The 144,179-nt window shown below is 36.0% G+C and overlaps 7 protein-coding genes and 4 long non-coding RNA genes across 22 annotated transcripts; 6 read left to right on the forward strand and 5 right to left on the reverse strand.

Moving 5' to 3' along the window:
* The first annotated feature begins 14,728 nt into the window (after nt 1-14,728).
* Nucleotides 14,729-17,451, forward strand: LOC138133646 (uncharacterized). 2 transcript variants are annotated; one of them, XM_069051578.1, is made up of 2 exons: nt 14,729-14,854; nt 14,905-17,451. In XM_069051578.1, exon 2 carries the CDS (start codon nt 15,161-15,163, stop codon nt 16,703-16,705), a length of 1,545 nt encoding a protein of 514 aa, XP_068907679.1. In that variant the 5' UTR covers nt 14,729-14,854; nt 14,905-15,160; the 3' UTR covers nt 16,706-17,451. The 2 variants fall into 2 exon arrangements, with proteins under 2 accessions (XP_068907679.1, XP_068907680.1); XM_069051579.1 differs by having other exon boundaries at nt 14,749-15,539; nt 16,320-17,451.
* A 117-nt stretch (nt 17,452-17,568) lies between these two features.
* LOC138133647 (uncharacterized) lies at nt 17,569-18,390 on the reverse strand. Of its 2 annotated transcripts, XR_011160463.1 has the most exons (3): nt 18,201-18,382; nt 18,019-18,148; nt 17,569-17,954 (listed from the first exon to the last, which is right to left on the reverse strand). It is a non-coding gene; the product is annotated as an uncharacterized lncRNA (long non-coding RNA). The 2 variants fall into 2 exon arrangements; XR_011160462.1 differs by having other exon boundaries at nt 18,019-18,390.
* A 9,423-nt stretch (nt 18,391-27,813) lies between these two features.
* Nucleotides 27,814-81,007, forward strand: LOC138132625 (protein croquemort-like). 6 transcript variants are annotated; one of them, XM_069050210.1, is made up of 9 exons: nt 27,814-27,988; nt 70,401-70,526; nt 70,577-70,888; nt 70,941-71,150; nt 71,205-71,416; nt 80,020-80,187; nt 80,237-80,434; nt 80,488-80,690; nt 80,753-81,007. In XM_069050210.1, the coding sequence occupies exons 2-9, from the start codon at nt 70,407-70,409 to the stop codon at nt 80,815-80,817; spliced, it is 1,488 nt and encodes a 495-aa protein (XP_068906311.1). In that variant the 5' UTR covers nt 27,814-27,988; nt 70,401-70,406; the 3' UTR covers nt 80,818-81,007. The 6 variants fall into 6 exon arrangements, with proteins under 6 accessions (XP_068906311.1, XP_068906309.1, XP_068906308.1 ...); XM_069050208.1 differs by having other exon boundaries at nt 27,814-27,976; XM_069050207.1 differs by lacking the exon at nt 27,814-27,988 and adding an exon at nt 70,001-70,215.
* A 100-nt stretch (nt 81,008-81,107) lies between these two features.
* On the reverse strand, nt 81,108-86,351 carry LOC138132619 (nuclear factor related to kappa-B-binding protein). Of its 3 annotated transcripts, none has more exons than XM_069050191.1 (5): nt 86,200-86,351; nt 82,770-85,886; nt 82,586-82,714; nt 81,540-82,526; nt 81,108-81,490 (listed from the first exon to the last, which is right to left on the reverse strand). In XM_069050191.1, the coding sequence occupies exons 2-5, from the start codon at nt 85,876-85,878 to the stop codon at nt 81,378-81,380; spliced, it is 4,338 nt and encodes a 1,445-aa protein (XP_068906292.1). In that variant the 5' UTR covers nt 85,879-85,886; nt 86,200-86,351; the 3' UTR covers nt 81,108-81,377. The 3 variants fall into 3 exon arrangements, with proteins under 3 accessions (XP_068906292.1, XP_068906290.1, XP_068906291.1); XM_069050189.1 differs by having other exon boundaries at nt 82,586-82,717; XM_069050190.1 differs by lacking the exon at nt 86,200-86,351 and adding an exon at nt 85,946-86,125 and having other exon boundaries at nt 82,586-82,717.
* Nucleotides 86,352-86,575: 224 nt separating this feature from the next.
* Nucleotides 86,576-87,925, forward strand: eIF3f1 (eukaryotic translation initiation factor 3 subunit f1). The gene is made up of 3 exons (XM_069050219.1): nt 86,576-86,734; nt 86,865-87,322; nt 87,598-87,925. The coding sequence occupies exons 1-3, from the start codon at nt 86,626-86,628 to the stop codon at nt 87,865-87,867; spliced, it is 837 nt and encodes a 278-aa protein (XP_068906320.1). The 5' UTR covers nt 86,576-86,625; the 3' UTR covers nt 87,868-87,925.
* Nucleotides 87,926-88,826: 901 nt separating this feature from the next.
* LOC138132624 (titin-like) lies at nt 88,827-90,936 on the forward strand. Of its 2 annotated transcripts, XM_069050206.1 has the most exons (8): nt 88,827-89,045; nt 89,097-89,173; nt 89,234-89,642; nt 89,698-89,790; nt 89,838-90,214; nt 90,266-90,340; nt 90,392-90,654; nt 90,704-90,936. In XM_069050206.1, the coding sequence occupies exons 1-8, from the start codon at nt 88,830-88,832 to the stop codon at nt 90,793-90,795; spliced, it is 1,602 nt and encodes a 533-aa protein (XP_068906307.1). In that variant the 5' UTR covers nt 88,827-88,829; the 3' UTR covers nt 90,796-90,936. The 2 variants fall into 2 exon arrangements, with proteins under 2 accessions (XP_068906307.1, XP_068906306.1); XM_069050205.1 differs by having other exon boundaries at nt 90,392-90,936.
* Nucleotides 90,937-97,764: 6,828 nt separating this feature from the next.
* Noa36 (zinc finger protein 330 homolog Noa36) lies at nt 97,765-99,015 on the reverse strand. Its single transcript, XM_069050214.1, has 4 exons — nt 98,795-99,015; nt 98,596-98,746; nt 98,065-98,461; nt 97,765-98,009 (listed from the first exon to the last, which is right to left on the reverse strand). Exons 1-4 carry the CDS (start codon nt 98,932-98,934, stop codon nt 97,810-97,812), a joined length of 888 nt encoding a protein of 295 aa, XP_068906315.1. The 5' UTR covers nt 98,935-99,015; the 3' UTR covers nt 97,765-97,809.
* A 29-nt stretch (nt 99,016-99,044) lies between these two features.
* On the reverse strand, nt 99,045-101,171 carry LOC138132634 (uncharacterized). Its single transcript, XR_011160136.1, has 5 exons — nt 100,814-101,171; nt 100,402-100,762; nt 99,876-100,347; nt 99,559-99,823; nt 99,045-99,499 (listed from the first exon to the last, which is right to left on the reverse strand). It is a non-coding gene; the product is annotated as an uncharacterized lncRNA (long non-coding RNA).
* Nucleotides 101,172-103,759: 2,588 nt separating this feature from the next.
* LOC138133408 (uncharacterized) lies at nt 103,760-127,320 on the reverse strand. 2 transcript variants are annotated; one of them, XR_011160355.1, is made up of 3 exons: nt 126,017-127,320; nt 125,189-125,531; nt 103,760-109,976 (listed from the first exon to the last, which is right to left on the reverse strand). XR_011160355.1 is itself a non-coding variant. In XM_069051313.1 (3 exons), the coding sequence occupies exon 3, from the start codon at nt 108,947-108,949 to the stop codon at nt 108,491-108,493; it is 459 nt and encodes a 152-aa protein (XP_068907414.1). In that variant the 5' UTR covers nt 108,950-109,966; nt 125,189-125,531; nt 126,017-127,310; the 3' UTR covers nt 103,765-108,490. The 2 variants fall into 2 exon arrangements, 1 of the variants encoding a protein (XP_068907414.1); XM_069051313.1 differs by having other exon boundaries at nt 103,765-109,966; nt 126,017-127,310.
* LOC138133578 (uncharacterized) lies at nt 119,704-121,075 on the forward strand. Its single transcript, XR_011160421.1, has 4 exons — nt 119,704-119,841; nt 119,898-120,671; nt 120,729-120,830; nt 120,935-121,075. It is a non-coding gene; the product is annotated as an uncharacterized lncRNA (long non-coding RNA).
* An 8,125-nt stretch (nt 127,321-135,445) lies between the features above and the next one.
* LOC138133560 (uncharacterized) lies at nt 135,446-136,969 on the forward strand. Its single transcript, XR_011160412.1, has 2 exons — nt 135,446-136,254; nt 136,303-136,969. It is a non-coding gene; the product is annotated as an uncharacterized lncRNA (long non-coding RNA).
* Nucleotides 136,970-144,179: the final 7,210 nt, after the last annotated feature.

Genomic DNA, 144,179 nt, shown 5'->3' on the forward strand with positions numbered 1-144,179 from the left:
TAGCACACTAGCACTTTTCCCGCTGACGATAAATACGTAAAAGGCCTACCTAAAAGACTAAATTGCCTATTTAATTTTAAGCCTGCGAATTTTGAGGGCCATCTTGAGTCCAGTAAGTAAGTAAGTTTTGAGTACGATTCAAGAGTAAAAAAGCCGGACGTAAGAAAAAGCTGGCCGGACTTTTGGTCAAAAAGTAGGACATATCCGGCTTTATCCGAACGTCTGGTCACCCTTATAATAACTAATGAATGTAAGGAAATGGAGAAAAATTATCATTGTTAGTGTGATTCTAATTGTCGACAGTCTAAAGTAAAGAGAGTAAAAAACAAAATTAAATGGACCCTAATTTTAATTTATAATGGTTCAGAGTGATTATCTTAGTGTAAAGTTAACTCTGTGAGTGAAAACTCCAAATTCTATGTTTACAAAAATGAGTAATTAATTACATTCTAACAAGACATTAAACGGAGAACAAGGAATTTTGATTTATTTGTCCTTATTGGATCTACAATATAATCAATGAGAAAATGAAGACCCACAAGCTTGTATCATGTGATATGTGAATGTGATGAATTAATTAATTATAAATGAGAAAATATAGCTTAATATTAGTGTGAGAACACGCGTAATGTTTTGGGGCCCTGACAGTAGTGTGCTTTTAAACGAGTCAAAACGCTAGACCGGTACTAGCGGTGTTAAAATCGTCGTTACCGACCGAATTACGAGTTCATGCTGATTCAAGTTCGCTACATGATAGAGCGATGTTGTTGATGTTGTTATTACGAACGCACCTAGGAGGAGTGCAAAAAGTTGTAGTATATTTTAGTAAACAAACCACAGTTGTACCAGCGGTAGTACCATTTATATGAATTCAAAATTATGACCGTCGTTTGTGCTCTGCAGCATTTTTAAGTACATTTATTAGGTTTACAATTTACAGTGGCAACAGACTGCAATGTCATGAGAATATTTTCCAAAAAAAAAAAATGGGTTTAATACCGCAAGTTGGCAGATGATGGCTCCAAGTACAGGAGTTCACCTTTGAAATTAAGTACAAACTGAGATCACGCATGCCCCGTGTGGATGCACTCAGTGACTTCCCTGTCACGGTTGATATCAACAAAATTGACATTACTGAAGGCAACTGGATACTATCGGTTCAATTGCAAAATGATAAGTGAACTACGGTTCGTAAAATTTTCAGAGATGAAGCAGTATTTCCAGTTAAAAACCCAAAAGTTTATCGAAAGTCAGCAGGCGAAAATGGGAAGTACCCTCTGCTGTGAGATGGCAAATAGTTATGATGTCATGTTATGATCACGTTGTGTGCCATGTATGTTATGATCATGTTTTGTGTAATGTATGTTATGATCATGTTATGTGTCATGATCGGACGTGCTACTTGGGCATTGAAGACACTGCGACGTGTCAAGGTGCATTACTGCTTTACTAAGATGAGATGCTTTGCTGCGAAACATGTTGAAGCATGTTTAAATTGTGTTTACTGTGGGGATTGCGCTGACGGGAAGCAAGGTGGAATTACATTTCATTGGGAACACGCCGATGTCTTTCCATAAGTTGTATTCAGATCATGTTGGTTCCTTTTGACACTAGTAGTCAGAGCTGCTTACAAAGTTACAGAACCTGTCAAATTGAGTAACGTGAAACCTGTCGTGTATTTGGGTATCATGTAAGACATAATGTTTATTTTGGGGTCCCCAGTCGTGGTAGTACATTTACATCCCGTACTTTTAAGATTTTTCTGAAATATAATGCAATTTGACATGTATTAAATGCAAGTTACGTGCGAATATTGTAGTAAGACTATTGTTACAATGTTAGCTACAAGGAGTGTCGAAGCTGAGGGAGAATTTTGGGACACTCATGTAAAAAAAATGTACAGAGTGCGTTGGATACGGCATTCAACAAAGGCATCAATAATACTCCAGTTAAAGCTCTCTTAGGGTTACCAAGTTAAGCCAATGGCTGAGGTCAAGTTGTTGAACTCCTTACAAGACACAATCGACAGGGTGGCTCTCGAGGAATTGAGAGAATGTATCATAGCAGACGATCAGCGCCAACAGAAGGAACGGTACGACAAGATTCGACCTGAGGCTGAGCGATATCAAACATGAAGTTGAGGATCTAAGAGAGGGACAGCATAATCAAAAACAAACGGTTGTGGCTGTTGATAAGATGAAACGTTGGAGCTTTAATGTAAGTTGAAATTACTGTATGATAATTACCAAGCTTCGAAGGTCAACAGACACAAGGCGACGAAAATAATGTCCGAGACCTGGCCAGTCTGCACATTATTGGAATAAAGATGTGGTTGACGAAGTCTGAAATACGTTTAAAGTTGAGTTAGTTGCAAAAGTTGCAAGGTCAACAGACACAAGACGCGGAAGATAATGCCGAGACATGTAGTCTGCCATTATTGGAGTCAAGGTGTGATTGACGAGGTTTAAAGTAAAGTTAGTTGCAAAAGTTGCAAGGTCAACAGACACAAGACATGGAAGATAATGCCGAGACTTATGTAGTCTGCCATTATTGGAGTCAAGGTGTGATTGACGAGGTTTAAAGTAAAGTTAGTTGCAAAAGTTGCAAGGTCAACAGACACAAGACATGGAAGATAATGCCGAGACTTATGTAGTCTGCCATTATTGGAGTCAAGGTGTGATTGACGAAGTTTAAAGTAAAGTTAGTTGCAAAAGTTGCAAGGTCAACAGACACAAGACATGGAAGATAATGCCGAGACTTGTGTAGTCTGCCATTATTGGAGTCAAGGTGTGATTGACGAAGCCTAAAGAGGCTTAAAGTTAGTTGATGCCTGACAGGCGCTCAAGGTTAGTTGAGGTCTGAAGGGATGTCAAGTATGAGAGACGCTCAAGGTCAGTTGAGGTCTGAGAGTTCCAGATGGGTAATCAGTTTTACTAACAAATGCAAAAGCTTCCATTTCAAAGTCTAATAATAATTATTTGTTTGGACAGGTAAACGAGTGGCAACGACGAGTAGTATGAGGACATCCTACAGTCAGGATGGTCGAGTGTACGAAATTCTCACATCTCCCTTGCTTAGTCTGGACGCTCGGTTCGGAGGGCACCTGCTTGAAGTGGTTGGTGTCATAATAACGTCCCATTCGATAGGACGTACCCGCCTAATCCCGCATTATCACCTCGTTTTGTTTATGTTACATCGTGCTGAGGGTGAAAAGGAATTTTAGTGGGGAGTTTTTAGAATCATATGTTAATAAGAGAGCACGTCTCATTTACTTATACTCATCAGAATTGTTTACTACTTTTTGATATATTAATAAACTTTATAATTATTGGAATTTAAATATTTCTTACACTCCGTTGCTATGAGAAATCTTTGGTGTTTAGAAAACATTTCGATTTTACCACTTATAATTTCAGCAACGGGAATAGTACCGCAATCTCTTTTTAAAAATTTAAAAATTTTGGACTTAGAGAACACATTAGTGGTTGAAATTCAAAAAGGTATATTATTATACTCATGTCATATCGTGAGGAAATTCCTTAACATTGACACAGAACATAAAACACAAAAAAGTCAAAATGTGGAGGCGAGACGCCGGTAATTATGTTGCTAAGCACTGCACTATTACTTGATAATATTATCCGTAATGATAGTATGTATATGTATTATAGGGAATTAATTATATTTTAAAACGAAAGAAAACGTTAAACATCAAAATCAGCTCTTTATTATTCGGCGGTGTGTTACAGAATGCCTCCAAAAACTAAAACTAAACAGTTTTAAATGCAGAAGTGTGATAATTATGACATTTACGACCCAGCTGGGGCTCGATAGTTAATCACCCCAGCTGCATGCTCTTGACTTCGTCGGGGTTAAAATAAAATCCCACGCATTAACTCAAGTTCATAAAAATGTTGACGATATAAAAAATATAAATTCTAAACATTGACTTAGGCACATAAAATATTGTCGATAAATTATCCAAAATTTAACAATTAATCCGAATACATGAAATTTTGACGACAGTATGTACTCCGACAAAATTGCCGTGCCGCCGGGTGGTGGAGGGTTAAGAATATTGCTATCACATTTTATTGCATTGTCTATGAGGATGCGAGATTTTGTTCCGCAGTCACAATTCTCTTCGTGTAAATCTGAAATTTCTGTATATAAATATTCACATAATTTTCTAAAAAAATTCCGTTGCGAGTTTATGTTTAAAAATACTTTTCGTAATCTTTGCTTATCACATCAGTATTGTGAACATTTTATAAGCTTCTTGCAAAAGAGATACCAAAAATTCCGTAGGGTATTTTAAATCTCCTCTGTCTAAACAACTTAAATACTGAAGATTTCCCGAAAATGTGTCTATTTCTAAATCTCTGTTTGTTAATATTAAATTTTAATTTTAGCACAAACTACAACCTACTTTAAATTCAATTTTCCTGCCAATATAGCCTGGAATATAAATGATCACAGATATGTCGTTTTCAGACACATCAATATTTTTTGCCCTTTCTACCACTGTTTTAAAAATATCTAAATGAACGTGATCACTTCTATCCGAAACTGATTCTTCCTCACATTCATCTAAAAACGTTTTATTCCAAACGATCCACTTTTAGCCGAGTTGAGTTTTAAAAGAGACAATATTTTTCACTCTAGAAGGGTGAATTTATTTTTAATTTTTTTCGAACTCCAGAATCTGCTGCAAAGCTATATGATAGTTTTGTCCTGACATGTAGCGATATTGATAACTAACGATAGATAACTATCTAATCATACCAAAAAATTCTTCAGAAATACAATATTCGGAGAATCCATACTTTTAATCGAATCAAATAATAATTTGCAGTTTACAATTTTTCACCAGGATAAAATTATATTAAAAGTGTTTACGGTCCCCTCACTTATTTCTGGATATTTTAGTTGAAAAGTAGTTCTGTCGCTCAATATTTGTCGCATTCAAGACTTTTGTATTTTTGAGATTTTGAGATTTGACATACGATAAAAATATCCTTTAGTTCTGTATACTCGTATTTTTTTACTTTCATGTTCATATATTAAAAATCAAACCAGCTCTGGTGACAAGTTATCGTAGGACCATACTGTGCCAGTCGTATCAGGTCAGACGACAAACGTGACGTCACTAACCCTCGGCTGCGTATGACTGTGGCTTGATTCTTTAGGAGGCTTTGGTTAGAATCAGGTAAGGGTTATTTCACATTAAAAGTCAAGACAATGACGTTGATGTCCCACTTTTTTTGCCCGCAATAGTACCTACAGCGTGATCTTTGTGATCAACAATGACTGAGTCTGTTGGCAATGAAACAAATGAAAAATATTGGTATTTTTCTGTTTCGTAATTGGCACTGACTGGATGTTTTAACTTGACACGACATTAAAAAAAATTAGGTTATGTCGGGTATGTTTATGCTATTACATAAATGACCCTTTGATGGTAAACGTCAAATTCGCCTGTCAACTCTGTCAAAGCTGACAACCGGAAATGCGTTTAGATTACAGTGGTACCAAAATCATTCAAATTTTCATTGTTACCAACAGATTCAGTCATCACGTTGTACAGTTGCGGCCGTTGAAAACTCAGACACTTTGACAACGCCAAACTTTCGGCTTTGTAAATGAGATTGAAAGTGACGTTTCTCAAAATGTCACTCAAATATTATCCACATTAATTTCTCTCGCAATGGCTCTTATACTCACACCGTCCCTCAGTCAAACACATTTTTGCAAATCAGATAATTGCGGCATTTCAAAAGTTAGGCGCGATTCGGCCCTAATATGTCAAATACTGACACTGACTTTATAATCCTTGATGAAAATCCTATTTACGCTAATCAAATTTCGGAATTTATACAGAGTGTTTAAATCTTTCCTGTCTGAGATTTCAACGGCCGCAACTGTACCTATAAAATACAGGGTGGAAACTTTAACTGGAATAAAATTCATTACTTGGAAATAGGCGATTTTTGTAAAAGATCCCGAAACAGGTCGATTTTTATTTTTCCTTGCCCACATTTTGACGCATATGGTTTTTGCATATCTGCTCCCGGAAGTGCGCAACAACCCTCAACTTTTTTTTTTTCAAATAGAAGGGTATGTCAAGTGATACCTCGTTTGAAAGACCACTTCGCAAGGAATACAACGCACTATTTGTTTCCTAGAAATTTTCAAAGCCTGCGTGCTAAAAAATAAAAACCAATTTTATAAGTTTAAGATATTATTTAATGCAAAAAATGTTCAAAATGGCTACCATTTGTTTGTTGGAAAATTGCAAATCGACAGTATAAACCATTCACGATTATTTCAAATTCGGACTATCTATGAAAATCTGACATTTTAGTTGGCAGTATTGTGATTTGTCTTAATAAATCTATTTTAGGTTATAATTCAACCGAACACTGCTCCCAAGTTGTTACATTTTTTAAATAATTGAACGCATTAGGAACAATAATCGTAAAAGTGTAATTGAAATGAAACATACATATTTGTAGGGCAGTTCTGGGTAAATTCGTATTAACTAAATTAATGACGGAATTGACAACAATGCGAATATTTAAAAACGAAACGTCATATGACAGGACCTGACGCCAATCTAACAAAAAAATATCGCGGCCTCCTGCGTGTTTAAAATAATCGTGAACGGCATATAACCTTAAGCAACGTATTACGCATGAGCCATAAAATTAGCCAAATCACACCGGAAATGTTACAAAACCTAAGGGATGCATGTTACTATCGATTTATGATTTGCCAAGAGAGAAACGGTGCCCATTTTGAACAATTGTTGCATTAAATAGTGTTGAACTTATAGAGTTGGTTTTTATTTTTTAGCACGTAGGCTTTGAAAATATTCAAGAAACAAATAGTGCGTTGTATTCCTTACAAATTGGCCTTTCAAACGAGGTGTCACTTGATATACCCTTACGTTTGAAAAAAAAAAGTTGGGGGTGGTTGCGCACTTCCGGGAGCAGATATGCAAAAACCATATGCGTCAAAATGTGGGCAAGGAAAAATAAAAATTGACCTGTTTCGGTATTTTTTTACAAAATTGCCTATTTCCAAGTTATGAATTTTATTCCAGTTAAAGTTTCCACCCTGTATATACCATGCAAAAAAACACTTTCATTTTTGAGGCGTATTTCCGATCTCATACTTTCGCAATAAATCATTTTTAGAATTTTGCTGTACTGTTTTCTCAATTTCGTTGTACATTGTAAAATTTTATTGCGTATTATGAGCTATTAACGGGCACAATGGTTGAGTTTGAAAAGGTTGGGAAGCGGCGCGTGCCATTTGCCGTACAATGCAAATATGCAAAATGTACCATCGGTGGACATTAAAAGCTAGGACATCCAAAAAATTTTCATTGTGTATCAAACTTTCGCTTTGTCACAATAATAAATATAATGTTTCAGTGTTTTTTTGCTACCTACCTGTTTTGAGCACTACAAAACTGATTCTGTGAATAATTAGTAATTACCAACTATTTAATTGGGAAAACAAACAATATCATCAACATGAAACAAACTGAACTTTAACTTGATGATTTTGATAAATAAACGTCATTCACCCCGTCATAATTGTTATAACTTTTTTGTAAAAAACCAAATTTAACCGACACAAATTTTGTAATTTTTGACTTTATGCAATCGTCATCTTGTCCCAGCTTTTAATGTCCACCGATGGTACAATACATCCCTGCTTAAAATACTACCTGCTAGTGGTAAACTACGATTTATAAGCCCCGAAAGATCTGTAACTTAAAATACCATAAAAATTTACTACCTACAACCAAATTGAGAAAACAGTAGGTATATTTTGAGGTTAGGATACTGCCTTCCTTTTTTTCGTAGAACGGTATTTTTACAAAGATAATGCGAAGGTAACTAGATGAAGATCATTCTGTTCCACACTGTACAGGTGTCCCACCTAAGAATTTTATTTATGGACCGATTTTTGTGAAATCTAACAGACAGATAATTTAAAGGGTGGAGATTAATCTCGCGTTACTCAAGTACCTCCAGTCTTAAAAACGCCATTTTAACTCCCTTTATTTGTGAATTAAATCGTTTAAGATTTATACTAAAGTGTAGAACAACAATAAACAATGACTTCCGCGAAAATTCGTCCCCTAAAGGTAGTCGTACTCTACAGTAAAAAGAGGGAAAACCGTGTCATAACTTTTCGCAGAATTTTTCAATTGTTTCAAAGCGATTTGACTTAAATATCTCAAAAATTTTAGCACATTTTTAAGAAAATAATTGATGTTTTCTTGAAGTAGAAACTGTTAATTTGATTAATTTTTGATTAATTTTGATTAATATTTTTTGACGAGTAGATAACAATCGGACACTAGTTTTGTGTAGATTCAAATAAAGGAAAATGTTTTAAAATTACGTTTTTTATTAATCGGGCATTTTATTACCAGTAATTAATTCTTCATTTACTAGAATACCTATCTTCCAAATTTCGCAAAAATCGGTCCATAAATAATAGAGATATAAGACCTGAAAGTCTTAAGTGAAACACCCAGTATAACTCCAGAAAGGTTCTACGTTGTCTGTAAGATGTTTACAGAAAATTTTATAATGATTTGCCCTTTTCATTTTGATTGAACAATTAGCATGTTTAGAATTAATGAATGAAGAAAAAATAGAGAAAGACAATTTTTATGTAAACAGAAATTATAGAAATAAACGAATTTTAAGATGCGACAACAAAACGACCTCCTCTACCCAAACATAATTCTGTTCTTAAGGCTCCTTGACTTGGGAGGGAGTGATTTTTAGCACAGACAAGATAGTGACGCTTGGCAGCTGGAACCGAACTGAGCTGTTGGAGATGCATCTAAGTGAGGACCAGGTTAGGTAATACCTAATTTGTATTCCCGGGTGTGGTACAGTGAATCACTCTAGCGATAGCCGGTGATAGCAGATTTGTTGATTTCCATGCTACTTAAATACAGTAAGGTTGAAAAAGATTACTTATGAAAAAACTTAAATTCGATTCTGTTCTTATATTTATTTATCGTTTGGAATTTTTCGGACAAAAAATAAGTAAGCACTTAAAACAAATTTAACAAGCACATAAAATGTAATCTGTAATCCGTAGTGCGTTCACAATCGACTCTTCGACGCCTACTATGAGGTGAAATTTAAAAAACATGCATTATACCGGGAGTCCACTTTCAAAGTCGAACATAGGCAATTAACACTGTGCATTCAGTTTATAGATATTATGCCATTATTTCGATTAAATTATAATATTAAAGTAATTAACAGTTTAAGCAGTTTTTATTATAAATTCTTTGAAAAAATTACAATGCAGTTCCTACCTTAGTTAATAATAAATCTAAATAATTTGCTGAATTTAAATTTCCCTTTATTTCAAATAATAAATGATTGTCCCATTCCAGAAGGCATTGGTGACGTAATTGAATGTGCCGCAAGCCTCATAACATCAGTGAGACTAGTATCGCCGATAGGTGGTGGTGCCGGCGGTAGTGGAAATCTGTCTACTATACTTGGGCCAACCAACAGATATAGTAATAAAACCGCCCCTTAGTGCCCGCGTATTTTAAATAGTAGCTTCCAATTGGCTTATTCAAAACGTGCGCAAAACGTGTTTATGTTTGTTTGTTTTCCTTGGCATTTTTCGATTTGTATTACAAAAATTTTTGTTTGTTTCTCTATTTGTTAGAAAGTGGTACGTGATACGCTTCATTGTGAAACAGGCTTCGGCGTATATTGTTCTACGCAACTAGGCCACATCACCTTTTTTCTATTACTATATCTGTTGGTTGACCCAAGTATAGTTTGTCTAACGTTGCGAGGCTGCCGGCACATCCAACATTTGTGTGGGTTTTCAACGCCAACTGCGATGGGACATTCATTGATGTCCTTAGCGCACGTAAAATTTGAAATATCGAGCGATGGATTTGAATCCGTACGTCTTTTACGATTGATGTCGAGATCTAACCAGGGTTTCAAGCTGTGTTTATTGGAGCGTGGAGTTCAAATAACGACATACGATTTCGGATTCGGGGATAACTTGATTACAACTTAATTTGATCGCTCCTTCAAGCAGTAACATTTTTGCCTTGAAATTATGCTCTAATTATTGTATTCTAGTGCATTTTGTAGTGTTGGGTTGCAAGCCTACAATTTAAAATCTCCCAATCTATCTCTGGACGAAGTATATAATCTGTTTTTTAATCAAAGAACCACGACCTGTTGATTCAGGTTTTGCAATAATAAAATTTTACTAAATTTAGGGAATTGAATGATATCTATTGGCTGCTATACCAGCCAACGCCTGTCATTTTTAATGTCCTTGAAAGTACGCAAACTCGCATCTAAAATTTGAACATGTTATTAAACATGCTTGGCAAAGTAAGATATTTATTAAACTCTCAAATTAGTTGCTATTAATTATTATTAACTTTATTAACATGCTGGACTACTAATACCTATCTCTACGTAACCTCAATTTTTAATGATGAGATTTTTCACCGTAGGTCAAAAGTGTAGGTACAATGCTGACAGTTCTATTTTGGGTGTAAATTGCAGTGTTGTGGTTCTTTGATAAAAAAAACAGACTATACAGGGTGTTCTCGAAGTTGACGCGTTCCTTGTAACACGAGGTACTACACATTATTCTTAAGAATTTTAGTCTAAATCTTCTTAGTAAAATGTTTGTATTAACGGAGATAATTGATTGTATATTTTTATTGTTTTCTAAAATTTTAGGTCCGGTCCTGTCCATTTCTCCGCTGTACTAGATTAATAACTAACCTGGCCCAGAATGGTGTCTTTCCGGAAATCGCTTTGCAATACACTCTGGACGCTGCAGATGCATTCTGATAACGTGATAACATTGCCCATGCATTTGCAACATATCTGTGAGCTCATTATTTTCCTAATAATAAAGCCATTTCGACTAATTATATGACAACTCTGACAGTAGTTTTGATTAACGTCCATGCTCATTTGATTTTTTTTTTGTCAATTCCAATTTCTAACAAATCAGCGCAAATTTGAGCAAGACCGGTTTCAAAAATTTCAAAAAAATTTACTTATTGTATCTTCATTGTCGTACACATTTTACTAAGGTGATTTTGGCTAAAATTCTTTAGAACAACGCATACTATCTCATGTTAAAAGGAACGCCTCAACTTCGAAAACACCCTGTATATACTCTCTTGTCAAAAATAAATTACTTCCTAGAATTCAAACTTTTATGGAAATAACGTTTTTCATATTGTGTGTAACTAGAATTTTCAAAAGTTATTTTGAATGCTTAAGGTTGGTTACTATGAATTGAGCGATTAAGTCCAACTAAATATGCCGCCAGAAACCAGAATTGATTGTGAAACGATATAACATCCTTTACTTAGCGAGAAATTAGTCATTTGCAACTGTTACAATTAATTTGCTGTCTTATTAATAATTGGCCCGATTTCAAGTCAGGGTGACAAATAGGTGATGCAGCGCAAATGTGTAGCTATCTTTGTCCTACACATTAATTACTAATATGCGTCATCTTTCTCAAACTTGCAATTTTGTGCCGTTACCATGACAATACAAGTTGCAAGTCAACTTGAAATCGGCCTCTTACATTTTTGGGATATCTTTTGTTTGTCACCAGAAACCACATAGCCTCCAACCTAACCAAATGTATGGCAACCTAGTAACGAATATCCCTAAATCCTAGGGAGTAATTTATTTTTGACACGAGAGTAGTGGGCGTAGCGGCGCACATAAAGCATTGTGCACAGCCACCTATGATGGTGATGATGATCATTTATAACGACCCTGTGTCTTCGACCACCCACATTTTCCTTTCTATTTCACACAGATGGGGGTTTATGACCGCTACCCTTGCAGCTTCTTTAGGGGCTGCACAAAACTTGTATGAAATAGCGTCACTTCTACTTGAGCAGCTAAACGTTCAAGACGCCTTGTAGTTGTCACCAATTCGTAAATAAATTCATTCCTTGTTAAGTTTAAATCCGTTTATTTTATTTAATAACAACATTCATATAATCGTACCGATCGAAGCGTACGATACAACACATTGGTCCTTCAAGCCGGATTTAAACCGAATTATTATAAAAAAGTGAAAAAGTTCTCGAGTGAGTGTCGTCATCGAGGATTCCGACCCTTGGTTCAAGAAGCGTGGCAGCATCCAGAAGCTCGGTAAACAAACCCAACGCCATAGTCTCCACCCAGGAAACCAACAGGCAGTCAAGGACAGCGAGACGTACACCCTCATCGTGGACAACGAATCCAGGTCAGAGATATCTGTTTCCTTTTATCAACCATCCTCACCCGTTATTGCCATATTGTTCTTTTGTATTGTCATTACGCGGCGTGAGAAGTTTGAGTTGCAAGTTCGAAATCAGATTTAATAATGCCGGAAATGGAAAATCCAAAAACTAGTCGTTCCACGGCAAAGGGTAAATTAACGGGAATAGAAAAATACGTAAATGATGATACTATCGAGAAAAATTTAAACGATCTAACCATACGTTTAAACGCTTTAGAAAATATTGTAAAAGACTTTGACAAAACACAAGCCGGTGTCGAATCAATGCCCGGTATCGAATTAGCCGACGAGGAGGACGAACGTGATTCCTTCGAAGGGCGTTATTTTGATGTTGCTTCAAAAATTAACACTCTTATTCAGAAAACTCAAAATAAGGAACAGGCGATCACAACAGGTACATCTGTCCGTTCCGTATCAAATTCAAATCGCGATGATTCTTTAAACATTCAATTGCCTGTGTATAGCTTGCCTACATTTTCGGGTTGTTATAAAGACTGGCTCTCATTCTCAGATCAATTTAAGTCAGTTATCCATGAAAACGACAAGTTAGATAGTTGCAAAAAATTCCATTATCTAAGGTCTTCCCTAAAAGGCGAAGCGCTTAAGACAGTAGAATCGTTATCGGTGTCAAACAATAATTATCAAATTGCATGGGATCTACTCGAAAGACGTTATGCCAACGAGAGATTAGTAGCGCAAGAGCATGTGTATGCTATTTTAAAATTCCCGGTAATTGCAAAGGCCTCGCATACTCATTTACGCGAATTAATTGATATGTTGAACACCAACATGGAAGCGCTAAAAATGTTGAAAGTACCGGTAGATAGCTGGGACGCGATCATCGTTCCGATTATAACCGAAAAATTGGACTTTCATTCGAAAAGGGAATGGCAGAGCAAGGTCGATGCATCTATTCCCAAGTACAAGGATTTTTTACTCTTTTTAGAAAAACGCCATCAAACATTAGAATCGTTGTTTCTTACGAATAAACTGGTAGTAACGAACGTCCAACCATCTAAATCAAAATCAAACAGCTACTCAAGCACGTCGAACAACCAGTCGTCAAATAAATCAAAATTTTGCAATGTGTGTAAAAAACCAAATCATTACACCAATCAATGCATCACATTGTTGAAATTAGACCTTAACGAAAGGCTCAAATTAATCCAGCAATTAAAACTATGTCAAAATTGTTTCAAGGACAATCATATTGCCGTTAATTGCAAGTCAAATTTCAAATGTAAGGAGTGCGACGCGAGTCATAATACTCTAATCCACGGTGCGAACGGTCTGGAATCATCAACAGCACGTCCACAGTCGGTTTCTTTAAATTCTTACTCACGTGTAAACTTAACAAAATCAGGCATTCTCTCGACTGTTATAGTTTTAATTAAGGACAAAAACAATCAATACCAAGAGTGTCGCGCTTTTCTTGATGGGGGTTCCATGAACCATTTTATAACCTCCGATATGTGCAAAAGGTTAGGTCTCACGCGACAAAAGGTTCGAATAGAGATCGGAGGTATAAACCAATCGGCGAGTAGTGTAAATCACGCGGCTCAGGTCACAATAAAATCGCGACACAACCAATATTCGCAAGAACTCAGATGTTTGCTCTTAGACAAGATTACAGAAAATCTTCCGGTTCACATAATGGACATGTCAAAGATAACCGTCCCCGAAAACATTAAATTAGCTGAACTATTTTTACCGTTAATGTGCATCGGACAAATCCATCTGGCACCGGGGCAGCCACATTTTCAAAAAACCCATCTGGGCTGGATTGTCGGCGGCACTTTGGGCGAGTTGGATAATAAAACAAAAACCTTGTGCCATTTTTCGTAACAAAAGCTCGACCTTCATGAGCAGGTAGAAAAATTCTTCTCCATCGAAAGTGTGAATTCGGTCGCCGACAAACTTTCACCGGAAGAGAGAGAATGTGAAACCCATTTCTGCAACACCATAAAACGGGACGCGCAAGGGCGGTTTATTGCACGTCTACCTTTTCGAAGTAACCCGCCAGACTTAGGAGATTCTCACGCTGGGGCTGTAAAACGTTTCCGGTCACTAGAAAGTAAACTCAACAGACACCCCGAATTAAAAGAACAATATTCGAACTTTTTGACGGAATATCGGCAGTTGAACCACATGGAACTTCTAAAGGATCCGACGATCAATTTTGAAAATTCTTGTTACCTGCCGCACCATGCGGTCCTTAAACAATCAAGCAGTACGACGAAATTAAGAGCGGTATTTGACGCCTCTTTCATAACGACAAATAATAAATGCCTAAACGACAACTTACTTGGGGGTCCGGTAATACAAGACGATCTCTTTTCTATTTTGATCAGATTCCGAACGCATCGTTACTGCTTGTCAAATATTAGATGGCCGCTGAGATTCGGATGCGCAATGGTAACGGTAGGAGTGGGGACGTCACTTGTTCGAGCGTCGCAGCAGTGAAAACACTGGTACACTCCAAACCATGGCTTTTAAAAGCAAAGTACGAAACAAATTTTTAACTGACCAATTATTATTTACTAAAAATTGCAGATCACAAATGCGTTGAAGACCCGCAATACGTCAGTACAGATTACAGGATTAAAATCTCGTCGACAACGCGGAGTTAGAACAAGTCGATTTCTGTATCTGAGTGTACTTTTCAGAATTTTACCCCACTTTACCGCTTCACCTTGTCGCATCACTGTTCCACATCTTGCATCGCACTCCCTCTTCTGCGCATCCTTAGCGGCCATCTAAGATTTGACGAGCAGTACGTCAGTACGTGGTTACAGCCGACATCGAGAAAATGTACAGGCAAATCCTAATCGACTCGGTAGATACGGATTATCAGAGAATCTTGTGGCGCGATCATCCCAACGAAGAATTAAAAACGTACAGACTAACGACTTTCACGTACGGGACGAAACCAGCAAGTTTTATCGCGACACGTTGTTTGTTCGAATTAGCCGTACAAAATCAAAATATGAACCCGTTGGCCAGTTCAGTAATAAAGCGTGATTTTTACATGGACGAGCTGTTAACGGGTGCAGACACCATTTCGGAATTGTCGGCAATTTGCGAAGACGTATCCACCATTTTACAAGGAGGAGGTTTCAACTTGCGCAAGTGGACTTCAAATGTACCCCTGACCTCCCCTAAGATGAACAACAATTGTCAAAAAAACGGTATAGTTAACTTAGATAACGACGTAACGAAAACCTTAGGATTGCTCTGGGATTCAAAAAATGATCTTTTAAAATATGACGCGAAAACAATCGACCGTAGTCTCATCCGACAAGTTATACACAGATGTAACTCTTGCTTTCGGTGTAATCCAAAACGAGTGACTCAAATGATGGGAGATTTACCTGCATGCAGGCTCGAATCGAATCGCCCTTTCGTTATTTCTGGAGTCGATTACTTAGGACCGATCATAATAAAAGAATCAACCGGTCGCGGTAAAAGAAATGTAAAGGCTTACGTCTCGATCTTCGTTTGCTTAGTAACCAAGGCAGTTCACTTGGAGTTAGTCGGTAACTTGACAACCGAATCATTTCTGGGCGCTTTGCACAGATTAATCGCCAGAAGGGGTCACGTCCGGCACTTGTACTCCGATAATGGTTCGAACTTTATCGGAGCCGCAAATCAAGAAACCAAAAAATTTAAGTCATTTCTAAAGTCTTCAGAATTTCAGTCCGATGTGATAAACAAATTAACGGAACGAAATACCGAATTTCATTTCATTCCAGGGCGATCACCGCACATGGGCGGATTGTGGGAAATAAATGTTAAATCGGTAAAAAATCACATTAAAAGAAGCATCGGACTTGCAACTCCAATGTTTGAAGAAATGTACACGCTCCTCACGCGAATCGAGGCTATTTTAAATTCTCGCCCCCTTACACCCATAAGTAATGACCCCAATGACCTCGAACCATTGACTCCCGGACATTTCCTTTCCCCAGGTGAATCTCTGACCGCAGTCCACGAGGGTGACATCACCGAGGTTAAAACCAATCGACTGTCCCGTTGGCAACTCGTCGAAAGGATGCGTCAACTCTTTTGGCGAAGATGGACTCGGGAATATCTCTCGCGACTCCAGGCGAGATCCAAGTGGAGAAATCCCGACACCACACCTGCCGTCGGCTCCCTGGTGTTGATTGCTGACGACGAGCTACCTCCGCTGCGGTGGAATCTGGCGCGCATCACCGAGCTGCACCTCGGAAAGGACGGGTTACCAAGAGTGGCGTCGTTAAAGACAAAAAACGGTGCTACGAAACGTTCAGTGCACAAACTGTGTGTGTTACCCCTAGAACGCGAGGACGTTCACGTGTTGACTCATTACGAGTGAAAAACTGTAAATTGTTCACATCGTTTTTTTTTTGTGTATTTATGTTTTTTGATTTTTTTATGTACATATTTAGATTTAGTTTTGATTTTTTTTAAATTTAGATTTACGTATTAGTAACATACTCCTATATTAGATTTCTCATATTCGTTTTTTGACGTATGAAAAATTTATCTTATATTTAAGTTTGTACCATTTTTTCTTATCTTTAGTTTTATATCATCGTACTCATGTTCACTTAATTTAATTTTTTTATTTTTCATATTTTATTTTTTTTTTTCTCTTGTATTTAATTTGCCTTATTTTACTCATTTGAAATTTATCATTTTATTTTGTTCATTAATTGTTTTAATACGAAATTGATTCAATTTAGTGTTGAGCCCTGGAAGGCTTCAAGGCCGGCGGCATGTCTTCGACCACCCACATTTTCCTTTCTATTTCACACAGATGGGGGTTTATGACCGCTACCCTTGCAGCTCCTTTAGGGGCTGCACAAAACTTGTATGAAATAGCATCACTTCTACTTGAGCAGCTAAACGTTCAAGACGCCTTGTAGTTGTCACCAATTCGTAAATAAATTCATTCCTTGTTAAGTTTAAATCCGTTTATTTTATTTAATAACAACATTCATATAATCGTACCGATCGAAGCGTACGATACAACACAGCCTGTATTATTATTTATTATTTATGAAATCTGGACACTCCTGGCATTATTGACAATCACTTGACAGTTCCTTTTTGTACAGAGTGATCAACAAGAACTGAAGCTGTTGGCAACAATGACAACATGATGAAAATTTCAGTGAAATTGGTAGCATTACATTTTCAGTTGTCAATTTTGACGGGCAAATTCAAACTTCAAAATCAAGTGTCATTTTTGTATCAATTTATTTATTAAAATGATTTTTACACTAAAACAAGACATTTTTATTGGTGTGGCGTACTTTCGGACTGGAAATTTTGATGCTGCTAACGGTTGGTAGTATTCCACGGAGCACGGATGATGAATTTCACCAATTTCAACAAATGTTCCCCGAGCCAGTTGTTATATACCTTAGTTGCGTTTAGGCAGCATTGCACGAGATTGGTGCAACGTTACCTACAAACCAGTGATGGAAAAAGACAAAAGCTACTGGTAGAACCTCATCTACACTTACAGAAGATGCAGTCGAGAATGTTCGAGGTAGAATGGAACAAAACCCTCGAAAGTCAGTGCGAAAGCTTTCACTCCAAACAGGTGTGATTCTTATCTAAAACACACGCATCCAAAGTTCTTTGTTGGACACGTTTAATGCAGGGCCTAATAATTCTTACCATTAAAAATCCCGTCATTCCTTTTCCTTACTGTACAAGCTTGAAGCTTGTCATCTCATATGGAAGTTGCCTAACCATTTTTAAGAAGAAATTAAAGTTCCACCCTTACAAATTTTCCCAGATCCAATCCCTGCAACATGTTTCTGTTTCTCTGGGCCATTTAATTAAGTACGGCTAATTACTTTTTATACTGTTTTTGGTCGTTTTGTACGTATCGTGTTTTAAAACTACCAACTCGTAACATAACCTAAATTTTTTGACATTCACAAATTGCAGCGGGTGCCAACACTGACGCACAAAAAATTTTCATACTTTGGGAATATTTTGCTGTCATTTGCTGCCAACAGCTTCAGTCCTTGTTGATCACGCTGTATAATTCTGAAATAATTTTTGTTAATTAAAATGTGCTCCAGTGACGAAAGAATCTACATATATATGATGAGTCAGTTTCTTAAATAAAAAAAAAATTGTCGATTACTGCCATTTTTGAAATTTTATAATTGAGACTTTTGTGAGGGATGTTCAAACCATACAAAAGTTTAAAATAATTCATGTTTTTTTATCAAGTTATGAATAAAGAACATACTGATGGCTGTATTTAAATTTCGTTAGGGTGTGAATCAGTCTGTATACCAAATACAGAAAAAAACACAACACTTTGAAATAATGCTCGTATGAGCCAAATTTTGGTGAGAATATTCACCCACCATTGGGAACCAATCGATGAAAATTGCAAAGAAATAATCTCCAAGACAAGAGTTTTTTTTAAATTTTATTTTATCTCAAGAAGTTTTGTTGTGTTAAGTGTGACATCATCCCTCTTGTTCTTAGACGCCTAAATTTTTTACAACTAAGCCAATTTGAACCAGCTAGAATTGTGGGGCTCCGAGAGCGTGGAATGTAGTTCCACTAAATTGATAGCCTCTTACATTGCAATTCGCAATGCTACTACGATGATGGCGATCATGGCGAGTATGGTTGGAAGAAGGTAAACAGCAACATGCGAGGGGTTCCGGATGAAAAAAACAAACTACAGAACGGGAAGAACGGTACCTAGAACGGGAAGAACGGTACCTATCTGTGACTACTTGCATTTAGAATTTAGAGATTGTCACATCTCAAGACGAGGGGTTGCAAATGCTTGGTATGCTGCAGTGGCTCGGCCAATAGGGATGTCATCCAGATGCAGCAGAATAGGAGCTTTTGGACTCCGATCTTACGGGCCGCATTTGTGTTACCCTTAACTGCTAACCATCGATGCCAACGTTAGAGTGGTGTGAAGAACGGTTAAAGGATGAGGAATGGAACAACATCATCTTTTCTGATGTGTCCAGATTCTGTTTGGGGATGAATAACAGCCGACAGAGGGTGCAATGTCTTCATGGAGAACGACGCCAGTTGAGGTTTCAAAGAGAACGTCATGTAGAGAGGACCGTGGGTATAATGGTTTGGGGTGTTATTGTGTATGGAAGCCGGTCATGTTTGCTGTTCATTCGAAGATTAATGACAGCTCAGCGATATGTACAGGAGGTACTACAACCTGTCGTAGTACCTTACATTCGTCAAGGTGCAGACACCCTTTTCCAACAGGATAATGCCAAACATCATGTCGCAAGGGTTTCTTTAAGGTGTCTTGAAGATCCTCATGTACCGATCTTGCCTTGGCCCCCACGTTCTTCAGATCATTTTCCCACAGAACATGGATGGGACATGATCGGCAGAAGGTTGTCTAGGGTTGGAACAAGTTCCATAAACCCTAGTGCAACTGCAGCACGAAATTTTAACTGTATAGGAAGTCATCCCTCAAGAGGAAATCGATCACCTCATAAGAAGTATGCCCCGGCGAGTGAGGGAGTATATAAATGCACGAGGGGGTCAGACGCATTATTGACTTTTTTTCTGTAATGTTGGTCCAAATGGCTTGAAATTTTTATCATGTATACTCTATATAAAGGTAATAAACTTCACAAAGTTTCCCCCTTCTGAGTTTATTCTATGGGTTGCGTTTTTTTTTCTGTATTTAGAATACAGGGTGTCCCAGCCAAGACTTTCGAGCCTAATATCTCGGTTATTTTCCAACGGATTTTTGTGAAATTTAAAATGCAGATATTTTAGACGGTGAAGAGTAAAATCCCATTAATGTAATAACCCAAGTCTTTTGATTTATATCAAAACATTGATCGTCAATTAAAAATGCTCGTCCTTGAAAGACGTGTGGTTTGCAAGAAAAAAGAAAAAAACTGTGTTAAACGTGGCTGCAGATGCAAAAACGTAGACGCGTATGAAACAAACGCGCAATTTTGCCGAATTTTGGTCACCCCTTTTCGCACAAATGCAGGTGACATATTTGACGTTTATCTTTCTAACCTTACAAACACTTACACTTACTTAGTTAAAGACAACATTTGGACGTAATTTATTATACTGGATGCTTTAATTCTTCCATTAAGGACTAGAACACGATCGGGATATTTTAGCAAGGTACGTTTCCTGTGTCTTCAAATAAATTGACGACTCTCTTAACCTTACATTTTGTAAAGCCTACATTTGGATAGCGTTCCACGAGAAAACGAACTATGTCATTGAAGTTCTTACGACACTCTCCATAGGCAAAAATTATTTCCTTTTTCAACAATATTCAAATTTCTGCCATTGTAGTCTATTTTCAATAAGTATTTTCAATAAATTTACACAATTTAACTTTTTTAATAAGGGATGTACAAAATGTTGCTTGGCAACTTTTCATCAACTGTTTCAAAAAGTAACTGCTCAAATACTTTCAAAATTTAGATTAAATTTTTAACAACAAAATCTAATATTTTCGTCGATTTAGTTATTTTTTTGTGTAGACACCTATTTTTTAATGTTTAACAATCTAGTAATAGTTGCGCTTAATTTTCAATAAAGGAAACGTGTGTTAAAATTACATTTTTTAACTTGAAGTAATTTTATTATTACTAATTGAACCTTCACCGTTTAAAATATCTGTATTTTAACTTTCATAAAAATCCATTGACAAATAACCGAGATATTAGCCTCGAAAGTCTTGGCTGGGACACCTGTATTATGTTACCGCTAATATGCGAAATCTGGTTTTATGCACAATACTCAGAGATTTTTGTTAATATGCATATTAACTAATATCTCTGGATAATATGCATAAACCCCAGAGATTTCAGTGCTTATGAATAATATCTTTAAACTTTTGGTTATTATGCATAAAACACTAAATTCTTATTTATCTAAATTACCGACTTCAAAATGTCACAACAGCTCAACTTGTTCATACAAAGATGTGAAACTTTATATTAATAACATAATTACATAACATTTTTGTTTTATAATACAAAAATTTCCGATAATATTGCGGAATCTGGAAAAGTGCCCCGAATGCTTGCAGCGTTTCCACGTTGAATGGCAAGGGAAATCCTCTCGAAAAGAAATTTCTTTTATTTTGAATCGCCTGATTCCGCGATAAGTCGGTTTCCGATGACATTAATGAAATCGATGGCTTCTTTGCACCAAGGGCCTAAAGTTTCAAAGGCTAAACCTTTAAATATGTAATTTGACGAAATGATTGAAATACACTGCCGCTCAAAAAATTCCGGACACCTACAAAACTGTTATTGTGGTACCTATATGAAAAATCATGAACTCTCTTAAATTGTGTTTAAATAAGTAACACCATCTTTACAATGAAAAAATGAAATGAAGAAAAGTTAAATTTACAAATATAATGGAATATTTGATCAATTAACATGCAATTATGACCTACAATAACACTACTAATTCAACATTAATAACGGGTGTTACCACCGCGAGCTCTTATAACGTCTCTTAAACGATTTGACATACTTTGAATGAGAGTGGCAATGTAATCTTGAGGTATTTGAGCACATTCTTCCTCCAGAGCCATTCAACGTCTCCGGTCGGAGTTGGCGACGTCTCACTCTTTTGCCAAGAAAATCCCAGACGTGCTCTATTGGATTCAAGTCGGGACTATTGGCTGGCCACGGAAGAAGTCGTATACCAACTTGTTCCAAATATCGAACGACAATTCTCGCCATGTGCGGGCGAGCATTGTCATCCATAAAAAGAAAATTCTCGCCAATAAATGGCATATAGAGAACCACATGAGATTCTACACATTCCAGGATGTACCTATGTGTCGTCATTGCGCCGTTTTCAACAAACACCAAATCGGTCTGGGCCTCTAAAGATATACCAGCCCAGATCATAATACTGCCTCCATTATATCCACTTTTGGGAGATATGCACCATTGACTGTATCGCTCCCCTGGTCTTCGCCACACCTTCTCACAACCGTCTGGTGATCTAGGATTAAATCTGGATTTATCTGTGAAGAGCACGTTCTTCCATTCGTTGTCGCCCCAATTCACATACTGGTGTGCAAACTCAAGCCGTGCTCTTCGATGTCCTACCGTTAATCTAGGGCCTGTAGCTGGTGTTTTCGCAGACAAACCTCTTTCCTTCAGTCTCCTTCGGACTGTTTGGGCTGAAATCATAACTCCACGAACATCAGCTAATCGTCCAGCAAGGATAGTTGATGGCAATCCCCTATCTCGCAATACAGAAAGACACAGAAAACGGTCATCTCGATCAGTTGTTGACCTGCTATAATCAGATCCGGCCTTCTCGTGAATCCATGTGTTTCACGGAATCGCAAGAGTGCGTCTTGCTCAGTACTTCGCGGCATATTAAGGTGTTGTGCAATATACCGCACACTTCGGCCATCGTTGTTTAAAGCTACAATTTGAGCAGCAATTTCAGGTACCATGGTACACAAATGAATCAAATCTGTGATCTGAAATGTAGCTTTGAAAAAAAAAACACAATCTAAACATAAGGAATCTTTGTAAATGAATAATTTTAGATACGCATAAAGTGCGAAAATCACTTAATGCAGGTGTTGCCCTAAAGAGTACAATATAATAACTAGCATTTTCTTTTAAAACCCTGCATTAATTAATTGATTACTTGACTTAAATTTTCACAAAAAATAAATAAAGTACTTTAAATTTAAAAAAATCCGGAAATTTTTGAGCGGCAGTGTATATTTGCTACGAGTATGTTTGCGTTTGCAAGCCATTTCAGCGGCAAAACCTGACACTTCAGATGATTTCAATACGTAACTGTCTGCAAGTGTATCTACAACAGTAACGTCCCAAACCAAAGGTTGACCTTTAATCCACGGTACTAAAGTCATCCCATCTGGGCGTTTTCCGTAATCCCGAGACAGTCCGTTTGGTTCTAAAGTTGAATTCACATGACTAGAAGTTAAAGACCGGTTGATAATGGAATTAATTTCAGCGTATCTGGAAAATCTACCACTGCTTTTGAAACAACTTAGACCGTGGATACCAATTTCGTCAACTTTCGCATTGCATTTGCAAATGAGGTGTACAAAGATTACAACCCAATCTTAAACCAATACAAACTTGGAAGGAAGTGTAATCTAAAAGAGTACCAATATTAGGAGAAGGTATTGCATGTAACCAAGATCCTGATTCTCTGCATTGCAAAGCCTTGAAACGAGCCAAGTCTTTAGGTGAATTAAAGATTAAGTCATTGGCAATTATTCGTTTGATATTAATATTGTCCCAAGTTTTCTGAAATTGTGGGATTGTTGGTCTTTCGTTCTCATTTTCTACATTCCAGACTTCTAAAGCTCCATCATAATGGTGAATAATAAGCTCATTATCCTTTGAATTTATTAATAAAGAAACAAGCTTTTCAACCCCATTAATTGAAGATAGGAAAGCAGGTAGGCAAATATCGGAAATGCGACGAATTGCCAGCCCACCAAATCTAATCGGTAAAGTGGACTGACACCATTGTAAATCAGTTAAACGTAAATTAAGTATTCTCTCTAAAGAAGAATCAATTGAATTAACATAATTAGAAAATTTCCAAAATGGAGTTGTTCTTAATAAAAAACTAAATTTTGGTATGAAAAGACACTTCTTGATTGAAGTATAAGCCACGTGTCTGGTAAGGAGTTCAGCTTTGTTTAAAAGATTTTCAATATTTTCACATTATTTTTTGTTCTGCTCTTCAGAAAGTATTGCTATTGCGTTTAGGATTGTTTTCCATAGTAACCTGATTTTTTTTTTAGAAACAAAATTCCAATTACCGTTAAATGCATTCTAACATGTGGCATATCATTAGATTCAGAAAAATAATCTCTTTCAAAATGGGTATAAAAAATATATCAAGCTATTTGAAAAAACAAAGTTGACTATCGTCTGACCAAGAATGACATAAAAAAAATGTGTATGTTGTACTTATAGCGTTTTTAAAATGATTTATTTTAGTTTTTGTTTTATTTAAATCGAGCCATAAACAACGGAGATATGGCTTGCCGCGTTTTTTAGGACGCACCTGTGTTTCACGTAACTTTCCAACCCTGACGAACTTTAAATACAACCAGTATTTATTTATTTCTTTCATTTATAACTATAACTTTCATTAGCGATAACGTATTAATATAATTATTAATGATAATAAAATTGTATAAGTATTTTGGCATCTAGTATTTTGTGACTACTGAATATTGAATTGCATAAATTCGGCGTACTATTGCGGGCAAAAAAAGTGGGACATCAACGTCAGTGCCTTGACTTTTAATGTGAAATAACCCTTATCTGATGCTAACCCTACTTTGAATTGTCATTAAGTATTGGAGATTGTAGGGAATAAGTGTAAGTAAGCACGTAGTGCAAAGTCCCAATAAAAATCTACCTTTATGAAAAGAAGAGGGCATTTGAAAAGGAAAATAGGAGTATAAAATAAAATTTTAAACTGTCAGCTAGAGTAGTGTCAAATTTCTATGACAATAAGCAAAGGCAAAATGACAATAAAGCTTGAACTACATTGAATTTTTCAAAACTGACAGAAGTTTGATGTCCCACTTTTTTTGCTCGCAATAGTACATCTCGGAAGGTTACGTGAACACCTTATACAGGATTATTCTATAGTGAAGTTTTTTTAATAAACAATTGTCAGTGTCAAAATGAAGTAAAAAACCATACTGTACGCAAGGAGTATAGAAGTATAGGGAGGGGACATACGCAAGCTTATGGGCGCGGTAAATTGAAGCGGTGAGGGACAAGGAAACGGGTGCAATTTTATGCAACCCGTGAGGTACTATCGCGGCCAAAATACTTTGGTCGTCACTTTTTGACACTTCAAATGTAAATCAAGTATTAATGTCAATATACATGACAATTTCAAATTATTCTTGTCAAAAATATGGCACCTTCAGTTTTTGATAAATATAGAATCGTCTTACTTGCTTCTGAAGGTTGTCTAAACCGCGACCATGTTGATCTTTTGCTTTTGAACCCTGCCTCCACAGCTGGGATTTACCCGACCTGTACGACACTGATGGATTAAAATAATTTTGACAACAGTAAAAAATAAGGTTAAACATCCTAAAGCTTGCTTTACAATTGAATACCATTTATGTCACATTGACGACCAAAGTATTTTGGCCGCGATAGTACGCCCCAGTTAACACTACTTGAGATGTTGGGAATTAACAATAAAACTGCAGGAAAATAAAACACTATATGTTTTTTTTGCATCACAAATGTATTCAGAGTATGAGAAACTAGAAAACCACACTAAATATCACAATGCAAGTAATTTGATTTACTTTCTTGGGGCGTACTAATAGCAGACATGCGCATTAAGGCGGCTTCACTCGGCCGGCCGTATGTCCCCCTCCCTATTATTCTATACTCCTTGACTGTACCACCCTAAAATTTGGACATATGGACCAGCTGTATAACAATTTGACACCAAATCATGGTTAAGGTTATGTTCACTTCACTTCCCGTACCTTTCTTCCGTGAATTCATTTTCAAAACAAATTTAATGCGAAATCAGGAGAAACCTTTTCGAATTTGAAATAAACTCTCGCTCGTTGGGGCGCAGGCTTAGTTACATAAAAAAATGTTGACACTCAATGTGACCGGCAAAAAAAGTGGGACATTAAAAAAATTCATTTATATTTAAGTATGTACGTTATTTTTTTTATCCCAAAAGTTTATTTTTGTTTTATTTCCTATTCTCCACAATTTTCTTTTGATTTACTGGGTTTTACCTTTCAATTGTTGAGTTTTTCTTAAATCTATTAAAATCTCAGATGGCGTTTATTTTCTTTCGTCCTAAAAAAAAAGCATTTCTGACATTGTTGTCATGGAATTTTCACAAATTTGTTATTTTTGTCATTGAAATGTCATTATCGCAAGAAGATTCTGCAAGAGCTATAGCTCTAGTTCACGTGGGCTTCAGCATTCGCGAAGCTGCGAATTCTCTTGGTTTTGCACGATCCAGTGTCCATAGAGCCGTACTTCGTTTTCGTCAGACTGGAGGGTACACCAGAAGACCTGGATCAGGACGTAGAAGAAGTACAGGCGCTCGTGATAATCGATACATTACGATGCTTAGTTTGAGAAATCGGCATATGACGGCAGTTAAGATAAGAAATCAACTGGAAAGGGTACGAGAGGTCAACGTGAATGAAAGGACTGTAAGAAGAAGACGTGGCGAAGCAAATTTAGGGGCCTATCGACCAGCAACTGGACCAGAACTTCTCAGAGGTCATCGGGTTTCCAGATTACTTTTTGCACAGGAACACTTAAATTGGAATTTAGAGCAATGGAAGTCGGTACTCTTTAGCGATGAGTCGAGATTTGCTCTCCGATCTCCAGATGGACGGGCGAGAGTTTGGAGAAGACCAGGAGAACGCTATGCACCTTGCAATTTTTCTGAAAGGCTCAGTTTTAATGGAAGATCAATTATGGTATGGGGAGGTTTTTCTTGGGAAGCCCGTACACAGTTGGTTTTTATTGAAAGAGGCACATTAACAGCCCATAGGTATATAGAGGAGGTCCTACAAGACCATGTCGTGGGTTTTGCCCAGTTAGCAGGCGATGGTTTCATTTTCATGCACGACAATGCTCGCCCACATACTGCTCGAATTGTAACAGATTATCTTCATGATGTAGGAATTGATACAATGAACTGGCCAGCACGTAGTCCCGACTTAAACCCCATTGAGCATCTATGGGACGTTGTCGGTAAACAGGTTAGAGCGCGGTGTGGTGAGCTGGTGTCTCTTCAAGAGCTTCGAAGAGTCGTGCAAGAAGAATGGGATAATACGCCTCAAGAAGAAATTCAGCACTTAATCAAGTCAATGCCACGAAGGCTAGAAGCTGTAATAAGGGCAAGAGGCGGGAATACCAAATATTGAATTAAGTAGAGGCGTTCATGTTCCTTGTTTATTTATTTTTTATAATTGTATTTTTCTTTTCTGTTGTTAATGTGTTAATTGAAGCCTTTCAAATGACATCTTTGTTAGGTGGTATATTTTTAAGAACAGAATACAAGTAACGACATCATTTTTACTTAATTTTGTAATCATGATTTTAGTATAATATTATTTTTCTTGGTGTCCCACTTTTTTTGCCGGTCAGTGTAGTTATAACTTACTATATAGTTTTCATTTTTATTAATCCCAAAAAGTTCCATTAATTTGTGTTGTTCTATTGGATATGCAACACAGTATACACATGTTCAACCTATTGAAGATGTGTTTGACCTTGTTGCTTTTAGTTTTTTTAAATTTTAAATTGAGTGTCATCTTCATCAACAAATTGCTTTACCGATATTTCGTCCAAATCAAACTCTGTTGCTGATAAAAATAACAGACATTACCCAAAAACAGTTTTTGTCTTACACAATTACACATTGGGTGCGCATGTGCGGTATCCGGATCCGGAATGTCGTTTGTCATTTATTTGTGTGGTTTATTGGTTTATAATATGTTGTTAAATGTGGTTTGTAAAATTTATACTTTTGCAAATTAGAGAGTTTCAGTTTACCAAATTTTTAATGTGGACGTTTTTGTGATACATAATAGTGTTTTAAGGTCAGTATTAAGGTGTGTTGAAATTTTTGGTTATGTTTGTAATTAAGGTTATAATAAACTTTGATTGATGTTACATTTTTCATTATCTGCTTTATTATATTGCGATATCTGCGTCATAATTTGTTGTTATTGTGTTGTTGTTGGTAGTTTCAATTACGTATTAAAAAAATAAAGTTTACTGTAACCTATGTTTTTTTAAGGAACATTGTTGTGATGGTATTGACAACAAACTTTAACAAATTAAAAAAGGTGTCTGTTTCATCTCTAAATTGCAAAAACTCACATTTCAAACTATCAGAATCTAAATTCATTCCTCCAAATTGGACATTTTTATCTTAAATGGAAAAATCATTAGCGAAAGAACAATTTATTGGTACTAGAGGGTCTCCACAAATATATAATTCCAAATTCCAAAATATAGAATCCAAATATCGTCTTTCATCTGCCAATTTTAAATGAAAAGTTTCAGATAGGTAATTAAGGAAAATGCAATCTGGAGAAGCTAGCTAACTTCTAAATCGTTGATTTCGCATCCAAATTGCAATAAGAACTCCCAAAATGATCAAAATCGGTATTCAGTATTCCCTTGTAAACGTCTCAAAAAAAAAAAAAGTCTCAGACAAGCTGTTTTGAGTTACTCTATTTGGATAATTAGATAGCTAATTAGTAGACCTAACAAATGTCTACTGGCCGTGACAAAATTCTAATTATTCTCGTTTATTACAATACCGGGTGTCCACAGTTAAAGTCTTATACTTATCGGTATTATGCCATTATTTCTATACCTATATTAATATTAAAGAATTAATAAAAACAATATTAAAGTAATTAACAGTTTAAGCAGTTTCTAATTATAAATTTAAATCACGTAAGCAATTTTGATCAAAGTTATAAGACAGGTTATGTCTTAATTTTTAGATAATTTTATTTGACTGTTCCATTCACCTGTCGTGCAAATTATATCGGATATTCCACTAGTGATCCTAGCGAATAGTTTTAACAAATGAATGCAGCCTTGAATGAATTTATGGAATTGCTTCCAAACGGACTCACGTGTGTTTTTTGTGTTGTTGGAAACATTTTTTTCAATTTCTGCGTTAATTTCTTTCGATTTGCTGTCAAATCCAATTGTGCTTGCGAATCTCACTCGTGCTAACGCACTCGTGTAGTTATTCCCAAGCACAATTGACATTCGTGACCAGTTTGAAAAATAATCGACATAATTTGGACTACTCGTGGTATTATACAGGGCGATCCAATTTTTTTTTAAATGCTCTAGCAACTTTATTTCTTGTCCGATTTCAATAAGCAATATATCAAATGCGTTTAAGGGACTATGAACTGCCATATAATATTTATTTTTTAACGAAGCAGTTTAAATGGGGTGATATTTAACTTTCTTATTTTGAATTGCAACATTATGTTTTTCATTACTTATTTTTAAAGTCACTATTTTTCTGAACATTGCTGTATAAAAATATGATTTGTTTTTTGAAAGGTTTAACAAATAATAATTGAGACATTTTAATGAAAAAAACGAATAAAATCAAATTGCTTTGTGAGACCTTTTTTCACACTCAAAATACGCTTGTAGCATGTCGGTCATTTCTTCAAAGGTATTCATTTTTACTCACGATTACCAGGAAATGCAATTTTAACAACTTGTCAAATTCTTTGCGTAACAAATGCTCTTGCTGACAGGTCTCACAAAGCAACTTGATTTTGTTCGCCTTTTCATTAAAATGTGTCAATTATTACGCAATGCGAAAGTTGACAAAATTGGCATCCACGGTCTAAGTTGTTCAAAAAGCAGTGGTAGATTTTCCAGACACACTGAAATTGATACTATTACCAACCGATCTTTGACTTCTATTCATGTTATTTCAACTTTAGAACCAAACGGACTGTCTCGGGATGACGGAAAACGCCCAGATGGGATGACTTTAGTACCATGGATTAAAGGTTAACCTTTAGTTTGGGACGTTACTATTGTAGATACACTTGCAGACAGTTACGTTTTGAAAACTTTTGAAGTTTCAGGTTTTGCCGCTGAAATGGCTTGCAAACGCAAACATAGCAAATATAGTTCAATTATTTCGTCAAATTACGTATTTAAAGGTTTAGCCTTTGAAACCTTAGGCCCTTGGTGCAAAGAAGCCATCGATTTCATTAATGTCATCGGAAACCGACTAATTGCGGAATTAGGCGATTCAAAATCAAATAAATTCCTTTTCGAGAGGATTTCCCTTGCCATTCAACGTGGAAACGCTGCAAGCATTCGGGGCACTTTTCCAGATTCCGCATTATTATCGGAAATTTTTGTGTTGTAAATCAAAAATGTTATGTACAGTTGCGGAATTAAAATTTCGGGCACTATTTTTCTGTCACTTCAACAAAATCTCTGTAAAGCACCTTCTACTGTCATCATGACTGACATTCAAAAATTAAACTTATCTGTGTCAATCACCCAAACAATTTTGAATTTTGAGATTTCAGTTAGTTGCACTGAGTGTAATTAAATCATCGTTTTGATATTTTGCCTACCCGTTATTATGCCACAAATGACAATTTTTAAATGCCAAAAAGACAAAAACATGACAAGAGTAAAAAATAAGGTTATTAATGTAAAGGTTGTTTTAGAGTTTATATCATGACATTGACAATAGTGCCCGAAATTTTAATTCCGCAACTGTACTTAAGTTGATTAATTATACACTGCGCCGCAAAATTAAGGCATAATTTAGAAAATTTATTGTATTACTTTTTAGAGAATCATTGACTGCCATTTATCGCATTATCTTAAAGTTTAAATCCGATACTCATTAGAAAACCACTTTTCATAATGCATCATTTAAAATTTAAATTTACAGGCTTTTTTAAAGTTTTTATAGAGTATGCGCTAATTTTGCGGCGCAGTGTATTATACATTATTATTTATTAAACATTTTTATTTCTTCAGAACTTTTAAAAAAACAAATAATATTTTTATACAGCAATGTTTAGAAAAATAGTGACTTTAAAAATAAGTAATGAAAAACATGTCACAATTTAAAATATGAAAGTTAAATATCACCCCACTTAAACTGCTACTTTAAGGCTGTATGACACGATGCTAAATTTTGTAGAAAATTTGTTATAAAATGATAATGATGTTGTGAGTACTTACAGGCTTGATTTATTTAAAGCATTCCAAAGTAAGTACCCCCAGTTTCCTGTTACTATTCAAAATTTAGCTGACCAGAGGAGAGCCATTATGAAGAAAAACTATATCCCTTCGGCAATTTTAGAAAAGATCAAAAATGATGTAAAGGTAGAATTGTCAATTAATTATTCTGACAATAATGAAGTTTCTAATAATTTAGTTGAAAATTCTGTTGAACCGCAAAGTTTACAAAGTTTACCAAATCATAATGACTCTTTCTGTTATCAAAGTAATTCAACACCAAACAACACGATACAAAACGACATAAATAATTTAGACTTGAGTTATAATGATATACATGTTATTAATCAAAATTTTTACTACCATCAAAATTTTAAAGAACAAATTGAAGATGAATTTAATAGAACTCTGAACGAATTTGAACATATAGAACCATTTAATAGACCACTATTACCTAAACAACAAAGCTCCAAAAAATTCTTTGCAATGATTGAAATTTTAAATCAATTCATTTTACCTAAATTTGTAAATATCACGACAAGTTTTAGAAAATTACACAGTATCATATATAGTGGAGCTTTAACAATTATCAGATTAAATGGTTCAAAAGAAATTGACCAGACAAATAATATAAAAGCTAAAGAATTACCAAAATGGGAACGAAGACTAAATAAACGCATTAACAATATCAGACGAGATTTAGGTAGAATAACTCAATATTTAAAGGGTATAAATTCTAATCATCTAAATAACTGTATTAAATCGATTTTAAATAAAAACAGAATACATTGTTTAAAATATAACGAATATAATGAAACATTAATAGAAATTAAAGACACTTTATTACAAAAATTGAATATTTATTCTAAACAATTAAAAAGATATAAAAATAATAAACAACGGAAATTTGAAAATAAACTATTTAGAAATAATGAGAAGTTGTTTTACAAAAATTTAGCAGATAATAAAACTCAAAATAATAATGGTCTACCAAATATAAATGAAATTAAAGAATTCTGGTCAAACATATGGTCAAATGAAGTTCAATTTAATAATCAGGCAGAATGGATTCCTAATTTAGAAAATGAGATACCAGATAGTAATAATCCACATCATATTCAAATTAGCCTTGAAATTTTAGTTAAAAATATTAATAGTTCACATAATTGGAAATCCCCTGGAGGTGACCAAATTCATAACTTTTGGTTAAAAAAATTTACTTGTATTCATAAATGCTTACTTGATCACTTTAACGGATTTATTAGGGAACCTAACACATTTCCAGAGTTTTTGGCCCATGGTATAACATATCTGAAACCAAAAGATTCCGATACTAAAAATCCATCAAAATATAGGCCGATCACATGTCTGCCTACAATTTATAAAATTATGACATCTTGCATTAAAGTAATAATTTACGACCATTGTCAAAAATTAAATATACTTAATGAAGAACAAAAAGGTTGTGTTAAGGAGTGTTTTGGTTGTAAAGAACAACTCATAATAGATACGGTAATAATGGAACAAGCTAGAAAAAATAATAGAAATATTTGTACCGCATTCATAGACTACAAAAAAGCCTATGATTCAGTACCACATTCATGGTTAATTAAAATTCTTAAAATTTATAAAATTAAGTTGGATTTAATTAACTTTTTATCCCATGTTATGACATTTTGGAAAACTACTTTAAATTTATCAATAAACAATACTAAATTAAAATCCGAGCCTATTCAAATTAAACGGGGAATTTATCAAGGAGATTCTTTAAGTCCTTTATGGTTTTGTCTAGCCATCAATCCTTTGACAAATCTATTAAATAGCACTGGATATGGTTTCAATATTAGAGTTAATAATACCACACTATCCAAATTAAATCACCTTCTTTATATGGATGACATAAAACTTTATGCATCTAAAAAGAATCACATTTTATCTTTACTAACAATAACTGAAAATTTCTCAAATGATTTTGGCATGAGTTTTGGTATTGATAAGTGTAAAACGCAATCAATATGTCGTGGTCATTACGAAAATTTAGAATATATAACTAAAGAAGGAGAAATCATTAAAAATTTAAATAAAGGAGAATTTTATAAATATTTAGGTATTAATCAATCAAATCATATTCAACATTCAATTATAAAAGAAAATTTAGAAAAACAATTTTATTTAAGAATTAAATCTATTTTAAAATCAAAATTAAACGGTAATAATTTAATTAAAGCAGTTAATACATACGCTGTTCCATTGTTGACCTATTCTTTTGGTGTTATAAAATGGTCCAAAACTAATTTACAGAATATAAATATTCAAACTAGAGTTCTCTTTACAAAATTTTGTAAACATCACCCCAAATCTGCTATTGAAAGATTTAATTTACCACGCGAAAATGGTGGTAGGGGTTTTTCAAATCTAGAAATTCTACAACACAATCAAATTGCTTCACTAAAAAATTATTTTCTCAATAGAGCTCGTGATAACACTTTTTTTAATGCTTTGGTTTCAGCGGATAAAGGTTACACACCTTTAAATTTAAGTGATAATGTAATTTCAGATATTGTTGAGCCAAATATACCTGACACTATAGCAAATATAAAACAAAAGTCTTTACATGGGCGATATTTTAAAGAGCTAGAACAGCCAGAAATTAATATTCAAGCTTCTCATGCATGGCTTAAAAAATCAAATATTCATCCTGAGACTGAGGGTTTTATATTTGCAATACAAGATCGTGTTATAAATACAAGAAATTATAAAAAACACATATGCGGTTTACAATCGATCATCGATAAATGTAGGATTTGCGGAACTGAAGGGGAAACCATTGAACACATCATTTCTTCTTGCACCGTTTTGGCTCAAAGCAAATATAAAAAACGTCATGATATATTCGCAAAAATTATACACATGAATTTAGCAGTTAAATTCAATTTATTAAAGGATACACAACCACATTACATTTATAAACCAGAAAGTTGTTTAGAAAATGACAATTACAAATTATATTTTGATCGCACAGTTTTAACTGACATTCACATTCAGCATAACAGACCAGACATTATTATTTTAAATAAACAACAAAAGCAAGCATATCTTTTAGATATAGCTGTTCCAAATTCACACAATATAATACAGACATATAATACAAAAATTAATAAATATTTAGAACTATCCGTTGCTATGAGAGATCTTTGGTGTTTAGAAAAAATTTCGATTTTACCATTTATAATTTCAGCAACAGGAATAGTACCGCAATCTCTTTTTAAAAATTTAAAAATTTTGGACTTAGAGAACACATTGGTGGTTGAAATTCAAAAAGGTATATTATTATACTCATGTCACATCGTGAGGAAATTCCTTAACATTGACACAGAACATAAAACACAAAAAAGTCAAAATGTGGAGGCTAGACGCCGGTAATTATGTTGATAAGCACTGCACTATTACTTGATAGTATTATCCGTAATAGTGTATGTACTCCGGCAAAATTGCCGTGCCGCCGGGTGGAGGTGGGATACGAAAAACGATCAGGATCATAGTCTGCCTTTGTCATTTTTACAGAATTTTCTGTGAAATTTAGTATCGTGTTACACTAGCTTTAAAAAATAAATATTATATGGCAGTTTATAGTCCCTTAAACGCCTTTTCATTTGATATATCGCTTATTGAAATTACTTTTTTAATTAAATGAACAGAGTGGTTATTATACAGCGGGTCGTGATGAAATCGTATACTCACATTAATCGCAATTGTCTACATTTTAATCCTGTAGAGCGTGCTGGAATCGACTGATACACAGTTTGCAAACAGTTTGCAGTAGAAAAATATCATTATTATCTTGCGACTCATTACAATAAGTTTGCACATTTGGTGCAAAGGTGAAAACTTCAATACGAGTACATTCGCTCTGAGTATAGATACGAGTATGTTATGTAAAAAGTTCTCCAGTGACGAGTTCCTTTGTTAGGCACATGAAGAGAAATCTGACTTAGTAAGTCAGGACAGTCAATTTTGTATTTGATATACATTTTTTTTAAATTCATTGAAAAATTTCTTCTCCTGGTGTGAAGGTCAAGAAAGCCAAACCTTTTAAGTAAATTCTGTTGAGAATAACCTCTTTCAGGATAGGCACCATCAGTCTTAAATGCTAAAAATTTGAGAAAACGACGCTGAATAGTTTCAACTTTATCCACATATCTCTGATAACTTGGATCCCAAATAATGCTGCCATACTCAAGTTTTGATCTTACGTATGCACAATACGTTAAGGTGTCAATATTTCTGAAGTGCGTAGAACACCTTATAATAAAGTCAAGTGCCTGAAATGCTTTTGTAACGACAACGTTTATATGTTGAACGAAGGACAATTTGTTGTCAAACGTAATACTTAAATCAACAACCGATTCAACTCTTGCTAATGTCACGTTATTAATTCTACAGGGTCTAAATTTACTGGTAAATTTTCTGTGAAAGTTAGTACCGTGCCACACTAGCTTTAGAATAGTAGATTACATACCGAGGTGGAAAGTGTTTCATTCCTGTCGAAAGCTAAGATAGTTTACCAAGGCGTAGCTGAGGTGAACTAATGCTCGAGACAGGAAGGAAACATCTTCCCACCAAGGTTTGTATACTATTTTATTCGTTTTTCGACAATTCGTGTACGCCACTGGAAAAAAAAGTGGTCTATTACTGACCAAGAGAGGGAAGTAAAGATAAAAAGGAATGTTTAACTTTCCGCCCTCGTATAAGGTTAGGAATGTGCATATTACAATACGATTCCGAATAAACATTTATAATGACCCGGTATATTGTATAGTGGACATTACAGTACACTTGTTCGTGTCTCATTTCTTTGCTGCTTCCAGGACCTCTTTATCGGACCTCTTTATTCAACTTGCGCATCTGTCACAGCTCAAGCTACAATGGGCAAGCTGTAGATATAATTTATTTTCATGACACCATCGACTGAGTTTGAGTAAATCATCTTGAAGATGCACACAGTCACTAATGGTACAGATTTCACGGTACAATTTAATAGTATTTAACATTACTAGCATGGTAAAAAGGGTTTTTACTGGCGACAGAAGGATATGACTGGAGAGCCGAAGGCGAGCCAGTCACCTTCTGAAGCCAGTATTTTTTGTACCAAAACGGCTTTTTTTGTTTTTATAGGGACAATTTAATTCATACACTAAAAATCCCATAAGCAGCGGTGTTTTTGTCATTATGACAGCGAAAAAAGTTTGCCCTAACTTTTCCAGCGACAAAACGGAACCTAACTTTTGAAAGCGTCTGATTCTAGTAGGTCTGCATCATAGTGATTTACGTATTCATTAAATTGTCTTACCGAATTACACTCAAGCTTTTTTTGTGTGTCGAAGTAAACTTGCCATTTATAATTCGAGTTTTGTTGTCTGGCAATTAAACTTAAAAAACTGCCAGAAAAAATTACTCGTCCTACGGACGAAGGCAGTTTTTTTCGTTAAATTGCCAGGCAACAAAATTCTCATTGAAATGTCAAGTTTACTTCGACAAAAAAACAAAAGTAAAGAAACATTTGGTTTTATTCATTTTTAACGAGTTACCACAGCTATGTGCTTTAAAATTTGTGTGTCTTTGTAGTATATAGGTACGCTAAATAAAGATGCCTAAAGGTAAAAGTTTGTCTGTAGATATGCGAAATAGTAATTAATGTTATAAGTCCGGGAACTCATAGTTTATAGTACGAGTTAGACGTTTAAGGACGAGGCGACGAAGGAGCCAAGTCTTGAAACTCGAAACGAGTACTGTAAAAAGATTTCACGGACGAATGTCGTTATGTATTTTATTTCATCCTGCCTCAAATTTCGTTTGAAAGAAACATTGAAATTAATTTCAAAATAATCCAACAAAAGCTCCAAATCTAGTCACATTTTTGGAACATGATTAGCAACGGCTGTTTGGCAATTGTTTATTTTGTTGAAATAATTTTGTGCGTCAAAATGACTTCTAAAGCAAATCCTCCAGAAATTGTAAGAAAATCTGCAGAAGCCTGTGCTGAATTAATACCTAGCAAGTCTGGTGAAAGGTATCAAAAACAATTCAGCCATTTTTGTAAATGGAAATCAGAAAATAATGTGAAGAAAATTACGGAAGAGGTTATGCTGGCTGGCCTATTTTTTAGATTTGGTTTAAATGGTTGTATTATTTTATTTATGAACTAACGTTTTTAGTCTGAGAAAGTAAGTGCATCTTCTTTGTGGCTGAAATAGTTAAATTGTTAAGTTGCATTTAGATGTAGTTTTGAATAAAACATTTCTTAAACCTGAATAATTGTTATTGCGATTGTTACTTTTGTGTTTCCAATAGCAACACTTAACCGGCGTCCGGCCGTTTTTTGCGTTTTCCCGGATTCAAACTGATGACGTAAAGTATTTTTCTTTATGCCATACTGTTATTAGGATTTATCAGTACTCAATGCTTGATTGATATAACACCTATAACAATCTATTATTATTATTATAAAAAAATTTGTTACACAGTCTAGGACTGGTTTTACAAATCTATGAGGGGCATGATGACCAACTCAATAGACCGGGACCAATGGCTTAACGTGACTTCCGAATCACGAGACAGAATATAGCCTTTTTTTTTTTTCGCCCTGGGTCGGAATTGAACCCGCGACCCTCGCGTCCCTGAGCCGAAACGGACTCCCTTAGGCTATATTCTGCCTATTATTATTATTATTATTATTATTATTATTATTATTATTAGAATACGTCTATCCCACAGAACAAGTCCAATTAAGGGATAGGAGAATAGCAAGAGAAAAGAAATACATACAGATAACATTACCGAAAGATGTCAAACGCATGTTGATGTACGTTATAATTTTCGCACATGGTATATAAAGGAGAATGTTTCTGAACATCAATACGCGGAGTAGGTAGGTAAAAGCATACATGGTTTCGGGAGGTCAGGCGGGGAACCAGAAAGTAGAGCTTGCTCAAAAGATTACTACAATCTATACGGTAATGTATCAGATTACGAAGAAAGCTCATTGAAGCGTTCACGCGTCTAGTCTTAAGATCCTGACATTCGAAACGCTCAAGGAGTTCAGATTGCGAGCGACCCCTTTCGGGATAAGTACCATCAATTCTATGGGCCAAGAATTTATGAAAACGACGCTGGACTTTTTCCAGATTTTGAATGTGTGTCTGGCAATTTGAAGACCAGATAATACATACTTCCATATTCGAGACGAGAACGAACAAAGGCAAAATATAACATTTTCAATGATCTGATATCACTGAAATTTTTAGTGCATCTTATAATGAATCCCAGAGATCGCAGTGCCCCGGAGACTATAACATTTATATGATTTGAAAATGTTAATCTTGTATCAAAAGTAATTCCCAGGTCGCAGATCATGTTGTCTCTAGTAAGCAAACAGTGATCTATGTGGTAATCAAAGAGGATTGTTGTGGATTTATTCGTGTAGGACATAGCATGACATTTTTGAACATTTAAAAACAGATTATTACATTTGCACCACTCTTGAATCCTAATAATATCTCGCTGCAGCATTTCACAGTCATGTGTGTTAGATATTTTTCTGTACACTTTAAGATCATCCGCATACATGAGAATATTGGACTCGATATTTACACTGATGTCGTTAATAAACATGATAAAAAACAGAGGTCCAAGAACAGAGCCCTGCGGAACTCCAGATGATACAGTGATTTCTTTAGATCTAAATCCGTTACACATTACAAATTGCTTTCTGCTCCCAAGGTAAGATTCGAAGAATTGCAACAATGATTCTGAGAGACCAAATTCCCGAAGTTTGCATAACAGAATGCGGTGATCCAACCGGTCGAAAGCTTTAGAGAAGTCGGTATAGACCACATCAACCTGTAGCCTGGCATCAAAACATTCAGCAACAAATTGCGTAAAGGAGCACAAGTTAGTTACTGTAGAACGGCCACTAACGAACCCGTGTTGAAATTCGGAGATCGTGTTGCGAACGCTTGCAAACAAAGTGTCATACAGGATGGATTCAAACACCTTAGAGAAGTTGCAAATAAGAGATATTGGTCGATAATTTTCTACTTGAGTTCTGTTGCCTTTTTTGAAGATTGGCGAGATACTTGATAATTTCCATATTTCAGGGAATTTGCAGGTTTTGAGAGCAAGATTAAACACCAACTGCAAGGGATACGCTAGGACTGAGGCACAGTCTTTTAAGAGAAACGCAGGAATATTATCGGGACCAGCCGTTAATTTGGGTTTAAGTTTCTTTAGGGCTGATGTTACGTCTGATTCAGATATGAAAGGAGTGTTTACATTATTAGTATCAGAATGAATAACGTCCCGGCCAGTGAAAACTCCCGAAGCAGTGTAGCACTGTTGGAAGAAATCTGCAAAAGCATTGACGATGTCGTTTGGATCTTGAAATTGATTATTTAAATATGACATGCGACCTGGAACACCCTTAGAGTTTTTGATGCTATTAACGTGAGACCAAAATTTTTTTGGGTCAGTTCTAATGCTACCTTCAATACTGTCAATATAAACCTTATACGCCTGCTTGATGTCGTGTTTAATTTGCGAGCGGATCGTTTTGAATATCTGGCATGTTACGGGATTGTTATTAATTTTGTATTTACGCCAAATTTGCCATTTCCGTTTAATATTTTTAATAATCGATGAGTTGAACCAGGGCGGATAGCAACCATTGCAACCGCTGCAAGTTTTTGGGACACACGTATCTAATAAGTTGTTAAATTTGTTGTAGGCCGTTATTCAAAATTATAGGCCGTTATTCAAAATTATCAGACCGAGGCCGTTATTTTTGCTGCCGTTGCTACGGTTACGGCACAAATGACAACTAAATTTAATTTTTGAAGTAAAGAGAAATGTCAGTCTTACAAATAAATCATCGTTAAATGTTAAGTATTATTGGTATAAAGAAATAGTATATAACGGTATTAGGCCGATATGGGTTATGTAACAGACGAGGTTGAGATATTGTAAAATCGAGGCAGAGCCGAGATTTTATAATCAACCGAGTCTGTTATATCCATATCGGCCGTATGTTGTTTTATAGTTTTCTTTATATCAATAATACTTAACATTTAACGATGATTTATTTGTAAGACTGACATTTCTCTTTACTTCAAAAATTAAATTTAGTTGTCATCTGTGCCGTAACCGTAGCAACGGTAGCAAAAATAACGGCCTCGGTCTGATAATTTTGAATAACGGCCTAGTCTGTTATGGGTATCATATCAATCAAGCATTGAGTACTGATAAATCCTAATAATAGTATGGTATAAAGAAAACTATAAAACAACATACGGCCGATATGGATATAACAGACTCGGTTGATTATAAAATCTCGGCTCCACCTCGATTTTACAATATCTCAACCTCGTCTGTTATATAACCCATATCGGCCTAATACCGTTATATACTAGAAATTTGACACAGGATGAAATAAATTAATAATTGATAAGTTTCAATCTGGAGAGCGACAAAGTGATATTGCAAAGCGGTCAGTTATTTCAAAAACAATTTCTTTGTATCAAAGGAAGTTGAAAAATTAAGATGTAAAACCCTATGGCCAGTCTGCAAAAAAAACACACTGTATATGTTGAAGTTATTTTAGAAATGACCAATTTCACAGGATAAAATCACTACATTTAATATAAGGAAAAATCAGCATGTAAAACCCTATGGCCAGTCTGCAAAAAAAACTCACTGTATATGTTGAAGTTACTTTAGAAATAACCAATTTCACAGGTTAAATCACTACATTTAATATAAGCCATCAAGCAGCTAATATTTTGTAAAGCGCTTCTAGAAAAAAGTGAGAACACTGAGAACAGAGTCGGGCGTATCCAAGTTCCTCCGGGTGCTCACTTCTTTACCTGCATAACCCTTTTTCGGACGAGTTCCTCCCAAGGTTATGGGAGATTACTGCGATAGGTAGTCGACGAGTGGTAGCCGGACTGGACGTAGACGAGTTCCTCCCAGCGGTCAGTTTACACCACAGGTGGTCGGTACTTAGCTGTTATCTGTAGACGAGTTGCTCCCGCTTATTGTCGAAGGATTAAGGAAGGCGGCAGGTATATTTTTACATTTTTGAGTGCAAGATAAACGAATATTTCCTAAATATTAAAATAAAATGTTTACTCCCAGGAGTATTATTACAACATAGGTTTATTTGTACAAAATTTATTCTAGGGAATATTCCATTTTCATAATTTTCTATTAATTTTTGTAATGTCTCCTTTTTGTTTCTTACGTCGTTTCTCAACTTTTTCATTCCTCTGTTTGCAGATTGAATTTTGCTATACGTATATGTTTGAAAACTAATAAGTGCATCTAAAAAAGCAAAAATGGAAGGATGACTAGAATAAAAATTATTTTTTAAATGTGCAGATAATAATTACCACCCCTGCAATGCAGTCTAATCCCCAACCCTTCGCTACCTGCATCCAAGATTAGGATATTTTGGGTACCGGGAGGAACTCGTCGGCCGGACTAGATTATTATGGCGAGTATTTTGCTTGAAATTGGCAATAAATACACTGACGAGAGGGAGAAACAATTTTATTTACAAGGGTAATTTAAAATGACAATACCTATCAAATATGTAATTTAAAAAAATGTCATTGAATTTTGACGTTGATTCTAACTTATCTCCCGTAAGAAGGTTTCACACTATGAAAAAATTGTAAAAATGTGTCAATTTTATTCTGACACTTCCGGTTTTCTTTTGCAACCAACTGTACAGGGGCGGCTTGCCAGGTTCCGACTCCTCACAGGGTGCGGTACAGTGGAGTATCGGTCGCTCCTCGCTCGGAAATTTCGATCTTCGTCGGTTGGTCCAGTGGGCCCGAGAAAAATGAACTCGAGAAGCACCGTACGAGTTATTGGCGGGTGGTATAGTCGCCTGGCGGAGCTCTTCCTGAGTCGGGGCTCGCCCCTTCCGTGGCCAGCGCGGTCCCCGGTGGTCCCTCGACGAGGTTGTGCGAGGCTGGTGGCTGAATGGCCGGGCGAATCCGGCAGAATGTAGTGGAAGGTTCTGAAGATACTTGTAGAGTCCTGAAGAGACTGAGGAAAATCTGAAGAGACTTCGAAAAGTCTGAAGAGGCTTCGGAAAGGTTTGAAGAGGCTTCGAAAAGTCCTGCTGGTTGCCTTGCGTCGCGAATTACCGTACTTAATCCGTTTCTGGGCGTTATCGGGTCCGATCCCGCAGTGGATCGCGGTCCCTGCTTTTCGCCGGTCGATGGACCTTCGCCTCCGGGACGCTATTTTACACGAGTGCCCGGACACTGGTTTAACACGGCGAAAACGGTACGCGAGGTGGTTCGCTCGACCTTTTGGCGAGAAAAGAGAAAGTACTCGTGCCGTTGCGATTTGCGTCGGCGCTCTCCACGGGGTTTAAATGGTTTTGGTGGGGGCGCAAGTTAGCGGGCGATTTTACCGACCGATAACTGCGTCACACTATAACACAGGTTGTTTAACGTTGATTCCTTATTTTGTGCTTACACTTTGTCGGAAGGAAGAATTAATGCAATTTCTTAAGGAAAATATTTTGACGAGAAGTACACCAAAAAAGAACTTTTGGAAGTCTTACACATAAAGGTCTTTGAAAAAAAAAAATCGTCATTGATCAAGAAGCGATAAAATATTGCCATCGTGTTCTGCGGTAGAGCTTGTGCCAACTGTCATGATCGATGACCTTGACAAAAGCTGCGCAAAGGCAGAGCCCAATTTTGATAAGTGAAATTTAAAAACGTCGGTCGTTTAGTTCAAATTTTCAGAGTGGCGGCAAATTTGCATTTTACACTGTTCAAGGGTTTGGATTAGAATGTCCGACATTATTTAAGGCTTCTCGCCAAATAAATATCAACATAAATTAGCTCTCAAATCTGTGAAGCTTGACAAAATGGTACCGATGTTTTTAGTTCGAATAGTAGAGACGCTTCGGTACGCATTTTGGTTTCTGCGTCATCGATCATGAGAGTTGGCACGAGCTCTAACCGCCTTATCATTGCGAACTAAATCCGATTGAAATGATATTAGTGGAGTAACGTTAGGTTTTTATTTCGGAACCGGTAGCAAGAGCTCGGATTTGAACGAAATTTTTTTAATGTGTTATAAATAAAACATATTAAAACCTTTATAGGTTAAAAATTGCCGCTCATTGTTTGTTTCATTAATTTATTGTTTATTTATAGGAACTGAAATTTTCCAGTTAGAAATCGTTATTTTGGCAAGAAAAATACTAGAAAACAATATAGAATGACTTTGGGAAGAGTATATTGTTATATTGAAACTTGTTTGGAATTAATTGTATGTGGAAAGAGAAGAACAATAGGCAGATGTTCGGTAGCCCGGTGTTGATCGGCTCAGATAGAAACACGTTCAGTTTGTCTTCTAGAGTCGCATAGTTAGTATTTTTTGAAGAAAATATATAATTATTTTTAGTGGTTTTTGACAAAAAAGTGTTTAGTAATACCATGCGATCGAAAATAAAAAAAAACCAGAGGTCCGTGAGTAATACGCTTCAGTTGGCAACACGTAAAAATGTAATTCAAATGTCATCAGATGTCATTACAATGGAGAACTGTCATTATTAATTATTGACTATTAAAATTGCTATTGCAATATGTTCACTTCAGAGCAAAACATTTGATTGAACTTAATCCCTCAATTCATAGTAACCAACCTTAGGCATTCAAAATTACTTCTGAAAATTCTAGTTACACAACATGAAAAACGTTATTTATATAAAAGTTCGAAATATAGGGATAGGGAGTAATTTATTTTTGACAAGGTAGTAGGTACGTCTGATCAATTCTTCAAATGTTCCAGTTGTCATAAATTGTCACATTGACAATAAAGAATGGGTTATATTGAATTTTTGAAACTGTCACAATTTTGATGTCCGTTTTTTTTTACTCCCAACTGCACCAACAACTTGCCTTGATTATTTTGTTTTTCCATTCCTGAAAAACAACGTCTTCAAAAATAGGCCACTGTAATTGCCCACCATCAACAATTTTAGTTGAAAATGACATGGAAGAGGATGAAACCGGGGAAAATATTTAATTTTTATAATACACTCTTAATAACTTTTTTACTTTCAGCATATCTTGTATATTTCTTACCAATACCCGTCACAATGATCGTTTGAAGAGTTCTACTCACTTTGAATTTTAAGTAATTCATTGTCTTAGAATATTTTTTTTTGGTATCATGTTGTATTGGTAGGTGCTATTTAAGTTATTCTTTGCTAAAGAATATCCGACAAACAAAACATTAAACACAGGAAATAAGATTTTAATGAAAAATGATAAAAGCTATTTTTTAGAAATTTTTTTTATGTATTTTGAATTAGTATCTCGTATTGTCAAATTAAAAATTTTAACACGTAAAACAACCGACAAAAACACAACATGGAAGTAGTCCAAACTTTTCAATATTTTATTTAAACAAAACAATTCGGTTGCCATGGTGACCATAGCACTCCCGATTTTTGAAAATATCCTAATTTAACTATTATAAAAAAAAAATAAGCACAAATATAATTTCAAGATTATTTATTAAAGAAATCATAATGAGTCGCTTTTTCTACCGGTGAGTGTATTTCCCACTATGAGCGTCAATTTTTAACCTATAAAGGTTTTAGTATTTTGTATTCATGACGCAAAAAAAATAAATTATTACAATCGGAACTCTTGCTACCGGTTCCGAAATAACGCCGTATTTTTGTCTATCGTTACTCCACTATATGGGGCATTCTAAAATCAAGAATACGCCGGAACAATTATTGTTATTATTACTATTATTACTATTACAATCGCGGGTGCCATTGACGTCATACAAACTCAGGTGGACACAATCACACAAAACGAGTGGTTCAAGTGTGACAAGAAAGTAGGTAATTTCCATAGAAGAAAAATATCGGAAAAACAAGTAAAAGAATTAATTATATCGTTAGATGACAGTAGCAATGTTTCTTATACAGTTTTTAATAAAAATGTGTTTTTTTATTGCTTATTTTAAAGAAATCACAGTTTTCTGTCTCAATATCCAGGTTGGCTCGAACAATTTCCCGAGTCCCCCTCTGCTTGCAAAAATCGCAACATCTTGACCTGCCGCGCCGGTGTGTCCGAGTTGAGCCCGCGCGTTAATGCCCTGTAATCCGATGTCCGAGTTGGGCCCGGCTACCTGTAATAATCCTCCGCCGCGCCGCGCCGTCTTGACGGCATCGGAGTTCAGTACCTACCTACTTGGGGTAATCCTTTGACAATTCTGTCCATTTACGGTTATACCATAGCAAAAGAATGTTTCAAAATTAACATTTTTATTTCAGAAATATTTACATTATTTTACATAAGAATGTACACAAAACATTAGATAGATACTCGTAGATGCAAACAAATAAGTCAATTATTATTTTTTAATTACTGTTAGGGCGTATTATAACAAACAGCATAACGAAATCTAACCAGGATATAGAATTATTCGCTTCAAGTTGAGTTTTTGGGAGAGGAAGTTGGACAGATCTTCTGGCTTGCCACAGATTCTTCAGCGCACGATCCACGTCATAAGTGAAAATCTGATCCAAAAAACCATTTTGTCGCAATTCTTGACGCAATAGTTTTGCAGGTTTGTGTGTTAAATTGTCTAGAGCTTTTCTTTTGACGCCATTACTCAGTGCTTGCCTCTCTATATTTTCTTCTTCCGGGTGATTATGAATAAGATCACTGCTGATTACATTCGTTGGTTCGGAACCGAAGGTTTACACTTTTGCAAGGCAGTTTGATTTTTTGTTGACACAACCCCATCGAATTTCATCGTCGTTTAACTTGCCACACAAAACTTAAAATTATTCACTACAAGCAACTGTTTCTGTTATTTACAGATTCACTAGCAAATATTCAAATGGAACTAAAATTAAGATTCATTTTTATAATTAGTTGTTGGCCGGGTGGCCCGACTCCTTATCGGATTAGGCGGTGAACGGATTGGGGATACTTGGGAGCGAGGATTATCTCAGGTACCGGGCCCAACTCGGATACGCCCTGACCTGCTGCAATGGGTTTTAAACAGTTTATGGTTAGGGATTGATACCCAGCTGTTACGGCGCAATAAAGCAATTGACTATATTCTCACTTATTTCTAGAAGCTCTTTACATAAAGTCCATTCATTTTGTATTGAACTTTGACATATTCGAGTTATACTGGTACCTACCCGAATATTTAGGAATTTTTTGACTGAGGTTTTGTCACTAAGTTTTCAAAATCTGACACGCGTTGCCAAATGAAAGTTTGAATTCAAAATTGAAAGTAAAAAATATCACACAAAGAATAGGCTGTTTTTCTTCAATGTATTTTATCCATAAAATGGTTCTTCTAAATAAAGTGTTCCTAGGATCCTTGTAAATTCTACCATTCAGTTATGCCTTTTGAAACAATAGTGGTATTAAAACGTTTCGACTTCCTTGACTTTTTCTCAAACAACAATAATGAGAAAAGAAATATTTATGGGTCCTACGTAGTGTTTTATTTTTAATTTTGTTTAATTAGGTTCTAACGAGAGGCCGTACCTTCGGAAGGTTTTTCAGAAAATAGAATTAAAACGATTGAGCACACTTCACTTAAATTTTATTTAACAAATAATCGAATGTGGTGGCGTTTGGTCCCAACAAATGGTAGGAATAAATAAATGAATTTAAAAACAGAAGTTGATGGACATTTGACTCAGGTAAATTTGACTCGCGGCTCGCGAATTGAGATTTGACTCATGAATAAATGCCTAAGCTGGGCAAATACAGAACTTTCTGGCGCGAACAGCATTATACGAGTTTGAGATGCGAACTATGTGATCCGAATAGGATATGAATTACGCCCTGGAATCTTATAGATCACCCTGGTCTACTCCGGTGGTCGAAAATAAAAGGGAAAAAGGTTCTAACAGTCCCATAGGGTACCTCTCTTCACGTGTCAGCTGGCCTAGTTTGGTCGCTGGGCCCCTTGGGGGTGACGCGGGTAATTTTTTGCTCTTACGCCGGACCACAGCTAATTGAGTGCGACGGACACTGGCGGTAGCTTCCCGAACTGGAGACTCCAAGGCAAAGGTAATGAATGGAAATGTTTTATAATGATTGTGTACTAGTTCCCCTTGACGAGAGCACGTTTCCCCAATCGGTAAATGCAAGAAGATCACATACTTCGCGATAAAGAAATTAATTCAAGAGTCACGTGGTCATCAAAAGCTCAAAGAAAATAATATAATTTTTATTTTTAACACAATAGTGAACTAATGTGAATAATTAAACCGCGACTACAATTTAAGTATGTACAAGAATTAGAAAAATAATTTACCTTGTAAATGTAAAGCACGTGGTCACAAAATGGCTGCTGGAGGTATCGAACGTACCTCCGGCTACTTTTTTGATCAAACCCCGAGTGAATCAAAAAAGCCCCGTTTCCCGTCCCGCATTCGGTTTTATCATTTCTAGCGCACCCCACTTTCGCAACCCCTACTTGACCAAAGTGACCAATCAGCTCGGTTCTACTTTACGCCGGTTGCGACACCTTTTCGATATCTCTAGTACTCTTGAAATTACAGATTCCGTTTTCCACCATTATTTTAAATGTTTAAATTTAGACTTTTGTTAGGACCAGACCGAATGTACATAATTTGTTGTTGAATTAAAACTCTGAAAAAGAACACTAAATTACTGACTCTATACACCCTGTATATCATATTTTATAAAACGTACCCCAATGCGGTTTCCTATAGGTTACTTCGCATTGGCGTACATTTTATAAAACATGATATACAAGGGTGTATTTTTAAAATGTGCCGAAATTTTACCTACGAGGTTGTAGGACAACGTAGAAAACTAAAAGCAATTTTTAAAAAATTGTAGCTGAAAAAATTAATGTCATTTTATTTTTTGATAGAATTTTTTAAATATTTTTTCCGAGTTCTACATGAAGCCAGTAGCTCGTGATTAAAATATCTGCACAACTTTCAAAATCACCCTGTACAATAATAAACCTCAGCATCAAGAAACAAAGACAATTAAAAATGGACCAAACAGAATTAAAATGAAACAAACAGAATTAAAATGGAACAAACAGAATTAAAAAGAAACAAATTAACATTATTTTGAAACCTAAATTGGGCTTGAAACGCTGTTACGCAAGTACCATATCATGCAACTAAATTCCGTTGATCTGCTACTTCTAAAAATTTTTCTACAATGGTTTGATTCCCCAAACTGTTTTAATTATTAATTAATTCGTAATTTTTATTCTCTCTCTCCCTCTCTCTCTCACTCTCTCACTCACACTTCTGATTTCTACGACTACCTGACTTTACCGTTACCCTGTTGTCTGTGTATTCTACCGGGCGGACGCCAACTCGGCACTTTATTATACCTAGGTAAAATTTGCAATAAAGTACAACAGGCCATCTCGGCACCGGTAGCCCATGGATAACCGGCCAACTCGGCACCGCGGTCAAGCCAACTCGGCACTGTCTACCTGGGACGGTCTCTTTAATATCGCAACCAGTGACTAGAGTTCTTGCGGGAATATATCAGGGATTATAAAATGAGATGAGGAAATACTTTTTTTTATAATATACAAATATAATGTTATTTTTATAGGACATTTACAATTAAATATTAACTACAAGACTACTAATTAATTATTAATCTTATATCTATTTATCTATATGAAATAGATTTTACATAATCATATTCTGATATTTGACAATTACCATATTCAAATATTTTCTGAGATACAAATTTCTCCGCTTCTTTTACTTTTTTGGTTTTTGCAATTATTTGCGTTCTAATACTCTGAATTTTTATGTATATAAAACACTGATACTCAAGAAGAGTTTTTACAAAAATACTAATACATATTTAGGTGCGTAAGGTAGAACGATTTAAAATAAAATAGTGCGTAGCAAACAAAAATTATGAAGTGTCTATAACGCACCCCTTAAGAACTTAAGTGCAATTTCTCGAACTCCTAGTGCGGAAAAGCAGTACACCAAAATTGTACCTGCCGTTATGGGGGTGTTATAAGCAATGGTTGATGCGGAAAAGACGTCTGCCCTTCAGGAAATACCCTGTACTGGGGGCATCATATAGATAGGTAGTGAGTGGGCGCTTAGTGTCGAGTTGGCCTCTTGGGGTGTCTTTGAAAACTACCTGCTTTTTTTGGTGTCGAGTTGGCCGGTCAATGTTTATTGCTTCTAAGGTTTGGTGTCGAGTTGGCCTAGACCCATTCTACCCACTCCCTTTCTACTTTGCTTTGTTACTTTTCTAACTAAAAGTGCAAATGATTCTAGTTATTTTCTACGACAAAGCGCTCTGTTTCTAATTTGCAATTCTCGCCCTTTAATTACAATTATGCCACAAATTTGAGAATGCTAAAAAAAGTAAATTAACCTAATGAACATTGATTTGGTGGTTTTCTCAATTGAAACCTGCTAACATTAAATTCATTAATTCAATTATTATCCCCTGATTTTAACTGGACTCCCCAAATTGTCGAACGAGTAAATTTTGCAAAGTTTCTTTTCCCATGAAAAATGTTATCTTTGTGTTGTGTTCGGACAGGACGCGTACCTGCATTTTCAAAGAAAGGTTGGCAGATTTCACTTGACGAAGTGGTATAGTTTTCCCATTTATAATTTGGTTTTACTACCAGCCCTGTTGTCAGGGAGTTAAATACCCCGACAATAGGCAACTACCGCCATAAATCCTAGGACTGTAAAAGAAGGTCCGTTGTCTGTTGTCTGACTCAGAGCCTGACTAGGCTACAATATCTTCACGTCTATTGCCAAAACCGCAAACACAGCCCCTAATAATTGCACTGCCATAAAACCAAATTATAAATGGGAAATCTATACCACTCTTGCCGACAAAGGCGATAAAATTTACAACTGACCAGCATTTCCGTAGCAAATGAACGGTATTTAAAACATTTCGTTGAAATTATTTTAAAAATTAAAATTCTTAATTTATCGAACCTATTCGGACCGTTAAATAAAATAAATAATCGTATACCTTCTGGCTAAGGCCAAGTGCTAGATGTTTTCAGGTCGCGCAAGCGCCTCTAACATGGCCTAACGACCACTACTAAGTAGTAGCCGGGACCGACAGCTTTACATCTCCTCCGAAAGATGGTTGTGATTTGAAAAAACCTGATGATTTTACGGTGAATCGAACCCGGACCGTTACAGTATGTTTTTGTCTTACGACCCATCATCTTTCTTCACCTTAATTATCAGTTTTATCATGTATCCAGTTCTCTTCTTTCAGGAGCATTATCGCAACTATGTTGTCCAAGATAATGTCTCTTCCAATGGCAGTTTTCACTTGCATATACCGGGTGATTCAGATTGGTATTCGCGCCCCTATATCTTTTTTATTTTAAGAAAAGAGTATAGCAAACCATATATATTTGTAAATCGCTTATGAAACTACAATCGATGACATTGTCAAATCTTCTCTACGATGACATATGTCAAAGTTAAGACAGTCAACTTTTTTTTTTAAATAGTACATTATACATTTTTTAATCTATTCTTGTAAAGCTTTTTTTTCTATAATTGATTCAAAAAATTGAAATTCACGCATAGTTATCTGTGCATGAAGTGGGTCATTTTCTTACGTGTCTTTTTTTTACATTGTTAGTAAGATCGAAACCATAGAAACCATACAAAACAGTGTGTGAAATGCAATTTCACGCATACGACTATTTCTGTTTTTCATTTCACGCACTGTTTTTTATTAGTTACCTAGCAACATGGTCACTGCATTGAAACTTCAGAGTTCCTTCAAAAATTTGAATTTTTAATTTAAATTTTTTGAATCAATTATAGAAAAAATATTGTTTATATTTCGTGCGCGAAGATGTTTTTCTGCATTCAAAGGCTTATACTGCCTCGACCTTCGTCTCGGCGTAAAAGACCTTTTCATGCACAAAAAACTCTCTTCGCGCACTTAATATAAAAATAACTATTTTCTACATTTGAATGTGTAAAAAAAGTTGACACTTGCAATAGGAAAAAATCGAGAAAAAAAATAAAATATGATTTAATATATTCAATTAATATATTAAAAAAATAATGTGTAAAAAAAGTTGACACTTGCAATAGGAAAAAATCGAGAAAAAAAATAAAATATGATTTAATATATTCAATTAATAAATTAAAAAAATAAAATATGATTTAATATATTCAATTCCACAATTTCAGAAGAATTGGAATAATTGCCAATGACTTAATCTTTAATTCACCTAGAGACTTGGCTCGTTTTAAAGCTTTGCAATGCAGACAATCAGGATCTTGGTTACATGCAATACCTTCTCTGGTACTCTTTTAGATAACACTTCCTTCCAAGTTTGTATTGGTTTAAGATTGGGTTGTAATCTTTGTACACTTCATATTTGCAAATGCAATGCGAAGGTTGACGAAATTGGCACCCACGGTCTAAGTTGTTTCAAAAGCAGTGGTAGATTTTCAAGACACACTGAAATTAATTCTATTATCAACCGGTCTTTAACTTCAATTCATGTGAATTCAACTTTAGAACCAAACGGACTGTCTCGGGACAACGGAAAACGCCCAGATGGGATGACTTTAGTACCGTGGATTAAAGGTCAACCTTTGGTTTGGGACGTTACTGTTGTAGATACACTTGCAGACAGTTACGTATTGAAATCATCTGAAGTCTCAAGTTTTGCCGCTGAAATGGCTTGCAAACGCAAACATAGCAAATATAGTTCAATCATTTCGTCAAACTACGTGTTTAAAGGTTTAGCATTTGAAACCTAAGGCCCTTGGTGCAAACAAGCCATCGATTTCATTAATGTCATCGGAAACCGACTTATCGCGGAATCAGGCGATTCAAAATCAAAGAAATTCCTTTTCGAGAGGATTTCCCTTGCCATTCAACGTGGAAACGCTGCAAGCATTCGGGGCACTCTTCCAGATTCCGCAATATTATCGGAAATTTTTGTATTATAAACAAAAATGTTTATGTAATTATGTTATTAATATAAGCTCTTACTTATTCGAAAGTGTTATTTTCTAAAAAGAGCTAGTTAGCCATGGAGACAATTGAATTTTGACATTAATAGCGTCAATTATTAAAGTACCTACATCTAAATAAATAGCTATGTTATAACCTACATTTAAATAAATAACTATGATATAACATCTGGCTTCGAAACCTAACTTCTTCCTGACTATACCGCTTTGATCGGGTATTTCTCGGTCAAATAATTTTATTTTTTGGCTATGTAATTCTTAAAATAGTGAGTTGCAGGGAACCAACATAACGCGAATTTAGCATAGTAAATTCAGTATGGATTTGGTATTTCGTCCGAGTCTCAGTTTTCTGGCCGAGGCGCACCCGAGGCTTAAAACAAACAAGGTCAAATAATTTTATTTTTTGGCTCCGTGGTTGCCTTGTAAATAGTGACATGCAGGGAACCAACATAATGCGAATTTACAAATGTTTGGCCAACTAGCTCTTTTTAGAAAATAACACTTTCGAATAAATTAAATCATATTTTATTTTTTTTCACGATTTTTTCCTGTTGCAAGTGTCAACTTTTTTTACACATTCACATGTAGAAAAAAAAGCTTTACAAGAATAGGCTAAGAAATGTATAGTGTACTATTAAAAAAAAAGTTGACTGTCTTAACTTTGACATATGTCATCGTAGAGAAGATTTGACAACATCATCTATTGTAGTTTCACAAGCGATTTACAAATATACAGGGCAAGTCACGTCAGGCTTATTTCTGAATTTATTTTGTACGCAACCAAAAATACTAATGAGTAATGACGCTGACTACTTGATACCGTTTATAATGTGATTTAATTTAGTCATCAACGTAAGTATGTAATTTGGCTAAAAATGTCAAAATGACAGTTGATGAATTTAATTTTTCATTTCATTAATCAGGACAGGATAACGTCATTTTGACATTTTTAGCCAAATTACATACCTACGTTGATGACTAAATTAAATCACATTATAAACGGTATCAAGTAGTCAGCGTCATTAGTATTTTTGGTTGCGTACAAAATAAATTCAGAAATAAGCCTCATGTGACTTGCCCTGTATAGGGTTTGCTATACTTTTTTCTTAAAATAAAAAAGATATAGGGGCGCGAATACCAATCTGAATCACCCGGTATACCTTACTTTCTCTGTTTCATATTCTGGATAGGTAACTTATTAAAACATCCATCTCCACTTAGTGCCTGGAGCAGACGAAAATTCATTTCCCTACGCTTTCTTTTTGTCCAAATGTCGATGTTGTGTATTAAGACCTTTTCCGCTTAGCGCCCTCCATTCCGCTTGTCAGCATTTCGCGGTTGTCCTCATATCCTCGTCTGCCGGGGTTCTCAAGATTCCCTCTTGTCCCCGATTGTCCTCTTGTTCCTCGATTCATATAATTCTCACCGTGCACAAAGATATTGCCTTGAAGAGTGTCATGTAACAGGTACATGCTATGTTATTATAGTATTTTACAGTAGAAGTCCGTTAGGATAGCCTTTACGGCCGAACCAGAAATTTTGTGAGACGAGCTCGCAGAGGGAGTCGAATAAAACTGGCGAGGCAGTAAAGGTCCTAACGGACGTGTATTGTACAATAGTTTTTGTGATATCTCTACGATTCGTTCACAATTATCTTTTTGAAATACATTTTTTCAACGCCATCGAAAAAACCGAATGATTAATAAGTGTGCGGAGGACGTCGTCATGTCAACCGTTGTTTGTGAAAAAAAATTGTCTGAATGTTGTTTGTCAGATTTGTTCAACGCTTAAGGGTTCCCACGCACTAGCAACTTTTGTTATACTCGTAGGCAACTAAATAGTTTAGTCACCGAAAAGAACGAGCACCGCCCACTGGCAACTTAATAGTTGCTTATACAGATCGGTTTTAACACAGGCATTTTGTGGAAAAAGCAACTAAATAATCGCCGGGTGCGCGGCGCTACGTTAGAACAAACCTGGTTCATTTACCGGCAACAGTTTCCTCCTAAAATAGGACAAGTTTTTAGTTGCTTCGATTTAAAAATCGCCCGTGCGCGAGGTTACATTAAGTTAAATGTGTTCTATTTCTGTGACTAAATAGTTGCTTCGCAAAAGTTGCTAGTGCGCAGGGTCTAACTTTCCGTTGAAAATAAACGGCTGAAATCAATAAAAAATCGCGATCAAGATATTCCCGATGTCCGGATGGCCGCAGAGCAAGTGAGGTCATCGATATTCCGTGCAAAATCGCGCTTGTGTTGGTGCTAAAATTCTGAAGCATCATCTTCGATCTCATGTACATCTGCTAGTGGCATACGGATTTCGATTAATTCAAGATGTGTCCCATAACATTAAACATTAATTATTTTACCAATTGTAAAAAAGTTGAAATAGTTGAATAGTTAAAAAAGTTGCTATAGTGATTTAGTCATTCATAACGGCCGCTCCCGCTCATAACGGACACCCTTAACGGACTCCGACCGTTATGGGGTTGTTTACATGGTGACAAACAGTCCGGAAAGCCACCTTTAACAACTAGATATTCCAAAAAATCATTACTGTAACCAAACATCTCACAACCACTCACGGTGTCACGGTTTTGTTTAACAAATTTGATGTTTACATGTCAGTTGTCAAAAAATTTAGTTACTAAATCGGGACGTTTAGTGACTGTAAACAGGCAAAATCACATGATTGAAAAAAATATAATTTGACCTTGAAAAGTTCAATACAAAATGAATAGACTTTATATTACCTAAACTGCATAGAAAGCCATCAGTTTTTTGCGAATCCGACCTACAAAGGGAAAGTTTCCTTGTTAGTATTTTGATATAAATAAAAAATAAGACAAATGATTTTATCATTTTAGATAAGATATCAAACATTATCTTGACATAATGCAACATCTGCACCAACAATTTTCAATTTGTTTTGACTGTAACTCACTTAATAAAAATGTATGTATTTTTAAGGAATTGAAAAATACTGGGTGCCCCAAAATTCGAGGAACAACTCAATGGGGCAATGTCAACTCATGTTAGAAAATAATGAGAAAAATAATTAAAAACTTCTATAGCTTTTAGATTTGAAGATGTGGGGGCTCAAAAGGTGCAGTCTTGATCTCGTTTATTTTAAATATTAAAAAAGATTTTGACTATTTGTCTTTTACTAGCCAGTGGCATAATAATTTTGAATAATTGTGATCAGGTTTGCAATTATTTACTTACTTCATTATTTCCAGCATTTCCAAGAAGTGGTTTTACGTTGGTTTTATCTCAAATAACGTATGGCAACATTACTTTGATTTTTCTTTCTTATTTCCATGGGTACAACAAAAATGAAATATTTGCAGACTATTGGGATACATAGAATGTTTTTAAATGTTGCCATATTTGTGTAACAAATAGGTCCATATCTTCTACAAAAAAGAATGATTTTTTTAAACATTTTTAACGGATATTTTAATGACTACTTTAACAATGAACTGCTAAGTTGTTCCGCCAATTTTGGGGCACCCAGTATACACCTTTTTCGACATTGTATAAATACAGGGTGACTGACGAAAAACCTTTGACGCTGTATCTTACTTATTCTTTATCTGATTTGAATAAATGACACATCAAATGAAACAGTTCGAAAAACACTTCATTATTATCCTATTCGATATTTTTTTCGACATCTATTTTTTGACAGACGATAGCCAACTTTTTTTTTTAATTACACTCTAAATATTTTTTTATTCTTCTGAATATTCGTACATTAAAAGAAAAAACAAAAAATGTTTTTTAATTGAAAAAAATTGAAAATCAAAAATCAAGTAAATAATCAAATTTGTAAACAATACAAAATCTATTCTAGTTGCTCAAAATTTCCTCGATGCTGTTGCAGACACTCGATACCTTCTAGAAATGCCCACTTTTGCATTCAGTAAAAAATTTCGGGGTTTTTCCTGACAGACTCGGACTATCCTCTTTTTGGGTACCAGTGGATTCAAATCTGGGGATCTAGTGGGCCATCGAATAGCTCCATGAGCACCCATTCGTCATTCACCAAAATGATTTAAATGATTTAAAAATACAAAATTAATGCGTGCATTATGTGGTATGGGCGCTGTGTTCTGATGAAACACGACTCTATTCAACACTGCTAATGGTATCTCATACAGAAAGTTGCTTATTTCGTTTGATAATAAATAATATGATATTTTGTTTGATTGAGACTGCTATCAATAAAAAAGGGACCCACTAGTCCATTCTATCTTCAAAAATGCCGCACCACACGTTAACACTAAATTGTCTTTGGAAATTTTCTTCCACAGCAACATAAATAAAAATTTATAAAACTGTTTTGACAAACGAATATTCATAGCTTACTTAGTCATTTCGAGCATTTAGAACAAACTTCTCTTTTGTTTATTTTGGTCACTTGATTTTTAAATTTTGTACATTTACTCTTTAATTTCTTGACTTTTATTTAACGAATGGGTATAGTTCTTTGCATTTTTATATTCAGAAGTGTTTTTTCAAAATTATTTCATTTGATGTGTCATTTATTCAAATCGGATAAAAATAAGCAAGATGCAGCATCAAAGGTTTTTCGTGAGTCACTCTGTATATTCCAATACGGTTCGACACAATTTTACAAAAAAGCAACTCACGATGAGTGATAAATGCCGATAACCTTCTAGTATCGAATTACAATTCTAAAATTTCGTTATACATGTATCTATACAGTGTGGAAACTACTTATGGAATAAATTCAGTAATTTCAAAACTAATGACATTTGTCAAAAAGGTCAATTTTTATTTCTTATAGTGCTTATTTTAAGTTGCTTCATTTGTTCATGACGTCATTCATTTTTGAGCTATGACGTCATCATCAATTTTTTGAAATGACAACCCCCACTTTTTTCTTCCAACGATGAACCAACGATAAAATTTTATTTATCTACGATCGCGTAAAAAGTAGGCGCTTTTTGCACTAAAAATCGTTGTCAAAGTTGACATTTAGAGAAACTGACGGAATCGTTCTCTAAAAGTTTTAGAGCACGATTTCTCGCTTTTATGGCACAGAACTGTCAGAATACAACAATCGAATTTGTTGGAAACATTGTTTAGGTTGCTAAACGACGTGGTTCTCAAACGACTTTGGTTATTCATGAAATATTGAACCAATGAATTATTTTATACAAATTTATGTTGAAACCGGTGTGATGATCTCATGATCGTAGATAAAATGTTGTAAGACATACGTGTAAAAAGTTCCTTTGTTGCACTCACATCTTTTAAAATACTCCCTCGTACCTCGGTCGTATTTTAAACCCGTTCGTGCAATAAAGGATAACTTTTTACACTTATATCTTAAATAACTATTATCTATGATCGCGTAAAAAGTAGGCACTTTTTGCACTAAAAATTGTTGTCAAAGTTGACGTTTAGAGAAACTGACGGAATCGTTCTCTAAAAGTTTTAGAGCACGATCGAATTTGTTGGAAACATTGTTTAGAAGTAGGTTGGTAAACGACGTGGTTCTCAAACGACTTTGATTATTCATGAAATATTGAACCAATGATAATTATTTTATATAAATTTATGTTGAAACCGGTGTGATGATCTCACGATCGTAGATAAAATGTTGTAAGACATACGTGTAAAAAGTTCCTTTGTTGCACTCACATCTTTTAAAATACTCCCTCGTACCTCGGTCGTATTTTAAACCCGTTCGTGCAATAAAGGATAACTTTTTACACTTATATTTTAAATAACTATTTAAGTTCAATGGACTACATTTTATTTTTTTAACCGCCGGGTCTTTTTGTTTAAAAAAAATATAGGTATAAAAATACGAAACACGTGTTCTTTATTTCATTTTTCATTTTTTGTATTAATTTTTTATTTCAATTTTATATATGTAATTTGAAAAAGATGGGCAAATTAACTGTGTAGCCTTTGCGAAACCTGGCCTGTATAGCAATAAAAAACCTAAGGAATTGTCAAAAAACGCGTTATTGTTTTTAAATATGGCATAGCTAAACAATACCTCATTTTTCCTATCTTCGTATTTTTCAAATAACTCGAAAATTAGTGCATAATGACGTATTTCTAAACTCTCGCAGCTGACGTAATAGAACAAAATTCAAAAAAATTATATGCGTTAATTATATATCTTTGATAAAAAAAATCTCAGTAACGTTCAAACTTAAAAATTTAATGAAAGTGGTCGAATTTCGACCGCTGGGTGACCTCTAGTTTTATTAAAACAATATTCTTAAAAAAATTCTAGCATTATTAAAATAATTAACAAATGTTCCTTCTCCACGTTATAGTAAAGTGAGCACCAATACTTCTGGAAAGTTGACGCTTGGCTGATTATTATTTAGTAATTCGGGTAGAACGTGATAACGAACAATTAAATCACTAAAAATGGTTTGTAAGTCCTGATTTAAACAGTTTGGCCTAGATATAGTCAACATGATAGCGGTAGACCTTCATAGTTGTTAACTTTAAACATATAAATGTTAGTACCAAATATTTTCCAATATAAAAAAAATAAAGTGGACTATTTTCACTATATTTGTCGTAATTATATGGTAATAATTCATGTTCAATAACTGCGAACGCTAATAAATAAATAATCTGAGTGTTGTATCAAGTTAGAAACACAAGTGAAAAAACCTTTGACCTTTAAAATAATGCAGCATTAGAGGATACCGATCGTAGTTTATTAATTCTTTCATAAAAAAAATTGATAGCTAAGCACTGTAAATGTACAATAAGGGAATCTGATAATTATTCGGTTTCTTTAAATTTGTCAAATAACAAGACCTAATTTTTTTATCGGATAAATTTTTCAATTTTACGAAAACTGTTTGCTTTGACAATTTAACGAGTTCAGTTTGGGCCATTTTTATTCTGGTTAGGCCCGAGAGCTTTACCTCGAGGATTTAACCTTTGAAAAAAAAATGCTCAAATATCAGCGAGTAAAATTGTCTAAAGCAAAAATGTTTAAGTGACAAATTCACTCATGTTATGAAAACAGTTGATATTGACCAATAGTGTGCCGAACATCGCGAAAAAATCTAGTCATGGTCAGAAAATGCGTCTTCCACCGACAAAAATCTCCCTTCCGGTGAAAAACAACGTTGACAAGGTTTTTGTTTTTGTTGGTAACACAAATTAATGAACAAAATGTCAGAAAATTATTTTGACGTTTTCCAAAATGGATTTAAAAAAACGTTTTAGAAACGACTCCAGCAGTGATATTGACTACAGTGTGAAAACAATTTGGCATACAACAGGTAAATTGTTGCAGGAAAAGTGCCACGATGAATATAAACTAACCTTTAATCCGTTTTGTGATGTTGTTCCCAATGTTTGTTTGAATTGTTCAAATTTTTCCGAAAAAATGGGAAGTCTTGTGATATTGTTCCTGAAAATTGGGAAATTTATCAGATATTAAAAATTAGGTCGTGTTATTTTTGCCAAGATTAATTCCATAATATATACAAGCTTTAACGTTAGGTAATTATTTATTTATAACACAGTTATTAAAAACACAATTATTAAAAACAATTTGAGAATCTGACAGGAGTAGCATGCAATTTTAATCACTTTTGACAGATGACAGAGTAGTACGACGTTTTTATCGCGATAAAGATTTTTGATCGAATGAAAGCAAGCGCTCTGATTGGCTGAACGCGCACGTTTGATGTACATACTATCGGTGGACATTAAAAGCTGGGACAGGATGACAATTGTATAAAGTCAAAAATTACAAAATTTGTATCGGTTAAATTTGGTTTTTTACGAAAAGGTTATAAAAATTATGATGGGGTGAACGACGTTTGTCAAAACCATCAAGTTAAAGTTCAGTTTGTTTCATATTGAATGATATTGTTTGTTTTCCCAATTAAATAGTTGGAAATTATTCACAAAATCGGTTTTTTGGTAGTCAAAACAGGTAGGTAACAAAAAAACATTGAAACTCGACGGGGTAAGAGTTGATTGCAAAGATGTAATAATAGTTAAGCTGACAATTTGTGACAAAAGCGAAAGTTTGATACACAATGAAAAAATTTTGGATGTCCTAGCTTTTAATGTCCACCGATGGTACATACTATAGCGGCCAAAATACTTTGGTCGTCACTTTTTGACACTTCAAATGTAAATAAAGTATTAATGTCAATATACATGACAATTTCAAATTATTCTTGTCAAAAATATGGCATCTTCAGTTTTTGATAAATACAGAGTGTCCCAGAACTGGCGTACATTTAACTGCAAATGTAAATATTTATTCCGAAATGGATTCTGCAAAAAAAAATTGTTTAAATCCTTTTGTTTTTAAGTTACAACGATTTTAATTTAACCAATCATCGTAGACAAATATTAATTCAATCCAGCGTTTCGGTGACAGGGTTCTTAATCTCTTGGCTGGGCATATTTGGCCCAACTCCGACTCTGAGATTAGGGACGGCCCGTAGCGTTGGCCCAACTGGTTTACGCCCTGTAAATATGTAGTCCCAAATACCGTGAGATCGAAAAAAAAATAGAGTAGGAGCTGACCAAAAATTTCAGTTGGCAATTCGTTAAGATTTCAATTATCTGATGTCAGTCTTAAAAGTTAGGTTAGTGATTTTGAGAATGTTGAAATCTTGATTTTCATAAAGAATTTTGTGTGACCTGTCGGTTGAGAATTTCCTCAGCTAGTACAATGAAACAATGAGATTTAAAACTCCTGCACCTTTATTTAACGTCAACGGTGAGCATGGAGCACGCGCACGCTGCTTGTTTATAAATCGATCCAAGATCCACCGATCATCGATCAAACAATATTATCCAGAGAGGTACAATTACTGCCTCGTGGAGTAAAATGCCATTAATGACGCGAAAATTGTCATTTACAAGTGAGGTTAAGTTTGTGTATTTATTGTTTTTGCGTAATTTTTACTTTGTGAATCATTTAAATAACACCAAATCACAACAAATGCTTTTTACATCTTAATTATATGTGCAGCAAATATAGTTTCAACAAAATTGCCCTTACAACGACTTGTAATCACGAAAATGTTGATAGGGTATAAAAATACTTCCCAGGTTTCAACGTCTCTTGCGACGTTCGATGAACAGTAAATACCCTGGTATCAACTGAAACTATTATATACACTTGCCACCAAGCTTTTGCTTATCTCACAATTTTCCATAAGAATGATTAAAACACCGTATTTGATACTTTCTGAAAATGTAAACAAATGTCAAATTTTGACGTTTGGCCTTCCTCGTGACGTCACACACTGTCTTGCTTAAGGCCTGGAGTTAGAGATGGCAATGGTTGTGGGGGCTCTTATTGTCAAGGGGTAATTTCATGCACAATAGACACACGATAGAGAAAAAAATGCAAATCTTTTTAAGGATAAGCTGAACTGTACCAAATGATAGGTTAGTTTCTTGGGTTAATCTCTGCAATAATTCTTTGTTCACCCTCTTCAATAATTTCAGCTGATCTTTTTGTCGGTCGTCTACTGCTTTTTTTGCGCAGAACACTATCTGTTTCAAAAACATGTTTACGCATTTGTAGACTTTCTGGGTAAGTTGTTGGTTAAGTGCCTTGAAAGTCCGGAAACTTTTGTTGAAATTCTTCAAAAACTCGAGGTGTCGAATAGGACCAAGCCTTTCTCCATTGCTGAAGAAACACTGGACAATGAAAATTTGTTGCTCTAAAGTGAATATATTGTAATAGCAAATTTTAATAGTCAATAATTAATTATGACAATTTTTTTAACCCTCCACCACCCGGCGGCACGGCAATTTTGCCGGAGTACATACATTATTACGGATAATACAGGGTTATTCTAAATGATTGTAGTCGAAGTAGGCGTGAAAACTTAATGTAAAATTTATGGTTGCCGCTCCACATAAAAAAAATCATCAAAATGATGTGTTAAATTGGGTGCAAAACAACTCAATATTTTTAAAATTGATTGTAGAACAACTCAATATTTCTGGATTCAATCGTTAATTTAACAAAAATAAATAAAATCCTCATCACCGCACTTTTCACCTAAAAAATGACAGTGACAGCGACACAACTGACAGTTCACATGAAAGCGGCAAAAACGTAATAACATGGGCATGGCCTACTTCGACTACAATCATTTAGAATAACCCTGTACTATCAAGTAATAGTGCAGTGCTTATCAACATAATTACCGACGTCTCGCCTCCACATTTTGACTTTTTTTTACAATTACCATCGTAATGACATTTGAATTAAATTTTTACGTGCTGCCAACTGAAGTGTATTAATCATGGCCATCACGATTTTTTGTTTTCGATCGCACGGTACTTACTTGTTTTATTTCAACTCTTAGCAGATATTGTCATCTTTTGTCTTCTGAAAAATTGGGCAGACATGTGTGCCACTACCACGGCCCGTGTCACTCTTTTCCTTGTAAAGTTATTTATTTTTTGGAATAAATTCATCCTACTTTATATCAAATTTCAATGGTTTCCATCTAACCTTTCGATCAGATCGAGAGAAGTGACAGATGATTTGTTACTTATCTGACAACTAAGCGACGCTACCGTGGGGACCGATTGACCGATTTGAAATGTCAAAAATTTCAAATGAGACGGCCTTATAGACACGAAAGTGCATATGAATGAAGTAGGCCATGATTTAGATAGCGTGTGTTGCTTTTACGTCCAACAGATGGCGCCGTTAAAAAAAAACATGTTTTTAGCTGTTACAGGTGTAACATCTATAACGGGTGTTTTTTTAAATTTGGCGTCGAAGTAGGCGTTGAACTGTCGATTGTGAACGCACTATACAGGTTACGGATCACGGATCAGCTGTTTAAATCTTACGCTATTACACGAGTGGTGCGATCTCAATCGACTCTCCAACGCCCACTTCGACGCCAAATTTTAAAAAACACCTTTATAATAACTATAAAACAACACGCCTTTATTCGAATGCAACATTGTGTCAAAATTTCAAAACAATCGGTGAAGAACTTTCGGAGATCCTAAATTTTGAACAAACGAACATTTACATTTTTATGTATATCCGTACCTTAGAGCAAAACTGTAGTCATTGATTAAGTCCAAAAGTTCCACTGTTCAAATTTTACGCTCAATCTGCCACTGTACTGTCGCGAGCAAAAAAAACTGGTCGTCAAAATGATGTTTTGGCATAATGGAAAATTGTAAAACGGTTGTAAATATCGTAACCTATCATCATGTTGTATGACATTAATTGTCATTTTTTTCTCATTTTTTTTGTGACACTTTGTTGACATGGGTATAATCAAGCAGGGAAATTTTTGAAATTTGTGATTAACTAAATTTTGAAATGACATTGACGACCAGAATTTTGAAGTGAAACTTTTTATGGGAGGGTCTTGAAATTCTGATCGGCAACCTTTTTGTGTGACGAAAAGTGGTGGGGGTAAACACTATTGGGTCGAGTGGGAGCAGTGTCTCTGTCTTTGTCACACTCACGGCATTTATCGATAATGTCCTCTCTTTGATTTGGAAGCTTAAAAATGAACAATGAGTTACGCATTTAGATATTGTTTAGTGTTATCGTTGTTTATAATTTATTTTCTTCATTAAAATATACAATTTTGTTGTGAATATGCTATTTAAAAGTGATTGATGAATAATTACAATGTTTCCCTGTAACCTGTAATACAAAAGTTTCACTTCTATCGTGCGTCTTTACGACACATTCTGTTTTTTTTTGTCGCGACAGTAGCTGAAGCGATCTTAGGATTAAATATGCGAATATGTCTGACATAGCATTCGATGAACAGTATTAAGTCCACATCGTTCTTGGAGCAAAACCGTTAACAAAAAACCAAAAAAAAAAACAAACATCTTGTTTTGGCTCTCCTGTAAAATTTATGTTTTGTGACTTAATACAGTTCTGCTCTAGGGTACGGATATACACTGCCCCAAAAAAGTTAAGGATATTGCTGTTTGTGAACAAGGAAGAACAGGGATCATAATCGATACACATGTGTAATTCCATTCAATTTCAGCCGAATCGATACAGAATGGAACCAAAAAAAAAGTAAAAGCTTTGAAATTAAATAAAGTAAAAATTAAATTAAATAATTTTTGTTTTAATTTCAAATAATCGATATTTCGTCCTCGTACCCGTATAACTTCTCTAATACGACGAATTAAGTTGTCAATCTCTTCCTGGGCGATCTGTTGCCACAAAATAGGGAACAAGTCACTCAATTGCCGAATATTCTCTGGATAAGGTAAATATTCTGCGAGTGTTTCCAAGGTCTCAGGCGGGTTCAAGTCCGGTTGAAGTCCGGAGATCGTGCAGGTAGCTGAAAATGTTGAATTTTCTGCAAATCTAAGGTTTCCAAAACCAATCGTATCCTGTGCAGACGAGCGTTATCGTTCACATATCGAGAATATCCTTAACTTTTTTGGGGCAGCGTAGATTGTACAATTCACAATAGTTCAAGTTGCTCACTCAAAACTATCGAGCAATCAAATTAATTTCTAATCAAGTCATCCATGAATTTGAATCCGTATTGATATGATTGATTGTTGAAATCTAACCTGCGTTTCAAGCAAGGAGGTTAAAATGAGAGGAGAGAAGGCCATTTTGAAAAAGTGATGCCACCCGCCAAATCGTGGAGAGCCATAAAAGGTTGCTAAACAAGGGTGGTTGGTGGGTATGTTATCAGTGGTGTATCGTCCACAGTAAAAGACGGGGCGCACAGATGCATTTATTGTAATTTGTAACATAAAGAACATGAAAAAATTTAAAAAAATAAAAGCAATACATTTATAATTCAGAAAAAACTATAAGTACCTACAGTTAATTATAAAATTATAGAGTACACCTAAAAAATCCAGAAGTCGATTTATTACAGTTATTTCCACATGTATAGATGCCTTTTTGAAATTTGAACGTCATATTTTTTATACAGGGTGTTAGGGAATGGTCTCCCAAGAATTTCAGGGTGAGTTTGTGAGGGAAAATGTGGTCGAAAACCTTAACACCATTTTTTCCTAACATGAATGGTTTTCTTAAAAATAAAAATTTTAAATAGTGCGCCCCACTGTTTGAGAGCTTTTGCACCATTTTATTGTTGTGATAATTAAATAAATAGTTAACATTTTGTAATGAAAGTCAATTGCTTAGCAATCAAAAACAACAATGCCTCATGTCAGATTTTATCGAGTACCTACTGTCACAATGACGTTTCGGTTTTAAATATTTCCCTTGGATAATAGATCATCAAAAACTACCAGGACTGCATTTTTTATTGATAAAATCAATAATTATATTCGAAATATTTATCTAAATTCACCACAACAACAATGAACTGAAATTATTTGTGCAGCTTCATTTGTGATACCACATCTCGATCAACCTCTGAAGTGATTTGAAATCGAGCACTGATCGTAATAAGATTCGTTAATTTCTGTGTAACTTTATTGATTTGTATTTGTATTGAAAACATTCATAATAAATGCTTAAAATATCCTCCGTTTGCCGTTACATAAGCATACCTTCGGACAGCAGCTTTGGCATTCCAGTTACATTTCCCATACACAAAATGCATATCTGCATACTCCTCGATAAAATATTCTGGCGTTGTAAACTATTGTAATCTTTGCAGGTGACAGATAAAAGATAGTCAAAGTGTAGACTTTGACAGTAGTAAATTTCAAATCGTTACCAAGCAATCATTTTTAAATCGAAACATGCCAGATTTTTTCGTGCACAAAGCAATATTTCAGCAGTCCCAAAACAGCAGGGAACAATTTTATTTTCAGAAAACGGTTCAATTTATCTAAAAGCGGTATAAAGGTTTTCGACTACATTTTCCCTGATAAACTCACCCTGAAATTCTTGGGAGACCATTCCCTAACACCCTGTATAGGTTAGGTAAGTTTAACAACATAAAACGTCACATCATAATATTGTCCTCTGCACGGTGTTCTTCGCCACGTTATAATACTGGGCTACCCTTCGGATTGACCACCCTTCTTCTAATTTGGAAAGAATGAGCATTTTCGGTTAGATTAGGCATTTTATTTGTCAAAATTGACATTGATCATTGACAAAAAATGTAAGTGCATTTCACACTGTAGAAAATTAGGTGTACTCTATAATTTTGAAATTAACTGTAGGTACATGAAAAAATTATGGTGGGTCGTTCAAGGACGTTCACGGTCATAAAAGGTTGCTGGAGAAGGAACGATTGGCTTCACTTTCAATGCATTACCAGCATAGGGCGCCTTCCCTCCTCTTATTTTAACCTCCTTGGTTTCAAGCTGTGTTTATTGGAGCGTGGAGTTCAAGTAACGACATACGATTTCGGATTGACAGTTGACATATTTCATATAAACTATTGCAACGGTGGTTAAAATTACAACGCATTTAATTGTATAGCTAGCATTAGGATCTGCCGAAAAATTGAAATTAATAACAAAATTAGATGTGGAGGCTACAATTATTTCGGATCTATTTAAAAATTACATTATCAAAATTTTTGGAAATAAAACCAATTTACAAAGTCTTTAAAAGCATATCAATTGCAAAAGAAATACGGATTCAAATGCATGGATGACTCGATTACAAATTAATTTGATCACTCGATATATTAATCATAATCACAAACGATACATTTCAATGACTATTCAATTCACCTGTCATTTTTCAAATATTAACCAATAAAATAGCAGATATTTACTTTCATAGCCTAGCAAGAGCAAATTCCAGCAAATATTCCACTAGTGAAAATGTAACTGTGTATTCCACTAGTGGTTGCAGTGAATATTTTAGCCTTTCTCCTCCAGCAACTGAGAAAACTGACGCCATACCGACTCTCGTGACTTCCATGTATTTTCCGGCACGTTTCTTTGCAGATTTACGAACTAGCTTTTGAAATATTTTATTTTAATTATTGATTTGGTTCATTGAATAGTCTGTTGAATACAATTCGTAGTCAAAGACAGTACAATATTTTTATGGTGGTGTCACTCGTGGTTATTGCTCATTACGCTTGCGAACACCATTCGTGCTGCGCATTCATGGTGTTCATAAAGCGAATGACCATTGGTGATACCACCACAAAAATATTCGACAATCTTTGACTACTCGTATTATAACTGATATAATTTGATAACATACATATGTATTGGGTGATTCAAAATGATTGTGGCCAAGTGTGGCAACTATGTACGAACATTTATGTGGCAACTGTGTGGGTAGGGTAGAGTTGACAGTTCATAGTCGCGCAATTTTGTAAGTTGTCAAATCAATGTGTAATGGAATTGAAAAAATCAAATGCACGGTTATGAAATGTCATACAAATGTCAACTCTACCCCATTCACACAGTTGCCACATAAATTTTCGTACATAGTTGCCATACTTGGCCACAATCATTTTGAATCACCCAATATGTACTATGGCGGACAATAAATTTAGGCCGGCCTGTCATTGAGTTGACATCAAAATGTGAAGCTGGCATTATGTTCAACTAACCCCATTTTCGATTTTTGTTATTCTTGTCATCGTGACAGCGATAATGAAAATTAAAAATGGGAAAAGAAGCGTGCACCAGAGAGAAGTGCTACTACAAATCAGTTATGCTAGTGCGTAATGATCTGTAAGTTACAAAAAAGGCGAAGGAAACGCCAAACAGCTTGAAAACCTTCAGTTTGACAAACTGACACATCAGTCATAATGACAATAAATGGTCGCTTGCATTGACTTTTTTGAAATGTCAGAAATTTGCCGGTCTAAATTTATTGTCCGCCATAGTACTCACGTCTAACAAACAGGTCGCCTTGATGTCTATCAAAACATTTACAAAAACGGTTACTTTCTGATTTAAACTATCATAATTATTGCATGGGACAAAGCAATTTAAATAAATTAGGAAACAAACATTATGAACGTCATTAACTCATTACATTTTTTTTTTTTTTAATAAAGATCGAATTAAATATAACTTGTCATATCATGGATCACAAGTATTACAAAATCATCTACATACTATATTATTTTTAGTGTTAAAAATAAGTCTTTGATGTACAGTCGCGAGCAATCAATTTTGGTCCTTAAGGTCGTTCTTTGACGCAATCAAAAATGCTCCATTGTAAACCAGTCGTAAATATCATAACTAGGGTTAGGCCGAAAATAGTTGGCGCTCCCCACCAGTCCGCTACAGCGTCGCACCGCTATCTTTTCGCTGCGAGCGTGAACCGTGGATCGTTTTATAATACGAGCGCGCTGCACTGGATCGTGATGGTGGGAGGTATTCTTGACGCGCTCACTATTTTTCGCCTAAGTCTAATCATAACCTATCATCATGTTGTATGACATTAATTGTCTTTTTTTTTGACACTTTGTTGACATGCGCATAATCAGGCGGGGAATTTTTTTAAATTTTTGTGACAATCTAACCAAATTTTGAAATGACAATGACGACCAAAATTTATTGCTCGCGACAGTATAACTTGAAGCTAAATTTACTCCAAAACAAAATGTTCATAAAGAGTAGACACTTGTTTACTGCAATTTATGTATAAACCATTCACGATTATTTCAAATTCGGACTATCTATGAAAATCTGACATTTTAGTTGGCAGTATTGTGATTTGTCTTAATAAATCTATTTTAGGTTATAATTCAACCGAACACTGCTCCCAAGTTGTTACATTTTTTAAATAATTGAACGCATTAGGAACAATAATCGTAAAATTGTAATTGAAAAAAGTCAAAATGCGGAGGCGAGACGCCGGTAATTATGTTGATAAGCACTGCACTATTACTTGATAGTAATATCCGTAATAGTGTATGTACTCCGGCAAAATTGCCGTGCCGCCGGGTGGAGGTGGGATAGTACGTATTGAAATGAAACATACATATTTGTAGGGCAGTTCTGGGTAACTTCTTATTAACTAAATTAATGACGGAATTGACAACAATGCGAATATTTAAAAACGAAACGTCATATGACAGGACCTGACGCCAATCTAACAAAAAAATATCGCGGCCTCCTGCGTGTTTAAAATAATCGTGAACGGCATATATGTATAATCTACATATTTAAGTTCGATATGGTTGCCTAGACACTTCGAGATTAAATTTAGTAGATGATTGTGAAAATACTTTGACAATGAGATTAATATAATTAGATCAAGACTAGGTATCGATGTAGTTGGAAATATTTTGTAATCTAAACGAATGTCAGATTTGGTCTTACTAAAAAATAAGACTAAAAAGAACCGAAAAAAGTCTAGAAAGCGGCAGTAGATTCCGAGTTCAAACATTTAAGGATGTACTGCTCAAATTAAATTAAATTGCATAGTAAAAATTTGCAAATCAAATTATCTATATAATATTTGGTATTTGCCGCTATAGTAGGAGACACCACTGGCAACTAGAGTTAGTACGGTTCTATATTAACGCATTGATATTTAAAAAAAATGCTTACAATGGAGCTCAAGTGCACTGAAATAAAAAACAACTGCCTAGTGATAATTATAAAATTAATAACGGCTAAATAGTCACAGTATTGTGTTACGCCTTTCAAATTGCACATAATTTATTTGCATTTAATATCTAACTTTTTTTTAAATGGTTTAATGTATTTTTCAATTATCACCGCACGTGACGAATTATGGGAGTCTGAACTGAAATTTTCCTTCCAGTTGATGAATCATTCGCCTCAAGATAAATTCTTTGTCTATGCACAAGTCCATATAGTGTATAAATTTAAATATATAATCATAAATGACTAATGACCGGCACCGAGCAAAGTTCTCAAATTATTGCAAACACATCATGGCGATAATAATACATTTGATAATTATTTACCACTATACATCAGCTAGAAATTTTCATTAGTCGGTTTATTGACAAGTGATAAGTTTATTTCAAGAGTTGTCATTGTTCGTTTAAATTAAAAATAAGAACAGGTGTGTAAACGATACAATCAAGAGGTTAGTAATGTAGCATAATTTAATATTCGGCTGGTTCTGTTTACAGAAACCTTGAATTGATTAAATGTGTTTATCTTGTAACCATGTAAAAATTTAAATTTGTCGCAGTGAAAATTAAATGTAGCGATCAAGGTGCTTGCAACTTGTAGGCATATTTTCAAATATTTTTTCATGTTCTGTTTCAGAAAATTATGCCTTGTACGCCGACCTGTCGCAAATGGACGGTGTTCGGATTCGGTACCTTTTTCCTAGTCTTAGGGGTGTTTCTGGTTTTGTGTTGGAACGACGTGGTTCAGTTGATTAAAAATCAGGTAATTATTTGTGTCTCGAAGAGAATCCAATTTGATCTACCCCATTCCAGGAATTAAACTTAGGAAACGATGACACGACAGAGTACAAATTCTGGGAGGAAACTCCCATTCCCATGTACATAGAATTCTATTTGTACAACTGGAGCAATTATCAAGAAGTGATCGATTCAAACTGGACGAAAAAACCGTCGTTTTATCAAATGGGCCCTTATACTTACACCGAAAAACATATACGGAAAGATGTGATATTCAACGACAATCACACTTTAACATTCAAGACAGATAGATTGTGGCACTACGCCCCTGAAAGATCTTCCGGATCTTTAGATGACCAAATCACTACAGTGAACCCCATTCTACTGGTATTTTATTTTATTTTTTATTCCAAACTTTGTATTCAAACAACTGTTTCAGACTGTAGCAAATATGGTCAAGTACAAGCATCCAATTGTCAGAATCGGTGTTAATTTCTTCCTTGAAGAAAAAAGAATAAATTTAACAGTTACTCAATCGGCGAAAGAGTTTATCTTTGAGGGTTACGAAGATCCCATGTTAACTTTGTTGAAAAAATTGCATCTGAAACATATCGATATACCGTTTACTAAGTTTGGATGGTTTGCTGCGGTGAGTTCCTATATTTTTCTTTGCATTTCCTCAAAATGTAAGTTTGTTTAATAGCGGAACGGTTCTATCGATTATGATGGCACTTTCAATATGTTCGATGGTACAGATGATGTACGAAAGTTAGGAAGATTTAGTTCTTGGAACTACAACAAAAGTACAAAATACTATCCTGGTTATTGTGGCCAGGTCAATGGTACCAGTGGTGAATTGTGGTACCCAGTTGAAGACGATTCCCATGTGCAAATTTTCTCACCTGACACTTGTAGGTAGGTTGATTTTATCGATTTTGGTCTTAAAATATTAGAATGCTAAATATAATAGAATAATCGGGAACTTTGTACTCTGATGTTATTCTATCATAGTCCTACCCTTCCTAGCCTGAACGATTAAAAATTTGTGGCAAAGGAAATATTTCCCCTTTCTCACTTTCACCAAATGGCGACACGAGCTACTAATTTAAAACTATTGTAGTCATTATTTTTGCTTCTTTGTGTCCGCTACAGCCCTATTTGATACTTAGGTGAAAATTCCTACGCAAAAAGGGTGATGCGTGCTGCCTCACAATGGAAATGAGCCTTCACTCGCGTGTATTGAAGAATGTGACAATGTGAATATCAAGTTACATTTTTAATCGATAGTTTCTTTAAAAAATCGTTCTGATCGAGCTGTTGTGAAAGGAAAAAAAAAGTAGCTACAATAAATTAATACAAATTTCAATCAGTTTTTAAGAGCTTGAGCTGACAGGACCACACACCGCTTAAATTAAAATCGACGAAATAAAAATAATCGCAGCAAAGATTTGTCGTATCTCTGGCGTCATATCGTGATGAAACAAAGTACAGAACAGAATCAGGAATATTCACTTCTCAATTAACTTTGTTTGAATGAAATCAATTCATTAGTTTTTGATTCCAGTAAATTCAAACAAGAACCAGACAGACATACAAGAATTCTTAAAACTGCGAAAATGTCTTCTATATTGTGTACAATAATAACCCTGTAGGGTTATTATAAATTATTGTAGTCGAAGCAGGCCATGCCCATGTTATGGAATTTTTGCCGAAAAATCGGGTGATAACAAATTTATTTATTTTTTTTAAATTAACGATTGAATCCAAAAATATTGAGTTATTATTTATAATAACCCTGTATAAGTACAGTTAATTTCAAAATTAAGGAGTACACCTCAAAAATAAAGAAGTCGATTTATTACATTTTTTGCCACCTTTAAAGGTGTCTTTTTGAAATTTGAGCGTCATATTCTTTACAGGGTGTCTCAAAATCCGCGAATTCCAAATTCAGAGCGTTGTAGGGGATTACTTCAGTAGTCCAAATATGGAAATAAAAAAAAAATCGGGACTCCCACCATAAAGATACATTGGTCTGAAGGTGCACTGTTTGAAGTGCGTTTTCTTCAAATACAGGCTGAAAAGTTCAGTGTTTATTGTTAAAAATCATGTTCATATCTCCCTTAATGCATAAATATCCTTTTTTTTAGTATGATTTAATAACAATAATAAGCAACTAAAATCACAAAAATAATGGGTAAGTAGGATCATATCAGTTCTGTCATCGTCCGAAAACCTTTTCAAATACTAAATATCGAGTGTTCAAATGAAATCCTGGGCTGAGAAGGCGTTGGAAACCGTCAATTGTTGTGCTTTTTTAAAGCGTAGATTAATTGGAGCATGTTGACAGCTAACCTAAAATTTAGAGCGAAAATTTTTTTCTTTTTTTTCTTTCTTTGCAATGTTTTGCATCAAAAATAGAATAACGTAACGATTCCTATTCTCGAAGCAAATATCTAAGGGCACCCTTTGCTGAAAACAAACATGTTTAATTATGTTGCGATTAAACATAAACAAATGTCATTCGTGTCAAACGGCGGGAAATTCAAACTTTACACTGTTCTAGACGGTTTAATTTTTCCAACGCCTACTCAGCCCAGGATTTCATTTGAACACGCGATATATACCATTCACGATTGTTTCAAATTCGTCTATCTATGAAAATCTGACATTTTAGTTGGCAATATTGTGATTTGTCATAATAAATCTATTTTAGGTTATAATAGACCTTTACAATAAGGATCTTCTTTGTCGCACAGTGACGTCACTGTGAGACAACAAAGATGGTGATAGCGACTGGATACTGAATTTCAATATGTCTGTTCGCCTTCATCGTTTTTTTTTAATTGCCTCAGTAAAGACCAATTTAAATTAGATATTGAAGTTAAAGTTATTTTTTCACCATTACAAAAATTAAATGCATACGAATATTTACAAAACTACGACAATAATTGACAAAGCCGTTCCTAGGCTCCTGCGGCAAGTGTTTATTAAATAGGTAATAAATACATTCTGCCAAGGAAGGGGAAGGGTCGGCCAGTGACGTATTTGCCGAGTGCACACAGACTAATCTTTGCACTGCGATTTTGAAACGATGAATACATTCAGAAGTACGTCCAGCTGTCTCGTCTCACCAATCTTAAGTTATGTTGCTGTAACTTGTAACGGATAGCTTAGCTCGTTTCACACAACCCCGGCAAAAGTTAATTTGGCCGACAGCTGTTGCTAAACTGAGTTTGCTAAGGTAACGACAACGGTTGCGCCAATATTTCCATCTCACTTAATTTGGAGTCTATGCAAGTTAATCGACACGATACAAACATCCCGTGACACGATACAAACATCCCGTAAAACAATGAGTTGCCGCTATACTCCGTACGGTGATAGATTGCACGTTTTTAAATTCTAGTTCCAAAACATAAAGCAGTGAAAAATACTAAACTCTCCATCTCAATTGTTTCACTTTATGTGGAAAACCATTGTATCCCTGCAGATTAATTCCCGCCAAACCGGTTTCTGTGTCTGTCTTCTGTCAAAAAACGTGCAATCTACCAGAGTACGGAGTATACCTTATTTATCATCGAGAACCTTAGAGTTTGCGTTTGCGTAGTTTAATTCCTTAATTTCAAATTCACGTCTGCTCCTAACCGTTTAACGTATCGTCTTTTGTTTCTGTTTTGTGTGTTTAATCTGTTATTAATTATTATAGTATTATTTAAATTGTGAGTGTAAGTGGTAAGTAGGTAAACACACCGACAATGGCAAATGTAAAAGATGTAGTGAGTACCAATGCCGATTTGATTAACTATTTATTGGTAAATAAATTTCATACATTGTCTTATGATGACAAAATATTTGTGAAGAAATTGCCAGTTCCACAACCCTCAATGGTTGATTTAGGTAATACAATCGAAAAGTGGTCATAATCGCGCGTTTTCTAAAACTCTGTACCAGAAAAATATATGGTTAACGGGCAGCCAAGTGCACTTGCACTTGTTAGTTTTACTATGTAACATTTTTTTAATTATGAACCTACATTTGTCACGCGGATGCCTATCAAAAAGTTAACACGAGCCGTCACTGCTAATATCCCTTTGCATAGATTCATATCCTGAAAATTTTATTTTCGTGCATTGCTGACAAAGTTATTAATCGCCCGAGTCGAAGACAAAAAAATTTTCGGATAGAATCTATGCATCGGGATATTATAAGTGAAAAAACAACACGATATGAAAGTCACTTTTTTTTTCACTTATTTGCTTGATTAACTCGGGTTACGCCCTCGTTAATCAATCTGCAAATTCGTGAAAAAAAGTATGACTTTCATAACTAGTTGTACAAATACCTGTTTTTCATAAAATTCAGTAGCTCCCAAACTTCTTTTGAAAAAATTTTAGTCCCTTTTTCTCGAAAAATATCAACATTTGTATAAGACATTATTGGCTCAATCGTTACATATTGTGGAGTTCTACCACTGGTTAAAATAGATGCCAACTTTCAAAGTCACCCTGTATACACACGAATGTATATACTCAATTTCATATAAATGTGCATCTACGCAAGCCATGAAAATCTGATTTTCTGTTGGTATTAAAGCTAAAGCTGGTGATTTTGACTTTCAAAGTTGCTTGTTCTGCGCGAACTCGATTTGACTAATTTTTCAGTTTTGTTGTGCATTTTAACATTGCTGCTTTCAAAAGCAATGTTACGCCTTTTTACTGATTAAATTAAAGAATTCTTATTTGTTTTTGTCCTTGTATTTTTACCAAGTAACGATTTATTGGACATGACCTTCAAAAATGTGACTTTTGTAATGTAACTAAATTAAAGGTGCTTTTACACATGCACAGCTCACTTGATGAACATTTATATGAAATCAATTATATAATCAATTCACTTTTGTAATGACGAACCAGAGTTACTAAATTTAGTAACTTTTGTCTTGTAAACACATCTTTTTACCGCGAATTTGGGCTTTTAAAAAGTTAGGAGGTTATGGGTCACGTCATTTGTTCTGTCAAAACTGGTCCAATTCAAAATATAGTGAAACTAAATGTGTCTAATTATTTTGAAGAAAAAAGCAAAGTTGCACTACACAAATACGAAAAGGCAGTTGAACGTAACAATGAAATAATTTTGCATTTTGCTACTGATCCTCGTCATCGTCGCTGTTTTCCAAGTCCGAATCCTAATCCTCAACCAAATTAACAATATTTGTGGATATGTCATGGATGCTAAAGTTTCCCAAAAGCCTTGTTCTTGTCCTTCATTGAAAATTCTATACACACTTCTGGGACTGAAGTCTGTGCAACACTTAGGAAGAGTTTTTTTTTAGATTAGGATTTACCGAAAAAACATTCGCCACTGCTTCTACAATTTTGTACTTTACGTATTTACGTTTCCATTGTCTCCATGAGTAATTTCTTTCTTAATTTTGTTGAAAGCCTTTAAAATGTGCTGCTTCGTCTGCTTGCTTATTGATGCTTTACTCCGTTTTGGAAATTCATTCATTTTGGCAGTGACAGTAATATGACATTTGAAATCATTGCCAACTGCCGAATTTTCATATATTTTGTAAAAAAATTTAACAAAAAAAAAGTTCCAGTTAGTTCGTCATTACAAAAATGAATGCATTATACAGTTTTCCATTAGTAGAGGGTGATTCAAACCAGAACACGACATCGCGTAGTTTGCGTAGAAAGGTAATTTCAGACGTCGGCTCAGTCCATTGTTTCATAAGGTTTCAAAGTCGAAAAAACTAAGTTTTTATTTGTTGGACCTATACACATTTGTATAGGTTATAGCTTATCATTATAAGCTCACCTGGCTCACCTCATTCAACAAAATAAAAAACTACCTACTGCGACTTTGACATTGACCCAATTCCAAACAGTGGCCACATATACAAAATTTTCAAATTGCTCTTGTGCCCACACGGTTAAACTTAGGACACTGAAATATTTTTTGAAGAAACTTCACTTGCGGATCAACTACAGGAGCCCGTTCATAAATACTCTGGGTAGGTATAAAGGTTACCCTTGGGTCACCCAAACGCCGTTCACAAATTAAAATTGGGGGAATAATCACACTACCCCAGATCGTTCACAAATGTTTAGAGTGACACAAGGAGTGTGCCCATGTTACCGATGTCTAGCGGTGCGGGAGAAATTACCCATACGTCAGATTTGACGTTTGTCAAATATCTGGCGGCAGTGAAGCGGCGGCTGCGTGAAAAAAATATGTTCTGAGGTGTTTTTATACATTTTTTAATTATGTTTTCAATAATGGGGACAAAATTTTCGAAACTGGAATGGCTGACTGCAGTGCATTTGAAATTATCTGTTGGTTAACCCCGGTGCAATCCGTTCAACATATCCAATTCTTAAAGGTATTCCTTGTGCAACCACACTTATATTCTCTTCTTCCCCTTCCTGTATTGAATCCGGTGATAACAAATTTACAAGGAAAAAACGTTTTTATGCAGAACAAATTGCCTCAGAAACAATTAATTTTCTTTTTCTTTCGTCAAATTGCATTTTTAATCTGTTGATCTTCATTTAAGCAGGTAGTTAAATAGATGACAATTAAATGTGAGTTGACAATGTTGACATTTACAAAAACAAAAAACACGCGTTTAGCCGATTCCGTTCATAATGCCGGAGTGACACTGCAGTCACGTGATATTCCCCACACTCTACCTTCGCCCATATTTTATGAACGCGCTCCTGGTTTAAATAACATATACCACACTCTGTGAGACACCCGGTATAACGAAACGGCAAATATAATGCTTCAACAATATCAGTTGTCATGGTTTTGAATTTGCAATGTCTTATCAAGTCTTACCTTTATTAACCTTACCTTACCCTTATTAAATTGCTACAACACCATGGATTTGCAGCTCTGACGGATAACCGTAATCATGTCTGCCAAATTTTTATTCAAAATTGCCATTAGCAAGATTGATAATCCCCACATGTTGTCATTTTTCTGAATAGTTGCAGAACTACTCCTAGAATCATAACTGAGGAAATTCATCAGTTTATAGAATATCATATTTTATTTATTGCCAAGTAGGTACTTAAATTGTATGTTGGCCAATCATGCATATTAATTTTAATCATTATCATTATAAAACAGGAACACGGTGTCAAGACCGGATTTATTTATCATTGTCATCCTGTAATGATAAATTGATAGTTAGTAATCTATCAAATAACGATAATTCCTTTAAAAGTACTATTTTTATATTATCATTTATTTGTTGCTATACGCCCACTTTTTACACGACGTTCACTTCGTACAGAAAGTGTACGTCTGGACTGTATACCTACCATTGACTATCACAAGAAGAGGGTTCGTTCTTGTCCGCGGTCGTTTTCGTTACATCACTTTGGACGTACTATGCCGGCCAAAAAATTTTGGCCGTCATTCAGGCTTATTATGGTGACCATTGGTTATTTACCAATATTGAAAGGAAAGCAACATTGGAAATTGAAATATTTCAATAATTAAAATATTCCCTATTATGGTGTCCACATTGGTAACGCTTAAGTGACCTTGGTAAATTTCAGATGTTGGATAGAAACACGATACGAAGTTGCGTTCTCCAGTGTCTCCAACCTAAAGAATCAGGCAATATTTTTAGGGATTTACGATTTTATTTGACATGAATGACATGTCAATGTCATGCTAGAATAAAAAGGTCTTCCAAAAAATACAATTTGATCAGAAAAAACAGGGCGGCTATAAAAAGCAAAATTTCTGAAAACATGCAGCTTAACTTAATAAACTGTCACTTGTCAATAGTGACATTTGCCTCATTTTATTTAAAAAATGTTTTTACTGAAGAATGCCGTATTTATGAAAATAGAATCTCATTTTTCAAACGAGAAGGACGAAAATGGTAATAGTTATTTATGGTATAAGTGGGTTATTTAAGATATTACCCACGAGAGGTATTTGTAACCTACGAGGGCTTGCCCGAGTAGGTTATTACCTCGAGTGGGTAGTACTTAATAACCCACGTATGCCATACAACGTTTTATCCAATATTCCAAAATTTTTAGATAATGACATTATTGATGAAATTCTGCTCCCGATGGGTTATGAACGTTAATAACCCACGGTGCTAATGGCAACGTGGGTTATGTATGTTATAACCCACGGTGCAAATGGCAACGTGGGTTAAAACAACAGACTAGTTATAGCCCAGTTTACTCAATTAAAACTAACTAGTAAAACACGATATTACTATTGAATGTTGGATAAATAGATTTACTACACACAACTTTGTTTGTTGGAGTTTCGGCAAAATGTCTCATCATCGTGGTTATAACTTACGATAACTGAAGCTTCCACTCATGTTTTCAGAAGTTTTATTTTATCTTTTTCGTTAACCATTTGTCTAACATTTGACGTCATTTAAATGTTTTTTTTGTTCGACACTGTCAGAAATTGAGAATTTTCTCCTGTGTGAACGGATTTTGATAAATGTCACCACTTGTCAAAACGAAACGTCAAGCTAATTTTAAAGGCATAGTCTGTGCCAACAAACGACAATTACAGTCGATTGCAAAAAAATCTAGTATCTACATCAAGTTTTCTACACTTTCATTCATCCTTCTTATTGTCAATTTTGATGTTACCAAAACCAGAAAAATGTCAAAACTTTTCATGTTTTACGTCAGACCAAGTCAGACATAACAAATTTACATCCATTTTCACTTTTAGGTATACCTACAATACGAAATAACCAATATCCAACAGTAATAAGACCACCCCAGATCGTTCTTAAATTTTTCCAATATCAAACATTGGATGTCGTAACCTCTTTTGTCACAGTAATACCCAAAACACGTAAAATTGGTTATTTTCCAATAATCTGAAAACTTCCAACATAACGAATCAAGGACAGATAACCAATATGCCACCATAAACACACTTCCGAATTTTCTTAGTTATTTTCTGTTTATCCGTTAATAAACAATATCCAAGAGTCACCGTAATAACCCTGATTGTCTGTCAAATCAAAAAAAAAAAAATTGTAATATTCACTTTATTGTCATCATGATTACCGTCTTGATTATGGACGTTATTTTTTGGGTGGTAAATTTCAAAACTCAAAATTATTTTGTCATTTCTACTACACAGAACGTTTACCTCAGGTTATCTATGTACGATTGTTCAAATTTGGTTATTCATGTCGGATTTTTGGAATATCTGAGATTCAAACAGTTTAAATTGATTGTCAAAATGACAAGATTCGAAAGTGGGGTTACGAATCCTAAAGGGTTATTTACACTTTACTTGAATGTCAAGAAAATGACGGCCAAAATTAAATTTTTTGGCCGCCATAGTACATGAAGTTCTTAGAGGTTATCCGAAGCCACAGATGTGAAATAATATGTATATATGAACGAAATGACGCAGGCACTCTACTTCTTATTCAACGCGCAAAACAATTAAAAAATACTCAAGTTGTTTAACCTCTAGTGTACTATGTGTGTTTGATGTTTCAGTACTCTGTCTCTCGTTCGCAACGGTGAAGACGAAATGTTCGGACTCGAAGGTAGCAAATTTATAGGAGATGAGAAAGTTTTTGACAACGGAACGAAATACCCCGAAATGGCATGTTTCAGTCCTGGAGATGCTGTACCGAGTGGAGTACGAAACGTGTCAGAGTGCAAGTAATGAAACAAAAATGTTCGCGAAATTTCTTACTTCGTTCTGTCATAGATTCGGAGCACCCGCTTTCATTTCTTATCCTCACTTTTACTTGGCTGATCCCTACTACAGAGATGCCGTGGACGGAATGAAACCCAATGCAACGGAACATACATTATTCATATCCATCGAACCTGAAACTGGTATTCCTCTCCAAGCTCGGGTCGGAGCACAGATAAATCTGCACCTCGAGAAGATCGACAGAATAAAGTATGTAATCTACGCATTTACATTTTACTGTTATCACAGTTTATTTGTTTTAGGTTGCTTGAAAATGTGAAAGAGTATTTCATTCCCGCTATGTGGTTTAAACAGTACGTAACGTTGAGCAAAGACTTGGCGAACCAAGCCAAATTGCTCATAATTCTTCCTTCTATTGGGAAATACACGGGGTGGGGTCTTATAGGACTCGGGTGCCTCCTGGGATTCATTTTCATTTTCATCACTACAAAGAACTTTTGGAAAGGTAGAGAAGAGGAACGTTTGTTGAACCAGGAGGCGTTTTAATAATACTCTTCTTTTTTTAAGAGCACAACAAAAAGTCGGAATTAAGTGAGCAATATATTGTAAATAATCATTGCTGTGATAAATGAAAATTTGACCATTTTGTATAAGACTAAATACGATATATGGGCATTGTTACACGTAGCTTTATGTAAAATATGTAAAAAATTTGTACATACTAGGTACTTAATTTTAAATTTGTAACTACGTAAGCGGAAAATAAAACTGACAGTTTAATACTGTATAAGCAACATTTAATTATATTTTTGTGGAATTTGATGCTGTTTGACTTTTTTCGCCACTTTAAAGAACACTTTTTTTTTTTTAATGAGATTTCGCATCACTGGTAGGAGTGGTTTTTAGTGGTTAAAAAAATAGATTTGTTTATAAAAAGGTTACCTAAATTTATTAAGTAGTAATCGTTTTTTTTGCATTGCATCTACACATTCATAAATTAAACAATTACCTATTTATGACTATTACAATATTTACATCACACAACCTGTAACGTTGATAAATAAATTTAAAAAAATCTTATAACCAGAAATTTCATGTTGAGATAATTTACAATTGAGTTACTTGATGACTTTTTAAAAAAGGTTTACATTTACTAATACATGATAAATTAAACTAAAATATGTACAAGAAATTAGTCTGACGATGTTATTGTAGGATCAGAAACCTTATCTGTTGAACTAGCTGTGGCAGCTTTGACAACAGCAGGGCTCATCACCCTTGCGAACACTTGTCGTCCTTGAACACCTGCAAATCTCTCGTTAATCCCATATCAAACGTCGACGGAAAACCTTACCTCGACCTTGACCGTGTGCCTGAGCCAACGGTATAACTTTGACCCCTTGTAACGCCTTGATATTGATAGCTGTCCCTTGAAAACCTGCCGGTAACAATATCTGCTGTGCCACTATCTGTCCCCCTTGTCCTTGACTCGCTAACACCACCCTCTGTGTACTAGTTGCCGTACTAGTCTGCAATCTAACCGGATGTCCTTCTAACACTATATGTCCTTGAGAGATGCTTTGACTCGGCGCACTTTTCACACCCGAACTAAAAACCACCTGTTGCGGTGTTTGCACTTTCAACTGCGGCCCCAAAACGACGTTCTGTTGATTGATTATGTTGATGTTCTGCGTGTTCTGTTGCGTGCTCGGTATCGCCTTGACCGCGTTCTGTAACACCAACGAGCCTCCGCTCGTGTTGGGTTGCGTTTGTAAAATGACATTTTGTCCTTGAATGTTTTGAATCGTGGTCCCTTTGCTCGCCAATAGTACCGGTTTTCCTCCTATGTGTGTCAAATTCAGGTTGGCAGCGTTCACCATCCGGATCGTGTTGGCGTTCGCGGCCAACGTCACCGGTTTGGTCGAGAGCGAAATATTTTTAGCCGTCGTCAGCTTGACTTGGTTCTGTTGGCCCATGAATATCTTCGGTTGAACAATCTTCTGACCATCAGTGGTAATCAATTTGGCATTGATGAGTTGTTGGGCTATCTTGGGTGTAAATTTCGCCGTGTTCACCGTTTGCGGTTTATTGGCGGAAATTCGAGCCACCGGCTTCGTAGCGGTTGTGCTTATAGTCGTGGTGATCGTTGGTGGGCATGTAGTGGTTGTGGTGGTGGTGGTCGTGGCACTTGTTGCCACCACTAGTTTCGGTTGGCTCGTTATTATGATGTTGTTTTGAGAGCCTACGGCGAATTGCGCGATGGGATTTTGTTTTGTAGTACCAGTAAGCTGGATTATATTAGTAGGTCCTCCCTTAGTACCAGACACTCTTAACGTGGTACCTGAAATTTGCAACGACATATACAGAACTATTTAATTAAAGTAGTCCAATTCTCTCTACCTTGTGGTAACGATCCGTGCTGCTTCTGATGTGCCAGCAGACTCTCCACCGATATCACCTGACCAGCCGCATTCGTCAACACTTTGGCAACGACTGGATTCTGCGTTGTCGCCAGCGCCCCTTTCGCACCTTCTGAAAAACAAAACTCAAAACGATGTTCAGATTGTCACATTCCAAACCTCACCTATTCCGACTTTTCCTTGCTGCTGTTGTCCCACCAATTGTTTTTGCACAGCTTTTTGCTTCAAAATGATCTGTTGTTGCTGTTGTGAATTCAGAACGGTCGCTTGAGGCAAAATTTTCTGTTTAATCGTCTGGAGAATTTGATGCTGCTGAGCTGGAGTCAAGGTGGCTTGAGTTTTGATTTGTATTTGCTCGGGCAAAGTTCCAATTTTGGTGGATTCGGTCTGGGTCTGCGACACGCCTCGTACAAGAGTCACGTTCTTGATGCCTTGTAGCTGCTGGGGAGTGATGCTTTGGATGAATTGAGGTTGAGTAGTTTTCACGTCATTTTTCTCCCCCTCGGTTTTAATCATTTGACTGGCTTGCTGTTTCTGTTTGGCCTGGATGGTTTGGAGTAGTTGTTGAGTGACGATCTGTGATTGGTTGAGTTGTTTAGGAGGCGTGGCTCGCTGTTCTTGTACTTGTTTGATTACTGCGTTACTCGAAGGTATAATGAGCGATTTGCCCTGAGTAGGCGATATGATTTTAACCAAACTCTTAGTTTTAGGAGGATTTTGTTTAATCGTGGGACTCGACGCGGAGACCCTATTCTGTACGATCGCCTGCAAAGCTTCATTGATTTCTTTCTCTTCGGCCGAGGGTATCTTCTCTTGGTTCGAGATGAGAAGAGAATTACTTTTTGACGTTCCACTATCTCCACTCTTGTTTTTATTAACCACATTTTTTGCTTTTTCTTCACTTTTGATGACTTTATTGGCAATTTTATCAGTTTTAATTTTGGGTTTCGACGGTGTTTTCTTATTGGTGGCTTTCTTGGCTTTATTTACGCCCTGGTACTGTTGATGGATCCGTTCGAAATCTTCTTCGCTTCGATTTCTGTGCAAATAAATCCAGATTTTCCTTTTGGGATCGTATTTAACACAAGGATCGAATTGGGTGTGCATTCGATCTAAAGCTCCGCTCACAACTGATTGAAGAACATTGTCAGGGGCGGTGCTCGAAATATATTGAGAACTTTTCAATAGTTCGCAGATGTCAGCTCTTGTGCCCTCACCATTGGGCAGTCGTGCAGTGGCGTCTCTTACTAGAGATAAAATAGTAACAAAATTCGGTCTGTCGGCGTTCAACATCGTGTGACCTCTAGCTTTAGTGTTACCAACTGATGGGTTGTAAATTCCCTTAAGTGGTCCCACAACACTTTCGTAACCGTTGCATCTGTACGTGAATGCTTTGTGAGGATTGTTGTAGCGTTTTCTTTCTTGTTCTCTAAAATCCTTGATTTCGTCACACGTTGCCTTTCTAACTGTCCAATTGGTAGGACAACGCGGCGGTGGAGGTGTTTGTGCTCTATCCGTCACTTCAACATCTAGCTCGTCTTTATCCTTTTCCTTGTTGGTTTTGGCTTCGCTACGATGTTCCAACCAATACTGACAAAGTGGGGCTAGGAGACCGTCAGAATCGCGTCCAGCTCCTATCCACTGATACATTTCCACGGGAATTTTGTACTCCATGTACGGAACAAAATCATCTGGTTGTTCAGGAGAATTCCCACACAAAAAATTCACAGCGCTCTTCAGTAAACTAACCCAGTTATCTGACAAACAATACCAATCGTTCAAAGGACTTATTGGATTTTCTTGCCACGATTTTAATCGTTCCTCTAACGTGCTTAAATTCATTCTGTGTTCGTTTGTTGAACAGATGATGTCTCTAATAAGCGACAGGAAATTCGAGTGCGTTTCCTGCATTAATTCCGGTTTATTGTTCAATTCCAGAATGTCAATATCAGAATTATCTAAATCGATCGGAATTTCCATCATATCAATGCCTTCAAGATCTGAAATAGTCACGGGTGTGATTTTCCCGTATTGTGGGAAAGCATTCGGTTTAACCACAACAGGGTTGGGATCAGGAGACGTGTCTGGTTTGGGAGCTGTGAACAATTCGGTTTTCACCTCACTTTTCACATTTTTCGGAGTCGTTTTCACGTTTCTGTTCGTTTTGACTTTTTTCACGTGATTCACAGTCACTGCATCAACAAAAGAGTCAGAATCCGATTCAATTTCGGAATTTGAACTGTGTCCTGTGTAATTATTTGGTGATTGGGTATTTACTCTCACTTCCTTCTTTTTCTTCTTAGCTAATTTATTGTCGTGATGCTTGTGTGTGAACGTCAAATTTTTGATATAAGGCAACTGGGTCCTATTTACAATGTCTGATAAAGTTACACCTTTAGTGCTGTATTCGGAGTCTTCACACCGTTCTAATTTTCTTCGCTTGTGTTGAGAGACGAGGGTCTTATAAGTTTCATCCGTAATGTAAAATGGATTACGTAGAGGTGTTATGTATTTCTCTAAATCCAACCCATTAGATTTGGTTGACATTGTTGAAATGTAAATGTCCGAGTTTGAGGTGTAGCTATTTCGAATACTGTTCAGATGACGACGCTGTTTCCGCGAAAGTGAAACAGGAGGGCCTTCGGGGTAGTTTTCGTCAGGTGAACAGTAATTATCTTCCGTCTTGGCTTGGATTGATGCTAAAATTTGGTAGTATCTTCGTTTTGTTCGATGGACGATGTAATTTAAATTAGGGTCTTGAATTTTTTCGATTTTCGGTTCCACTCCCGGCGGCAAGTTATTTATTTGATTAATTAATTTTCTTTGAGATTCGACCACGTCCTGCTTGAGTTTTGCCCTAGATTTTCTGTAGCGATACAAAGCTTCTTTTTTCTGAGCTTTCTTGATAATTTTGCGCATGTTGGCAATATCTGGACGAAAATAACCTGCTTTCAAATCCTCATGAAATTTCTCTAAAGGGCTGTTGAACCTAAAACTTTCACAGTCAAATAGCTTTTGGAGGGTTTTGTTCTTCTCTTCATCATCATTTTCAGGAAAATTAGGTAGGAAAGTTTGTAAATGTTGCTTATTATTATCTGATAGTGAATTCCATGTTTCGCTGGATAAAACCATGTGAAATATATCTTTTCTTTCACAAAGCCCTTGAGGTAACTGCAATTTGGTTCCACATATTTCAGCTGTTTCCATTCCATCATCATCTGAGGATTCTGTCGTGTAATCTGAAGAGGTATCTTCGGAGCTGTCAGTGTCCATTTTCGTGCCTAAAACACGATTCGAGGTGCTCAAATTGATAATATTGGAAGTAATTGGGGTGTTTGACCTCTGAGTTTTTTCGCCGATTTAGTGGTTATTTTGGGTTAGGAACGGTGGGGCATGGTTCACTTTCGGGTTTAACGAAGGTGACCCTCGTGAAATTACCAAATGTATTGGGGAAAATAGGAAAATACGTGGAAATATCGCAGCGTGACAATCTAGTAGCTATCGCTTGTCAATAATAAACAATTGAATTTGAATTGGGAAAAAGGCGGGGGAGGGGTACGGTTTGTGATTTTTCTTTTTGATATTTACACCCACCTTATCCGGTTCTAAGTCTTATCCAGAAATATCCAAGATGCACACACTACAAAGTGGTATAAATCCGGCACGCCTGCATTGCGGATATACCAAAACAACGCATATACACAGCCAGTGGTGGGCCGCGAAACCATTTTGATCCGAGCCATCAATACTAAAAGTCAAACTTGGACGTGCCAATTTTACCACAAACACAAATTCAAACACAACAAACAGCACACCAATCGAAACGTGGATCAATTTTAGTAAATCCATGCGAAAACCCGGACAAAATTCACAAAATTTTGCGGATTTATCACTGAAACAAAACGATGGATTTCACAGATTTGAATGCAAACTAGGGATTCTCTGAGTTGCAATGTTGGCAGCGATGAAATTTGACATTGGTGCGTTTGCGCATTAAGTTCCAACGCGTTCGTCATTAAAATGGCGCTCAATCTGCAGGTTAAGGTACATCCTGTCGTTTTGTTCCAAATTGTGGACGCGTACGAACGAAGAAATGCGGACTCTCATCGAGTTATTGGAACGTTATTGGGTACGTGTGAAATCTGCATTTTCATATTGAGCTAAAAACCAAAATTGAGACATGTGACGATTATCTAACCTCTAAACGTCAAACGTCTGTTTTCAATTTTTTTTTTTAAATATTTACTGTGGCGTTACAGGTAACGTGGATAAAGGGATTGTCGAAGTGATCAATTGTTTTTGCGTTCCCCATAAAGAAACTGTGGACCAAGTTGAAGCTGAACTGAATTATGCTATGGACGTTCATGATTTAAACCGTAGGGTTAACTCGAATGAGTCCATTGTAGGTTGGTGGGCGACTGGACATGAAGTTACTAATCACAGTTCTGTGATTCATGAATATTATGCTAGAGAATGCAACAATCCAGTTCATGTAACTTTAGACACAAGTTTGCAAGGAGGTCGAATGGGCCTCAAGGCTTATGTGTGTGTGTCACTGGGAGTTCCTAATGGAAAACAAGGTTGCATGTTTACTTCTATTCCAATTGATGTTACTTGCTATGACCCTGAAATTTTTGGATTGCAATTATGTCAAAAGACTCTAGGAGCTGGAGGTGGCAGGTCCAGGAATGTTCATCCTATGCTTGATTTAGCACAGGTTGGTGTTTTAACTATTTTGAGTTGTACAGTAATCTAATTTTAATAAAGGGACTTTTTAAGGAGTGTCGTGCATACAACACTGGACCGTATGATTTCCCATTCGTTAAGCCTTTTATTAGCTAAGTAATTGATTAGACAAAGTGAGAGTATATGCCAAGCACTATGTTAGGAGACAAAGCAATTTAACGACGTTCTTTAACTTTAATGAAAGGGAAATCATACAGCCCTTTCTCTACAATAATTTTTGAAAGATCAAATTCTGATTTGTTGCAGGTTTCAGAAGCAGGATCAAAAATGGGAGTTCTCTTAGACCAGGTTTTGTCTTATGTGGAAGATGTTTTAGCAGGAAAAGTTCAGTCCAATAATGCTGTTGGAAGGGCTCTACTTGATTTGATTAATTCTGTACCTCACATGAGTAACGAACAGTTTTCAGAAATGTTCAACAGTAATGTTAAAGACTTGTTAATGGTGATCACTTTGTCACAACTTATTAAAACTCAATTGCAATTAAATGAAAAACTCACGTTACTTACGTCAATATAAAACTGGATTAAGTTTTTCTTTTGTATGAAAACGATAATAAACATTCTGGAGACCATAATTTGTTTTGATTTTTATACCAATTGTATCAATGAAAACATTTTTATACCAATTGTATCAATGAAAACACTTGAAAAAATTTCCAAAAATTATTACCTTGGCTTGAATTAAAACATAATTTTAATAAAAAGTCTAGGAACTTTCGTGATACAACGTTGTTGCACCTTCAAGGTTGCACTGCAAAAGAGGCGCAATTTTGGCGTCGGCTTAAAGATTTGTGGAAACTCGAAAGTCAGTTGTTTTTTGAAAAACTACTCCATAATTTTTAACTGAGTTAACAGTTAAGTGAACTGAATCTTAAGTACAAGAAGTTTTATGGCATGACATTTACATACGTTTAACTTTATTCCATTTCCAGCTGAGAATAATCTTAGGAAAATGTTTTTCAATTTAATTTTATTGAATCGACAGCACAAAGCTCATTTTGGAATTGCATGGGTTGCAGGGCTTCGTGGTGTTCAACACGTAAACAAGAAAAATGTTCTTGAACTCAATATTGGAAAATTATGGTAATTATTTCACTATGCAGACTCTCTCTAACAGAATCATTTTTAATAGTGACGATATCGCTGAATACGTGTGTTCTGAGTCGGATTCACCTCGATCACGCTTTTCACTTCGCCTTTCTGCTATATTGATAAATGGAACCATTAAGCTTTACAAACAGAAAGCTACCTATCTACTTGGTAAGTGGTAGTGCATATTTTTAGTATTTTAATATGTATTGTATTTCTTCAGATGATCTGGTAAAAGTGTTAACAGTTTTTACTACTCCAGCAATAATTTCGTAAGTACAGTAAATACAGTTAAGTAATTATATTGCAATTTTTTTTATTTTTCAGATTAGGTATGTCATATTAATTTACTTGGTAAAGTAGGTACAACCTAACTGATATTTAGGTATAATGGAGACACCTCCGTCACCTGTTCCTAAAACAAGAACCAAGAAGCGACGTCGTACTGAAAAGAGTACTCCACAGAGTCAGCTGGAACAACTTGTGGCTGACATTAAAGCTCAAGAAGCTGGACAAGTTGAGTTTGCAGAATTAGCAGTGGAGCCAGCTGTCCTTGAAGCGCGCGCAGATGAAGTTACTTTGAGGGAAGCTCACGTTCCTCACGGGGTATTGTATTAAAGTGTGCTTTAACTTTTTTGTCATTGGTTGATTATGTAGGAGTTGGCGCATGAAGAATTCGGAATTCTAGGTGTTTTCCAGCCTCTTGAAGGCGAGCCACTACCAGAATTTGTAAGGTCTGTTGTGATTTGGAATAATTTTTAATTCCTTTAAATAAAAACGTTAAATGTATTTAGAGAACAAGAAGGTGTACCGCAACCACCATCTTCCAAAGTGGGCGAAGAGACAGTGGTACCTGTGGTACAAGAAAAGGTGGTTCCCGTGGAACTTGCCTCAAAAGTTACGTCCTCAACTGAATCCGAAGGTGCTCCCAGAACCATCACTGTGGAAGCTCAAGTACATGTTTCTGCCCAAGTGGAACCTTCCAAAAGGGCTCCTCGTGGAGAACCAGACAGTCTTTCAATCCAAACTTCACAGGTTGCAGTTGAAACTCCAGCTGAGGTACAAGAATTTCGCGTTGAACAATCGGAAGAAGTGCAACAGCTTGGAGAAAAATTGAGAAAAATCGAATCGATAACTCGAGCGCGTCCGATTTTAGGGCAAATGCAAATAGGAGCTGTGGAGGACAGAGATACACAAATTCAGGTGAGTCAAAGAAAAAAAATATGTCTTTGTATTCATACCACGTTCGATGGTAAAGCTTCGTAGGATACGAAAGAAAAACGACGAGGATTTGGCAAAACTCGTAATCAATGTAAAACAATCGAGGGTAGTAAGGATCAACCGTTGTGAAGTGAGTACGTGAAGATTTATTTTCTCTTTTCGACGTTGTATTTTTAGCCAAATGAAGTCGAATGGATCGACATAAATCCTTGTCCGTTGCCCGAAGTTAACATAAAAGTTCCCAATTTAACAAATTTGGTCAACATGTACCTAATCAGAGATGACAGAGATTTAGTGAAGCGTCGCAAAACTTCTGAAGGAGCGAGTTTGCGTGATTCTCTGCCTCTGCAAAGAAAATCTGGACGAGTAACACCTCCCGCAGAATTTTTGACTGAAGCAACAGTTATCCCCCCTTTGTTAGAAGAGCGAGTTGAAGAGCAGCCTGTTGCTGAAGTGCACGTTATCGCTGACACTCTTCAGCTTCCTACTGAAACGCAGGTGCCTGAACCATTACTAGCATCAACTCCCGTGATAAGAAAAGAAACAGAAATTGCGTAATGTTTGCAGAATACAAATTATCTTTTAATGATATTTTAAAATTATAGTCAGAAAACTGTGGAAGAAGTAATGCATGTAACAGTTGAAGAGCTGGCTGTTTCGCCGAGGAAAAAGCGCAAACTGTGAGTAAATTAAACGCTTTGATTTTCATTAAATATCTACAACATCTTCAGCGCTGATATGGAACCTCAATTCGAAAAAGAACTAGACTTTATAACTTTGCCGACTGATCTCCCGTCAGGCGAGCTAACCGTGTCTGCTCTTACCATAGCCCAACAGACTGTCGATTCCGTACCGGTGCCTGTTGTGACCGAACAGTCTCGTCAACAAGATATCGTACACAAAGTTTTTATAAAGGGACGATGCACATTAGAAGAGGTCTCTCAGAGACCCATAAATAAACTGAACATAGCACGGGCTTTTAACGATATTCTCGGTATGAGTGTTATTTTCCTTGCTTTCAAAAATTCAACAGGTGTATTCAGTTTTGTGCAGGTACAATTATGTCCAGTTGATAAGCGAGGGAAAATCGTCGGAACTGAAATTTATCGAGCGAGGATTTAAAATGAATCGTTGAAGATATGGCATAATTTAGATTTTTTTTTGTTCGTTTCATTTTTAAAATTTTAATATTGTTAATTTTTCCAAGTTTTATATGAGTTAAACCTTTCTTGTCTAAATTATCTATGCGAATACATAAATCTTTTATTATTCTTGATATTTACGTTTTTCTTGGCTCTTTGGTAAGAAAATATTTTTCCGATGTTTAGACATATCTTGCTTCAAAAGATTATTTTATATTTATAAGGTGTTAGGGAATGGTCTCCCAAGAATTTCAGGGTGAGTTTATCAGGGAAAATGTGGTCGAACACCTTGATACCGTTTTTGTGAAAACAAAATTGTTCCCTGCTGTTTTGGGACTGCGGAAATATTGCTTTATGCACGAAATAGTTATATGTGTATCAACGCCGCGAAATCATTCTTTAACGTACCGAGAGAAAAATTGTCGCCGAGGTCGCTTGCGGCCGAATCAGGACAATCTCGAGTATATTAACATCTTTTTGTGCAACCGAAAATTTATAATTGTTATAAAATGAACTACACTAGTAAAATTTACTTCACTGTCAATAAATACATATACATTCGGTTTACATGTCGCTATTGAAATGATAAAATAAAACAATTCATTTTGTAAATAATCGTAAAAATGTCGGAATAGACTTGTAGTGAAAGTAATGTTTCAGTGTCGTGTGAGTGCCCCACCAGAGTTAAAAAGTACGTATTATAAATTCTGCGGTTTCTAATCCCGAAAAATCCAAACGCGTCTTAAACTCCGATTTGCATCAAATATTAAAAAAATTACGTTACTTTAACGGCCGTCGTTAAAGCAATGGCCGCGAAATTGGATTTCGCGACCTGTTCTAGGTACGCGAAGTGCTCGTTTCACGTACGGTTGCGCACAAAAAAATTTTACATGTTTCGATTTTAAAATGACTACTTGCAAACGATTCGAAATTTATTGCTCCCAAAGTCTACACTTTGACTTGATCTATCTTTAATCCGTCGCCTTCGGAGATTACAATCGTTTACATTGCCAGAATATTCTATCGAGGAATATGCAGAATATGCATTTTGTGATTGGAAAATGTAGCAGAAATGCTAATGCTGCTGTTTGAAGGTATGCAGAACGTTTTCCTCAGCGAAGAGTGCCATACAGGAAAACCATTCTTGGTATAGTACGTTTGCGTACGACCGGTTCTGTTACCAAAAAAACAAGATGCAGAAATGGTGAATACGGAAGAGAAAATTTTGCATCGAGTTGATGAAGATTCCTTCAAGTGCCAAACAAATTGCTATAGAATTTGGAGTTCCTCAGTTGTATCCAAACTGGGTGTTCGATACAACTGTTAACTTGCTCTTTCATATTTTGTATTGAATTTTGAAGCGTCACTTTGACAAATTAAATCAAGGTATCAACGGTGTTGCCAATCTAATTTTAAAGTCATAGCCTACTTTAATTATAAATTTAAATGATCTCACGGTATATAAGAGAAAGTAGGCTCGATCCTGGTTCCTAGGGGAGTTTTTGAGAGTTAAATTTGCATTAGTAGCCTGGCTGCCACAAACTTTGTGAAGTAAATGCAAGCAAATGTAAATAGTTAACATAATATTTATATCAACATATTTTATTTTCACTCTACAGCCTGGCTACGAAAATTGGAGCCACTTTTCCACATTTGCGCAAAAGATGGAACCACAAAAAAAAAATGGAATTGCTGGCAACATTGTTTTTTTTTAAGTAACTATGCTTTCAAAAAATGTAGCTAAATGTTGGTGGTAGCCGATTAGGATATGTTGCACGCTAATGATCCTGCACTCTTACAGCTGCTGTTCTACCAGATCGACCTTCTTTACCAGGATAATACCATTTTATGATAATTATTCGCTGACAGTGACATTGACAATTGTTAAAAATAGTGACAATTGCACGAAATATTGAATTCTATGTTGCCATTTTTTAAATATAGTTGAATTTTTTTAATAAACAATTGTCAAAACGTTGTCTTGTTGGTATGAACCAAACTGTGATTTTCATGATAATACGATTGGTCACATTGAGTGTCAACATTTTTTTATGTAACTGAGCCTGCGCCCTAACGATCGAGAGTTTATTTCAAATTCGACAAGGTTTCTCCTGATTTCTCATTAAATTTGTTTTGAAAATGAATTCACGGAAGAAAGGTACGGGAAGTGAAGTGAACATAACCTTAACCATGAGTTGGTATCAAATTGTTATACAGCTGGTCCATATGTCCAAATTTTAGGGTGGTACAATATGGTTTTTTACTTCATTTTGACACTGACAATTGTTTATTAAAAAAATGTCACTATATATTTTTTTGATCCTCAAATGTATTGTAAAAACAGCGACATCTCTTGGTAAAATGAAGAAAAGTGACTCCAATTTTCGTTGCCACTCTGTAGAAACATTTTGATAATGTGCAATTTTATGTAAACGCAGATAATGGCAACTTTAACAATAACAGTGCAGCCAATTATCAATCGACAAAAGCCCCTAGGAACCAGGATGGAGCCAAGTCTGTTTAATATAGGTTTTACTAATTTTAATTAAAACAAGTGTTTTATAAGTTTTATTTTTAGAATTTGCGTCTCTAATAGGTCTATTATTGTATTCAATTTGGAGTCGTTTATGGCTATCTATTAAACCACGAGTGCTTTAATAGATCTCTAAGAAAATTTTTTATCAATATTTCAGTATATTATTGTCATTTACACCAAAAAACTTCCAATATTAATGTTAAAACTCTACTTTTTAACATCTATTGCAGATGTTGTTGCATCCGTTACCTTGAATTACCAATTAATACAAAATTCCCTAGAATTTGAAAGTTTAATTTTTTTATTTAAAAATTAAAACGAGCGTGCAAATTCGAAAAAATAACATAAAAAAACTCGTTTTATAATGGGAATGACGCACTCGTCCCATAGAAAACTCCCCTGCGGCTCGTTTTCTATAATTGGGACTCGTGCGCCAAATCAACCCTTATAAAACTCGTTCTTTAATATACTATTAATAAATATCCGCAGAAGTTGGCACAAACAATTTTGTGTATCACACGTCCGGAAACGGTTTTGCGAGTACTCGCATTTGCGGCCCCCAAACCTTACTCGCACTCGCAAAAGTGCCGTTTCTGGCCTAGTAATACAAATAACTATTCTACCGGGTGAGCAACAATAACTGTTTCAGTTGCCAATAAAAAAATTTACATGAAATTTTCAAGACTGAATTGTAGCTATTTCGGTCTGATTTATTGACAGCTGGCATTCATTTCAAATTTAAGTGTCTTGGTTTTTGTAATCTTTTATTAATAAAATGAAAACAGGGTATATTTTCGTGAGGTAAAAGGGACGCTTCTTTTTTGTGACCATTTATAAAATTTTATCAATTATTAATTAAAAAAAGGGTTATAGTATCCAACTGATTCATTATTAATTACCTAATAACAAAAATGGTTATAGTTAGTATCCAAATATGTAGTACTGCATCAAGGTTTTCTAGAATAACTCTCATCATAAACGACACCAAATTCTTTTGTCTCTGCTTTTATTTTTTAGTGTTAGTATCTCTGGTAATTATTCCCTTCCGATTAGCTGTTTAGAAATCACGTGGTAAAAATCTGAACACAGAACCAAACTTCCTTCGCTTGAGTGTAAAGTACCTAATAGTTAATTTTTATTTGTCGGATTCCGTCGCTACTGATTTTCACGTGACCGCAAAATACAGGGAATAATAATTTTAACCACGAGCTACTGGCTTCATGTAGAACTCGGAAAAAATATTAAAAAAATTCTGTCAAAAAATAAATTGCCATTTAATTTTTGAGGTACAATTTTTGAATTTTTTATAGTTGCTTTTAGTCTTCTACGTTGTCCCAGAACCTCGTAGGTAAAATTTCGGTAAATTTTTATAATACACCCTTGTATATCATATTTTATAAAATGTAGGCCAATGCGACGTTGGTTGCAAAAAAATCGGGAAACGAAAATTTTCCTAATGTAAATTTGATTTTGTCCATTTGTCAATTATTTGTCTACTTGGCAACACCTATCAAATAATTTTAAAAAATGTCATTGAATTTTGACGTTAATTCTAACCTATCTCTCTTAAGAAAGTTTCACACTATGGAAAAATTGTAAAAATGTGTCAATTTTATTCTGACAGTTCCCGTTTTTTTGCAACCAACTGTAACCTCTAGGAAATATGCTTTAAAACAAGGAAACCGAATTGGTGTACTATTTCGGACACGGAATCTTGGCCAACATTTTTTAGACATTTCTAAAAAAAAATGATGTAAACCAATCATTAGTGTCATTAATAAATGACAGTTATTAAAAATCACTTTGAAGTTTTTTTCTTGTGACATCAAAAAAGCAAGGAAATGGCATTATCGAATCAAAAGTTGGGTTATATTTAATAAAGGCCAGTTCACACATATTTGTCAGTTAAATGTCAATTGTGGCCAAGATTCCGTGTCCGGAATAGTACGTTTTATAAAACATGATATAAAGTCCATTCACGTTGGATTTTCCTAGTCAAGGTCAAATAATTCAATAATATGGCGGTGTGATTTTTACTTCAAAAATGCTTTGGCTGTGTATGTCACCAATACGGGCTGATAAAGTAACCAAGTCATTCGTAGACTGTAGAGGTTATGTTATTCGCTGTCAGCAAAGAAACAGTCATTTTTCAAATATTGTTTTTAGAGGATAACAATAGGTAATAATACATCCATTTTGTTATCATTTGCACTAAAAATAGTGTCAGTTGTTAATCGGTATGATAGGATTAGGAACATACAATAGGTACCTAACTCCTACCTACTGGTGTTGTATTTTTCTGGTTGCGTTGTTGATTAAGTGAAAAAACCCTTAATGACTACAGTGATGACTGATGAGGAACCAGAATAAGTTATAGAAAATGAACCCAATAGGAAATTGTGTGAAGTTTCTTTCATTGGAAGCGATGGAAGTAAGGAATTCATCTAAATGATGGAACAAATTTGGCAATAAAATTTCAGTTATTCAGAGACACTTATACGTTTTGATTGTGGTTGTGACGTTTCAAGAATGTATTGTTACAATTGCATACCACAAAAGAAAGGTGTATTTTGATTTTTAATTATTTTTTTCTAATTTAAGTTTTTTCGTTGTACATATTACCTTTAAAATAACGTTGTATTGTTAAAACTGCTCAATAAAGGTCGTAAATAGATTATAATCATGTTAATACATACAATACATTAAATATTAAAGGATTCTGACTAATTAATTTTCGAACTGAAGCTATTTTTTCTTGAGTCCATATTAGCTTGCGGGTTTCGTCACATTACGTCAGTTGTGGAAGGTTAACGCAATTTCAAAATTAACCTTTTGTCTTTTCGCCATGGTAAAATCACCCAGGAATAGAATTTTATTAAAAAATCTGTGACTTTATTTCACACGTCAAACTAACATTCAAAATTAAAGACGTCAAATCGCTCTCAATCGCTCTATCACGAATAAAACATGATAATGTAAAAATTACTAGGAAAGGAGGCGCAGGCTTGCAACGTGACAACAATTTGGCAGAGAAAATCCAACGTGAATGGACTTTACAAGGGTGTATTTTAAAAATGTGCTGAAATTTTACTTACGAGGTTGTCAGACAACGTAGAAGACTAAAAGCAACTACAGGATTACTCTAAATGATTGTAGTCGAAGCAGACGATGCCCATGTTATGAAATTTTTGCCGCTTTCATGTGAACTGTCAATTTTTGTCGCTGTCACTGTCATTTTTTAGGTGGAAAGGGCGGTGATGAGAATTTTATTTATTTATTTTTTAAATTAACGATTGAATCCTAAAATGTTGTTGTTTAGCAACCAATTTTAAAAATATTGAGTTCACAGAAATTGAGTTGTTTTGCCAATTTAACTTCTGCGTGTGAGTGAAGGATGTGTAGGTACTCAATTATTTACATCATTTTGATGTTTTTTATACGGAGCGGCAACCATAAATTTTACATTCAGTTTTTACGCCTATTTGGACTATACTCCGTACTCTGATAGATAGGATGTTTTTTGAAAGAATACAGACCCAGAGAGTAGTCTGGCGGGAATTAATCTGCAGGGATACAACGGTTTTTGTACATAACGTGAAACAACTGAGATGGAGAGTTTAGTATTTTTCACTGCTTTATGTTTTGGAACTGGGATTTAAAAACCTACAATCTATCACCGTGCGGAATTTACAATCATTTAGAATAACCCTTATAAAAAATTGTACCTCAAAAATTAAATGTCAATTTATTTTTTGACATAGAATTTTTTAAATATTTTTTCCGAGTTCTACATGAAGCCAGTAGCTCGTGGTTAAAATTATTCCGTGTATTTCGATTACACCCTGTATGTATTGAACATAATCTAATAAAGGTGAATTTTAGTTAGAAAATTGCTGGTTCTGCAGTACAGCAGCACTTATTGAACACGTGTTCCTACTTGATTTTAGCATTGTCTGTAATTCGTACTGTCGTATAAACCTCGACGTGGGCTTCGTGCAAAAAGTGGGCGTGTAGCAAAAATAAATAATATAAAAAATAATGCTTTCAAAGGTATTATGTTTACGGTTTACCTGATAGAAATATCCGTAATGATCGTAGAGTACATAATGATAAATAAATTCGTAACGTAATAGCGGTAGTTCTAGGACAACAAATGCCTATAGAGATACACGGGGCAGTCTATTGATAGTTTCGATTCCCATTTTAATTTTGTTGCCGAATAAAAAGATCATAGGCCAGAATTTAGTATTTCACATACGGAATTAACTTTTTACGTAATGTCTACAACTTTTATTCTAGGTGATATATCGCCTACTTCTTTGATAATGCAACTATAGCAACTTACCAATCATTGATCAGATGTATTTCTTTTGATTTCGTAGCAGCACTCATCACATAAGACTGACAAAAATTTAGGTAGTCTATGTCGATGAGAAAACAAATCGCTTTATTAAAAGTAGTACAGAGCACTTTATTGTTTTTCTTCATTTCCTGATTCTTCTTCGCTTGTCCCTTCATATTCTTCATCGTCATCATCGTCGTCGTCGTCATCGTCATCCTCTTCTTCGGAATCATTTTCTTCATAATCTCCATATCCGGCAGTTTCTTTATCGTCATCATCGTCACCGTCATAATAAGTTTGCCCTTGTCTGCCAAATTTGTGACTCCTTGCTGCAACATCATGACACAAATTTTCTATAAACGACCTTAAAATTCCAAAACTTACTCGACATGCTAAGATCCTTGGTCTGTGAAGTCTCATAACCGCATTTTGGGCACGGAATGGCTTTATTTTTGTCATATTTGAAGCCTTTCCGGCGCACGTGATCTTCACAGTAGCAAGTTTTACACCTCAAGCATGAATACTGTCCCAGTTTGTTGCACGATTGGCACTTGTAGTTTTCCGATTCGAGTACTTGACAGGACGCTTGATGCTCGAATTGATCGTCCTCGCACAAGAAGCTATCGCAGAAGGAACATTTGAAGAGGCGGCCGCCATGGTCCCACACACCTCGTTCGCATTCAATACAGATGGCGTCTTGAAGGGGACAGGTACAGGCGTGGGTCTGCAGACACTTGCGGCCGTGGCAGATCCACGCTTCGCAGAAATCGCAAATAGCACCCTAAAGTGCAAACAATGAAATTGGGACTGTAGTTTTAACCAGAAAATATATCACAAAGAATCCAACCCAATTTAATTGAAATCAGTAAAGATGTGAATTGCAATGTTGCACGGCGTAGTTAACATTCTACTCACCACCATCCCTGTCCCAGTAGTGTAAACTCCTGGGTGCTTTACAACACAATCTCCAGTCTTCAACATGCACTTGATCTTTCCACATTGAGCGCAAATTGGCAATCTCTGAATACTTTGGCAGAAATAACAAAACGCTCTACTTTTCTGCTTCCTAAAAGTCAACAATTCTATCCAACAATTTCACCACACTAAGACTCACCGATGGCATTTCTCACATTCCATTGCTAAATTGCAGGGATGTTGAGCCAAAGATACATTATCTTTTGCCGTTCGTATTTCCTTCTGCCGTAGCTTTTGCTTTTCGGCTTTTTTCCTCTGTCCTGTTTTCTTTTTGGGCATTTTGATTAGTTTTAGAAAAACATCACGAACGAGAACATGAGGTTGACATTAGTCAGTTAACATAACCTAAATTGGAAGGTAGCAGACGATAGATTTAAATAATGGCGGCATAGTTTTCAAAATAATTTATTAGAAAATTAATCACAGAAATAACTTGATTCCATCCAACTGGTCACTTTTTCGAGTGGGGCCACTTCTGGAACAACTTGTACGTCTTCTCTTTCCTCTTCTTCATCTTGATCCCAAATTAACATAAAATTTGAAGCTGTTGTACCCACATTATTTCTATTGTAGATAGTGTCAAAATGATGGATGAAGCGTTTCAAGTTTGGCGATTCACTTGTGTATTTGGTAAAGTCCTGTTTTTTCATGACTTTATTCAAAATAAATCTTGCATCACTCAAATTAGCCATATTTGTTAGATGCAACGTTTTAGGGGGTTGTGGAATTTTATTGACCCATTTGTACAGAGCATTAACAGCATCATCCTCATTAGTTTCTACGTCATCTGTAATTTTTTGTCTGAACAGGTCCCCCAAAGAATTTACACTATATAAATACACATCTAAAACAAACATTCATCAAAGTACTTTAGCTGTACCATTATATCAGGTGATTACATACCATTATTATCACGAATTAATTTAATTCCTCCAACAGATTTTTGTAATCTTTCACTAAATCCTTCCCTTAACAGAACATCTTTCTGTAATCTGCATTTGGTTAAACTTTCAGAAATACTTGGAACATGATGAGGTAAACTGCTAATAGGGTTACCACTAAACAATACTTTTTGTGTAGCCTTCTGACTAGAAAGGCACAAATAGTGATCCATATACTCCATATAACAAGGAGAATATTTCATCAAATGTGTACAAAATTCAACATTCTTCAAAAATCTAATATCAGTTCTGAGTAAATGATGTCTTGTGTTTACATACATTAAATTGTCGCAAATTTTTACTGAGCACAGATAATTGCAATTATCCAGTTCTGGTTTTAGCAGTCTACTACATTCATTAGAACGTTGATCAATTATTTTTATACTTTTTTGATTTAAGAACGCTATACTGTTATCAACAAATTCAAAATATGTAACTGGATCACTGTAATTCAGTGAATTAATTTTCTTGTCAGTTTCAATATCATACAATCGGAATTTAGTATTTGATAGAACTACACCTAATTTTGTTTTATTCAACTTAGAATTAAGGAGACTGCGTTTAAATTTTTTAGTCCACTTAATTGCAATTTCCATATTATCATTAAGTTCAACTAGATTTATGCTGCTTTTGTGTCTTAATAATAACATTTCATTGTTGCTATAACTTGAAATACCTATCACTTGTTCATCTGTAAAATATTTCAAACTTATTTGTTTATGTTTCCAAGGATTTGCCAAGTTTGTTACACCTAAAATAATACAATTTGTTAGAGCTAACCATAAATACATACAGCAACACTTACATAATCTATTTTTACAATCAGGTCTTATTATATAATTGCTATTATATATACAGAAATATTCCAAAAACCCAGTAGCATAATATGGATTGTAATCACAAAGAAATGGGGATTCACTCTTTTTTGAGTTGCAATAATTTAATATACCTTGAGTAATGGCAGCATGTGAATTATCAAATGTTTGTGTCAGAATTTTGTGCTTGACCACCTGGAAATCTCTCTCTAATGTGGAGAATTGTTTAGAATACGTCTCCAGATCTTTGCTGAATTGATCAATTATGTCAATTTCTGTATTTTTTAATGGTTTGCCAATGGGATAAGGAAGTTGGACACACAGATGTTTTTCATCATCTCTTAAAAAATGCTATAATTAAAAGAATTAATAAAGTGTTGTCACACAAACATTTGTTATTACCTCACTAAAATCTAAGTTTAGGTAATGGGAACAAAGACGCTTTCCTAATTTCATTGTTTTGACGGTTAGCTACAAAAATTTGTTGCACATAACCTCAAGCCTCAACACTTTAAGCATGGCAATCATGAAGGCACGAAGCATGGATATTGAATGCTGGATAGTGACTTTTAATGTTAAAATAATTTTTGTTCGGTTGGCTTGGCAACACATTCACGGTGTACTTCACTATCAGATTCAAATATGTGTGCTTATTCACAATGGACATAAGAAATAATAAGAGATACCTAAGAATAATTTGTAAATTTGGGCAATTGGAAAATAATTTATGTGTCCAAATAATTCTTCATGCCTTTTTGTACACAACAATAATGTTCACTGAGGTCACTTCTTATAAGTTACGTAAAAATTAATAGTACTTATATCCACTGCATGTATCAGGAATTTCTTATGCCTTTTACGTCAAGCTTATGTCCTTGTGAATAAGCACTAAGAGTTCAAAAGCCAAAATAAATCAAATTGTCGACTGTAATTACACAAGAGGTCTTTTTGTCTGGATAAAATTGAATTTTTTTACGATAATTTGGTTGCTTGGTAAATTGACGACACAAACCACCCGATAAAAATACTCGTCCTTTTGTGTCGTCAATTTACCAAAAAGAAACCAAACCAGTTTAAAAAATGAAATTTTATCCAGGACGAAAAAAACCTCGAGCGCCTCGAGCGTAATTCGATGAGATAATTTAATGAATAATAAAAAATAATAGGTAGGTATTTTTTTTTATACCAAATTATGAAAAATTGAATTGGCCATTTTGCACTTCAATTTATTACAAGCTGTGTCAATGTTTAAGATTGTTGGTTCGATATCATAACAACAAACAATAATCAGGTTCGAAAAAGTTTGCCATGGAAGTTTAAGCACATTTTATCCAGATGCAAAGTTAGGGCTAACTTTATCGCGGCTTATGGGATTTTTTATACATGAATTAAATGATCATTATTTATTATAGGTCGTGTTTATTATATTTCTGGAATATTAGGTAACCTAGAAAGCGAATCAACAATCAACAGACAACTACAGGCGTACCAATTATTCTAGAGTGCCAACGTGCCAACCAACTAAATTTGTCTCAAATTATTAAAAGTCACTCGGTAAATGTAAAGTCGCGGGCGTTGAAAACTAACACTTTGACAACGCCAAAAATTTGGTTTAGTAAATGTGACTGAAAGTTCAACATCATAAATCAGAGGTGTAGAACATAACATTTATTTCAAAAATAATTCTTGAAATAATAATTAAACATAGCAAATATAGTTCAATTATTTCGTCAAACTACATATTTAAAGGTTTAGCCTTTGAAACCTTAGGCCCTTGGTGCAAAGAAACAATCGATTTCATTAATGTCATCGGAGACCGACTTATCACGGAATCAGGGGATTCAAAATCTAAGAAATTCCTTTTTGAGAGGATGTGCAGATCTCCTGCGCATATTTTCTATCTGTAAAGTAAAGGTACAATTATCAATGCTTAGGTAGGTTGCAGGCTATGTGGTTTCTGGTAACAAACAAAAGATATAAAAAATGTAAGGCAGCGAATTCCTTGTAACAGTTGTAAATGGCTAATTTCTTGCTAATTCACAATCAATTTTGGTTTCTGGCGGCATATTTAGTTGGACTAAGGCCCGGTTTGTTCACCTTCAAGTAACTTTATTTGAACGGTAATTACCATGGACCTACCAATAGCAGATTCTAAATCATAGCAACTACTGACCAGATAAATTTACTTGAAGGTGAATAAACCGGGTCTTACCCCCAATTTCATAATCAGCCTAAAGTTACTTTAATATTAAAGTTTACCATAGAAACATTGTTGCAATAATCCATTAAAGTCACTTTAAGATAAAGTCGACTTTAAATTTATTATGAAACTGGCCCTTAATCTCTCAATTCACCTTTGGAATTCAAAATTACTTTTGAAAATTTAGTTACATACAATATGAAAAACGTTATTTCATTTCCCTAAAAGTTTGATTTCTAGACAGTAATTTATTTTTGGCACAATTACCTATATCTAATTGAAATATTGAATTTGATATTAGCAAATTTCAGATTGAGAGAAACACCAAATTAATGTTCACTATGGGCGCAGCAAATCACGAGATAGTTCGTAGTGCTAGTGGCGTCATGAAAAGCCTGATTTACACTACTTCGCCAAATTGTAGTTTTGTGCGGTGGGGAGGCATACAACGAGACCATGGAAGCTTGAAAATTTCGGCTGCGTGCATTAAACTGGACCATAAGCGCCCTTTACCCAATAGGAAACAATCCCGATACGTTCCCCACCTGCAGCAGGTCAGCTCCTTTTTTGCTAGTAAGTTTTTGTAATAACAAACAGATAAGGAGCAGATAAAATTAAACATCTCACGAAACAACACATCTTTTGAATTCACGGCCCTTTGGCAATCGTTTCAATTTACAAAAAAAAACAACGGTCCTTCGAAACAACTTCAACTACATCATACGTAACAGTATACATATGTAGTCAAAAGGCGATAACTGCAAATTAAATACAAGACCTTTCGTCATAGAAAATACCTAACAAAAATTGTAGATATATAGAAAAGTAACAAAGCAAAGTGGAAAAAGAATTGGTAGAGAACGCACAAAAAATTTATGCCAACATCATTTTCAGTTCCGTAGAAATAAAATGTGAGTGAGAGTGAATAAACATTTCAAACTATAGTTATTTATTTAACGAGTTCGTGTGTAATTTGGGCTTTTTTTGGCATGAGTGGGCCAGTTTAAAACTCGAGTGAAACGAGTTTTAAAGGTCCACGAGTGCCAAAAAAAGCGCAATTACACAAGAACGAGTTGAATACAACGTTTTTTTGTTCGACGAGCCCCCCAAAGGCTCCAAATGGTCGAAAATCTTTAACATTAGCTTGACGTTTCGTTTTGACGAGTTGTCAAATTCATCAAAATCCGTTCACACAGGAGAAAATTCTCAAATTCTGACAGTGTCGAACAAAAAAATAATTAAAAAGGTTTTGGGAAAATGAAACAAAAGTACAACAATTCTTAGGTTTAGGTATCTACAGAAATGCATGTGTGCAATAATTAGGTTTTAGAATAATGTAAATTTGTTTCAGTTCACTTCTCTTTATTTTCTTGTTGCACAATTATCTGTAACGACAACAAAACAGACGATGGAAAATAATAAATAACAAACAAAACTTAAAACTACCTATGGGGGCCACATTGCCTTCCCCGCTTGACGCTCGAAGTGCTCATTCTTCTCCCGTCAACAACTTAATACAAGTATGGAATCACGCTGCGTCCCTCTTGGTTCCCCAACACTTAACAACAACAAAACAGAGGATAGAAAGTAATAAATAACAAACAAAACTTAAACCTACCTATGGAGGCCACATGGCCTTTCCCGCTTGACGCTCGAAGTGCCCATTCTTCTCCCGTCAACAACTTAACAACAGGTATGGGACGAGGCAACGTCTCGCTTGGTTTCCCGACCATTAACAATAATAACAAAACAGAGGAGGGAAAGTAATATATAACAAACAAAACTTAAAACTACCTATGGGGGCCACACAGCCTTCCCCGCTTGACGCTTGAAGTGCCCATTCTTCTCCCGTCAACAACTTAATACAAGTATGGAATCACGCTGCGTCCCACTTGGTTCCCCAACACTTAACAACAAAACAGAGGATAGAAAATAATAAATAACAAAAAAACTTAAAACTACCTATGGGGGCCACATGGCCTTTCCCGCTTGACGCTCGAAGTGCTCATTCTTCTCCCCTTAACAACTTAACACAAGTATGTGACGACGCAGCGTCTCGCTTGGTTCCCCGACACTTAACAACAACAAAACAGAGGATAGAAAACAATAAATAACAAACAAAACTTAAAACTACATATGGGAGCCACATGGCCTTCCCCGCGAATTATCTGCCGTTGTCAGTGATTATCGCCTTATCCGAAACGGACAACAACGTCATCTTCCAATAGTCGCAGCGGGTAGAGGTCTCTATCCACTTCGTGAACAGGTCGGTTACGAGGAGAATGAAACGATTTCCCCGCCATGTCTCCAGATACGATCACATGATGTCGCAGACGATCGTCACAAATACCCCTTGGGCTGTCTTGGTCGTTGCAGGGCGTCTGGCTGGTTAGAACGTCTCTTGTACTGAGCACATAGCATACGTCCTAATGTTCCTCTCGATCGTAAGCTAGTAGTAACTTTCGGCTACGCTTCGGTGTGTTTCTTCGGCCCTAGGATTACCTACCAGTGGAAAGATCGCTGGTGCCGATGTGCAAGGCTCAATTATGCGGTCCGCCCGCATCTTCTCGAGCTTTTTGGAGATGGTTGCCCTCTTCGTCCAAGTAACGGCCGGATCCGGAACGCAGTTTCCTTTTTAAAGCGGATGGTGTCCCGTACCGTGGATGGGGTTGACGGTGTCGGCTTATTATTGAAAATGGGGCGAACTGAGGGAATTTTCACAGCTCATTCAACTGCTGTTGCACTTCTTGATCCTTAGGATGACCAGCGGCACGGGCTCGATTTTCGGGCCTTCGATGAAGGTAACCTGGCAACGGTTGCTTTGTCAGAGCTCCCGTTTTTCAGGGCGATTGTTTTTTTTTTTTTCACTTCGGCGTTGGAGTTTTGTTAGCTATTTTTCGTTTCCAGGATCGGCGGCCCTTGACGACGGTGAATTCGTTGCCTTGAATGCATACGACTCTTCTACTTGGGGCAGCAGGTGGAATGCTTTCACTATTGGGGTTAGCTGCTGGTGGGTAGCTTGAGTAGCGAGGAGGCGTGTCTAAAATGCCACGTTTTTAAAAAGTTGAGATATCGAGAATATCTGGGTCAAAGTCGTGAGAATCGGAATATGTTGGCTCGGATCGAGCCTCAATTAATACGTCTACTGTGTCCGAAAGCTCGAGTAAAATTGGGCTGTTACGGTTTGCCCTTTGACTACCCTAGACCTAGTTCTTGGAGTTGAATAGCAGTGACTGAAGCGCCAGAGCAAAATTTGCGGTGAGTGGTAACATGAAATGAGTGTTAATTGACCCACTTATCTATTGTCACGGCTGTGGTTTCTAAGTTCTGAAGAGTTGGGATAATGTGGCATTCTTCGGCGAATGAAGATACCTTCTCTAAAATCGTAGGTGCGGTCGTTCGAAACACTTTGAAACCCTGAATTTTGGGGTCGGCGACCTTAACCTTAACGTACATATTGGTCTCTCTGACCAAAATCGTCGGGGTTGTGATTGTCTGCTAAGGTTTCCAGGTCGTTGCGGGTGTCTCGCAGACCGCGTGCATCAAAAAATGATATCTGCAGCGACCTTACTCTTCTCTCATGCGCTGTTATTAGAGGTTGAAGAGAAGGTAGAGGATGATGGCGACCACCTATGAGAGGATTTCATCGGTGTTATTCGACGTTTCATCGTGACGAGTGGACTTTTCCCATCGCTGGGTTGGGTGATGGTCGGTCGAGGACTTCGTCGTGGTTTTAACCGCTGCGGCGGGTTGTTTGACAGGGGCGATGGATGAGGCGGGTTCCCTAGTGGGGGCAGGTTTATTCTGAGACTTTCGTGCTGCTGGCCGTGGTGTTTTCTTCCCCTGGTACCTGGGGCACCCGCGGTACCATTTTGTCGCTATTTCTCTGGTGGTTTTCACAGCACTTCATGCACGTCGGGAGCGTGTGGTGATGGTGAAATCTCTGGCAGCGACAGCGGTGAAATTGTGTCGACGTCCCCTCGACTGGGGTCGAGAGGTGACACACAGCCCTCAGTGTGCCCCTTGTCCTTTCGGACCTCGTCGAAGACCAGTAGCAGGGCCTTTTTTCCTTCTGGAGGTCACTTTGCTCGCTGTTGAGATTCGGCCTAAGGCGCGAGGGGAGGTGGGGCGCTTGCGGTACTTACCTTTAGCCTCCGTGAAAGGCTCCTCTTCCATCACAATCTCCTATGTGAATGGCGTGTCTGGACGAGGGCATCGATTTTGGTTGTCTCGATTGGGGCTGGTGACTGGGATGGCGCGGTCGTTTTGACTTGCTAGAGGTCCCCTTGATCGGTGCCAGGCCATGATCCTCCAGGTAGGATGTCACATTGTAGATGGATCGTCCTGGGGACTGTCCTGATGGTCTCTTGCTCGAGGAGAGCGAACGATTGGAACGACACGCTCTTCTCCTCGAGGACCAGATTCAACGGTCTGGGTCTGGGATCGTGGTGGAGGAGGGGCGCTTGCGGCGCTTACGTTTTGTCTCCGTAAAAGGGAACTTCCATTGGAGTCTTGGATGTGGATGGGGTGACCTAGCCTGGACTGACGAATGGTCAACGTGTGATGAGTAGCACCGAACTCTTTTCGGGGGTCAACGTCGATCATTCAGCGGCGGAACTAGGTATCGAGTGCGTCGATAGCGTCCTGCAGGTATGCTGTGGCCATTCTTGTCTGCTTTAATTCAGCGATTGTCGTCGGCGTACATGGCAAGCATCGTGTTGAGGACTTCGAGTATGTTTGCTCTGAAAGAGCGATTATCTAGGAAGAAGCTGTGCCATCGCCAATATAGCGACTGAACGACAGAACCCCAATGTCAAGTGGTGCCGAAAGTGACTCACAGAGGCGTATTTAGTGACGCGTAATAGCTGAATCTGAGTTGGAATCCGAACTGTTCGCCCGGGATGATGTTCTTCGGAGACGTTCCCAGCCTGGAATGTATTAATTTAAAAACGACGATGCCTGCCTCCAGCCACTCGGCAGCTTGCTCCAATTCGTCGTCGCTAAAAGTTCTTGGGAGATTACCAAAATTCGTGTTTAGGTGTTCGGAGAATTTTAAGCAATTGATTTTCGCATAACGAATGAACTTCGGTTGGTTTGCCTCGTTACCGATATGCGTCAAAACACGGCTGTAATCTGAAGAAAGTTCGTTGACGGCAGTCATCCTAATTTGGTGACGAAAATTCTAGGAGGGTTCGCCCGTCCGGGTTGGTCGCGCGGACCTGTGCACGACAGTACCAACCGCTATGATCGACAGGCGATCGTTGTCGATTTCGAGGAGTTCGTCGTCGAGTAATCGACTGTGGGTCGGTCTCTTCGGTGGATTTAGTATCCCGGTATCTTGGGATCCTTGATATGGACACGTGGACTACGTCCAAGCTGCGGCAATTAGCGAATTCTTTGAGTTATTCGATCTTGCCAGACAGTCTGTTCGCATTCCAGAACGCCAGGGAGAGGGATTTTGGGAAAATTCTTCCTTCTCCTTCCATCATTCATTCGGGGTGAAGGACGTGACCAACTGCTGGACGGTTTCTGTGTTATTTCTCGAGCCATTTATGGAAGAGTTGGAGTTGTGGCCGCGGGCTTCTTGGACGCTGTTGCGTGAGCGAAGCTTTTGGTGAACGTGGTTGTCTGGCAGGAGCAGGGACTGGTTGCCTTGAAAGGGCCGCGGTGGAGACGGACCCCGATTTTGATTTGCGTTCACGTTCGCGTTCGGCAGCGTTTTCCGTAGGGATTTTTTTGCCTAGGCACCCTCTGGGGAACCTGGGGCATCCACGGTAATTCACGGTATGTGCGCTACCGCAATTGGCGAACTTTGCTGGGTCTTCTTTGGTCTTTTTGCAAACCTGTGTCGCGTGCGCGTGGCTCCCGCCGCATTTCACTTACATCGGCTGTGCGTAACAATTCCGCTGCGAGTTGTGGAACCTCTGGAAGCAGTGGCATTGGGCTGTGATCCTCTTTTTGTGGGGCAGGTCAACCGCGATTACGAGGTGGCAGACCGACCTCAGTTCTAAAATTTTCCCCTGATCCTTTGACACCTCGACGAGGACCAGCGGGAGAAGTTTTTTGATCCTGATTGAAATCATCCTGGTCACTTTGAGCGGCGCCAGTCCCTGACCCACCAGGTCAGACTTCATATCGTCGAAACCGATCTCCACGGGTACCGTTCTCAGCACGGCTCTGAGAGCTTTTTCCTCAGGGAAAGCGAACGAGTGGCACGGCACTCGTCTCTCCCCCAGGAGATGCGTCAGCGCCCGGAAGTCGTCGGCGGTTACCGGGATGGCCCGGATGCCGTCAATGCACTGTTTGGCTTTTGAGAAGTTTATTCGCTTCACGTTCATTGTGGTGAAAATTCCCGTCCACTTTGTCGCGTCGCAAATTATGATGGGCGGGATTCTACCCTCTACCGGGGAAACCCCCGGAACAAACGTTCACTGCCGCTTTTTTGGCGGGCGCATTGTTAATCGGCTGGGCCTGAGGGGCCGGGGCGGTAGCCTTCTTGGTTTTCTTGAGGCCCTCCACTGATGGGGACCCCTGGCTGGGACCAGACTCAACAGTCTGGCCCTCTGGGAGCAAAGCAGAAGTAGGGCGTTTCCGACGATTACCTCTAGCTTCAGTGAGGGACTCTTCTGGTTCAGCTGGTTCAGGCTCGACTTCCTCCTCCATCGGGTTCTCCGAGATGGAAGGTTCGGCCTGAGAGTGGGCTGGTGAAACTGGGGCAGGGGAATCTGCAGGCGAGATGTCCATTTCACGCTGTCCCTCCTAGAGCAGGACGATTCGGGCGTCTGCGAGAAGTTTCGGAGCGCCAGGACTTCCTGTCTGAGGCGCGATTTTTCGAGGGGTTTGACTGAGTTTCTAGGGGAGTTTTCTTGCCTAGGTGTCCTCTGGGGAATCCTCGGTAGCTCGCTGTGTGAGGACCGCCACAGTTTACGCATTTGGCCGCGGCATCTCGGGTCTTTTTACAGGCCTGGCTCTCACAGCACTTCGCACACATTGGTTGTGCGTGGCAGTTCCGCTGCAAGTGGTGGAACCGCTGGCAACGATGGCATTGGGTGGGGGTCCCTTTCTTGCAGGGCCGCTCGACGTAGATGAGGAGGTGGCAAACCGTCCTCAGTTCTCCGAGATGAAAGGTTCGGCTGAGGGACCTGGGACTGGTGAGTCGGGGGGCGAGATGCCGGTCACGTGCTGTCCCTCCTCGAGGATGACGATTCGAGCGTCGGCGATGGCGAGTCGCTCGTAGGACTCCTGTCGCTCCTTTTGGAGGGTCTGGACTTCGTGTCTGAGGACCGTCACCTCGTCGCACAGACGACAGACGTCCCCAGGTGAAAATTCGATTTTTTGTTGTGCCATCATAACTCCTGAAATACTCTAGGAATTAATTAGCAAAAAAGCCGGGCTCCCGGCCCAAATCCGGCGAAAGCCGGACTTGGCGCAACAAGCGTAAATCTTGACGACCAAGGACTGAACACTAATCCAGTGTGGTCGATCATTACCTCCTAAAGAACTTACCTACGCCACGTTCAGAGTCGGCTTTTTATCTGGCTAATTTTCACAGATAGTACGTGCTATTACAGTTTAGACTTGCAAAAGTGTTGGTAGGACATTCCTACGTTATTGTATTTTGTGCTTTTCGTCAAAAACCCATTAATGTGAGTGTCGTTCACGACCAGAACCTATCTTAACTTATTCAACAGACCTGGACCTTAAATGATAATTAAAGAACGTTACATGGCGCTGCGACAGTGAATGAAATAAGTGATCAAGTAATAGTTATTTATGTATTAAGGGCATAATCAGGAGATTATGGCACGAGGGAATGTTTAAAGCCCGAGGAACGAGGGCTTTTAAATTCCTGAGGGCCATAATCGACAATTATGCCCGTGGTACATACAACGTTTTATTCTATTTTATAATTTCTAAAAGATTCCAACAAATATTTAGTATTCCTTAAAGGAAATCAACTAAAAGTTGTGTCCATGCAAATTTAGTTAGCTATTTTGATGTTGTTAGGGTTACTGTGTATATAATGTATGATTTTCTTTAATCAAATAATGTTTGATACCATTGTTTTAATAATTAAACCAACCGTTGCTTGGCAGATTTTTGACAAATCAGGGCCATAAAGGCCAATTTATGCCCTCATTTGGGGGCGTATAAAGACGACAATATAATTCATGTATCACGTGATCATGAATGATCCAATGAAAACGCGTAAAAATCCTTAGTTGCATGGCTATCACAGCGATTATAAAAAACAAAAAAATTATTTTCTTATTTACTTTCGTCGTTACGATTTTTGATTGAAATAAATTTGTCAATTTGACAAATAAATGAATAATTTTGTATTTCATTCATTATATTGTCTCATCGAATATAACACGTGGTATGATTAATCATCGATGATATTAAATTCGTGAAATTGAAGCCGGACATTTCACTCGTCCTTCGGACACGTGAAATCTCCAGCACAATTTCACTCATAATATCATGGATAATAAGCATACCACTTGTTATATTATAGCTGATTATTGACCAAAATAGAATAAAATAAATAAACAATAAATAAATACATATGCGGTTTACAATCGATCATCGATAAATGTAGGATTTGCGGAACTGAAGGGGAAACCATTGAACACATCATTTCTTCTTGCACCGTTTTGGCTCAAAGCGAATATAAAAAACGTCATGATATATTCGCAAAAATTATACACATGAATTTAGCAGTTAAATTCAATTTATTAAAGGATACACAACCACATTACATTTATAAACCAGAAAGTTGTTTAGAAAATGACAATTACAAATTATATTTTGATCGCACAGTTTTAACTGACATTCACATTCAGCATAACAGACCAGACATTATTATTTTAAATAAACAACAAAAGCAAGCATATCTTTTAGATATAGCTGTTCCAAATTCACACAATATAACACAGACATATAATACAAAAATTAATAAATATTTAGAACTATCCGTTGCTATGAGAAATCTTTGGTGTTTAGAAAAAATTTCGATTTTACCATTTATAATTTCAACAACAGGAATAGTACCGCAATCTCTTTTTAAAAATTTAAAAATTTTGGACTTAGAGAACACATTGGTGGTTGAAATTCAAAAAGGTATATTATTATACTCATGTCACATCGTGAGGAAATTCCTTAACATTGACACAGAACATAAAACACAAAAAAGTCAAAATGTGGAGGCGAAACGCCGGTAATTATGTTGATAAGCACTGCACTATTACTTGATAGTATTATCCGTAATAGTGTATGTACTCCGGCAAAATTGCCGTGCCGCCGGGTGGAGGTGGGATACGAAAAATACTAAATAAAGTGAAAAACCAAGTGAAGGGAAAGTGGAAATGGCAACTAACGCAGTACCCAGACTTCATTTAAACAATGGGGAAAATCGGACAGAACAATGGGCAGAATGGCTAAGCAGTTTCAAAATTTATCTGATTGCTTCAGAAGTTAATAAAAAAAGCGAAGAAATTAAAATCGCACAACTACTGCACTTCGCAGGTCCGGAAATACAGAAAATTCACAGCACATTCACATTCACCCGAGAAGAAGAAAACAAATTAGAAGAAGTCATAAAAAAATTCAATGCACATTTCACACCGCGGAAAAATTTAACGTTTGAGCGGTATAAATTTTTCACGATGCGACAAGCGGAAAAAATGACTATGGAGCGATTCATCACAGACTTGAGAAGACAAGCAAAGGTTTGTAGCTTTGGGGATCTACACGATGAACTCATCAAGTTAATGTTAATTAATATGCGGTGCAAACAATGGGGAAATTAGACAGGGTCTCCTTCAGGAGGAAGAAGCAGACCTGCAGAAAGTAATAAAGACCTGCAACATTATTGAGGAATCGAAGACCCAAGCGACGCGGATGAATAGCCAAGCACCAAGTTAGGCCACCACCCCCATAGACAAAATCACGACCAAGTCCAGCTCAAATTCTCCAGGAAAGCGAGACCAAGCCAACAGACAACGAGGACAATTTCAAGGAAGCAAAGGGAGGACGACAGATCAAAATCGCTCCAACAGCAGCTCCCGAGGTAACAAATACATCTCTAATTGTACTCGTTGTGGGGCAAGTCATACAATAAATAAATGTCCGGCATTCAATAAAACTTGCGGCAAATGCAAACAATTAAACCATTTCGCGAATTGCTGCAGAAGCCAGAGTCAAATTAATTCTGTAAATCCGGACAACAATAATTTAGACAATAATGGTGAAGACTTGTTCATAGGCACAATTAATAATCGTGTTAGCAATTCTTTTAAAAACAATTACGCCTGGACCTCAGAGTTGACAATTTATAACAAAATAATTTCCTTCCAAATTGGCACTGGGGCTGTGGCCAATATTATGTCGATAAACAATTTTACTGAATTATCATTACCGTTTGTATTAATTGAGTCATCTAAAGCTATGCTGAAATCATACACGGGAGATGTTTTGCCCATAATACGAACTTGCAAATTAATATGTAAATATAATGAAGTTAATCACGAAATAATCTTTTATGTCGTTAATGATGTCACAGAGTCACTGCTAGGACTCAAAACGTGCGTCGAACTGAGAATAATAACCAGAAATGAACCAAAAAATTTTAAAGAAACAAATTTACTTTCTGTACATCAGGTAGAAAGGTCAGAAAACATCGATTATCAAAATATAATTCAAACATTTAGAGGTGTTCTCGGGTATTGATCGTATTGACCCACCTTATAAAATAAAAATTGATGATAATGCGACACCAGTCATTTCGCCGATTAGGAAAGTTCCATTTGCTGTACTAAATAAATTAAAAGAAACATTGTCTAATTTAAAAAAACTGAAAATTATTGAAAGAGTTCACGGCCCACACCCCTTAGTCATTGTTAAAAAAGACGACGATTCATTACGCATTTGTTTAGATCCACTTCATTTAAATAAAGTCATTAAAAGAGAGCATTGTAAATTATTGACATTCGAGGTAATCACGGCAAAATTAGGAGGTGCGCAAATATTTTCGAAACTGGATGCTAGCCAAGCTTTTTATCAAATCCCTTTAGATGAGTCCAGTAGCGATCTTTGCACGGTAGGAACGCCCATCGATATAAATTTTTGCGACTTCCATATGGAGTGAAATGTGCTCCAGAAGTTTTTAATGAACGTTTTCGTCAAATTTTCGAAAATATTGTAATTTACATAGACGATATCATAATTTGGGGTAAATCTAAAAGTGACCATGATAAAACACTAAACAAAGTTTTGGATATAGCAAAAAATTATAACATAAAATTCAATTTAAAAAAATGTAAACCTGGGGCAACCGAAAAAAATTTTTTCTATTTTGCACCTACGAGTATAACACAGTCAGTATAACACTCAAACGGGTTTCGAAAAGGAGGTCTTTTCGATACGGGTTTCAGGAACATTTACTTAAATTTTTAATGTTGGCAGTGACTCATAGTGAGTTGTTGCTACGTGATCACTGCACTTCAAGACACTTTAAATTCCAAACTTACAATTGTTCTATTTATCAGCGTTACCAACCCTATTTGCCAAATATAATTTTTCTAGCATTGTTTTAAAAAAAAATTTAATTTAAGGCGCACAATAGAAAAAATATTGTATTATACTCGTTTTATAAGCCATTTTGTCGCACTTGTTTGCTTTATATAAATTACTATTATGGGTCGTATTTTAAGCAACAACGGGGTCGGCCTCGATCCCAACCGGCTGAAAGCAATTGAAGAGTTTCCGGAACCATCTGGGAAAAAAGATGTCCAGCGGCTGCTGGGTGTCGTAAATTATATGAGTAAATAGGGGCTATTCTGGAAGAGGTCCGATAAATTTATCGGAGGGTTAAAATACTCGATTTTATCGGAGCGTTAAATGCACAACTTTAAATTTCTATTCTGTAACTCGAATTTATCGGAGACCGGTAAAATACCAAGTTTTAAGCCATGTACGTTAAATCAGTTGTGAACACGCCACATTTGTAGGCCGTTCATCCCGCAGTAGATACAACATTTTGGTATGTTTTTAAAACTATTTGTTCAATGTTTATACATGTCTTAAAATTGCAGAGCGATATTTCTTACCGGTCTCCTATTCCAAAAAAGAAAAAAACAGGGACACTCGAGCACATAACACAACAACACGAGGAATGTTTACGTAGCTTAAACAGTCCAACCTGACGTTAGCTCAGTCAGTGTTAGAATTAGCAACAAAGCTTAAAAGAAAGAGGCCAGTTAGCGCTGCTCTACAATTTAAGTTTTAAATTTAAGGTATTTCTTTTATAAATATTTTTTTTTGTAATAGTTTGTAACATATTTTTATAAAAAATGTCTATTAACAGTAAATGTTATCTAATTTCTCTCCCTACATTGAACCAATCCTGATTATGGGCCAAAATGTGCTACACTACAGTTAAAATTTTGATGTATTGATGTCCTTAAATAAAATAAAAGTATGTAAAATGAACATGTAGGTAATTTAATTATCAAAATATGTATTAACAATACGTTGGCGAATTTGATTTCCAACATTGAACCACTGTTGATGATTAACATTAACTGGTAAGTCATTATTGTCAGGTCGAATGTTCAGTGCTCCATCATCAGGTAGAGGAACATTATGATCTCGACACATGTTGTGTAAAACAGCACAACTGTAAATAATTTTTGCTGCTCTCAGGATCATAATGTAGAGCTCTGTGACCATGTGTGTAGCGAAATCGTGCCTTTAACATGCCATTGACGTGTTCAATTGTTGTCCTAATTTTAGACAAAGCTTTGTTATATCTTGCTTCTCTAGAATTTGGGGCAACTTGACCAAATGGTGTAAGCAGCCACGGTTCCAAAGGATAACCACTGTCACCTATTAAATAATTTAATTCGTTATTCCGAACATACACTTCTTGTAATGCTGGCTTTATCTGGGACATCATCCAAATAGTCGCATTTATGTACTGACCCAGGAAATCGAGCATTTATATTAATTATTTTCCTATCAGCATCACAAATGATCTGTGTGTTGATTGAATAATAGTTTTTCGGCAATAATATACTGCCCCTGGATGTACAGGATGTTCAGCTGGTGGTGCAACTATTCTTATTTGCGTACAATCCATCACACCAAATAGATCTGGGAAACGTTCTTCAACGTGAAGAAAACCTTGTTTTTTATTTTGCCTCGCCTGTGGACTATTTGGAAATTTTATCCACTGATGCATTAAGTGCGTCACTATGCAGTTGGAGACTTCTGTTATGCATCTGCTGACACTTGGTTGACTGAGTGCGAAAGAGTAGCCATGTCCAACTCCAAGCTGATAACTTCCATAGCCAAAAAAGTGTAGAGCAGTCAAGACTCTTAAGTGAACTGGAATCGCTGTTGTTCGTTGGGCATGTATGGGGCCTCAAATTTTCAACTAAATCCAAGCAACATCGTTTGTTTAATCTAAATAGTTTCAAAAACATGCGATTTGGCAGACTAAATGGGTTACTAGTATCCCTCAGTTGTCGCTGCATCATCCGTGCTTCATTTCCAAATAATTGTTATTTTAATCACTTGCAGTTAAAATAATTGACTTGTTTTACCTTCGTAAACGATCACGTTGCTGTTCAACAATTCCCAAATAAATTAAGCCGTCTAATGCCATAGTGCCCAAAGATACCACAAATTATTTGACACAAAACTAAATACAACTAATAAATGAGTAAAACTACTTTAATACAAGTAACAGAATAATGATGGGTTATCCGTTTACCGCTCTTTTAATTTTATCGGTTGGTCTGGCCTCACCGATAAAATTTTCTCCTTAAAAGTCAGATTTTACGGACTTGCGTTAGAATTTTAACGCACCTACGAGATACAGAATAGCATTTTCGTTTTAAGACATCCTTAAAATTTTAAAGCAGCGTTATTTTTATCGGGCCTCTTACAGAATAGCCCCTAATATGTCCCAAACTATTCAGAGGAAACGAAACCGTTACGCGACTTATTGAAAAAAGATGTACTTTTCAAATGGTAGGAACATGATAAAACAGCTTTCCGAAAAATTAAAAGCATTTTGACAAACAGTCCTATTTTAAGATTCTTTGACCCAACGAAAAAAATTGTCGTGTCGGTCGATGCCAACTAAAAAAAAAGGATTAGGTGCATGTTTACTACAAGATAATTTACCGGTACAGATAGTCAAATTAATCAGCCACAAATTACAGAAGAATTACTAGCGATATGGTTTGGTCTTACAAAATTTCATGAATTCGTATTCGCAAGAAAAGTAACGGTCGAAACAGATCATAAACTTTTAGTACCATTGTTTAAAAAACCTCTAAATAAAACGCCCGCGCGGTTACAGCGCATCATGTACATGTTAGCGCTACAAAGGTACAATTTCAACGTAATTTACAAACCCGGAAAAGAATTAATAGTAGCAGACGCCTTGTCTAGAGCTTGTACACAAACGTCAGGTAATGATGATCTAGACATAAATGACGAGATTTGTGTTGTCACACAACCCAATATTTCCGACGAATATTGGGAAAAAATTAGAGAATACACCAAAAACGACGACGAATTGCAAAAATTATCAAATGTTTTCTTACAGGGGTGGCCCCTCAATAAAAAAATTCTGCATAATTCGGCCAGACCATATGTAAAATTTAAGAGCGAATTAACTGTAGAAAACGGGATTATTTTTAAGTCAAATCGATGTATAATTTCCACAAAGTTAAGGAAAACTATCTTGGAGAAAATTCATTATAGTCACTCATAGTTATTTGTATCACAAGGCTAAATAGAAAATGTTATTTTGCAAGTCCAAGCACGGTTTATGGAGCAGAGGCGCCAGCCGAGGCGGCACTAGTGCGAGCACTTGCAAAACATTTTCTAGCCGTGTAATACACAAAATTTTTTCGGCCGACAATTTATTTAAAGCAAAATATAAACAAATGTTTCTACTTTGCGTTCGTACTGATGCTATTACGATACTGTTTTGCGTATCGTAATAGGAAAAGGCGTGATATAATAATAATACTAAAAATAGTGAAATTTAATTTTTTAATTTTGACGGATACTGTGGTGTCGCGGCAGACCGCAGACGTGACCTTGGGTGGAATCCTTCAACTTTAACGGTTTTAAATTTTAAATTTTTTTTTTTCATTGAAAAGGTGGCAAAGTAGAAAAAATACTGTATGACATCTCGTTTATAAGGCATTTTATCCCACTTAATCCTTTAGGGCACTCCTCGCTACGCTCGTCGTGCTCTAAAACCGTGCGTGCGATAAAATGCTTCTTATAAGACTCGTATCATAATATACTATTGTTAAAAAATTACCCAATGGGGAATTTATTTTTCTTTCATTGGCAACATAAAGGATCCAAGAAGCGACAGTCACGACCAAAGTCAATCAATTCCCCAAATATTCAAAACTGTCGTCGTCCTCTTGGTTATTTATTACTAAGACGTCGCTTGGTACCCCCTCGACCTCTACTACTATACACAATGTATAGCTTGCGATAAAGGATACAAATTTGCCCGACATCAATATTTTACACTTAAAAAATTGTACAAAAATTCCACATGACATCGACATTTTGTGCTGCCAACCTAAAATCTTTCATTAAAAATTCCTGTTTCGATTTTCTTGCCTGTAAGGCATTCACGATCTTTTTGGGACCGAGTTGGCTATGATCATCTAGTGATTTTGTTGGCAGTACATCGGTGATAACTAAATTCCCTAAAGGAAATTGACACTTTTTGTGTTAGGTTAGGTTGCTTTCAGTTTAGGGTTATATTTTCTGAACAGGTACATTGTTGCCGGATCTCTTAAATCTGGTCTGTCCTTTTTGAATTAAATTAATTTGTTTAATAGAAATTGTTTATCGTAATGAGATTATTTTGGCAATTTTGACTGTTCCTTTGACGGAGATTTAAATTATTTTTACACACTTAATACCTAAATCATTTAGTTTCTTACGAATATTAAAATAATAAATCTGGCAATGCGGTGGCAAGAAAATGTCGAACAGACACTGACAGAAAAAAAAAATTCCATCCATTGCATCACTGAGTCAGTTAGTCCAACATGAAAAGAAAAAATCATAGCCAACTCGGTCCCAAAAAGATCGTAAATGCCTAATAGGCAGGGAAACGCTAGTTTCCAGACGATTTAGACGAATGAAACATCAGTGTTTTTAGACGGAGGCCGAAAAAACCATTAAACTACCTGAGGAGTCTGTGTTTTGGTCGACCATTCGCAACGAAATCAAACAAATAATAGACACTTGTTCCCTATGTCAAAAATATCCGTCATCGCAAACATCAGAACCTTTAATAACACATGAAATTCCGGCTATTCCGTGGTATAAAGTCGGATGCGACATATTTGAGATACGGGGTATTCATTATTTAATTGCCGTTGACTATTACTCCAAATATGTTGAAGTAGAAAAATTAAACACAATCACTAGTTGTAACGTAATTAACATCTTCAAAAAAATATTCTCGCGATTTGGCGTGCCGAGATTTTTAGTTAGCGATGGAGGAACTCAATTTACTGCCGATCAATTGATCAATTCCAACAGTTCGCACGACAGTAGAAATTTGAACACGTTATTACGTCACCGACGTATAGTCAGTCAGGGCCTGAAAACTGCTTATGGAACGTGGGTAGCCTATCCAAATTAGTTAGGGCCCACGTTTACTAGATGGCGCTAATCAAAAATGGTCTGGTCAAATGCTTTTTGCAATCTACTTTATCGACTTGACGATTCATCAAATTTTGAAATTTGAAAACGTCAGTGTTTTACATATTAGTATTTTCCGCGTGCCGCATATCGTTTCCGCAGTTATCCGGTTGTTGTGTGTGTTTTCACTCTCTACTTGTGTGTGGTAAGCAGGTAAGTAAACACTATATCCTCAATTAAATGTTTATTTCTAATACTAAACATTGACACTAAACATTGAAGTAATTTTCAGAAATGGGCAAGAGAAAATGTATTGTTTTGGGTTGCGAACAGAAGGAAAACTTACACCGATTTCCAAAGGACAGAGAACGGCAAATTAAGTGGGTGGCTGCTATAAACGACGAAAGCCTGTTGGTTTTATCAGCAGCCCAAATTAATGAAAAAAGTATCTGCTCCCAACATTTTGAAGCAAAATATCTGTTGGGGAAAAGAATTTGCCTTACCGGCGTACCAACAATTAATTTGCCAGGTAAGAATATTGAGAATATAAGGTCAAGTTCGACGTGCTAATTTTGATTTCTTTAGATCTGGTTTCCGTTGAGAGTACTGTACAGGGTGATTCAAGTTTTACCGCTCGCACGATTAACCCTATTAAAAAATTAGTAAAAATCACATTCCCTTCATATAAGGCTTCAAACGTGTGTAATCAATTTTCCTGTATCACTTCATTCAGAGCCATAAAATTAAAAAGAAGATTTTGAGCAAAAAATAATAGTTACAAAAACTCATAGTTAAATTTTGCACTTTAATATCAAATTCCATTTATTTTAAAAACCGGTAACACTTTCATGATTTCAATGACAGAAAATTTTTCCTAAATGTTTGAAAGGACTCTCAGTGAAAAATGATGTAAATTAATGTAGCGGTTATTGAATTAAAACGAAATATTTACTCGTTCCATTAAAAAAATTGAAAATTTTACAGAATGTTCTCTAGCGATACACAATCATTTTTGAGAATTTTAAATCGATTAGAAGTGGGTGTTTTCGCTCGGACGGTAAAACTTGACTCACCCTGTACGTGTAGGTATGGATCCAACTGTTGGGGCCAGTTTATAGAAAGATAATTAAATATTTAATTCAAATTAAATTTTAAGGCGCGATTAACCCATGACTCCGAAACTTCCATTGGTTTAATCTAACCTCGTGTTCAGTTAATCACGTATTTAATTAGGATTAACTCAATTTCACTTTTGTAAACTGGCCCATGGTATTGATTATTTTCCAGCAACATCGAAAAAACGAGTGCGTTCTCCAGATGGGCTTGATGAAGGGGAAAACAGGAAAAAATCCCTTCGCAGTAAGTTATAGGTCACCAAAAACTGAAATTATTGTTTACTGATTTTTTGTTTTTTAGCGGAACATCAAATATGCTACGATGATGATGGTGTAGGTGTAACTCCACTTCCTCCCTGTGATGTTACAATTACACCAAGAGTGCAACGCACAAATAAAAAACGTAAGGAATTACTTAATTTATTAGTCATTAGTATTATTAATTTCTTTCTTATGTATATACTTATAAGCTTAATATGTCTTATTTATAAATGTGATTTATTGCAGGACCTATTCTGACCTTAGCAGGAGTGAGAAGGCAAGGTCAGCTTACTCCTAAAGAGAAAATTCTTTACAAAGAAGTGATAAGAATGCGAAAGCGGCTGTCTGTAAAGAAAAGGTTAAAGTATGCCAAAAATTCTATTATGACCGGGCACTGGGAAGGAGTAGATAAGTTAGATCCTGTAACTGTTAATTTTTTTAAATCACAATTACGGAATTTAGATAAAAACAAATATAAACGAACATTTTCTTTAGACGACAAAATTTTAGCTTTAGCAATTTTCAAAAAAAGTCCCAAGACATACAGATTCTTGTCTAACTTGTTTACTCTTCCCAGTGCTGAAACTATCAGGAAAGTAGTCAGGCACATTCCTATTAAAGCGGGCATTTGCAAATTCTTGCTCAATATTATAAAAATTAAAGTAAACAAAATGAAAAATAGAAGAGAAAAATGTTGCATTTTATTGTTTGATGAAATGGCAATAAAACCAAATTTACAGTTTAACAAATATGAAGATATTGTTGAAGGATTTGCAGATGACGGCATTAATAGGAACTGCAAAGTGGCCGATCATGTGGCAGTATGGATGCTTAAAAGTGTAACCACGTCACCATCATGGAAACAACCAATTGCTTACACATTTTCCAAAGGCCCAGAATCATGGCCAAGTATTATGAACATGTATAAAAATTTAGTGAGAGAATGTGAAGCAATTGGTCTCCATATTGTGGCATCTGTGTGTGATCAAGGAGTCACAAATTCGAAGGCCATCAAGCAGTTAATTTTAGAAACAAAAGAAGTGGCTTTAAGAAAAGGTGAAGTGGAACGTTATGATGTTATAAAGATTGGGAAATCCATCGTTATTCCATTATTCGATCCACCTCACCTTTTAAAATGCATTCGAAATAACTTACTAACAAAAAATCTAAAATTTGTGCTTGATGGTCAAGAACGAGTGGCAAAATGGTCGCACATAGAGGATGCATATTTTATAGACAGAAGTAGTGGAAACCTGCGAGCTATGCCTAAACTCACAGATCTCCACGTGGTTCCAAACAAAATAAAAAAAATGAGTGTGGCCAAGGCTTCACAGGTTTTTAGTACTTCTGTGGCATCCATAATGTCACTGATGAGTCGCAGTGGTTCTATCAGTGTTTGTGGTCGAAGACAAATGTCTCGAGAGGGCGAAGACACTGCAGTATTATTGCAGTTCTTTGACAAATTGTTTGACAGTGTCAATGGGGGCATTGGAGGGAAAATAAAGAAATTATTAAGGCAGAGGACTACAACCCAAGGTTGTAGTCCTCAGGAACGTTATTGGGATCGGGCTTTGACCGTAATACGAAGCATGTCTTTTATTAAAGTCAAAGCCGCAGATCGATCCCATCCTGAGGTACTACAAAATTGGCAGCTGACTTTGAACGGATTTAAACTCCTGCGATTGCATTTGACTAAATTTGGTTTTTCAAAATTTTCCGCACGAGTTTTTAATCAGGATGCATTAGAAAATTTTTTTGGACAGGTTCGTCAGCATGGGGTTCGAAACATCAACCCAACGGTTGCTGCTTTTGGGCCCTATTATAAAAGTCTTCTAATTAATAATTTCAATAGGTTCCACTCCAAATATGCCAACTGTGAGGCCGATGAGTCCACAGGCCTCCTTGTCACTTTGAAACAATTTGTTTCCCAAGTGCCTTCACCACAAGGGAATCCTCTCGAAATTAACTTGTCTGATGTACCACAGCACTTGATAGATTCACGACATGATAGTTTCAGGCCCTTACAGAATTATGTAATGAATTACTTTGCAGGATATATCGCAAAATTTGTCATGAAAGAGACAAGATCTTGCGATATATGTGCAAGTAATATATTACACACAGGTACTCCTGATCAGCAACATGCTATAATAGTATCCAAAGATACTGGCAACAAACTGAATTATTGCAATGTTAATTTTGTGACAGAAATTGCACGATTTACAAATTATATTGAATATATCATTCCGCAATACTCAGCTCGTTGTAATATTTCTGATATATTATATCATTGTGCTGATCAGATAGGCTTTTTCCTTTTCTTTGTAGACTGTCCACATAAAGAAAATATACAAAAAAAAATTAAAACCTTGCTAATTAAATTCTTACTTTTTCATTATTTTAAAAATTGCACTCAAATAATGAATGGGGTCGTTGCAGCGCCAGAGCATCCTGATGCTATCCAGATTTTAGCTTTGGATGTATTTAGAAAAAATCGGAAGTACCCGCAACGGCCTCATTAATTGTAATTAACGTAGTGTTTGTATAGTTTTTGTATAAATTTTTATTTTGTATAATAACAGTTTTTGTAAAGAATTTCATTAATGTCATCGGAAACCGACTTACTGCGGAATCAGGCGATTCAAAATCAAAGAAACTCCTTTTCGAGAGGATTTCCCTTTCTATTCGACGTGAAAACGCTGCAAGCAGTCGGGGCACTTTTCCAGACTCCGCATTATTATCGGAAATTTTTGTATTGTAAAAAAAAAAAATTCTTATGTATAGATACATATGTATGTACATACTTAAGTTGATTAATTTATATGTTTTTGTAAATATTTTTATTTTATGTATATATTTAGTACATTATGTAAAATATAGTGTATTTGATTGGTATTTTTTTTATTTATTTACAAACCATAAAAATTCAAATAAGCCTGCGACAAAATAAAACATTTCAAATTTCCCGCGCGAATTAGTTTGCCCACGTTTGGTAGGTGGCGCTAACATTGCCCTTTTTTTAAGGTACTATATCTTTAGAAGGTAGCGCCATTCCGCTCCACAATTTTTTGCCTGGAAATTAAAAGAGAGGACATTATTGGTAAATCCCGTAAGTGTGACAAAGATAGAAGTATACACAATTTTAAGGGATGTTTGTATCGAGTCAGACAGATTCTATCTTTGTCACACTCACAGGATTTATCGATAATGCCATCTCTTTTAATTTCCAGTCAAAAAATTGTGGAGCGGAATGGCGCTACCTTCTAAAGATATAGTACCTTACCTTTTTTAAAACACGGCAGATTGCGTTCTATAGAGAGTTGTTCTGTGTAGTCAGTCTAATGGTAAGTATGAGCAAACGGCACATACAAACTGTGAAGAAAATGATTAAAAAAGTCATTGAGGACAATAAGGATTTATATCTGGCCCTTTTACAATACCGTAATACACCTATATTCGGAAACAACTATCCAAGTGAGATTTTAATATCTCGAGCTACAAGAAACCCGTTGTTACCGACTAAAATAGACAAGTTAAAGCCGCACTTAATCGACGAACAGAGTTACAATCAATTCATAAGATCAAACTTACAGAAACAAACCAGTTACTATAATCGGAAAAAAGGTGTCAAAGAACTTTCGGTACTACAACCAAATTCATAAGTATGGGTTCTGTTAAAAGCCAAATCAATCTGGGAGCCAGATGTAATTCTCGAAAAAGTAGGTGATAGACGTAAAATTTATGTACATACATCCGAAATAGAATATTCTTACGACCCTCTTCTCTGAAAGGAAATAATAATCAGAACACCTGTAACAAAAAGCAGGTAACTTGGTCAAAAAATGTAATTTCAGAAAGGAGGGGAGGAAAAGGAGATGAAAGTACAATTAGTGCTAGTTTAGATCCAACATGTTTTTCAACAATTTGTAATAAAACTAATTGTAATAATAGTGTAGGAAAAAGTGTTATGAAAAACAGTTTCACAGAAGATAGTGCTCGACAAGTGACAGAAGAACCAAAGACAAAAGTGTCAGTGGCGGGACCAGTGCGTGAAAACAACACGGCACAAACTCGTAGCGGGCGATCAGTGCGCAAGCCCACTAGATACGAATAGGTTAATCATTTTAAAATATACACATAAGGTAGGTAGTCATCATTTGTTATTTTATTTAAAGGGGGAAGATGTAGAGTAGGTAGTTTTAAGTAAGGACGATCCTTCTTGTAAGGGCCTGTTAGAGGCGGACGCCAGTTGTAGGTCCGACTCGACTGAGTAAAGTTCTTGGTAATAAATCGTACACGACCAGAACCTGTCTTAACTTATTCAACAGACCTGGACGTTAAATGATAATTAAAGAACGTTACATCGGGTATGACTACTAGTACACACGTCTCGGGCCAGCCGTCAGGCCTTGTTCTTTAGGAGGTAATGGGTCGATACAACAAAATGCAAAACTCGAACTCTCTCCTTGCTGTTTGGTCTGTTTTGGTATTGACGCTTACTTATACTAGGGCTGCGCCAGTTTGGGTGGGTTCGGCGTCTTCTTGGCCGTCCGTTTTGGTTTCGGGAAATTGGGGCATACGTGGGATGGTAGCACTGAGCTTCGACGTCTTGCTTGATCTCTGCGGGATCGATGTCTATACGGAATTGCCGTAAAAATCATGTAGAAACGCTGGGATTATTTGTCGTCCTCGAGAAAGCGCATCAGTACCGTAAAGTCAACCATGTCTACGGGCTGCCACGGATGCCGTCCTTGCACTGTTTCGCCTTTGAGAAGTTGATATTCTTCGCGGTCATTTTGCGGCGTTTCGCAAGATCACGGGAGGGATCTTTGTTTTTCGACGGCTGGGGTTGAAAGAATGAATGAACTGTCTGACTTTTACGGGGTGCGAGTCCAAGACTCATCTTTCCCCAATCTAATAATAGGCACCTACACATGGTATGGCTATGGTAGGGATGTGGTAGGGATATTAACATCAGACTATAGTCTATTTTTCCTGGTAGGCGGTTGCGCGCGCCATTTACAAAATCCTGCAACGAAATGCGACCTGCCTATTGGTTACTCTATTCCACGCATTGTTAAATTGTTACTGAAAGTATGGAATCAAATCGAATAACCGATAACGATAACAGTCATATTTTGGTAACAGTTATTCGCTGGAACTGTTACAGTGTTGGAACAGTTCCAAAGTAACAGTTATGTTATTTTTGTCCCATCTCTACTCCAGTTGCGAACCCAGCATTTTGATAGCACGGTTAGGGGTTGTGGGGAACACAAAAACATGGGGGAAACGCTCAATAAATAAAAATATAAAAATAGAAACATTTACCAGTTTGGTGCCATTCACCTGGTGCTCTGAGAGGTTGCCTGGGACCAGATTCGACGGTCAGGTCCTCTGGGGTTATGGCTGAGGTGGGGCGCTTACTTTTAGGCTCCACTTCCTCCTCTATCGGATCAACCGATGTGGGATGGGTGGCCTGGACAGGGGCTTCGGGTCTGGCTGGCAACAGGGGCGGCTCGATCACCAGGATATGCTGGCTCTCCTCGAGCAGCATGATTCGGGCGTCCGCGTCTGCGAAGGGTTGGAGTTGTTGGACATCCTGCCTTAGAACTCCTCTGAGCGCCGCGAGCTCGGCGCACACTCGTTTCAGTACCACAAAGCACTGGGTCTTTTAGGCCTACAGTACAGATTTTAATCTCAGTGAAGCCGCAAAAACGGCTTGGGAGATCTGAGAATTTACGAAACGATTTTAGAACACGTGGTAACGTCCAAACTGGGTGACTGTCCATAGGATAAAGTACAGTGACTTTATTAAAGGTGTCCACGAAAGACACAATTTACAGTAAAAGTAGCTTCATCACTGCGTTGCATACAAAATTACGATTCGATTGAGGTATGGATGAACGCCGTTAGTTCACTTTTTGATGAAAAAAATAAGGAAATTACGACCACACTAAAAAATATTTCTTGTCAGGTGCAGAGGGTGTTGAACTTGAACTGCTGAGCTGCTGACCGTGCTGACCACAGAAACAGAACACATGTGCGGTGCTGACTGCTGATCCGTCGGTGGGCGGGCTGGCGGGCATTATGAATTTCTATCCTTGCGCAGGGGCCATGACTAATTCTTGCTGATCCACTCTCGACAACTTCTAGCCTTGCGCAGGGGCCATGACTATTCTTTTCTATCCTGACGACAAATTGCCCCGGTGGGGGCCAGGGGCAAAGTCTCGGTGGGGCCAGGGGCAAATGTAAAACAGGTAATTGACGGCAAAGGATCTCAATCAATCTTTAATTTTTCAAACATTCAAACGCATTGTAAAGCAAACAAGAATCGCAAAAATAAGGGCTAATTATAATTAAATAGGAAAAATATCGTTCATACAGTATGGAGAACTGTAACTTCGCACATTTAATATATACAGGGTTATTCACGAGTGGGGTACTTCTGAATTTTTTTTCCCGCAACCAATACTCCCAATGGCAGTAACTACAGGTAGAGGTTGTTTTTGTAAGAAGTCGGTACACGCCATATAGTTGCGCAGTAAACCAACGTTGGTTCGCTCGTACCTACCCAGTGACGTGGGAAATAAAGGGTCTCTATTGGGGGCCACACACACAGAGGGAAGAGTCAAGATTTGAGAGTCAGTTAAAACTCCGTGTGTGTGAAGAAGAATGTGGCACGCGCATTCAAGTCAGTTGGGATCAAGACTGTCTTGATTTTTGGCGTGCACAAGCACATTCAAACCCGCGCGGGGATAAATACTGTGTGTGGCGAAAAGTCGCTGCATGCTTCGGTTAAAATTCAGTGGCGGCCGTATTTTGTCTGATTTACGAAATATGTCTCGTGAATACAATACAGGGGCACGTCACTGTTATCAGACAAATTTCCTTTTTGGTCACTATCACAATGAACGTTTGCTGTTTGCTGCACAACTGACGGGGAAGCAGCAGTGGCAGGAATGTGTGTGTACTCACAGAGAGTACAGGTTTAACTTAGGACAAGCGTGTACACTTTTAACTGCACATTCTTCCCTCTGTGTGTGTGGCCGGCTTTAAAATGATTGTCTAGTGAAGCCAAAGAGTATAGAATAATAGGGAGGGGACATACGGCCGGTCGAGTGAAGCCGCCTTAATGCGCATGTCTGCTATTAGTACGCCCCAAGAAAGTGAATAAAATCAGTTGCGTTGTGATATTTAATGTGGTTTTCTAGTTTGTCATACTCGGAATACATTTGTGATGCAAAAAAAATTATAGTGTTTTATTTTCCTGCAGTTTTATTGTTAATTCCCATCTCAAGTAGTGTTAACTGGGGCGTACCTCACGGGTTGCATAAAATTGCGCCCGTTTCCTTGTCCCTCACCGCTTCAATTTACCGCGCCCATAAGCTAGCTTATGTCCCCTCCCTATTATTCTATACTCCTTGAGTGAAGCCAGCCTTGGAAAAAAAAATTACTGTTCCGCTTTTTTGAAACCGATGCCAAATTCTAGTTCGTTTTCACGGTCGCTTCTGACAGTCAGTCGAGTTTTCGTTCCTTATATTCGTTTTATCCCAGTTAATCACATATTATTAGGTGTCCAATAAGTTCTGAGCGTTTTTGTGGTATTCTGTTTCAGGATATAAAATAAATGTAAAGTCAATTGGTAATTTTTGTTAGTTTTTTAAAAGATGAAGTACACTTGCCCATAAACAATTTGACGTTTCTCATTTAAATAATTTTCAATTGGTTACATTCTGGTAATTGGTTGTTTATCATGGAAAAAAACGAAATCGTACTTTAATGTTATATGAATTTAAATGTGGACATTCAGCGGCAGCAGCCACAAGAAATACATATATGCAGAATTGAAGGTGCGGGGACGGTAAAAGAGTCTACTTGTCGGCGATGGTTTGCGAAATTTCGGACTGGGGAGGAAGGTCTTAGAGATAAAAATCGTTCGGGACGACCGTTAGCTTATAATCTTGAAGGCTTCCGACAAACCATTGAAGGCAATCCAAGGACTAGTGTTCGGAGATTGGCAACAGAACTCCTGGTGTCAAAATCCACCATTTGGAATCATCTTCATCGTATTGGAAAAGCGAACAGAAGGGCCCGGAAAATTCCCAGAGAATTAACGGCTGAACAGAAGCAACGACGTATCGACCTGTGTCGTCAATTACGCCAAAATGCCCTTGATGGACGATTTTATCGGCGAATCATTACATGCGACGAAAAATGGATCTTTTTTTAAAACCCAGATCATGCTAATCAATGGATTACACCTGGTCAACCTGCTCTACCAGTACCAAAAAAAATTCTTTTGGGAAAAAGGTTATGTTAAGTGTTTGGTGGAATTCAGAAGGAATGGTTCACTTTGAAATGATTCCAAATGGTCGTAGCATTACCGCCGCACTTTATTGTCAACAATTGGACCGAGTTCAAGAATCTCTGCGTCTCAATTATCCTGCATTGGTTAACAGAAACCAGGTAGTGTTTTTGCAAAATAACGCAAAACCGCATACCGCACTGTTAACAAGGGCAAAGCTGGATGAATTAGGGTGGGAAGTTCTATCCCATCCACCCTATAGTCCAGACCTTGCGCCATCAGATTATCATTTGTTCCGCTCAATGGAACACTTCCTAAGAGGACGGGAGTTTGAAGTATCGACCAGGTTGAAGCTGATTGCCAAGAGTTTTTTAACTCGAAAGAGCCCATCTTCTATCGTCGTGGAATTGAGCTTTTGGGACAAAGATGGTTGGAAGTCGTTGACAATAACGGCGAATATTTAGTTTAAATGTTGTTTAATTTTTTAAGTAATAAATATTTATTTATTTTTCTTATAAACGCTCAAAACTTTCTGGACACCCTAATACAGAGTGATCAACAAGGACTGAAGCTGTTGGCAACAATGACAACATGATGAAAATTTCAGTGAAGTTGATAGCATTACATTTTCAGTTGTCAATTTTGACGGGCAAATTTAAACTTCAAAATCAAGTGTCATTTTTGTATCAATTTATTAATGAAAATGGTTTTTACACTAGAGCAAGACATTTTTATTGGTATGGCGTACTTTCGGACTGGAAATTTTGATGCTGCTAACGGTTGGCAGTATTCCACGGTGCACGGACGATACATTGCACCAATTTCAACAAATGTTCCCCGAGCCAGTTGGTACTTTGGGCGGCGCGGTAGCTTAGTCGCGTTTAAGCAGCATTGCACGAGATTGGTGCAACGTTATCTACAAACAGGTGATGTGAAAAAGGCAAAACCTACTGGCAGAAGATGTAGTTGAGAATGTTCGAGGTAGAATGGAACAAAACCCTCGAAAGTCAGTGCGAAAGCTTTCACTCCAAACAGGCGTGATTCTTATGTAAAACACACGCATCCAAAGTTCTTTGTTGGGCACGTTTAATGCAGGGCCTAATAATCCTTACCATTAAAAATCACGTCATTCCTTTTCCTTACTTTACAGGCTTGTCATATGGAAGTTGCCTAACCATTTTAAAGAAGAAATTAAAGTTCCAACCTTACAAATTTTCCCGGATCTAATCCCTGCATCCCGCAGACTTTCAACTCGAAAATAATAACGCATAAAACATGTTTCTGTTTCTCAGGAGGGGCATGCGGGCACGGCCTGTCGCTTTTATGAATATCGAAACAGTGGGCCATTATTAAGTACCGCTAATTACATTTTATACTGTTTTTGGTCGTTTTGTACGTATCGTGTTTTAAAACTACCAACTCGTAACATAACCTAAATTTTTGGACATTCACAACTTGCAGCGGGTGCCAACACTGACGCACAAAAAAATTTCATATTTTGGGAATATTTTGCTGTTATTTGCTGCCAACAGCTTCAGTCCTTGTTGATCACGCTGTATATCTCAAGTGCAAAATTTTTTATCGGAAATTTTTTTGCTAAGGAAAGAAAACATCCATAAATGAGATCAGAAAACCAATTATTATCAAATAAGAGAACGAGACGAAGTCGAGGGCTTTTATTTGATAATAAATTGGTCTTCTGACTGAATAATTTACGGATGTTTGAGTTCATTAGCAAAAAAATTGCCGATATTAAAATTTTGCAGGAGGCGTATACGGCTGATTATTTCCTGAATAGAATGAAAACAAACGCATTATTTCCAATCCTTTTTATTCAAAATAATTTTAAAAAAATCAGGTACCGACATTTTTTATTGGATTATTGCACAGTGTGCATTTTAGAGAAATTTTATCGGGTTATTTTTCGTTTTCTCGTTTTGATTGGTCAATATTTGTCACGCAATTGGTTGCTAGACACATGAAGGAAATAATCACAGTTAATAAACACCAAAAATCTGTATTTTTCATATATAATACAATAAGTGGTCTAATTTTTTCGGACAAAATTTGTCATTTAAGACATGAGTAGCTTTTGCAACGAAAATTACACGAGTCGACGAAGGAGACGAGTGTAATTTTCCAAAAGCAGAAGCTACGAATGCCTTAAATGACAAATTTTGCAGAAAAAATTAGACCACGAATTGTATTCGACTTGACAATCCACCGAGAAAATTTTTATCGAATTGACCTAATAAATTTGACGTTTCATTTTGACATAAATTTTTTCGCTGAAAAACCACTAGTTGTTTTTTCACTCAGCTGGTTGTTTTTTCACTCTGCTCGGTGTTTTTTCACTATAAATCAATTTGATTGGTCCAAATTTGAAAAATGCTGCAATTCGATTGGTTAAAAATTTTCGAGTTGGATTGTCAATAAAAATTGCAAGTACGTCCGCTTTTAGAGATAAACAGACTGGCAAAATTTGTGAGGTTATGTTTTAATGTTTTATGCACGACTTGCTGTATAAGTGTATAATAACCGGCCTGTTCATTTCATTAAAAAAGCATTGCGAAAATGTTTCCGAGAAAGAGCCGATTTTCGCCGATGAGGGCGCCACAGTACGGGCGGTTCTAAAGAATAAAAATGCGGAAAAATATGTTTAGACATGATTTTAGAGTTAAGATTGAGTACAGTAAGTTCATATTTTCTTTCTAAAACAATACTGAATATAATTGAATTTTTGTATTTTTGATTTTAAATTTGAATGTCATTTGAACGAGAAAAACTCTCGGTGACAAAAACTTAAGATGAATAATATCCCCAAAAAGCGCTCTGCGGGAATTACTCAAATTACACTTTTGAACAGGCCGGTTATAATACAGCAGGTCGTGGATTTATGTTTTATTTTAGAGTCCGCGCGCCGCGCGTTCTAAGAGTAGAACACTGGTAGCGTTTTTAAATTCATCAACTTTTTGCGGTGAATTTCAACATTGGTGGACTATCAATCATAAGTTTTTTTTGTGTTGAACATTTATGTTGTGCAAAAATGTGATGAATAGGGAAACGGATTTGGTGGAAAACTGATGACTGTGCTGACTGGTGCTGATGTCATGACACCTGAAGTGTAAACATAACCTAAACATTTTTTCATTTTCGGCGACTATTATTATTATATGAATAAATATGTGCGACATTAGTCTTCTTGGGACCATAATATTGGCAAAAAGGATTACAATGCCTTTGGAAGATTCATCAGATGATGATTTATTAACTTCCTCTGATGAAGAAATTATTTTAAACAGAAGAAAGACTCATGAAAAAATTAGAGGATACGTGAATAATGTTGCACTTTTCCAGTTTTTCCCTCGCTTTGCTTTGACATTGACAGTTTGACTTCGCTTCGACAAACTATTTTGACATTTCCCCCACTATTCGTCCACCAAACAACCAACTCCCATTGTAGATGGGAAAGGTGAATTTTGGTTGAGCCCAACATGAAATTTTTGGTGAATAAAGAAACGTATTTTCTTAAGCTCAACATAAATCTAACAGTAATATAACAACGTTTTGGTAGAAAACTGATTCCACCGATTGATCCATCGATGAATTTAAAAACGCTTCCACTGAGTCATGCGGATCTGACCAAGGAGTATAGAATAATAGGGAGGGGACATACGGCCGGTCGAGTGAAGCCGCCTTAATGCACATGTCTGCTATTAGCACGCCCCAAGAAAGTGAATAAAATCAGTTGCGTTGTGATATTTAATGTGGTTTTCTAGTTTCTCATACTCTGAATACATTTGTGATGCAAAAAAAATTATAGTGTTTTATTTTCCTGCAGTTTTATTGTTAATTCCCAACATCTCAAGTAGTGTGGGGCGTACCTCACGGGTTGCATAAAATTGCGCCCGTTTCCTTGTCCCTCACCGCTTCAACTTACCGCGCCCATAAGCTAGCTTATGTCCCCTCCCTATTATTCTATACTCCTTGGATCTGACAAGTAGAATCTTACCAGGGGTGTAACGGGTGCGCACTTCACTGAAATCACATGGCTACAAAAAATATTGTAAAAATAAATTTAATGATTATAAAAAGGGATATCCAGTAAAAGTAAATACATTAGAATTTTTGTATTAATATTTTATACATTTTATTCACTGTCTGTATTACCATCTTCACTTTCGCTGTGAAAATTAATTCGTCGGATGCTTGATCAAACATTATGTGCTTTTTGCAAGTATTCCGCAACAATCTTGTCAACATGTTCGCAAATTTTTGACCAATCTTCAGCAGTAGGTACTTCAGCTTCGAACCTTTCCTTTGTCAATTTTTCGACTTCCTTTGCTTACATTTCGAGCTGACACCCAATTTTTTACCAAAGCCCATATTTTTTCAATAGGATTTAGCTCAGGATGATGGGAGGCAGCTGAAGAACACGATGTCCAGGGCTTTCCAGTTCGCATATTCGCAATGTCTCGGTTTATTTTGCTTGATTAATTCGTATAATTCAGGCTTCGTTTTGTTTGGGTCGTGGATGATATTTCGTCGTATCAACCAAGAAATCATGTCATTTTTCTTGGTAGCGCTTGTTGCGTCTTTATTCATTTTTACGTTATGATAAGATGCATTGTCTTTCACTAAAACAGCTTGTTGAGGTAGATTTGGCAACAGCTTGGTTTTAACCCAGGTCATGAAATTAGTGAGATGCATTTCGTCGTGATAATCTCCCGACTTAGTACCTGTAATTTCAAAGAAAGATCAACCACTTTGTTTATTTTTATTGGAATTTACGTGAGCGAAACATTAGCAAAGCAATGTCAAACGTATTTAGGTTATCTACTTGACATGTTGGACATTAGTAACCATCTAATATAAAGCACGTAGAAACGTTACACTACAACATTTTTGAAAAGTTGACAAAACTATGACGTTTTGCTGTAGTAGTTTTTCATGAATTCGATAGTACAGTTGCGCCCGTTGAAATCTCAGACAGGAAAGATTTAAACACTCTGTATAAATTCCGAAATTTGATTAGCGTAAACAGGATTTTCATCAAGGATTATAAAGTCAGTGTCAGTATTTGACATATTAGGTCAGAATCGCGCGTAACTTTTGAAATGCCGCAATTATCTGATTTGCAAAAATGTGTTTGACTGAGGGACGGTGTGAGTATAAGAGCCATTACGAGAGAAATTAATGTGGATAATGTTTGAGTGACATTTTGAGAAACGTCACTTTCAATACCATTTACAAAGCTAAAAGTTTGGCGTTGTCAAAGTGGCTGAGTTTTCAACGGCCGCAACTGTACATACATATTTTGATTTAACAATTTATTGAATTGAAAACTTCTTTAGGCGCACTACATACATTTTATTCCCGGGCAGTGAATTAGTTTCATGCGACACGGTAAAATTGTAACGCAGCACAAGCGAAAATCGTTCGCAGATCAGCGCAAATCGTCCGCAGAACGACACGGTAAGCTAAAATCATGGGAGTCGAGATTTTTTGGGGAGCGAGCGAAAAACAATCAACTGTGCGTCACTTGTCAGTTTTCAATTTTCAGTGATAATTGTGTTGTGACCTGACTGACCTCAGTGCAGAGCTGCAGGAGTAGCTGTAGGAGTACCTATATAATATAACTACATATATAGTACCGAGTGACTATAAATGATTGAAAGAAAATAGTGGATTGGCAACACTGATGCAGTTGGTAGTGCAAGTCTTCTCGTGCATCATCTGTCAGTCATTTCTATTTAGGTTAGGTTAAGTCACGAAGTACATTGTCGATTTAGACTTTTTTGACGTTTGTTTGAATTTTAAAAATTACGTGTGTCATGCCAACGATGTTGCCAACTAAAGATTTCAAATGTGTTACCAACATAACAAAATAATTTTCAATCATTTATAGTCACTCGGTATATAGTTACATATAAACGATAAAGACGCGACAAATATTGTAAGTTTACAGATGGATGTAGGATTTAATACGTAAATCTCAATTATATGGCTTCAACAATTCATCTATTGGAAAAATTTGTGTAACAAAATATGAAGAGGAAAATGGACAAATTATCATAATACAGGGTATTGCTATGAAAACCTATGTTCTGTTCAATATAATAAACCATCGTCAAGAAAATAAAACTGAAACATCGAAACCTTAACCTCACAAATTTTGCCAGTCTGTTTACCTCCAAAAGCGGACGTATTGGCAGTTTCTATTGAAAAATACAGAATTTTGATGTTTATTAGGGGCTATTCCCTATCGAATATGTTAAAAGATTGGATTTTAACAGGCCTTTAAATCTGGGAGACAAATTTGCTGTTCTCTAACTTCAGTATAACGGATACCGATAAAATGGTAAAATTTAATTGTTGTGAATTGTTGATTGCGAACAAGACATCTAAAATGATATCTTGATTGTGAATGAGCCCTAGCGCTTGCGCACAGTAGGGATGGGCCAAACTGTTATTTTCTGATAACAGGTACAATCTGTTTCTGTTATTTTAAAATAACAGTTATTTTTAACAGGTTCAAAATAACAGTTGGTTTACTAACGCTCTGCTCTGTTTTTATTTACATTTATATTTCTTAATAAAATATAATTTTTCGTTTTTATTTGGAAATGCTTAATTTATTTTCAGAGCGATTATAATATTCCGCAATACCACACTCAAACACGCAGTAACAGTCCAATATTCACTATTCAATGAGAAATGAGATACATATTAATATTATTTATAGGTACCACTTATGTCATTTTCCACAACTATTGTTTTTCAACCAATCACAGCGTCGAATATTCAAATCGATTGTCGATTATTGGGCTAGACGTTGTCTGCTCTGCAGCTCTGCTCTCTGCTTTTGTTGCCTTGCCTGTTATTTTTATACTCTGGTTTTCTGCTTCAGTACCTGTTTACGACATTTCAACTGCGACTCGACTTGTGTCGACTGGTGCCGATCACAGACCATCAACAGAATTTAAGACTTTCAAAACCCGTATAAAACATAGGAGACACTGACAACACTAGCGCTGCTCTAGCGTTAGGCCAAACTAAATTACCGAATTTACTCGTTAATCCGATCGGGAATTTCCGTTTAAAAAGAAGGTTGATTTGAATATTAATTAATAATGTCATCAGTAATTTTGAATTTTCTAATTTCTGTCAAGGTTTAGTCAATAAATTTTATAAATTGTTCTACAAAATAAATTACTCCAAACCAGTATCTTCAGATTATTTTTCGTTATGTTTTTATTTGGTAAGTTATCTTTTTCTTTTTGAAAAAGTACGAAATATGGTTTTTCAGATCACAATTTTTATTTTATTTATTTGGATATGGGAAAAATTAAACTTAAATTATGCTTTGTAAACAACAAGATCGGCGATTTTAAATTTCCAAAATTAGAAGAACAAAGGAAACGAAGGTAAATGTTGCACCACCCTTCAAAACAGATAATGCCTTTATTTGCCAGAAACATTTTACCAACAATTTCTTTACTCAAAAAACAAAACTCTATAAATACGCCCGGCCGTCGATTTTTCTTCGTGAAGACAAGCAAACTTCAACAAACAATGTTAGACCAGCTGAACAAATTGAAAATTCTACGATTACTGAAATTCCCACTGTAGAGAATCTAATCCTTCCTGTTATGCCCAAGGCCCAAAATAGACACCCAACAAAATCTTCTAGTGTGTTGCAAGTACTTGAATGCAAGAAGGTTAGTAGTCTTATCAGCGAAAAACAATTTCAAAATTAAAAAATCTTTTGCACGATTCTAAAATTATCTCCAGAAATTTTAAAAGTTAACGCAAAATCAAATTATTGAACTAGATCTACCCTTCAGTTCAGTTTCACTCGCCTTTTAAACTAGCCCACTCATGCCCAAAAAATCCCAATTTACACACAAACTCCTTTAATGAACTACTAATTTGTTGTATATGTTAGAATTTGTATTAAAATGTTTAATACTTAATTTGTCGTTTTTATTTTTTTTAAATAAGTATCAATTTAAATCAAATTGAAAAAAAAAATAGGCAACTAGGTATACAGAAACTAGTCAGATATGCAACTTGTTATACATTAGTTTGGCCTAACGCTCGGGCAGCGCCACTTGAGCGCGTCTCCGAAAATGTAATCCCATTTGACAGTCTTACTATAGTTTAATTGTCTGTGATCGGCACCACAGACCAATAACGAATTAAGACTGTTAAAGTCCATATAAAACCTAGGAGACGTGGACGATGCTAGCGCAACCCTAGTATAGGGCCGAACTAAATGACCGTATTTAGTCGATGATGAATCGACTATTTACGTTGACAGCGGGAAATTTGATTTATTCAAAAAATCAAATTTGTTCGTTTCAAAAATCTTTATTAATCATTGTCAAAAATTGGCTAATCAATTTCGTTATGATAAAAATGATAAAATAATCCAAAACGACTTTCGTACTTGTTCCGAGCCTCTTCTACCTGCGATGTCGAAGCCTGACTAACTTGTTTGAATTGTTTTTGACCAAAAAGTTCGTATTCGGTAAGTAATACTTTCGAAAAAAAAGTTATTACAAAAAATGTTATTTTCAGAATTGAAAAAAGGTGGATAAAGGTTTTAGATACTTCTGGAATACTTTCTTCAAAATTACAAAATTCACTCACTTGGCAAGACCACTTTTCAGAAAATTATTCTACAAGTTCTCAAAAAACTAGATTTTATAGGTGTCCCGTGCCATTCCCATCAGTTTTTCGTTCCAAATTCACAGTATCACAAAATAACAGTTTTTTTAGACAATTCGAAGATTTTAATGACTATGTAAATTACAGAAGTTGTGATTCCTGATCCTGAAGTTATCCCAGAACGTGCACATTCATCAAAATCCTCAGGCAAAGTGTTATAGGTTTTTCAACGTACCAAAATTTGTGAACTCAATCTCAGAGAAAAGATAATCTATTACATGGATCGTTATAAGCGAAAAACAATTTCAAAATTCAAACCTTTATAAGAAAACTCTAAAAATAATGAAATAAAATGTTTGGGTAATTGTTTGTCTTTGTTTTTTTTTTAATAAATAAAACCATAATATGAAAATAGGTAAATAAAAACAAAAAAATATGTCCGTATGCAACTAATTATACATTCGATTGCAATAATTGAGGAATATGCAACTTATTATACATCTAGTTCGGCCCTACGTTAGCGCGTCGCTAGTATCGCGCGTCGCTGAAATTTGAATAGATCTAGACAGTCTTACTATGTTTAATTGTCTGTGGTGCCGATGTGATTGTAGTGTTCTGTTTGTGGTTCTGTTCTCTGCTGTGTGATGCGGATGTTTTTATCACAGACAATTAAACTATAGTAAGACTGTCAAGTGGGATTACATTTTCGGGGACGCGCTCAAGTGGCGCTGCCCGAGCGTTAGGCCAAACCACGGTAGAGAATAATATAAGGTAAAACGACGAAGCGCCAAGCAGTGACTCTCGAGTGGTAGACGATCATGTTAGAAAGAGACGGAGAAGGTAGTGCTGCAGCGGCTCACTAATTTCGGCGTGTAAATTAATATAAAAACCCAAACAAGGATTAGATAGTTCTAGAATAGGTTTGCTGGTAGTACCATAACGGTAAACGACATTATAAACCAATAAGATGACGTAAAATAGTGATGTATCTAGGCAATAGGTAAACCTTTTAACGTTTAACGTAAATACGGCAAACGTATTTCAAAAATACTGTATTAACTAATGGTAGGTACCTCGCATATTAACTATTCATTGTTATTGAATCTCTTATTTCAGTTTTCTTTTGCATCAGTTTTTGGGAGTAAAGGTTAGAGAACAAAATCAAATGAAAATGAGATTATAAAAATATTAAATATTTATTGCGCTTGACAAAGTCTTGACTCTTTCTTTTTTTTTATGACTATTTTTTTGTGTTTTTGAAATCAATTTTGTAATATTATTTTTTGCATAATTATAGTAATGAAAGTCGCACTTTTCTAAACAAAAAATCGTAATGAAAGTTCCACTTTTTTTAAAAGAAAAATTGTAATAAAAGTAGTACTTTTTGCATCATTTTTTTCCATCTCCTTGGAGATGATTGGCAAAGCACACCTACTTTTTTTTTAATTTTTCATAAATCCTTTTAGGCCAAATTTCTCAACTTACAATTTCCAAAAAATAGTGTGTATAACACGTTATGAAAGTCTCTTTTTTTTCACTCATTTGCTTGATTAAACTGGAAATTCATAAAAGAAGTAGGTATGACTTTCATAACTAGTACAAATAACTATTTATTCTTATCACAAAAAAATAATAAATTAGTTTTGACATAATTTCTTGTTGATGCATTTGACAGGAAAATTCAAGTGCATACTATATTTTTAGAGAAAATCTCGTCTATTGTTTGGTCAAATGCATCAACAGAGAGAACGTATGTTTAAATATGCACTCTATTTTTAAAAAAAGATTGAAAATTGCTAAAGGTGGGTGATTTGATTTTATGTTGGTAAGAGCGCTATTTGGCATCTTGAGAATCTTGCGACATGTGTCACAGTTACTGTTTTTATAACTTTTTTTTACAAATCAATCCGGTCAGATAATAGATTATACAATCTACGGTGTCTTGATCAAGACTATGAAAAATCATATCATTATCAAATTGTTCATTTTCCTTATCTGTATCAGTTTTTTCAATAAGCAAATCTATTTTTTCCCGAATTTTCTCTCATTGATTTTTTGATTTGACTTTTCTTCGTATCGGAATCTAATACTAAACAGTTGCCGAACTGTGATGACTTTAATAAATTTTAAGTTGACAACATGCTGTACAACTGGAAAAAACTTGTAAACGTCGGATGATCGTTGGCCCCTCCAGCTTGAGGTACAAGTGTCAAAAAATCTCTAAAATAAATGTTAAATCGGAAATACTTTTTGAAAAGTAAAAAAAAATATATGCCAGTAATGGTTCTAAAAAAAGAAATGCACAATCTCTGTGTGTGTACAATACCCATCAGATAAGCGAAATTTCTTTTATATATGTAGTTATGTATTTAAATAAAGCAAGTAGTTTTGTAACTAACATACGTACATACATTCCTTAGATTACCTCGATCGGATCCTGATTAAACTTATTGCCTAGTACGCACTGAAATCCACAATAAGTTGTGAGTTGACTTAATTCAATAGTGGATAAAATTGTAACGCGGAAACCTTCCGTGGTACTTTTTGTTAGAAACTGATTTTTAGTAATTTGTCCATCTACGACCATTTTTTCTCATTTATCTAAGTAATTCAAATTTGAATTCAATATCTGGAAATATTCTCATTTATTCGACGTACACTTAGGTATACCTCAAGTTCCTTGCTATTAACTCTGATAGCTTCTGCAGGGTGACGGCGGTTTAAAGCATCGAATAAATCATTTATTTTTTTGTAAATAATATTGTTACATCTCAATGTTTTAAATAATCATCCTTATCCTTATGATATTTTAATCCATCCGCTACTGCATTACTAAATATCTAGACAATCCTTCAGATTTTTTAATGCAAACTTTACTGTAACCTTACTTGTGTAGCTAATTTGACTCGTATTTTATGTAAACTAGATGGTTTTAAATGCCTACCCGTTATTTTACGGCAAATTTGTAAATTGTCAGGCAAAAAATGCAAAAAATAATAGCAGTTCTTCGTATACATGCATCGGGCTAAGCACTACCTTTTCCATCCTTTATATTGATCTCTCACTCGCACATGTCTAGCGTTCGAGGGACAAAATCTCAGCGCTGGACACGCTTCGTCGTCTTACCTATATTATTCTCTACCGTGGGCCAAACTAATGAATAACAAGTTGCATATCTGACTTTCTGTATACCTAAAATTAGTTGCCTATTTTTTTTTTCAATTTGATTTAAATTGATACTTATTTAAAAAAAATAGAAACGACTAAATAAGTATTAAACATTTTAATACAAATTCTAACATATACAACAAATTAGTAGTTCATTAAACGAGTTTGTGTATAAATTAGGATTTTTTGGGCATGAGTGTGCTAGTTTAAGGCGAGTGAAACTGAATTGAAGGAAGGGTAGATCTAGTTCAATAATTTGAGCTTGCGTTAACTTCTAAAATTTCTGGAGATAATTTTAGAATCGTGCAAAAGATTTTTTAATTTTGAAATTGTTTTTCGCTGATATCGGTCCATATAATAAATGTTTCTACCTTTTGAAGTACGACTACTAACTTTCTTGCATTTAAGTACTTGCAACACACTAGAAGATTTTGTTGGGTGTCTATTTTGGGCCTTGGGCATAACAGGACGGATTAGATTCTCTACAGTGGGATTTTCAGTAATCGTAGAATTTTCAATTTGTTCAGCTGGTCTAACATTATTTTATTGAAGTTTGTTTGTCTTCACGAAGAAAAATCGACGGCAGGGCGTATTTATGGAGTTTTGTTTTTTGAGTAAAGAAATTGTTGCTAAAATGTTTCTCGCAAATAAAGGCATTATCTGTTTTGAAGGGTGGTGCAACATTTACCTAAAGCTTCTATCCATCGTTTCCTTTGTTCTTCTAATTTTGGATATTTAAAATGTTTATTTTTTATCGCCGATCTTGTTGTTTACAAAGCATTTATGTTTAATTTTTCCCATATCCAAATATGAAATGAAAAACCATATTTCGTACTTTTTCAAAAAGAAAAAGATAACTTACCAAATAAAGAGATAACGAAAAATTATCTCAAGAGACTGGTTTGGAGTAATTTATTTTGTAGAACAATTTATAAAATTTATTGACTAAACCTTGACAGAAATTAGAAAATTCAAAATTACTGATGACATTATTAATTAATATTCAAATCAACCTTCTTTTTAAACGGAAATTCCCGATCGGATTAACGAGTAAATTCGGTAATTTAGTTTGGCCTAACCCTAGAGCAGCGCTAGTGTTGTCAGTGTCTCCCATGTTTTATACGGGTTTTGAAAGTCTTAATTCTGTTGGTCTGTGGTTTTTATCAAACTGTTATTTTCTAACCTGTGAATGGACTTTACTTCTAAAAACGAATAACAGGTGGCAACTGCTACAACTAAATACCATGGCCTACTAAATCTGAACTGCGCTGCGCTTATTACGGCCGTAACAAACTAGCTGAATGATTGATTCGGCTAACCTCAAAAAATCTACCCTTAACTAGCGCCATCTCTTTAAAGATATTAAACTACAAATCAACTAAATTGCCACAATAATTTAAATTTCCTTGAATTTCATCAAGGTTGAAGTACTAACATGGGAGAAAATAACAACAGTTATTTTCAAATTCCCAGCAACCTCCAAACCAAATCCAAAATTGATAAAATTATTTAAAAAAAACTAAATGAAACATTTCACTGTAATACATGTTTCTTCTTTATTATCTACAGCAACTCCAGGACCCTTGTTACGATTAGTTTGGCTTCAAGACCGTGGGGTCTGTAAATTTGTGGGGCTTTTAAAAGACTTGGCTAATATTGCCACACAAGTTTTATCATATTTAATTCCAAAAAATCCTTGTCAACCACTGGTTACTACTTTGCATCCACATTTAATACAGAATTCCATATTTACCTGTGATAAACACAAAGATAAAATTTGTAAAGTTATTATCCAATTAGTAATGAAACCAATTTTAAAGATTTGTTTATAAAAAAAAAACAGATTACATAAAAACGAAATCCATTCAGAATAAACTCACAAGTAGGAAGGTTCTAAAATTATAAACTTACGAGAAAGGTATTGTCTCCCTGCAGATAGATAGTTTTACTTTTAATTTTTCTACTGTGCTCTATCCATTTTCAGATTTTGCAATTCCATTTTATATATAAATATTATGTTTCATAATTTGATCATTGTAATTATTAGGTATTCTTACGTTCATGAAACGTATTCGTGAAAATTTATTTCGCGTCAAAATGACAAAATAGAAAGTGTTAACCTAACAAAATAAACACGTTACGTGATTGTGATTGGATAATTTCAATTCAAATTACATTTTTCTTTTCTATTTCGCTAACAGATGGAGTTGGTTAAGGGTGAATTTCATAGACAACACAGTAAACCTATAGAACGCAAACTCCTATGCATTTTATCGTTTTTTTTGGAAACGCACCCACCACAAGCCGTCAGGGGACGCTGCTGTTTTATAAAAATAAAAATCGCGGAAACTTATGCCAAAATTAAAAAAATATATATATTTTGACATATTAAGTCAAATAATAAATCCACTGTTACGAGAATTTGCAGAATGCAAATGTATTTAAACCATGTGGAACTCGCCATAGATTTTCAAATCCAATTAAATATCCTGGGCATTTTATGGAATGGATTAAAAACACGGGTAACAAGCAGTTATCAACTTTGTAGCCTATTAAAGTGTAGGTATAACAGCTACACTGTGTGTGGACTTTATTTTACCAGCAAATACTTCGGCACGAACAATAGATTGCTGAATGTGGCCGTACCCTCGACTCAATACAACTTCCTTGCTTTTCCAGTCCAGACTTACTTCCAGTAATAGTAAAAAAATATTGATAATTTTATTTTAACTGAAAACTATTTTTTATAGAATTTTCATCCGATCTACTGATCTACGATATTTCTGCTGAAGACGCTATAAGTAAATTGTGTAAATCCTGTTTTATGTAGTAATGAAGATATAAATTCTTGTGAAAGTTTCAAAAAGAAAATAAGAAAAGCTGAGCAGAATCAAAATTATAAAAAGTCAGAATGTTAATCCAAAATTCGGGCTGCAACTACGGGCTGCAATGTACCGAAAACGTTACATGCAAAATTCGATGTCAAAATAAAGAGCAAAATTTTGAAGGTGAGGAAGCCATAAATCTCTGTTTGTCGCAATGGAGGAAAAGAAACACCAAATCAAAATTTATAAAAATGCAATGGAAGTGTATCGAAAAAAATTGAAAATAAAAACTTCAAAATAAATGTAGTCTTTTAATTTAATAAATAAATTATTTTGAAAATTTAAATAAATAAAAAAGCCAGGATATCCAGTTGGCTGTGTCTTATTGTGCACCTACCACAAGCCAGTAGATGGCGTCGGGACACAAAAAACTCAAGGTTGGTAGAACTGACTAATTTGTATAATAGGTTGCCTCGTTGAAAATTGCGGGGCGGGGGGGAAAGTAACTCGTGACGTAAAA

The sequence above is a fragment of the Tenebrio molitor genome, chromosome 6, assembly GCF_963966145.1.
Source record: "Tenebrio molitor chromosome 6, icTenMoli1.1, whole genome shotgun sequence".
Classification (NCBI taxonomy): domain Eukaryota; kingdom Metazoa; phylum Arthropoda; class Insecta; order Coleoptera; family Tenebrionidae; genus Tenebrio; species Tenebrio molitor.

Bases quoted from the DNA above. Each gene is read 5' to 3' on its own strand.
- LOC138133408 (XM_069051313.1), bottom strand. From the start codon at position 108,949: ATGAACGTGAAGCGAATAAACTTCTCAAAAGCCAAACAGTGCATTGAC.
- LOC138132624 (XM_069050205.1), top strand. From the start codon at position 88,830: ATGGAGACACCTCCGTCACCTGTTCCTAAAACAAGAACCAAGAAGCGA. The intron at 89,791-89,837 runs GTGAGTACGTGA...TTGTATTTTTAG, and splicing joins TAAGGATCAACCGTTGTGAA to CCAAATGAAGTCGAATGGAT. The intron at 90,341-90,391 runs GTGAGTAAATTA...CAACATCTTCAG, and splicing joins CCGAGGAAAAAGCGCAAACT to CGCTGATATGGAACCTCAAT.
- eIF3f1 (XM_069050219.1), top strand. From the start codon at position 86,626: ATGGCGCTCAATCTGCAGGTTAAGGTACATCCTGTCGTTTTGTTCCAA. The intron at 86,735-86,864 runs GTACGTGTGAAA...GTGGCGTTACAG, and splicing joins AGTTATTGGAACGTTATTGG to GTAACGTGGATAAAGGGATT. The intron at 87,323-87,597 runs GTTGGTGTTTTA...GATTTGTTGCAG, and splicing joins CTATGCTTGATTTAGCACAG to GTTTCAGAAGCAGGATCAAA.
- LOC138132619 (XM_069050189.1), bottom strand. From the start codon at position 85,878: ATGGACACTGACAGCTCCGAAGATACCTCTTCAGATTACACGACAGAA. The intron at 82,718-82,769 runs GTGAGGTTTGGA...TTTGTTTTTCAG, and splicing joins GCAAGGAAAAGTCGGAATAG to AAGGTGCGAAAGGGGCGCTG. The intron at 82,527-82,585 runs GTAGAGAGAATT...TGCAAATTTCAG, and splicing joins GCACGGATCGTTACCACAAG to GTACCACGTTAAGAGTGTCT.
- LOC138132625 (XM_069050210.1), top strand. From the start codon at position 70,407: ATGCCTTGTACGCCGACCTGTCGCAAATGGACGGTGTTCGGATTCGGT. The intron at 70,889-70,940 runs GTATTTTATTTT...CAACTGTTTCAG, and splicing joins CAGTGAACCCCATTCTACTG to ACTGTAGCAAATATGGTCAA. The intron at 71,151-71,204 runs GTGAGTTCCTAT...TTTGTTTAATAG, and splicing joins AGTTTGGATGGTTTGCTGCG to CGGAACGGTTCTATCGATTA.
- LOC138133646 (XM_069051578.1), top strand. From the start codon at position 15,161: ATGTACAGGCAAATCCTAATCGACTCGGTAGATACGGATTATCAGAGA.
- Noa36 (XM_069050214.1), bottom strand. From the start codon at position 98,934: ATGCCCAAAAAGAAAACAGGACAGAGGAAAAAAGCCGAAAAGCAAAAG. The intron at 98,462-98,595 runs GTGAGTAGAATG...TTTGCACTTTAG, and splicing joins CTACTGGGACAGGGATGGTG to GGTGCTATTTGCGATTTCTG. The intron at 98,010-98,064 runs GTAAGTTTTGGA...ATGATGTTGCAG, and splicing joins CAAGGATCTTAGCATGTCGA to CAAGGAGTCACAAATTTGGC.